This window comes from Nuphar pumila, chromosome 4 (genome assembly GCF_984573655.1).
Source record: "Nuphar pumila chromosome 4, dmNupPumi1.hap1.1, whole genome shotgun sequence".
Taxonomy (NCBI): domain Eukaryota; kingdom Viridiplantae; phylum Streptophyta; class Magnoliopsida; order Nymphaeales; family Nymphaeaceae; genus Nuphar; species Nuphar pumila.
Genome location: NC_143252.1, coordinates 3,343,276 through 3,487,454, shown reverse-complemented (window position 1 = coordinate 3,487,454; position 144,179 = coordinate 3,343,276). Strand labels below are relative to the sequence as shown.

The 144,179-nt window shown below is 38.6% G+C and overlaps 3 protein-coding genes and 1 pseudogene across 4 annotated transcripts; 2 read left to right on the top strand and 2 right to left on the bottom strand.

The window, feature by feature from the left end:
- Positions 1 to 5,185: 5,185 nt before the first annotated feature.
- LOC149839081 (uncharacterized) lies at positions 5,186 to 5,622 on the top strand. Its single transcript, XM_090003995.1, has 2 exons — positions 5,186 to 5,279; positions 5,374 to 5,622. The coding sequence occupies exons 1-2, from the start codon at positions 5,186 to 5,188 to the stop codon at positions 5,517 to 5,519; spliced, it is 240 nt and encodes a 79-aa protein (XP_089860121.1). The 3' UTR covers positions 5,520 to 5,622.
- A 1,796-nt stretch (positions 5,623 to 7,418) lies between these two features.
- On the bottom strand, positions 7,419 to 12,508 carry LOC149839080 (F-box/LRR-repeat protein 3-like). Its single transcript, XM_090003927.1, has 9 exons — positions 12,429 to 12,508; positions 11,221 to 11,533; positions 10,961 to 11,086; positions 10,661 to 10,765; positions 9,825 to 9,898; positions 9,372 to 9,722; positions 8,986 to 9,280; positions 8,620 to 8,784; positions 7,419 to 7,604 (listed from the first exon to the last, which is right to left on the bottom strand). Exons 1-9 carry the CDS (start codon positions 12,506 to 12,508, stop codon positions 7,419 to 7,421), a joined length of 1,695 nt encoding a protein of 564 aa, XP_089860053.1.
- A 22,050-nt stretch (positions 12,509 to 34,558) lies between these two features.
- On the bottom strand, positions 34,559 to 101,890 carry LOC149839079 (putative GTP diphosphokinase RSH1, chloroplastic). The gene is made up of 24 exons (XM_090002252.1): positions 101,681 to 101,890; positions 101,392 to 101,588; positions 81,440 to 81,628; positions 81,091 to 81,156; positions 80,826 to 80,918; positions 80,546 to 80,677; positions 80,365 to 80,466; positions 80,209 to 80,286; positions 80,066 to 80,137; positions 72,774 to 72,881; positions 72,485 to 72,582; positions 48,501 to 48,561; positions 48,312 to 48,374; positions 48,171 to 48,227; positions 47,985 to 48,086; positions 47,564 to 47,722; positions 47,342 to 47,473; positions 47,164 to 47,250; positions 47,017 to 47,088; positions 36,682 to 36,768; positions 36,146 to 36,599; positions 35,345 to 35,406; positions 35,191 to 35,259; positions 34,559 to 34,920 (listed from the first exon to the last, which is right to left on the bottom strand). The coding sequence occupies exons 1-24, from the start codon at positions 101,703 to 101,705 to the stop codon at positions 34,819 to 34,821; spliced, it is 2,667 nt and encodes an 888-aa protein (XP_089858378.1). The 5' UTR covers positions 101,706 to 101,890; the 3' UTR covers positions 34,559 to 34,818.
- Positions 101,891 to 116,678: 14,788 nt separating this feature from the next.
- LOC149839078 (nucleolar GTP-binding protein 1 pseudogene) lies at positions 116,679 to 121,738 on the top strand (annotated as a pseudogene). The gene is made up of 2 exons (XR_016431308.1): positions 116,679 to 119,077; positions 121,112 to 121,738. The product of XR_016431308.1 is annotated as a nucleolar GTP-binding protein 1 pseudogene (transcript).
- Positions 121,739 to 144,179: the final 22,441 nt, after the last annotated feature.

Here is a 144,179-nt window from a genome sequence, read left to right as displayed (position 1 = left end):
AATCAGAGCAGAGAAACCATGTTATGGTAACTCTACCTTGGCTTAGGTGCTTACACAATGCTTGAGCCAACATAGCCCTATTCCACTAGTTCTAGATCAACCTACTTAGCCTACTAGGTCTATTTTGTGGAACCCAAGTTTACAAAGGCCTAACCCTGCAGAAGCTATGTTAGATTCATCTTATGCTCGCCAAGTCGCCTAGGAGGGCTACCTAAGCATGTGGTGAATCATTTTTTCTCTCATTTTCTCATATATTTTATTTTATTTGGATTCATAGCATTAAATCAGTTTGGTTTAATTCTTTGCATTTTGCCTCGTTTTCATATTTTTTTCAAGCTTCAATGGTGCCTAGCACTATTGCGGTCTTGTTTTCTTATCTTAAGGAATCAGTTTAAAAGTGTGCACAACCTGGATATATAAAGATCTAATTCGAAGAGCTACGATCCCTGATGGAGTTGATCCATCATAGCTTGGAGAGGGAAAACAGCCAGTTTGCAGGCTAGGCACCCACACTTTCACAAAATCTTATTTAAAATTTTTTTTTATCATTTTTAAGCCTATTTTTTTGGTGGAAAATCAACACGTCCATAACTCTATAGATGAATTCAGAATGGTAGATTTAATAAGAATCGAACCTTTGATCATATTTTTTCAACAAAATATATTGTTTTTTAAATCATAAAATTTTGTATTTTGTCAACTGTTGATTTTTGAATAGACAAATTATCATGTACACAAGTGGGATTTCGACGATTTAAATGTTGATCTTCACTAAATGAATGATCCAGATCGCATATGTTGAGTCTGATTTGATCAAAACAACTTTCTTTTTAATTTATAACTCGAAGAAACCGCACCTGGTTACGCTGGCTCAGCCTGTCATACCTATGATTGTCGTGCCGGTTGCATAAAACTTCGAGGGTAGGATGCCTGCCCTGGGGCCTATGCTACGCATTGGCTTGCACAGAAAGGCAATGCCCATAAAAATCAAACCTTGACAGCTCGTCCGTCTAGCAGCCAAGGCCACACCCCACTACCCCAACCTCCCTTGGGGCTTGATCAAAACAACTTGCATCAATGAAATCTTAAGGAAGGGTACGAAAATAGGGATGACATAGGGGATGAGTGAAATTGATTTGGTCATATTTGGCTTCAATCAGACACTGAGACGAGATCAAATAGAAAGGTACCTGAGCACACAAAACACTACAAACAACCCCCTTCCCACCATGCCCCATGTTAGGGATTAGCAATGTTTTTTTTTTTTTTTGTAGCAAAAATCATTTTAATGTGTGCAATTTTTTTAAAAAAAAATACTAAATTGGTGTGTTTAGGCCCTGTTTGGTGGCTGTTTGGAAACTGGTAACTGGGATGAGAGTTAATGCATTTGGGATGGGAAATGACATTTTATTTACACTAAAGCATAAAATTGACAGCTACCACCTTGTAGCCAAATCCAAGATTTAGCAGCTGTCACTTTCTAAAATGCCACTTCCCAGCCTAGCTACTAGTTTCCAAACAAGGCCTCAAATCACTTTAAGAAAAGTGATTGTTGTAAAAGACATCATTAATGCAAAACACTCGGTGCAAGCCGGGAGGGAGATATATAGTTTTGGGTTGCTGATCACCCTCCATCTCGGGGACAGGGCCTCTCAGGCGTGGGACCCAAGACCTGATGGAGGGGGATCAGGTGCTTAATGCACAAATTTTTGTGGAATCATATTACACCCGATCCAGACTCGTAGGTTAAAAGGAGAGCAGATAAGTGATCTTTCAAATCGCTTTTAGAAAAGTACCATATCACCTCAATGTACCCAAAGACCATGGTTTCTTGGGGGATAAAACAAGATGTCAAACAGATCGCCTGATCTGCTCTCCGTTAAGAGGTACTCGGTCTCTGCCCACCGCTCATTGCGCGTGGGTTAAGGGGTATCAGCGGGTTGGATATTCTTCCGACTTGGCTGAGTCTGAACCCAAATCTGATTTTGCGGTACGAGTACTAGATTCAGACCCAAGTTCGGTCGGAACCGATATAAGAAAAACCATACTTACAAGAACTGGTCCATACCCCCACAACATTGATAATACCTTTTTTATCTTTCTTATACTGAAAACTCACGGACTTTAATCGGAACTTGAGTCGGACCCAGGTTTGAAGAAATTTTACAAACCATACCCGGCTACATATACTAACGAGACACCCTTTGGATTCAACCCGATTTTTAATCGAACCTCCTTATTTATCACCCTGACACTATAGAGTTTAGTACGGGTCGGGTCCGGGTCAAACCGAACCATTGGCGCCCTTGGGGTTGACTATACTGATTAATTAGTAACTTACTTTAAACCGTGATCTCTCTCTCTCTCTCTCTCTCTCTCTCTCTCTCTCCGAGGAGGCCCCTTCTCTCATGTAAGCCAAACCCTAACACCACTCTTTTTCTGGTTCTCTTATTCTTCTTTGCTTCTTTTTTCTTTCAATGAACAATGAAAACTCGGAACTCGAAAGGAACGATTGGATCGGAATCCATGCCTGTTTGGAGTCTGTAGCTGGGATGGGCGTTTATGAGTTTATGCATTTGAAGAAGTGGCGGCTGCCAAATCCATGATTTAGTGTAAATACAAAGGAGAAAGGACCTCACTTCCCATCCCAGCGCCGAGATTCCAAACAGGACCACCAAGGTAGTTTAACCAAGATTTTACCTGGGGACCATCAAATGCATAAACGCCCGTCCCAGCGCTGAGATTCCAAACAGGCTTTCCAAATCTTGCATTTTTTGGAATTCAATTTCCAAATCTTACAGATTTGCCACAAGTTATACAGGGATGGGACTTTTTTCAGGTCTTATATTGTGCAGCTCATTTGTTGCATTATGGTCTTAAGACCATCTCCCAGATCATGAAGATTTCACATGGATAGTTCTATTGTAATCACCCTTTGGAATATGAGGATACCACTTTCCAAGTAATGTTTTTTCTTGAGGAAACCCGTCACCTGTTCGGCTTGCACTGGCCTCTTATATGTTTCTTGCTTCCTTGGGTGAAGCATGGTGGAGTTTGTAACCCTGAGTAGCATTCTTAAGCATCTTTTGGTCTCTTGGGTTCGTTGTAAGTGAAGAAATGGAAAGGATGTGTCTGTGGTACATAAAGGCACACACACACTACACAACTTTTCATACTGCATCCAACACCAACACTCACGTTAATGTCCAGTTAATATAGGTAAAAACACAACAGCAAAACTAAAGACTATTTAACAAGAATAATCTACTCTTTTTTTATGACACAAAAGCAAGAGAATGTAATCTCCCGATTAGGTATTTTGCAACAAGGAATTGCTTTTGATATGGAATAAGCGTGCTAATATATACGCACCATGGTAAAGTTGTTGCACCATTATACTTCCTGTCACTCTGTGGTCTTCTTCATGGAGTTCTTCTCTGTCAACCAGTTATTCTAGTGGCAGTGATTGTATTATAACACGACAATAACAGATCTTGCTCTAAGACTGAAAGTTCTATGCTTCAATCCATGTTCCTACATATTCATTGTTCCTGTGAGTCAAGCCTTGATTGTCCATTTTTACCATTTGATTCTTCATTGTACAATTTGGAAAAGAAAAAGGGGGGCCTTGATGTTGCTGATCTCCTGTGATAAACACTTGAGATTCAGTTGAAAGTATGCACAGGCTTCTCTTTGAGTTACAGGAGTTTGGATATTTTTTGTGATAAGGTGCCATAAGAGCTGTAGCAATAGCATTGAACAAAGGGAAAAAAGGAGGAAGACTTGCAGGAGATGTAACAATGGGCCATATTTTTGAAGAATGCTAGATCCTGCAGAAGAGATACATTCCTTCTGGAGTGGCTTTTCACTTTTGCTGTATGATCTTGCTAGTCACCCGCCACAGTCTGAAGGCTTACTGCTTTCAAGGCTTGCTGGTTCGGTTTCTGCTGCAAACAAGACAGGAGAGTGCTGTTGCTGTTAAGAATAACTGCTCCATGATGGTGAACATTGTATGCAGTGTTTTGTGCTACTGATTGAGGTGCTACTAGGATAATTAGTATCAGCTGATTGGTTGCTATTTTGGTGAAAAGATGCTGCTCTAAATGGGGTCATCACAAACTGATATACATTCTGATATATGCTGGAAATTAGCGTTAGACACAGTTTTGAGTGTCCAGAAGTTTTTGTCCACCTTTGTTAAATATCTGTTGGTTCTGCCCAGTCATGGCAAGAGGAATGACAAAACAGTCATTGTTTAAGAAGAGCCATCACGCAAGGATGAGTAGAACGATGTTGCATGTTGGACAATAATGCTTGCTTCTGATAAATTCTGCTAGATTTCTGTGATCTACGTGTTGGTGCCTCTTTTCAAGAAGGGAGTTTGGGGCATGGCACCATGCATCTTCTGATGTTAAAACTTTTTGCGCTACGGACTTCTTGTCATAAGCCGTTCACAATGGAAAGTTTATGAGAGAGGATGTTACCTAGCCGGTTAATTTATCTTATGCCTTGTGAATTCTGAATTGGCAACTTCAGCTCATCATCAGGGGCTCCCAATCTAATGAACAACATGGACATTGACTGGCAACAGGGTTAATTAATTGAATCATTTTTTTGGTTTAGCTGATGGATGGATACACTGTTGTGGCAAGGAGGTAACGTACTCCATTGACTCCAGTCAGAAAGTGCTACAGAAGTTGTGGCTTTTGAGAGTGGGCTATTCGAGAAGGGATCTTACTATGCATGTGAGGAACCTTGCAGTGCTTCACTGATCCAAATATGAATGGTAATTGGTAAGGGTGTCTATAGGCTTAGGCGGCTTGCATCAAATGGTATACTGTGTGTAGAACTAGAAAGTATTCCTTAAGATGATGTCAAGCAGGCTATTTTTCTTTTTTCTTTTGCATGATAATGGTCCCACAGCACAGCACTGTTCATTACATATGGACGAAGAAATGTTTTAGAGTTGCAGCATCTAAAGTTCTTAACTAAGTGTCCTTTAGTTTCAAACTCGCACTTGCAAAAAAATATAGAAAATGATGGTGAAATTGGTTGGCTTTGGTGAAGATATAAGGTAGTGGAATTTGTTATTTCTGTTTGGTTCATATTTCTATTTTTCGTTTGTCTTTTGTAATATTCTTTATTTTGCTGAAGTTTTGGGTACACTGGTTGTTGCAGTTTAAAAATGTCAGCCAAGTATATCCTAGGAACTCTTGCGGTAACTGGTGTAGTAGCCTGTGCACTAGATGTTTTGGTTTCAGACAAGAAGATACTCGGAGGTCAGTTTTCCTTTCCCTTTTGGATTCCACTCTCTCTGTGGGTGGTGTGATTTTCTTGTGGATTAACATTCTGATGGTGTATATGTTCAACTAGGCACCACTCCGAAAACCGTAACAGGCAATGAATGGTGGGAGGAAACAGACAAGAAGTTTCAGGCATGGCCACGGACAGCTGGGACTCCGGTCGTCATGAACCCTATCAAGCGCCAGAATTTTATCCTCAAGGCAAAGGCCGATTGAGTGACGGTACAATGTTCATCTGCAGATTTAGGACATGGTGTTTCATTAATAAGCTTGGTCTTAACCTTGACTTTCCTAAGATCATTTAACTCCATTTGATGTTTTATTTGATTTGGTTTTCTGTTCATACTCTGCTCCAATTTACAAGTTGAATAATGACATCAACAGGCCAACTGGTATTTTTAGACTTCTGTTTGTAGATTTGGGAGTTGTTAATAAGCCGGCCATCATGAAGTAGACACAAAAAATTAGGGCTGGTAAACGAGCTGAATGGACTAAACACTGGTTGTTCAGGCTTGGCTCATTTACAGCCGGGCGTTGCTCAGGCTAGGCTCGTCTAGCTCATGGGAAACAAGCCAAAGTTGCCAAACACAAGTTGGCTCACCAAAAGAAAACCCCTTTTTCCACAAGCCCATAGTGAGAATCAAATTCATCAGATTGTGTCTACATGCATACATATCCAACTAGATGAACTGCCTTATATAGTTCATCCAAACGAGCCCAGCCGAACATCCATTTTTTGTCAGCTCACTTACGCTAAACAAGCTGTTTGTAGCTTTGGCTTGTTGAGCTCATTTGATGAGTCCAAATGAGCTTTAGGCAACCGGAACCTGCCAAGCTGCGAGCAGCTTGGTCCTTGTATAGTTCATCTAAACGAGCCAAGCGGAACATCCATTGTTCATCAGCTCACTTGCGCTACAAAAGCTGTTCATATATAGCTTGGCCTGTTGAGCTCATTTGATGAGTCCAAACGAGCTTTAGGCAAGCTACACCTACTGAGCTGCAAGCAGCTTGGTTCAGTTACCAAACCTGCCAAAAATGATAAAATGGAGGTTCTTAAATTTTGGGTTTATCTAGTGAACCCCATAGCATTCAACTTGATATGTTTGTGGGAAAAATTTAGTCAGCAGCTGTTAGGAAAAGGGCTGGTCTTCGTTGAACTTGATATGGCTGAAATTTGGTTGTTACCCAAGTCATTTGGTTGGGGCTGTACTAACTTCTGAAGTCTCAATCAAAATTGATCGAAGACCCTCCAAGGGCAACTTCTTACCCAGTTTTTTGCATAATTCTCCAGAAATAATTTTAAAATCCAAAGTTTCTAACGAAATCTGTGGGTGCTCTCGCCATAACAATCATTTATTGGGGTCCTCTTTTAACTATTTGCTTATACATTTCCTATGATCGATCGAATTCGCCTGTGACATACTAGTGTTTGAGCTTCCCCAATTTTTTTTTTATCCTTCTTTCGGTATTTTATGGATTTATGATTTATTTCGATTACAAAGTAGGAAATGAACCCTCCTAAAGTTGGGGTCCCTAAGAGAGACTTTATGATGATTTTCCTGCTCATCTAGCAATTTATTGTGTTGAGTTTGGATTATGGCTCTTCAAACATTGTGAGTTCCATGGCAAATTGGTTCTGTCCGAACCTGAACACTTTGCCATTGCTTCTCATTCTAACCAAGCGGTAAAACAAGAGCCTTCAAATCAACATGGTTTCAGCATGAAGTAATTAAGATTTGTGGGCTATGTGGCAGCTGCATAAGTCTCAGTATTTTTCTTTGATGTTGTCACGATTCAACAGGCAAAGTTGAAGGCAAATCAGGTAAAGCACCACCACGATTGTGGATGCCCAGATATGTTCCGTGTTTGATACGCGGGACACACCTGAGCGGGGAAAGATCGGTCCCTGCCTGGTCATTGTCCCGCATTTGATATGCACGGACAACACACATTGGATGGCTGCAGCATGGGACGTGCCAGTTGCAACCCTAGGGGTGCGACTGGTGAGTCCGGGACAAATGCCATGTGTCCTGTTCGCGCAACGTTTGTCTTGTGATGCAAACATATCCTAAACTATAAATCCTGGGAACTAACTCAGGCAGGAGTTCCTTGGCCTCAGAGAAGCACAATGTTGAAAAGAAAATGTTTCTGACCAGTGACTGCAGCACCGATTTCACCCACAGAGATTGAAGATATCTCAGGCAGGAGCCAGTCGGCCGATCGCAACGCACAAATGTTTAGAACAGAATGAACTTGAACAATTGGTAGGAAAATCACAACACAGACCTTCACAGGTATGGACTAAAGCATAACCCAGGCATAAGTGATTGACTTCACCACAATGTTCCAAGATCATCCTCATCATCGTCAAGCCTTATCCCAACCTCACCACATCGTTCCAACTTCATTTGGGTTTCAGAAAAGCAAGGAACTACACTAATAAGCATCAAAATCCCCAGTAAATGTAAATTCATATTCATAGGCCAAACACAGTCAACCCCACATAAGCATGAAGATAATTGTGATAATGATTCGTAGACAAACATGATTTCTTTTACATGGCCATTACCAAAAGATGGAAAAATATTGACTCTCGTGAGTTCCAAACCCACCAGTTGGAATTTATAGAGGAAGGTCATTTTGACTAAATCTGACATCATGGATGTGTTCCGCATGCCCAAAATAGTAGGAATCGACTTTTAGATTGTATTTTTTTTTACATATAAATATGATTTTTTGAAGGTTGAAAATTTGGTATATTTTAAGCTATTATTTTTTAAACTCTCAGAAAATCCTGTCAGAAAAACATGATCCAAGCACCGGTTTCTACATCCAAACATGTAGATTACATCTACACAAGTTTTTCATTAAGAGGCTTGGACCCCGTGAGGATTGCAAAACATTATCCCTCAGCAGACCACCTCTAAATCTTTTTGGTACATTACCTAACAAAGATGGATGCCACCCACAAACTTGTTATGCCCCTTACAGTTATCTTATCTATGGCTGTAGAAGTATAACCCAGAAATGATAAAATGCTCAGCCCCAAGCAGGAGTCGGTGGCCTTGGATACAATGCTCAATGTCAAGACACCGAAGTTATTTAAGATAAAACTTTCATCAACACATAGTAAACGTGTGTGTTCATACATCATTGCACAGTTGAACAAGCGTTTACATGATGAGAAGATGCAACAACAAATGAGAAGGGAAATATATTAAAACAATACAAGAGGCTTATTCAGCCAGCGAATTCTGCAACCCCGGGTCTGAAGCATGTGGATGAGATCAACAGATAGCAGGTACTTCAGACCTACCAATAGCTTCACCTTCTTTACGCTGTCTGATACTAGCAACGCAAGTTCAAATCCGTCAAGTGATACATGGGTCAGATGCACCATCTTCACATCTTGCAAGCATTTGAGGTTACTAAACAGTGCATACAGGCCGACATCAGATATTCGACAATAGGATATATTTATCTGCATGTATAGAGAAAAAATGATCAGAAACTTGGTTTCCATATACTGTTGGAAAAAGCATTATTATACAAAGCATTATTTCAGATATGGTGTAAACTAAAAGAACAATCTTTCTTTCGGAGCGCTATGTTCCAGTGTGCCCAAGTCATTTCGTGAACTTGATGCAGATTTAGCAAATTGGAAAACAGATATAAAACAGACCTGCCTCAGCTTTAAAGAGTATCGAGCTAAGGCCCAGATGCCCAAATCATTGATGGCATAGCATCGCTTGATATCCAACTGCACCAGACTGGTGCACCCACACGCCATCACAGCCATACCCAGGCATGTCACCTTTATCAGTCCCCTCATTTCAAGCTCCCGGAGTTTATCCAAATTGCTGATATATTTCAATCCTGTGTCTGTAATATCTGTACAATAGCAGATGTTGATTCTTTTGAGGTTCCTACACCCTACTGCCAATGCAGCTAAACCATCATCGCCAATTCCCACACATCTGAAAAGTGCAAAGACAACAACAGTGAAGTTTTTGATTTCCAACATGTCTAAGAAATGAGGCATCCTGTAATAGATACAGTCAAAATTACCTATAGAGATCAAGTTCACCCAACTCCTTGCAGTTTGAACCAATATAGGTGATCCCTTTATCAGAAATATTGAAGCAGAGCCCCAATTTCAGAATCCGTAATTCCATGCATTTAGAGATATGCCTGAGCGCCACATCATTTATGCTAGTGTCAGTGAGGTCAAGTTCATGAAGCGAGGAACACTCTGTTCCAATTCTCTCTAGACCCTTCTCTGTGAACAAACTGCAGGACTCCATCTTAAGGCACCTAAGGCTTTTACAGGAAGAGGTGATGGTGATGAGAGCAGCATCAGTGAGTTGGTGGCAGCAAGTGATGTCGAGCACTCTCAACTCATTACAGTCCCTGACGAGGCTGTGGATTCCATCATCTGTTACTCCCGAACATTTGTTCAACCCTATCTCATTCAGAAACCAACAGTTCCTGCTGATGGTTTAAAGGGCTGATGAGAACAACCCGCAGGCATCCAATCTGATTGTCTTCAGATTCTTGAGGTCAATCATCTTTGCCAACAATGGCATTGTGAACTCCTGCATCATGGACAGATGTCCAAACATTTCGTCATTTCCTTTACAAACCACGAACATGTATATATTGAGCATATCCATAACACTCCTGCAAGAGATCACTGCTGAGGCTAAATCATGATATTGGGATTAATATGGCAAATGGATTACTAGGACCTTCCAATCAGCAGAAGTCTCAACTACATGGCGGTACTTTGCAGTTCAATTTTGGCAGATACAAGTAAAACAAAGAAGCCCCAACAACTCATTAATACGAAACAAACAAAAGGAAATTGAGAACCAGTTTTAGTTATGCAGATTCCAGAATCAACATATTGTATTGGAATACAGCATCCACGTTCAATGAGGTAGGAGGAAAAGGTCATCCTTAAGTAATGCCTAGGGCCGCCCTTCTCTCACTTCTTCTCAGAATATGGGTGACATATTTCATGAGACTAACAGCACAGTATTATCACTATAGCATCCACATTCGATGAGGTAGGAGGTTAAAGGCCATTCCTAAATAAAATCCAAGGATGCCCTTCCCTGACTTCACGAATATGGATTCTATATTTCACAAAATTAACAGCACAGAATTGTCAAATCCATGAAATGGGGATTCTGGTTCCACAAATTAAACATTCTATACCCATAGAAATTGAAATGTGTTAGATCAGGAACAGAAAGCTCAATGAGAATTGTGAGATTAATCGAACAACTTTGTTATATAATGATTAAGGTAAGATGGCCATAGCAAAAAGGTTGAATCGTGTTCCAAGTCCTTACAGCAAGGCAGTAGGCAGCACCAACTTCCTGCAATTTCTCATTCCCTTTCAGCAAAGAAATCACGCCTGAAGAAGTGATGTTTATGCACCTTGATACATCAATTTTCTGAATTTAGGAAAGAAAAAAGAACAACAAATCAGGCATGTTCTCCACATTCCCTTCCACTTCAAAGAAAAGAAGCACAAGGAAACTCCAAAATCCAGGCTATCAAAAACCATAATGTGGCAAAGGAGAAAGTATTCATCCACCAAATCAGCATAAATATAGAAGCCTTTTTTTTAAATATTTTTGTTATTTTACCTGAAGAGAAGAGCTACGATTCTTGAGGCATCCTAGGCCATCATCATCCACCGTCATGCAACCTACCATGCTTAACACCTCCAATTTCTTCATACAAGCAATAGAACGAAGACCCTTATTCGTCACCTTCATAAGAATAACATATTAGCTTTGTGTCTCTGCATTTCTTGATCAAATTGATGAAGAACAGAGCCAGAAGGAAACCAAAATCCAAAATGTGTACCCCCTGAAAGGTAAGAAATGTCAAGAAATCTGAGAACTTTGCACTTGGTGGCGAGGAGTTCGATACCCAGATCAGTGATCTCCATACACCACTTGAGATTCAGCGAGCGCAATTTGCTGCAACCAACTGCGATTCTCACCAATCCTATATCGGTGAACTTCAGGCATTTCACCAGGATCACTCTCCTGAGATTCGGTGCGAGAGATAATGCAGCTGCCTCCAAATCTCCCAATCTGCAGCAGTAAGAGAGATCAATCCCTTCCAAATTCGGGCATCGCTTCACAAGAACTTCCAGCCCCCCGTGATCGACTCCGGTCGCCCTGCTCAGGTTGATAATCTTCAGGCGATTGCTGCAAACCCACAACACCCGTCCAAATGATGAGGGAACGTATAAGGGTTTCATTTGGTGGAGTCTGGTACTTCATTTCAAGTTGGTGAATGGATGTAGCATACAAAAATGACTCTTTTTTATAAAAATGGGTCATGATGTGGATCATTTTCACCCGTCCATCCCTTGGTTTACTTTTAACAAGATTGACCATGGTTTGACCATAGTAACTAAAGTTTAAAATCGCTGACCCCACACCTCTCTTTGGTTTCAAACTAAGGTTGTCCCATGTCGGTAACAAACCACGGTTAACCTCATGGGTAAATGACACCTTATATGTCTCATAGTTCTCAAGAGATGATCAAAATCTTTATTTTTTTTTCTTTCAAGTTTCTAGGAAAAATCTTGCCAAAAGAAGCAAATTTAGATTTTCAAAGAATTACATATTTAAATATAAATAAAGTTTTTTCCCCAAGATTTTGCCAAAAAAAAAAATTAATATATGATACTAAAAATTGGCAAACATTCAATTAAACAATAAAGAACAAGGTAATATTGTGATTTTTATGGGTGTGTTCAAATTTTATTAAAATATTGTGGATTTTCGATAGACTTTATAGATCTTTTTTTTTTTTCTTTATGACGTAGAACCTGCTTAGGATTGGGGGTCACTTAATGCCAAACCACCCCCTACTTACCAGGCGAGTCCCCTATTTTTTTTTTTTTGAAAGGCAAGCTGGGGTTAGACAGACCCCTACCAGTTGTACAACGATACCATTGGGATTTGAACTTGCAACGTCCCAACACAAGGTAACGTGCACTAGCTGCTCCTACCAGACAAGCAGTTATACAACGATACCATTGGGATTTGAACGCGCAATGTCCCAACACGAGTGACGTGGCCTAACTGCTACTACCGGGCGAGTGTCGTAGCCCTCAAACAACACCCGCGGAGAAAGCCACCAGTATGATCCCAGGGAGAATCAATCTTGAGCATGACCGGTTTCCGGCATCTTCACAAGAATCACCCTAACCATGCAGGCAACCCCGGACATGCAACTCTTGTGGCATTCATCACTATAGGTTCAGCAAGTTAAACGAACACTAACGCGCCAGATGCATCTACTATGTCTGAATATGATAGTGGACCGCGTTTGGATTTGATTCTGGATTTTGCGCAAAAAAAGGTTTGCCAAATTAGGTAGGATATTCACCAAGTCCAGTTGCATCTGGACCCCTGAGGCACTCAAAAGCATCAATCAATATGATCATTTTGGCATGATTTGCTCATGCTTGAATGAAATTAGATGAGGCATCCCGTTCATTTGGAGTGTCAAATCCTTATCCCTTGCCCACATAGTTAGCCTAATTGCCATCTTAATGTATGGTTTAATCAGAAATGAATGTGCCAAAAATGTCCTCACTTCATGCACATTATGCGTGGAGGAAGGGCATCCCCACTTCATGCACATTTGAATCTTACAACAAGATTTTAAAATAATATCTGAGTACAAATTCAGAGATGGGAACCAGAGTTGCATGATCAGACTTTTTTTGACGATCATGTAAACTTGGCCTGTGGTCAGCTCTACTACATCAGATCTAGGTTGAATCCAGATTCATATGCAGCTTGTTGCCCTATATTCAGTTCCGAGTTCAGATTAGGAACTCTTGCTTATTGTTTGAAATTTGGATTTGGATTCAAAACTCTGACATGTTTTCGGTGCCTAATTTCACTGTGATTTCTTTTTTTTTTTTTGTGAAGATTAATAGTTAGGGATGTCAATAGATCAGATTTTATCTGATATCCAATCGAATTTGACTTGGTTTAGTCAGATTTGGTAAGCCAAACCATATCTGATATAATTGGATGCAGATATGATTTTGATTTTTTGCTACTGAATTTGATATATATCCAGATTTGACAAATGGCAGAATCCAATTGCATTTAAAAAAAAACACAGATTTCATATAAGCTTTTCACCATCCAAGTCCAAATCCGAATTTGAATCCATTTAGCCAATACCCAATAGTCAGATCTAGTTTTGGCCACATCTGACCTGAATCTGAACTGTATTCATCCCTATTAATAATGGAGCCATTTGGCAAGCTTTACAGTAAAATAGTAAATCATTGATGGTAATTAATTAACTTTTGGTTTTCCAAGTCTCCAAATGCATATATTCCTGCACTGGCATGAAGACCTGGTCGTGCTGTTTCAGATTGTCATACCTACCATCATGCCGGCAGCATAAAACTCTGAGGATAGGACCCCTGCCCTCGAGGCCTACTGCCTGTCTAGCAGCCAAGGCCCCACTCCACTACGCCAACCCCCCTTGGGGCCATTCAAGCTATACGTATTGTCAGATATCCAACCTGAGCCTGACTGACCTTAATATTTTGTATACATTTTGGATGCTTTTGAAATACATGGGATGGGTTTGGATTTCGATTTTCTTTACCTGTCATACCCGAAACCTAAGGCCAAACATGGTTACCCTGATGGGTTAGGCCTTACTTATGAGTAGGCATCTACAGAGTTTGGGGGCAGCCAGCTGATCCATTCTCAAAAAGCAAAATTTGAAATTCTTAAAGGCTTGTGGTGTGCCCTAAATGTATGCCGAATATCTAGATTTCAGTTTAACAATAGTTGTTGTTTTTGTTATTTATAGACCACTGTTGTGACCCATTCTTAATCTTAATTTCTTTTTTACTCTTATCAGAAAAAACATTCAAGATCTTTTCCATTCGAATTTTGGGCTTTGGTGTTACTTTTTTGTTACGGAGTTTGATTTGGTCATGGTGAAACACTTTAATTTCAAGCCCGAAGATCTTATTAAAAAAAACTTATTCAAAAAAAAAAATGTAAGCCAAAAGATGAAAAGCATTCTACTATTATGATTTTATCATGCATTTAAAACAAGTTACTTTGTGGACTCCTTGGTTGTCTATTTTAGAGTTATGAAAATGCTTTAGTCCAAGATTCACAGACTTGAAAACTGAGGAGAGAGAGAGAGAGCATGGGAGATGTGAATAGAGAGAAGGAAAGAAATGGAAAGGCCATCAGATATTGCGAAAGAAATAACAATTGTGGACGAATCTATGGGTTTTTTCTGTTGGGTGGTGCTTTGGTCCTTGGGATTTTGGTCACTATCAAGAGTAGGAAAGACAAAACCGAGGATTTGGAAGGGATGAGGGAGAAAGAAGAAAATGAAGCTACCTGCACGGTGATCATGGACAGGCATGAGGATGAAGGCTTGCTTTCCATACTACCATTGGATGTGATAGCTTCTACCAGGCCAGAAAAACAAGAGTGGTGAGTTTCAATCTAACCATTAGAGCAAGAATGCCTCTAATTGGATGCTTGTGCCACAACAAGGAAAAACTCTGTTCCACCCTCTAGTCCACCATTTTTTTAATAGAGAATGAGAAGGATTTGACTAGTAGAGCATAAATGGTTCATATTGGATAATGATCCGATTGTAGTTGTAATAAAGGAGAAAAAAAAGGCTCCTTCATTGTATGTTTTTATGCAATGTTCAGTTCATCACTGTTTCTGAATTCTTCTCTTTGAACTTTGCAGCAGGCTAGATTCATCCACCAACAAAGATGAAAGGCACAGAATCTTGTTCCAGGCAATGATCATCTCATGAAATCAATGATGCTCATGGCTTCTTTATACAATAATAGCAATAAATCATTATTATTATTATTATTATTAATGTTATTGATGATGATGTTAGTTGTTAAAGAATAATAATTTATGGTGCAATTACGAGTAATTGTGATCCAGCTCTTGCATTAGGGGGGTTGGTTGTGCAGTATATATGCACCAATGAGGCCTGATGACTCTCATGGTATCTCACCCCCAAAGCGCAAACGTTGTGCTGGGGCCTAGGGGGCTAGAGCTCTCACTTTGCATTCATGGTTAAGGTCTCAATTCAAAGAGTTGGATCATTTCACCAGTGGAGAGTAATCAAGCAATTTCTTATTGATGTTGATGAGTGACCCGGTGTTCTATGTGTAGGAAAAAGAACTGATTCAAGAGTTCCTCCAGGGACAATTTTCCAATGAGAGGACTACCCCCAAGGATGAGAATGACAAAGAAGTAGAAAGGAATTGCTTGTTTCCCCATCTTGAAGCCCTTTCGCCTTGCATCACATCTTCATTGGATCCTGAAAGTTTCAAAGCACAAACAATAGAACACAATTCAGTATGTGCTCCGTTATCACAAGATGATGATGATGGTGATGGTGGTTGTGATGGTGATGGTGAGGGCGGTGGCGGCAGTGGCGCTGATGATTATGATGTTGACCACGAGAGCGAAAATGGTCAAGTCGTATTTGAACTAGAAAATTCAGTGCCAGAGGCAATGGATATTCCTAAAGCAGAAGAGATCATCTGTGGGAGTTATTCTGATGGAACAGGAGGTCCTTCAATTGAATCAAGCCCTGACATAACCTGGCCTGAAATTTCCTCGGACAAAAACTCGCAACAAGTTTCAGAAATGAAAAGAATGCCTTCAGATATTACTTGTGACGATGATGACAGAAGGAATATTGTTGTTGATTCCGAACGAGAGAGGAATGAAACTGATATCATAAAGACTTTTCAAGATGATGATCAGTGTGATACTCGGGAACTGTTTGAGGAAGAGAAGGAAAGCAGTTGCATGGATGCGGCACTGACCTACCTAAAGTACCTTGATCCGAACCTTTTGGTCCTAAGTGCAGGAGGGTTGTTGCTGCTTCTCATTGCTCAGTTTTTCATTCATGTAAACCTCTAAATGTCTCTAGATAGCTTCTGAGTTAAAACAGTGTGGAAGAGGTCACCTTGCATTGCAAACATGGAATAAGTCGGTCACCATGTTGCACATAACACATTCCAAGTATATATTTTTATCCAATGTATGTGTTAAATGCTGAAACAGTTTGGTCATGGAGACACCAGTCTACCGGCATTATAAAGAGCTGGTACTGTTGACATTTGTAAGTTTCAATGATAAACTTGCTCTCTAGCTAATTATGAGTTGCCCATCTCCAAATTGCTCTAGATGTTTTGTCTAATGCACAAATTTTCTGTTATATTTTCAGCTTAAAAAAACATGTAATTTCTTTTTTCACTGATGGTTTGACTAGCAGTTTTTCTTAATTCCATTAGCTTTTACATTAATCAATTTTGGCTCTACATTGGGATTAACAAATCGACCTTCAATTGCTAAGGATGAACCCCAATAGAAACAAATAATAAGTAAAACCATATAAAGTCGTAAGTATAACTATAAATTTATAAATATGAAAACCTAAATCATACAAATTCAAGTTTGGCATGAGGTATAAATCAAGCAAATTGCATTACATAGTTATCAAGTTCCTGAATTTCATTTTTTCTGCTAGAATTATGATGGTTTCCAATGTTTAAACTAATTCTACTAATAATAGAATTGAACTCTTTTCTCCCTCATCTGGAAGGCCAATTCGTAAATGTTACCAAGGTGTACTAATGTTCAAAACCCATGTGTCCCTTTCTCCAATTACCTAAAAAAAAAGGAATGAGTGAAATTAAGAACTAAGAAGCGGTTCAAAGCATGCTTAATCACTGATCATGACGAGATATCCTTGAGGATCTCAAGAGATGTATTAGAAAATGGACTTCCCCTTCTCAAGCCAAAGACCATTGGTTTTTGAATTAAAAGGGATCACAAATCCCTAGATTTTAGGTGATTCTATATCCTACCATTTTGTGTGATTCAAATGAATCCGCTAATGATCGAACTTTTTAGCAGATTGGTGCTCGATATAATGAGTTGCACATAACATGTGGTTGCATCAAAAATTTTATGCTTAAAATGTTTAAAAGACTTGGATGAACAAGAAAATGTTGGATATTTGCTCACCAATAGGTGTTCAGTATTTTTATGTTTTCCAATCAATAGGTGCCTCATCACTAAACCTTCTGCAGGTAGACATTGAGTTTATGATGGAAGTTTGCAAAGATTTTGAAGGATATGAGGTTTATCATTTTAGTGCCTAAAAAATATTTTTTGACATCATAATACATAAATATATTTATTATTAAAAATATTATTAAAATTACTAAAAATTATTGAAAATAATAAAATATTACATGTATATATATGTAAAGGGTATGTCACATGCCATGTTGTTGGTGTCTCCTTGTAGCATACATTATATGAGCTCGTGATGCATGTTTGCAATTTTTTGATAAAATAGGACATGAGGGCACATGTTTTTATTATTTTATTGATTAAAAATATTTTTGATGTCTTAATATGTAAAAATATATTTATTATTAAAATTATTACTCAAAATTATTAAAATTAATAATATTTGTATATATGTATGAACATGTTTCATGTCAGCTCATGTCCCTAGGCACAAAGCCAAAAATGGTGTCCCTATAACATAGGTTCATGCTTACATGGTCAATTTTTTTCAGATTTGGATCATGATTTGCTCTATTACCTTTTGTAAGATATAGATTAATATCTGCATTACATGAATTTATAATGTGAGTTTATAAAGTTTTTGCAAAATAAGATGAAAGGATACAATTTTTATTTCATATTAAAAGTATTTTTTGATATTTTAATATGTAAAAGTATGTTTATTATTAAAAAAATTTACTAAAACTATTAAAAGTTTTACAATATAATGAAATATCACTTATATGTGTTAGGTTGTGTGGCATGTTATGTCGCATCCTTTGACACAGAGTGAAAAAAAATATTGTCTTTATAACATAAATTCAAGCTTACATAGTTAGACTGTTTTGAAATTAGATCACGATTTGGTATTCTTGTTGGATATAAATTTAGATTTATATCAAAATATATTAATTTACACTTTTCCACTTCTAATTTCACCACAATATCCCCTAGTCATTAATACATCCATCCTAAGTGGCTGTTTTTTCTATTAAAATTCATAATCATGTCATAGTTTGTAGTAAAAATAGTAAATTATTGTATGTAAAATTTGGTTTTCCAAATATTGAAATGCAACATGATATAATCTCTCCTCAAAATTTGTTTGGCATAATCATTGCCTAAATCTTTCTTTCTCTCTAGTAAAGTCTAAAAAGGGTTGGATATGGGTAGGATTGACGTTTATCCACATTTTACATTTAAAAATAGAAATGGACATGCTCTCATGGTCAAACTAATCCATCTATATTCAACTCATTAGTTTGACTTCATTCGTTTATATACTTTTATTTTATGTAAGCATGTGAATAGAAAACATATTCGGCGAAGGCCTAATGATGCTCCAGTTAGAAGGTTGGAGAAATGGGAAAATATATTAGTTAAAAGAGGTCGGGGTAGGCCTAGGAAGACTTGGATGGAGATGATAGGAAAGGATATGAATGCTTTGAACCTCACCGAGGACATGGCGTTGGATAGAAATGATTGGAGGAAAAGGATTCATGTGGAAGACCCAAAATGAATTTCTTTTTTGGTTCATATCGCTGACCCCAATTGTTTTGGGATGAAGGCGTAGTTGTTGTTGTTGTTTGTTGTTGATGTGAATAGAAAACATAAACTTATAATAGATCCTTATGGAAGCCCATTTCACATTTAGTTATATTAATAGACCATTAACAACCCTACCCATGAGCAGGTATTACTTGGAGTCCGGGATATGACATATGAGACATTGTTTTTATAATTAAGGCAGTCACTTGATTCCTTCTAAAAGGAGCAAATTTTGAAATTATGATAGGCTTTTGTGCTCCTAAATATGTCTAATAAAAAGATTCGAGAGTCAACTAAACAAAAGTTAGTTGCAACTTTTTTATGATTATAGACAATTGGTGTGAACCATTAAATTAGTTGCAACCTTTCTATAATTACATATGATTGGTATGATCCATTCTTATTTCTTAATCTTAAGTTATTTTGACTCTTATCAAGAAGCCAATAAAAGTTTTTCATTAGGATATTGGAATTTGATGTACTTATGTTATTGAGTTTGATTTGGTGATGGTGAGCACTTCAATGACAAACCAAAACATGAAAAGTGTTCAACTCTTATGATTTTATAATGCATTTAAAAAACAAGTTATTTGGTTAACTCATTGATTTCCCAATTTAGAGATATGAAGATGCTTTAATCCTAGACTTAGATTAGTACAAATTTAAAGATATCTAAGGTTGAGAGAGAGACAAATAACAGTGGTAGAGGGATAAGTGGGATTTTCCAGTTTGGTGGTGCTTTGGTTCTTTGAGTATTAACGACTATTGTTGACTCTAAGAGTAGGAAAGAGAAAACCAAGAATTTAGAAGACACGTAATTTGAGAGAAACAAGAAACTAAAGTTGCTTGTAAAGCGATTAAGAGCAAGCTTGAAGATAAAGGCTTTCTTTCTACACTACCATTGGATGTGAAAGCTTCCACTAGTAAAAAGAAAACAAGAGTGGCAGGCTTTTCATGCTTGTGCCACCACAAGGAAAAACTATGTTTCACCCTCTAATTTATCATCTCAAAGAGATGGGTCGCATTTAACTATTAGAGCATGAACAATATGATTTCTTATTGGAGGAATGCAACAAAATGAAGGAAAAGTGGCCTCTTGAACGTAGTTTGTTATGCAATGTTCATCATTGTTACTGAATTTTCTCTTTAGACTTGCAGTCAGCTAAATTCATTCGCCAACAAATATGAAAGACTGACAATATTGTTCTAGACAATACTCATCTCATGAAATCAATGATGTTGAAAAGTTACTTTCTACAATAATATCAATATCTTATTATTATTATTATTATTATTATTATTATTATTGACGAAGAAACTCTCACTGAGAACCGGGTCATTAATGGGCCTGCCTCGCTGCGAGGTAAAACTCCGGCTTGAGGATACGACCACTGAGCCTTACGTGCCCCAACTGTGATAAAGCAACGGCAGCCCTAATGCGCCAGTGAGACCCCGCCGACCACATGGGTAACCACCCGGTGGTTCTTATTATTATTACTATTATTCTTATTGTTGTTGTTGCAAAGTTATAGAGAAATTACAAGTAATTGTGAGATGTAACGGTTGTTCATGTATTAGAAACTAGTGAGACCTGATGACTCATTGATATAGAGCCTTCATTTGCCCATCATAGTTAGGGTTTCAAATCAAAGAGTTGGATAACTATACGATTGGAGAGTAATCAAGAAATTTTTTTATTGATGACAATCTAGAAAACATGCATTTCACATGTAAAAAGTGTAAATGGATGTGATTTAATTGGTAAACTGACAGAAAATGTTGTCATAGTTCAAATCTAAAAACAATCTATCACACACATGTCAGAATCCAATCCAAGAATGCATTTGAATTATATTTTAGGATCCATATCCAAAAAGTGCAGTGGATACGGACCAAAGGCTCGACCAACTTTGATCCATTTGTCAACCAGCATGCTAGTTTCATAATGATTTTCGTACCCACTGCTACAACCCTCCATTAGTCACTCACCAAATGACCATTATCCCCAAATTCATGGAAGAGCTCATCAACGGATTGCCTTGGTGCTTTGCTGCTACCATTGTAGGCAAAGCATCACCTACAAAAACAGAAAGAAGAAAAAAAAAAACGGAAACTCCCATTTGATCCCATAGTGCTGTCTTGCTTAGAATAGTACTATAGTAAATTTTTAAATATTAACTAACGATGAGTTTCAAAAACAAGCATCGGCAACTCTGCAGTGCCACTTGTAAAGTCACGAAAGTTCTCCTTCAAAAACGGTACATTTTTTGCTAACTCAAGGTTTATTTGTTTCATGTAGTTTTCATAAAAGTTGTTAAACTGACGTCCTTTTATCTTCCTTTCCCACTATGGGTGAAACAAACATCCACCCATCATGGTGAGAAAAGTCATGCTCAAACAAGAGAGAGATCCAGTTTTTCCCACCACTTTCTTTTCATATGTAAGTCCTTTCACACCTCTCCCATATGAAAGAAACTTCAATGGGAAAGCTGATCTGACAAGAGTTTTTACAAATTTGTGCCCTTTCTCGTAAAAAATTCCTAAGTAAACCCTTGATTTTGTACAGTTGACAACATGGTGGGTAGAAAACATATGACCTTTTTGGATCTATTTAGACTAAGGGTATTCACTCCAGTACTTCTTGTTCTGTTTTGAATCTATTTTGTACATAATATAAATATATAAAAATGGCTTATTCATTGTTCTTCACATTATTAAGGTAAGATACATTAACTAGACTTTTAGAAAGCATGTTTAGGCACTAATTGTATAAGCATGGTGTCGTTGCACTGAATATTTAAATGAATTGCAAATATAAGTTATGCTCACACACTTCACTTAGCTATGGATATCTAGGACTCTTGTGATTGTAATTTGGAGATCATGATTGTCATGATTGTAGTTAGCGGAATATGAAGTGTGTTTGCCACAGGTACATCTATGTGTGGGTTTGAATGCCCGTGCACTTATGAATGTATAATATATACGCAATGTGTGTCATCATACTTTGATTTGTGCACACTATGTTGTTTTGTGTGTTTGTATGAATTTGATACATGATGTACATATAACTACTATGGTATGTATAAGTCATGTTCGATGCATAATGTGAATGTTATATATATTGTCTTGTCATATGATAGACTCATTTATTCTTGTATGTAAGAATGCATGTGAATGTTATAAATTATTTTGAACTTGTATGTCTTGTTTGTTTGAGAAATATATGTGTATGATGTACAGTAGGATGGTCAATGAGATTTTGACCAACCCTTACACAATTATATCTAAGGTGATATATCGATTCATGTGGTTAAAAATGCATGACTTTTATCGTGTGTGCAAATCTCGAACTACGTAGGAGTTATGTATGTCGAGGTTTAATTGCTTCGTATTATAAAATATGTGTGTTCACGTATGCATGTATAAAACTCATGTTTTGTTTACGCATGCTTCAAGGTTCAATTTATGAAGTACAATGTTATTTGTGGCGATGATATGATGCGTAGGATAATATGCTTATATATGATATGATTTAAATGCCACGTGAAATGAAATTATGAATGCATGCGATAAATGTTTTAGTTCAATAATGAACTTTGGTTCATGAAGCTTTAATGGTTAAATGTATGATTTTATAATTTTAATGCCATATGAAGTGATGTATGATGTGATGGTTTGATTGTATACATGCTTATGCCCGTGTTGATGACTATCGACCTTGAGAGTGGTCAATTGTATTGATGCATGTATCACAATAGTTTTTCTGGATATGGTACCCATTGAGGAACTTTTCTCAAAGGATTCTCTGTGAAAGTGTGCATAACCAGATCAGGTAATCCAGTTAGAGCGGTAAGTCTCTGTGAGGGAGTGCATTATCTAAAAGCGGATAGCCTGCAAAGATGGTATATTTCTGTGAGGAAGTGCATTGTCCAAGACCAAGCAGACCATCCATCTAGGGCGGTAACTCCTTGTGAGGTTGTACATTTCCCAGACCAAGTGATCCGACGTGAATTTTATAAATCTTTATTATGAATAAATAAAATATTATGATGAATTATGATGATCGTTTGAGTTGATTGAGATAACCAGTTATGAATTTATAGATTTGGCTTTTCTATTATAGCATGATTATATATTGAACTCAGATATGATAATCAGATCCTTATTGATTTTAGATCTTGATATGAGGTTATGATTGTGACGCTTATGTTAGCGTATAGGTGAATGACACATCACACCTACAAATGACTGGTTTTGACTTATTAGGTGAATGATACATCACGCCTACATAGTTTTATTGCAAATGATTGCATTATGATTGTTTGAGTAAATATATCACACATATGTATCATGATTGATGTGTATTATGAATGTCTAAATAAATTACTCATAAAGTATGTGTGTGTGTGTGTTTCATGTTGGAATGGTCAAATGTGATTTAACTTATTGTTTATAAGAATTATGAATGCATATAAAAATGATGCAATGATCTGAATGTCTTAGTGTGTGTGTGTGCGCGTATATATATATATATATATATATATATATATATATGTGTGTGTGTGTGTGTGTGTGTGTGTGTGTGATGACTTAAATGCATATAGATTATGCTTTATTACGTGAATTAAGGTTGAATAGAATATTAAGTGATGAAATGCTTTTAAATGTTTTATGTTCGAATGCTTGAAATGAATAACTCATAGGATGTTGTTCTCTTGTCTATCACTTGACGATGGATGAATAATATATCTTTACCTTTAAATGCTTGATATGTTTTTTTTAAGTTAGAGTTTGGGTTGCTTTATCAGACTTGACCCCGTTTTATAGGGGACAGGTAATGCAGGTAAAGTATGATAAGTAGTTGGAGCGAAAGATTGGTCGAGCTGCATCTTCGAGGGTCTACTCTTACCTTGCGATCTTGGTATTCATGATCTTTCCATTTTAAGTACTTGATCAAGTAAAGACTGAAGAATTGTTTTCATACTCTGACTTGAAATGAAATTAAAACTCTTCATATTTCAGTATATTGTACGTGGCTTGAAATATGTATATCCCGTACATTTTTATTTGATTGTTATCTTTAGTGTAACCACGCCCCAAAAAATTGTTTCTGTATTATAAGATCTAATTTACTTATACTTATAAAAAGAAATTGATCTCAAAATTTCAATATTTGAACTATAATTAAGGTTAACATTTTTTGGGGCATTACAGCTTTAGTGGTAGCCTTGAAAACAAAGCATTAATCATGAAATTCTGAATTTTCTTTGGAGTGTCAGAAATTGGCAAACTCGCTAACATTTTTACAAGCCAAACATCAAGTTTCTCAGCATGTCCATGCCATGCATTCACTTATACGTGGACAGTTCAAATAGCTAAACAGATTACAGCCAGGCAAGCTTGAACTCATTTTTTATGCTTAACAGTAATGAGAATATTAGACTAAAATAACCAACTGGGGCACGGCCTGTCTGGTAGGAGCAGCTAGTGCACGTCAGCTTGTGTTGGGACGTTGTAGGTTCAAAACCCAATGGTATAACTGGAACTGGTAGGGGTCTATCTAACCCCATCTTGCCTTTCAAAAAAAAAAGCAGACTCAAAAACTGCTCTTACTGCAAATATTGTATTTTCACCTGATAATTTTTTCGGTATTTTTGAATTTCATAGAAACTTAGCAGGGTGAGCTTATATTCATTCCATGCATACCCAACAAAAGGAAGCAAAATAATGCAAAATGAAGTTCTGTAACTGACTTTCAAATTACAGGACTTTTACCATGTTGCACATAACATATTCCAGGTATATATTTTTATCCAATTGTGTTAAATGCTGAAACAGTTTGGTCATGAAGACACCAGTCTACCGGCATTATAAAGAGCTAGTACTGTTGACATTTGTAAGTTTCAATGATAAACTTGCTCTCCTTCCAATATTAGCTAATTATGAGTTGCCCATCTCCAAATTGCTCTAGACGTTTTGTATAAGGCACAAATTTTCTGTTCTATTTTCAGTATAAAAAAACATGTATTTTCCTTTTTCATTGATCCTTTGACTAGCGGTTTTATTTAATTCCATTAGCTTTTACATTATCAATTTTGGATCTACATTGGGATTAACAAATCGATCTTCAATTGCTAAGGATGAACCCCAATAGAAACAAATAATAAGTAAAACCATACAAAGTCGTATGTATAACTATAAATTTATAAATATGAAAACTTAAATCATACAAAACCAAGTTTGGCATGAGGTATAGACCAAGCAAATTGCATTACATAGTTATCAAGTTCCTGAATTTCAATTTTTCTGCTAGAATCATGATGGTTTCCAATGCTTCAACTAATTCTACTAATAATAGAATTGAACTCTTTTCTCCCTCGTCTGGAAGGCCAACTCATGAATGTTACCAAGGTGTACGAATGTCATGAGTTCAAAACCAGTGTGTCCCTTTCTCCAATTACCCAAAAAAAAAAAAAAGAAATGAGTAAAATGGAGAACTAAGAAGAGGTTAAAAGCATGCTTAATCACCGATCTCATAATCCATGAACGACGAGATGTCCTTAAGGATATGTATTAGAAAATGGACTTCCCCCTCTCAAGCCAAAGACCATGGCTTTTTGAACTAAAAGGGATCACAAATCCCTAGATTTTATGTGATTCTATATCCTACCATTTTATGTGATTCAAATGAATCTTCTAATGGTTTGAATATTTGCTCACCAATAGGTGTTCAGTACATTTATGTTTCCCAATCAGTGGGTGCCTCATCATGAAACTTTCTAGAGGTGGACATTGAGTTCATGATGGAAGTTTGCAAAGATTTTGAAGGATATGAGATTTATCATTTTAGTGCTTCAAAAAATATTTTTGGTCATCATAATACATAAATATATTTATTATTAAAAATATTAAGAGTGTGTCACATGCCATGTTGTTGGTGTCTCCTTGTAGCATACATTATATGAGCTCGTGATGCATATTTGCAAATATTTTATAAAAATAGGACATGAGGGCACATGTTTTTATTATTTTATTGATTACAAATATTTTTTGATATCTTAATATATAATATATATATATATATATATATATATATATATATATTTATTATTAAAATTATTACTCAAAATTATTAAAATTAATAATATTTGTATATATGTATAAAGGATACATTTCATGTCAGCTCATGTCCCTAGGCATGAAGCCAAAAATGGTGTCCTTATGACATAGGTTCATGCTTACATGGTCAATTTTTTTTAGATTTGGATCATGATTTGCTCTAGTACCTTTTGTAAAATATAGATTCATATCTGCATTACATGAATTTATGACATGAGTTTATAAATTTTTAATAAAATAAGATGAAAGGATACAGTTTTTATTTTATATTAAAAGTATTTTTTGATATTTTAATATGTAAAAGTATGTTTATTATTAAAAAATTTACTAAAACTATTAAAAGTTTTACAATATAATAAAATATCAGTTATATGTGTTAGATTGTGTCAATTATATGTGTTAGGTTGTGTCGCATCCTTTGAGTGAAAAAAAATGTTGTCTTTATGACAGATTCAAACTTACATAGACTGTTTTGAAATTGGATCAAGATTTGGTACTCTTGATGAATATGAGAGAAATAGAGAGAGGAACAAAGATTTGCATATGGTTTTTATTGATTTGGAGAAGGCTTACGATAGAGTACCTAGGGACGTTCTCTGGTGGACAATGATGAAGAAAGGTGTTTCTCTCAAGTACATTAGTATAATTAAAGATATGTATGAAGGAGTAGTAACCAATGTCCGCACTTGTGGAGGGGTGACAACCAATTTTCCTATAACGGTTGGGTTACATCAAGGATCTGCTTTAAGCCCTTTCATATTTGCTATAGTGATGGATGAGCTTACGAGATCAATTCAAGAAAATGTGTCGTGGTGTATGTTGTTTGCTGATGATATTGTTTTGATTGATGAGTCTAGAGCTGGGGTTAATGCTAAGTTAGAATTATGGAGACAGACATTGGAAGCAAGAGGTTTTAAGTTGAGTAAGAGTAAGACAGAATACATGGAATGTCGGTTTAGTAAGCAACGAAGTAGTGATGGGAGTGTAGTGAAGCTTGGTGAGCAAGAAATATTGGTGGATGATTGTTTCAAATATTTGGGAACTATCATTCAAAAGTATGGAGAAATTGATGGAGATGTAAATCATAGGATAAAGGTTGGGTGGATGAAATGGAAGAGTGCAACTGGAGTGTAGTGCGATCGTAGAATGCCATTGCGGTTGAAGGGAAAGTTTTATAGGACGACTATTAGGCCCGCTTTACTATATGGTACGGAATGTTGGGCTGCCAAGAGACATCATATTCAAAAAATGAGTGTAGCTGAGATGCGTATGCTGAGATGGATGTGTGGAAATACAATAAAAGATAAGATTCGGAACGAGGAGATACGTAAGAAGGTAGGCGTTGCACCCATTGAAAATAAGATGAGAGAGAATCGTTTGCGGTGGTTTGGACATATTCGACGAAGGCCTAATGATGCTCCAGTTAGAAGGATGGAGAAATGGGAAAATATATTAGTTAAAAGAGGTCGGGGTAGGCCTAGGAAGACATGGATGGAGGTGATAGGAAAGGATATGAATGCTTTGAACCTCACCGAGGACATGGCATTGGATAGAAATGAATGGAGGAGAAGGATTCATGTGGAAGACCCAGAATGATTTTCTTTGTTGGTTCATATCGCCGACCCCAATTGTTTTGGGATGAAGGCGTAGTTGTTGTTGTTGTTGTTTGTTGTATACAAAATATATCCATTTGCACTTTTCTGTTAGAAAATGGTATTCCATCGTCAATCGCAAGAGAAAGAAGAGTAGAGAGGGAGAGAGGCGTCGGTAGCTGCAAAAAATCCAATTGGGTATTCGGTTACTTACTTTTCTCATTAAGTATACACAGGAACAATATTTAGGATATGAAAATACCCATTACATGATATGTTAAAATTACAACATGCCATTAATGAGCATGTGTTTAAATAAAACAAGAGTTAGATAAAATGAATTGGGTCTCGTCCTGAATGACAGCATATTTTCACCCTCCCTCAAGTTATACATGGTTTTGAACCATGAATAACTTGCCTTTTAACATCCAAAATTTGTCCTTGATAAGTCCTTTGGTAAACAAGTCAGCAACTTGATCAGCAGTCTGTACGTATTCTGGTTCAATTTCCTTTTATTAACCTTTTGTCTTACAAAATGTTGATCAATTTCAATATCTTTGGCACGACTGTGGTAGATAAGATTGAATGACATGTTGATAGCACTTTGATTGTCACACAAGAGAATGCTTTTAGAAATCAATTCTCTTACTTCTGTCAATAGGTGTTTGATCCATGTTACTTCGGCTGTAGCAGCTGCCATTGATCTATATTTAACTTTTGTACTCGACCTAGCTATGGCTTTTTGTTTTCTACTACTCCAGGAGACAAGATTTAGGCCAACAAAAATATAATATCCTGACACTGACCTACGTTCATCTGGGTCTAATATCCAATCTGCATCTGTGTAAGTAAGAAGTTTATGCATGTGATGACCATGCATACTCTTTCTATATAGAAGACCATCTCCAATAGTTCCCTTCAAATATCTAAGAATGCGTTTAACAACTTCCATATGCCCAATGTGCGGTTCATGCATGAACTGAGATACCTGATTGACAGAATAGACAATGTCAGGCCGAGTGAAGGTAAGATACTAAAGCATTCCTACTATCTTGTGATATCCTGTAGGATCCTCATATAAATCTCCATCTTGGAAACTGAGTTTCTGATGAAGTACACTGGGTGTGCTTAGAGGCTTGCAATCTCTCATACCTACCTTGCTAAGAACATCAACGGTATACTTATGTTGAGTAAGTGTCATGCCTTCAGGAGTCCTATCAACTTCTACTCCAAGAAAGTATCGCAGTTTACCAAGATCCTTCATCTTGAATCTATGGTTCAAAATTTTTTTAACTTGTTCAATATGTTCATTAGAGTTACCTGTAATGATGATGTCATCAACATATATCAACAACAGGGTAACTATATTTTTGTATTTGAATATAAAAAAAGAATGGTCAAGGAGAGATCGACTAAAGCCATATTTTTCTACTTCAAGAGAAAAACTGTCAAACCAAGATCGAGATGCGTGCTTCAGACCATATATAGCTCTTTTTAACCTGCACATGTATTCTTTAGAATTTCTTTCTGCATACCCAGTGTGTTGCTCCATGTATACTTCTTCTTTCAGAGATCCATGTAGAAACACATTTTTCACATCGAGTTGGCTGAGAGTCCACTGGTGCTCAACAACCAATGATAGTACGATACAGATAGTACCTATTTTCATGATTGGACTGAAAGTCTTATCATAGTCTTGTCTTTGCTCCTGCGTGAATCCTTTGGCAACCAGCCTAGCCTTGTATCACTCGATAATACCATTTGTCTTATACTTTATCTTATACATCCACTTTGACCCAACCATATTTCCACACTCGTGAAGAGCCTCCATTTCTTCGTTTATAGCTTCAATCCATCTCTTAGAATTTATTGCTTGATAAAATGTTGTGGGTTGATCTTTCTTGCCTAAAGAAGTTAAGAAGAGTTAAAAATCCATCGTGAAGTTCTCATAACTAACCCACCTATCGATAGGATGTCGAGGTCGGGTAGACCTTCTGTGAGCAGGTGATTGAATGGAAATAGAAAGAGAATTCTGCTCCTGATTAGAGCTAGAAGGTATCTCCTTCTCACGTCAAGAGTAAACAATGCCTTTATACCTTTCGGGGGCCAATAGTGGTCCTAAAATCACACTTTCCTGAGTCCTTTGTGCAACGATAGATATGTTTCCTTCATCTCTTTGATTACATTCAGAAGAACAAACACCATCATACTAGAAAGAGATCTGAGTTCAACCAAGGGTGATAAACTTTAATTTCAAGAAGAGTGTTAGCATTATGACCAAAATTTGATTCATCAAACACAACATTTCTGGATATTTTGATGTGCTTGCTCACAGGATCATAGCATATGTAGCCTTTGTAATCATCAGCATACCCTACAAATCTGCACTTTAAGGCCTTATCCTGAAACTTGTGTCGCATTAAACTATCAACATTAACATAACATACACACCCGAATACACGCAAATCATGATAATTTGGATGCACACCATGCAAAGAGAAATAGGGTGATTTGTTTTCCAAGATGTTCATGGGAAAGCGATTTATGACATAGATTGTTGTATGAAAAGCCTCTACCCAGAAGTTAATTTGAAGATTACTATCATGCATCATACTCACTGCACTTTCAACAATATGATAATGCTTCCGTTCAGCAATCACATTCTGTTGAGGGGTATGAGGGCAAGACACCTACCTACTGACTCCATTTGTCTGGAGGAAATTAATAAAGTCATTTGAAGAGAACTCACCCCCTCCATCACATTGGAAACAAGTAATATTCTCACAGAATTTATTTTGAACAAATAAATGAAAATTCTGAAACAATTTGAAGGTTTCAGATTTACTTTTCATAAAGAAGATCCATGTATATCGAGAATAGCTATCAATAAAAATAAGATAATATTTAGTGCCAGACATGGAAGGAACTGGATCCGGACCCCAAACATCAGAACATATAATTTCAAATAGTCTTGAAGCTCTTTTATTAATGGAATGAAATGGAAAAACATGACTCTTACACTGAAGACAACTAGAATATTTTTTATTATCGACACTTAAATTCAAACTTGACTTGAGAATAAGACTGCTAGAAACAAGCTTATCAATAAAACGACTACTACAATGACCCAGACGACCATGCCAAAGATGCGGCTCAATACATTCAGAAATATTAAGAACACTCTCAGGAGGAACTGAAGATGATGACGATGATTTGAGCTTCAAGATGGAATCAACGGATTGAACACAAGATGAAGGATTCTCTTGAAACACGTACATATTCTCTTGTCATTTTTCTTTAGCGAACATTTTTCTCGTGTGAAGGTCCTTAATATGAACATAAAAAAGAGTAAATTCAACCGAAGCATTAATGTCATCGACAAGCTTAGAGACTGAAACAATATTTTTCTTGATATTAGGAGCATGAATGACATTTGAAAGGGCAAGAGAAGAGTTGGACATAGGAATTACAGAATTTTCAATGTGCAAAATATGGTGATGAGACCCATCTTCAGTGACAATACTATTTCTACCAACATAAGAAACAAGATTTAGGAGCTTACCAGCATCACCAATGATATGAGTGTCTGCACCAGAATCAACATACCAAGTACCTTGATCATTTTGTTTGATATTCAATTCAGCCAAGGGAGATAATAACAACTCTTTGACTTCTCCAGTATTCTTCAATATATCTGTGCCTTTTCTTGTCTCCAATCGTTTTTCTCTATTTTGCGGGTTATACAAGCAATTTACCTTGATGTGCCCCTTTTTGTTGCAAAGAAAGCAGGTAGGTATTGTCCTTTGCCTTTGTAGATTAGGAGGCATACTGAGAGTAGGTAATATTCCACGGGCTCCTTGTCCATTCTTCTCTTGACCTCCCCTTTCCCGAGATTCATACCTGCCACATCCTCGACCATAGGTAACTCCTGTGGCAAGAACATTGTGTGCTCCAATGGGGTTGTGAATGCCTTCGGAGAATCCCCTCAAGGTCATCTCATATTGTAAGAGTTTAGCATGAAGGTCTTCAAATGTAGGTAATTCTGGCAAACATAGCAAAGAAGTAACCATCATGTGATAATCGGGTCTCAATCCGCTCAAAGTCTGTTACACCATATCTTTGTCACTGACCGCGCAACCCACGATGGCTAACTGATCAGTGATAGTCTTCATTTTGTTTAAGTACTCCATGGCAGTCATGGAGTCCTTCTTCAGCATTTGAAACTCTTTCTTTAAAAATAAAATTCTAGCCTGAAAAACTTGAGAATATGTTTGAACAAGACGATGCCACAACTGCATAGCTGAGCAGTCATCTGGGATTGCCACAAGTACCTTCTGTGACAAAGTGAAAGTGATGTACGCAACCAAAGCCTGATCTTGCTTCATCCAGGATACATACTCTAGATTTCTAACAAAGGTAATTAAAGTGTCACCCTCCCAATTCTTTTGTCTTCTTGTGATATGAACTCTGGAGGAACAGAAACAGAGTCATCCAGATGTCCAGAAAGATCCTGACTCCTTATGAATGTGATGATTTGTCTTTTCCAACTTGTAGAAGACTACCATGAACAATTGGCTTCGAGGATGGCGCCAACTTAGGCGGATGAGCGTGTTCTGGACCGCCATGATTTTCACCTTTTTGCTTTGATGTATATACCTCTTTAGCACTCTCGAGTGCCCCATAAGGCCTTACGACTTAAGCACTCTATGTATTCAGACCCTCTCTTCCCCTATTGATGTACTTTGCTTTCAAGTATATATAAAGAAACTTTTTGCATCCTTGCCTCTTTGCTCTCTTTGTGTTTGTGCATGGTACTCTTGCTTCTGCTCGTGTGTGTGTGTGTGTTGCCTGTGCGCTTAAAAGGCCTGCCTTTGGTGTTTGCGATTGCCTGAAGCTACGTCGCGGGGCCTTCGTTTCTAAGCCCGTGACAAGATGGATTTTGTAGGGGTGAAATCAAGATGCAGTAGGATAAAAGAGAAAAGAAAACAGTGAAAGAAGAAACAAATGGGAGAAGAAGAAATCGAATTAGATTGAATGCCTTATAAGAAGAAACAGTGAAAGAAGGGAAAAGAAGAAAGAAAAAATACCTTATAAGAGAACAAAGGGGTTGGACTGAATGTTCTAGGAGGTCATGATCTTCAATGAAGGATTTGATGCTCTGATACCATGTTAGAAAATGGTATTTCACCGTCAATCGCAAGAGAAAGAAGAGTAGAGAGGGCGAGAGGCGTCGGTGGCTGCAGAAAACCCAATTGGGTATTCGGTTGCTTGCTTTTCTCATTAAGTATACACAGGAACAACATTTAGGGTACGAAAATACCCATTACATGATATGTTAAAATTATAGCATGCCATTAATGAACATGCGTTTAAATAAAACAAGAGTTAGATAAAATGAATTGGGTCTGAGATCCAGACCCAGTCGTGAATGACAGCATCTTTTCATTTTCCACCCTTAATTTCACCACAATGTCCCCTAGTCATTAATACATCCATCCCAAGTGGCTATTTTTTCTGTTAAAATTCATAATCATGTCATAGTTTGTAGTAAAATAGTAAATTATTGTATGTAAATTTTGGTTTTCCAAATATTGAAATGCAACATGACAATCTCTCCTCAAAATTTTGCTTGGCATAATCTCTCTCTCGCTCAACATAACTAGATATGCTAGCAAATAAGGCTAAAAAGGGTTGAATATGGGTAGGATTGGAGTTTGTCCACATTTTACATTTAAAAATAGAAATAGACATGCTTTCATAGTCAACTAATCCTATATTCAACTTATTAGTTTGAATTCATTTGTTTATATACTTCTATTTTATGTAAGCGTGTGAATAGAAAACATAAACTTATAATAAATCCTTTTGGAAGCCCATTTTAGATTTAGTTATATTAATAGGCCATTGACAATCTACCCATGAGCAGGTATTACTTGGAGTCCGGGATATGACATATGAGGCATTGTTTTTATAATTAGGGCAGTCACTTGATCCCTTCTAAAAAGAGCAAATTTTGAAATTATAATAGGCTTTTGTGCTCCTAAATGTGTCTAATATCAGGATTCTAAAGTCAACTAAACAAAAGTTAGTTGCAACTCTTTTATGATTATAGACAATTGGTGTGAACCACTCTTAAGTTAGTTGCAACCTTCTATAATTACATATGATTGGTGTGATCCATTCTTATTTCTTAATCTTAAGTTATTTTGACTCTTATCAAGAACCCAATGAAAGTTTTCCATTTGGATATTGAAATTTGATGTACTTATCTTACTGAGTTTGATTTGGTGATGGTGAGCACTTCAATAACAAACCAAAACATGAAAAGTGTTCAACTCTTATGATTTTATCATGCATTTAAAAACAAATTATTTGGTTAACTCTTGATTTTCCATTTTTAGAGATATAAAGATGCTTTAATCCTAGACTTAGATTAATACAAATTTAAAGATATATAAAGTTGAGAGAGGGACAAATAACACTGGTAGAGGAATAAGTGAGATTTTCCTGTTGGGTGGTGCTTTGATTCTTGGAGTATTGACCACTATTGTTGAGTAGGAAAGAGAAAACCAAGAATTTAGAAGAAGAGTGATTTGAGAAAAAAATCTCAAAAACTGCTCTTACTGCAAATATTGTATTTTCACCTGATAATTTTTTAGGTATTTTTTAACTTTTTAGAAACTTAGCAGGGCGAGCTTCTATTCATTCCATGCATACCCAACAAAAGGAGGCAAAATAATGCAAAATGAAGACCTGAAACCGACTTTCAAATTAAGAGACATGGATCATCAAGAATCAACAATAATTACCTTCAATTACACTTTTGTCACTTTAAAAGGATACCGAAGATGATCTTTATATCAATAAAAACAATTATGAATGGACATTTACACAAAAATACCCAATGTCTCTCTTTATATACAGCTACCTCGGATGCTCTATGAACTTGACATTTGAAGATTGAATTTGACAAATGCATGCCGTACTTGACATGCTTACCTTCCTGGAAGGTGACTACGTTTGTAAATTATATTGGACTTAGCTTTGTATATCCACATTGAACTCCGATCAGGATGACTTGTATTGCACAATTTAACATTAAAGAAATCCATAATCCAAATGTTCGGTTTTTTGCCAGCTACATCCAGTGCACCAGCCAAGAACACCCTGGATCAAATCAATGCTCGAGCAGACCTTTGCCTGAAGAGATGAACAATTAGTTTGCATCAGACAAAAGCAGCATGTTGATTCTTTAATCAGCTCAGCCAACTCAGATAACTTGTAGCTAGTAACATGAGCTGAAAAGGACTTGTCTAAGTCGAACCACAATGTTCAATTTGGGACACCTAACTGAGTAGGTCCCAGTCGCAAAGTCCAAACTAATTCAAACTTGCAAAGCAAGCAAATCCTAGAACTTTTTAAGAATGTCAGTTGACAAGAAATGAGATAAAATGTGAAATAATTGAATACCAGATTGTCAAAGTCTCCTTCAATGTGAAATAGCATGACACCGATGCCCCTTCTCCTGTCAATCTCTGCCTGATCATTGGAGGCAGCAAGTATGCCGACATCATTGATAGGTTTAACTAAAAAAAAATAATCAATTAAAAAGAAAATCACTTACCACACAAGAACAAATCATTATACCAGCAGTTGTCAAAGCAGAAGTTACTTCTGCCATCATCCCTGCTCTCACAACAACAATCAAATGCAGGAAGCAATCAGCAACAGAATAGATCAAACCAATTACAGATTTGATTTAGAATGATTTTGGGCAAGATAAGATATTGAACTATTGCAGCTCTTAAACTAGTTCGGCGAACTCTATATTTATATGCCAAGAGAGTTTTCAAACAAATACAGAAGAAACAAAATCTGAAAGGCAAGCACATGGTTGGAGCCATGCAATCTTAAGAACAAAAGCATATACTGAATCTGCACAATGACACGATTTGGAATCTCAGTGAACCAGACAGCAGGGAGATGACTCAGGTCAACATTTAGTTGCATGGTAAAAATTGCAGAACCAAAAACATGAATGTTTAAATGGACAGGCTATGTAACACAGACTCTTCTAACAGGGCAAGTGCAGGTGCAACACTTGGACACAGCTTCCTTTGTGTCAGGTGAAATCAGCCACACCAAGGTTCATTTCTGTCCAAAAGTAGATCCGGTTGACCCCTAACCAAGTCCAGCTTTATCTATATTATATATATAATTAAATACATACATCTCTCTCTCTCTCTCTCTCTCTCTCTCTCTCTCTCTCTCTCTCTCTCTCTATATATATATATATATATATATATATATATATATATATATATATATATATATATCCGCACCCAAGTTTTTTAAAATTGCCGTGTCGCACCCTCTGCACCGCACCCACACCTGCACCTATGTAACATAGTGGACAGGGCATCACCTCCTTGATTGATAGAAACAACACAAAACCATTGAATGGACTGTCCTTCAAGATTGTGCCAGAACGCTACTTTGCCAGCCTTCCAGGTTTCTAGACCAGGCAACACTTCCTTGTACACAGGAATCTTTTTCCGTAACACTGCAGAAAGACCATTTTCTTGAGACAAAAACTCCCCATTGACCTTCAAGCTCATCTTCTGCATGCTCTTGTTATGTTTCCCATTCACTTTTGGGGTGCCCGCCCTTCCTCGAACATGCAGAACATCATCATGGCTTTTTCTTGCTGATAATCCTGAAACATTCACAAGTATTTTCCTCCACATTGATTTGTCCTCTCTGGAAGAATCTGGAATAACAGTCATTGATTCAACCCCACACTTGATATCAGCAACAAAGTTGTTGACTGCATCGGCTGTTATTTCGGCAGCTGAGAGTGCAGCCTGCTCTCTCAAGAACTGAACATGGTAGAACTCTTTCAGTTGATAAGATCATGTAAAATGAAAATAATCAGTATTAGATAATTCAGAAAGTACTTACCTTCATTATCTTATGTCTTGCACTGCGGGTCCTTGCATGTTGCAACCATTGCTGATGCTGCTGGAATGCATTTTTGCTACACAATGCCTAACCATATATCACCACACAGATACACCAACATGAGCTTTTTTGAAACATGAGAATTCAGCATGATAACTTCACAATAAAACAGATCCAGCAGCATCAATACAAAATAGAGGAGGATGTATGCATGCATTATGCATCTGTGTCCGTGTGTGTGGGTGTTGAAACAGGGCAAAGAAGCAGTATTTTATGAGCCGAAAAAAGTATGCCAGTGTTTCCTTAATAAGAAATCAATCCCATCTTGCCTAAAAGTTCAGAATTTTGTCGGCACAGTGTTCATTGGCATTACAAACCTAATGTGAATGTGTCAAAATTCAGAAGGCACTGTTCTCAGGATCAATGGACAATAACAGTCAAATAGCTTCAATTGTGTGCTATCTTTGAGTTTTTGACATCTTTCCCATAATTAACGAGCCCACTAAAATAAATAATAACTAAGATACATCTCCGAAATCATAACACCCTTTCTGCAACCCTTTCAGCCCCTTCAAGATATGACTAGCATGTAAACATTATTCTTGGAAACTGTTGAGAGTAGGTGGTTTAAAGTTAAATCTTCTTAGTTTTGGAGGTTATTTGAAAAGTTATTAAATATTGGACTTGGATGTAATTTATTAATTTGGACTCTCTCTATTTAACATAGAGAGAGCCCTAATGTCGATTAAGTGAATTAGAATTTTCACTGTATGTGCTGCCGTCTCTCTCTCTCTCTCTCTCTCTCTCTCTCTTCCTCCTCTCTCTCTCTCTAACCAGGGTTCGGTACAATTAAATCTTCTTAGTTTTGGAGGTTATTTGAAAAGTTATTAAATATTGGACTTGGATGTAATTTATTAATTTGGACTCTCTCTATTTAACATAGAGAGAGCCCTAATGTCGATTAAGTGAATTAGAATTTTCTCTGTATGTGCTGCCGTCTCTCTCTCTCTCTCTCTCTCTCTCTCTCTCTCTCTCTCTCTCTCTCTCTCTAACCAGGGTTCGGTACAACATCCTATATCATTCTACATGGTATCAGAGCATCGATCGTGGGATCTTACTCGATCGTGATCAAACTGTTGCCGAGTTTCTCCCTGCACCAACGAAGATTTTTTTTTTCCAGGTTAGCTGCTTGTGATTTCTGTGTAAGATCTGATAACAGATCTGGGATTTGACCAAGGTCATGGCCCAGATCTGTCATCAGATCTAAGGAACAGGATGTGTGCCTCTAGTTTCCTGTTTTTTTTTCGTTCGTGATTCTTTGTTGCCGTGATCTCCCTGTTGCCGTGATTCCCTGGTACCGTGAATCCCTGTCGTGATTCCTTGCCGTGATCCCCTATTGCTGTGATTCTTGTTGCTGTGATTTCCTGCAATCTTCTGGTCGATATTTGTTTATTTCTTGTCGTGACTTCCTGCTATTTGGGAGAAACAACAATTGCACTTATTGTGCTGTGCTGGTGATTAAGATATGACTGTCGAGCCCTATATGTCTGGGAACAGCCTCTGGTATGATTCAATTTATGCATATACAGAGTTGTGTTGGTCGTGACTTCATGATGTGCTGAAGAAAAATTATATTTTGGAACTATTACTCATGTGTATGGGCTGCTGTTCACTAATGTCGTGGAAACTGTGTTGAGAAAGTAACTTTGTTGTGGGCTGTGGATTCTTATTGTCGTGGTTTTGTGTGTGTGAACAGCTGCTGGTTGTCTAACACACGCTATCCCCTGTAGTGGTTGAAGTCTCTCCAGTTTTTGTTTGCTGAAATAGAAGTATATCTTCAGTATGGCTGAAAGTTCGAAATGTGATTCCAAATTGGAACATGTTGGAGAGTATAAGGCATTTTCCAATCCCTTTTCGTATGGATCCTCTGTAAGGTTGAATGAAACTAACTATGCCAGGTGGTCCAGAACGTTCATGATGTCAGTATCTGGACATCGTAGAAAGCATATCTTGCTGGAAGAAGAACCCACTGAAAAATTGGGAAAATATGCTACCTGGGATGAAGATAATGACATAGTTATGTCATGGATCATGAATAGTGTTGAAACCCACATTGCAGATGGTTTAATTTATTATAATACAGCCAAGCAGATGTGGGACAATCTTAGAGATACGTATTCACAAGAGACCAATGTGAGTCGTATCCTGCAAGTCGAACAAGAGATATATAATTTACAGCAGGGAGATCAGACCTTGGCCCAGTATTATGCATCAGTAAAAGCTGCATTTGAAAGACTCAATGCTCACATGCCTCTTTGTTGCTCGAAGCAGAAAGATCATCAAGAACAGACTATGGTTGCTCGGTTTCTTACAGGTTTATCTTCAGAATTTTCTGTTGCAAAAGTCCAAATGTTGACTGGATCAGATGTACCTACTCTTGCTGATGCATATAATCGCCTTAGTAGACTTGCGATATCTCTTCCACAATCACAGCCTGTGACCCAGTCATCTGCTCTAGTTGCTTCCTCTGGTTATGGACGTGGAAATATTCAGAATATCAGAGGACGAGGTCGTGGACGAGGTATAGGAGGCAGAGAAAAGCTTCAATGCACATTCTGTGGAAAATCTGGACATTTAGAAGATCGGTGCTGGGATAAACATGGCAGGCCAACCTCTTCATCATCAAATTCTTATGCTCCTAAAGCAAATGTTACTACTCTGGAGGCAACAAAGGTACAGGAAAATATCTCTGCTGGTGACAGTAGTATCACCCTCAGTCGTGCTGAATATGATGAGCTGATAGCCCTTCGTTCTGTGAGTTCCATCCCTCCTGTAGCTGGTGTTGCCTATTCAACAGGAAATCACCTACATCCAACAAACAGTAAGTGGATTATTGACTCCGGTGCATCCAGACATTTGTGTGGAAATTCTCTTGTTTTTTCAGATCTAAAGGATATTAATGCTCATCGAGGAGTCTCATTAGCCGATGGGAGTTCCTCCCCTGTTGTTGGTCAGGGCAATATTTCTATATCCTCCTCATTACAGTTGCAAAATGTTCTTCATGCTCCAAACTTTCCTCTAAGTTTACTCTCTGTTAGTTGCCTTATAAAAGAACAAAACTGTAGAGTAATATTTGATCCGATGGGGTGTCATTTTCATGATTTGCTGACGGGGAAGAAGATTGGTGGAGGCTATGAAACAAATGGAGTTTACTACCTACATCATCCAATGGGTAATGTTCATGCTGCTGTGGAACATTCATCCAGTCCTGTTCATCGTCGTCTGGGCCATCCTTCATTGTCAAAGCTTCGTTCAGTCTTTCCTCAAATTCCTTCCACCACATCATTTCAGTGTGAAGCTTGTCAACTGGGCAAGCATCATCGAAGCTCGTTCTCTTCAAGTCAGAGTCAGTCTAGTAATAAAGTTTTTGAACTTCTTCATGCAGATGTATGAGGTCCTAGTAAGATTCCTACTAGGACTCAGTGTCGTTACTATTTGGTTATTGTTGATGATTTTTTTCTAAGTTGTCATGGGTGTTTTTAATAAATGAACGATCTGAAGTTCCACGTATTATTCAATCCTTAATTCTTGAAATAAAAACTCAGTTTGAATCTTTTGTCAAGATTGTTCGCACTGATAATGCTCTCGAGTTTAAATCAAAAGGTCTGTTACAATTTTACCAAGATAATGGCATCCAACCCCAAACTTCCTGTGCCTATTCTTCTCAACAAAATGGTGTGGCTGAGCGAAAACATCGGCACTTGCTTGATGTTGCCAGGACTATTATGATTCAATCCAATGTTCCTGCGTTATACTGGGGTGATGCGATTACCACTGCTTGCTATCTGATCAACCGCATGCCTTCATCTTCTGTGGGCGATCAAATTCCATTTCATATCCTAAAACCTAATGCCCCACTTTTTTCTTTTTCACCCAAAATATTTGGATGTGTTTGTTTTGTACACAAACTTGGCCCTGACCGTGATAAATTAGCTGCTCAAGCTACAAAATGCATATTCATAGGTTATCCCAAAAATCAAAAGGGATATCGATGTTATGATCCTATTTCTCGCCGAGAGTATGTCAGTGCGGATGTATCTTTCCTGGAATCCACTCCATATTACTCCAGTACCGGTTCTCCACTGTAGGTTGATCCAGCTGAGTCTTTTCCTTTACCTATACCTCCTTTTCCGTTGGAGTCTGTGCCCTCACTACCGAACCAAACTTCATCCGCTTCCAGATTTCATAATCCTCCATTGGTATATGTGCGTAGAGCTCCATCTCCGCAAGAGCCTTCATCTTCTTCTTCCCCTGAGGTAAGTTCTACTGACAATAGTGATCTTCATGATGATGATAACAGGCCTATTGCTCTACGAAAGGGGACACGACAATGTACCTTATATCCCATATCTCATTTTGTCTCTGATGTCAGAATTGGAAATCAGATGAAGTCTTTTATTTCAGCCTTATCTGCTGAAACTATTCCACTGAACTATCAGCAGGCAGAACTTGATAAGCGATGGAAACTGGCTATGCAAGAAGAAATGGATGCTTTAGTATCTCAGCATACATGGGATCTAGTTGATTCCCCAACAGATGCTGACATTGTTGGATGTAAATGGGTATATACAATAAAGTACAAATCTGATGGTTCTATTGAAAGGTACAAGGCCAGATTAGTAGCAAAAGGGTATACTCAGACATATGGAATTGATTTCTTTGAAACTTTTTCCCCTGTTGCACGGATGGGTACGATTCGTCTTGTTCTCTCAGTAGCTGTTCAGCATGGTTGGAGTTTGTACCAATTAGATGTGAAGAATGTGTTTCTATATGGGGATCTATCTGAGACTGTTTACATGCAACAACCTCCAGGATTCGAGGTTGAGGGGGAGTGTCAGAAAGTGTGTAGATTGAGAAAGGCGATTTATGGTTTGAAACAGAGTCCTCGCGCATGGTTTCAAAAGTTGTTTGAAGTGATGTCACGCTTTGGCTTTAATAGGTCAGCAGCCTATCATACGCTATTTATCAAGAAAACTAGCTCTGGCATAGTTGTTATGGTGGTATATGTGGATGACATTATTCTTACAGGAGATGATGTGAAAGCCATTGAAGCCACAAAGGCTCATCTTCAAAAACATTTTGTTACAAAAGACCTTGGTTCACTGAGGTATTTTCTGGGTATAGAAGTTGCCAGGAGCCGTGAAGGGATGGTTCTGTCTCAACGGAAATATGTTCTTGACTTATTAAAGGAAACAGGAATGTTGGGAGCCAAACCAGCAAATATTCCCATGGACCATAAAGTTCAGTTGTTTGAAGAAGCGTCAAAAACGGTTGATAGCAAAAGCTATCGCTCCCTAGTAGGGAAGCTATTGTATGTGACTGTGACCAGACCGGATATTGCTTTAGCAGTAAGCAAGGTTAGCCAGTTTATGGACAAACCAACTGAGGTACACTGGAATGCAACTATTATGATTCTCAGATATCTAAAATCTTCTCCTGGAAAGGGGTTATTGTTCAGGAAAGGTGGAACTCTGGAGATAGTGGCCTATTCTGATGCTGACTATGCAGGATCTGTAGTGGATAGAAAATCTACCACAGGATTCTGTGTGTTTTTGGGAGACAACTTGATCTCATGGAGAAGTAAGAAACAAAATGTGGTTTCTAGGTCAAGTGCAGAATCAGAATATCGTGCTATGGCCCAAACAGCTGCTGAAATGATGTGGGTTCGTACTGTTCTTCATGATCTTCAGGTGAAAGGTTTCATCTCCTATGACCATGATGTGTGATAACAAGGTTGCAACATATATAGCAAACAATCCTGTCTTTCATGAGAGAACAAAGCATATTGAGGTTGATTGTCACTATGTAAGGAGAATGGTCCAAGCTGGATATATCAATACCAAATATCTTAAGTCAGAAGATCAAGTTGCAGATATGTTTACAAAACCCCTTGCTAGACCAAATTTCTCAAAATGTTGTGACAAGCTGAACATGATTGATATCTATGCTCCAGCTTGAGGGGGAGTGTTGAGAGTAGGTGGTTTAAAGTTAAATCTTCTTAGTTTTGGAGGTTATTTGAAAAGTTATTAAATATTGGACTTGGATGTAATTTATTAATTTGGACTCTCTCTATTTAACATAGAGAGAGCCCTAATGTCGATTAAGTGAATTAGAATTTTCTCTGTATGTGCTGCCGTCTCTCTCTCTCTCTCTCTCTCTCTCTCTCTCTCTCTCTCTCTCTCTCTCTCTCTCTCTCTCTCTCTCTCTCTTCCTCCTCTCTCTCTCTCTCTAACCAGGGTTCGGTACAACATCCTATATCATTCTATAGAAACTGTGGGAATTGAAGCATTACATGCCAATAGCTACATTACCATTACAAAAACTGAGTGATCAAATTCCAGCACCATATAAGATACAGAAGAAATCATATTGTTTTACTCAAAAAACCATGGAAAGCATGCACTTGACAAGTTAGCACCATAGGCCCTATACAAACTAGCAAGCAGAAACTGCAAGCTATTCATTTCCTCTATCAGAAAGCAGTAGCAATTACTGAACCTAGTAGCTCTCTGATAGATCAATCTCAACATTCATGCCCTCATCTTCCTGAGCCGCATGGGACAAGTTATGTCAGCGATAGGTAGGACTCCTAATAATGATTGTCATCAAGTAGGCATGCTATCAATGATGCCATTTTCAGTCTTAATGAGACTAGTTGAAGATTCAAAAGAAGGGAATATTACAACTTCAAAAGATTAACTTTGGACGACCACCAAAAAACAAAAAATGAAAGGCTAACTTGGACATTACTATATGGTCTAATCATTCTAATATGCAAATATTATTTGTTACCTTCTTGTGTTGAGCAAACCACTCAACATGATGCATAACCCAAAATTGCAAGTTAAACCAAGTCAAATCTCTTGTGTCTGTCATAAATCTATGTCACATCACATGGTTGCAAGTGTGGTGGGTACGACACTGTAATTTAAGAAAACATGGATATATATATAATGCATTTACAATTACACGAATTGGCAAAAAACAAGTTTAACGTTATATAATTACTAATATATAACTATATCTTTTAATTTTTTTATGTTTTTATGACCTTTTTAAACTTGGACAATTTTGGACTTAGACAAAGTTGACTGAGCCCAAAATTGGACCACAATGGTCAGGTGCGAGTAGACCGCACCTAACACCTATTGAGCAGAGTTACCGGAAGCGCCCCTGCTATAGGGGAAGCGCGCTTCCCCAATACGCGCTTCGGAAGCGCGAAACGCGGTGCTTTTGAAACACGAGGGGAAGCGCACGCTTATGACAGGAAGCGTGTCCCCCTTTAATGGGGTACGCATTATTTATTTTACCATTTCACCCTTTTTTTAAATAAAGATTTTTTTCATTAAGGGTAAAATGGGAAATTTTAAAAAGTTGTGAAATAAAAACTCGAAAGAGAGGCTTAGAGTTTTTTTTCACGCCTCTTTCGAGCCTCTCCTCCTCCCTCTCTCGCTCAGCCGATTTAGCAACCTTCTCCGGCGACCTCCGACGTCCGGCGACCTCTGCCGACCGAAGATGACTACTATATTCAAGAAAATTTTTATTTTTCTTTTGTTTTAATCGAAGGAAACCAATTTTTTTGGTCACCTACCAATCACCCGAGTGTCTGCCACTGATTAAGGCAACCATCTATAGAAAATCAATTGAGACCTTTTCTTGAAAACAAGGTGCTACATAAAACATGGCAATATCAAGATGGATAAAATCTGGAAAAAAAAATGAAGCTCAACAATGAAGGATTTTGTTCTGCTGAAGAGATCTTCATTAACAACCCTCTCATTTCACCACTCAGGCTTCACTGAGTACACTCTACATGACCGTGTTACCAATAAAAAATGACACCAAAATGAACTTGATGGCGTTAATAGGTTGAATTAGAAACCAAATCCACAAAAGATCTCCTAATCTTTTGCATTAATGGCAATGTCAAAATGCTTGTTATTAGTTGCTTATAAACTTCCAAAAGGAAGAGATCTCCTAATCTTAACTCAGTATTCGTTTGGAACTTTGGGGCCTCGAGAAAGAAGAGGAAGTGCTGCATAATGAATTCAGTACCTTCCTCTGGAGAGCCAACAGAAAGTCACACCTTGTTGGTTGGAGAGAAGTAGAATGTGGATATAACAAAGTTAGGAAATGTGACTAAGTTGTGGTGTTCTCTATGGATGTATAGTGCTGCTAAAAACGAAGTGTAGAAGGTGATTTAATGTCGCATGGAACTCTAATTTTGCATTGCCAACCATACACTCACTGTGGTAGAATCCGATGCAGTGTGTAATAAACCTTTCCAAACTGATATACTCCTCATAATTCTTGTACAGACCATGAATGTGCTCCTCCAAGCCAAGCCACATAGCCTCACTGCCATATTTCTTATGGCAGCTAGACCTTAAGTAACTGGTAGAGGAACCTTTGACAACTCTACCATAGTAGGAATTCTTCAGTACAAGACAAAGCATGACAAATCTAACAGCACCTCTTCTACCAAACTCATAATGCCTACTCTTCTTACTCTCAATGAAACCAATTTTGTTGTAAACTTTAGAATAAAGTTTTGAAGCTTGGCGAACTCACAGTTTCCCGTGAACGTTCCCTGGACCGTTGACATGCGCTTCTTGTTCACTGTGGGACTTGGTAGCTCTCCTTGTCCCAAGAACCAAACGTGTCTACATTCTTTTTTATTTGCCTGTTTAACAATTTTTCATAAATGCAAACTTATGAAAGAACTTTCTTTCTTTTTCTCTTTTTCTCTTTTTCTTTTTTTAATTTTTTCTGCTTCATCATAGTATATTATAGATAGATCTTTCACCTCTATGAATGATGCTTATTTAGAACTTTATAACTTATAATTTACAGTTTAGAACTTTATAGCTTAAAAATTTAACCATATCTCTATGTAATCTTTGAGTTTATTGATTTCTCATTTTCTATGTTGCAGAGATCACAAGATTTACAACAATCAAGTCATTTGATTCTTTCATTGAAAAAAATACATTTTTTAATCAAATTTATTAGTTTTTTTAATGCATTATTTAGTGCTTACATGCATTTGTTAAATGGTTGCAACAGGAATGTGAATTATGATCTTCTCTTGATGTATTATTTTTTAAATGCTTGAAAGTTGCAAATGATGCATTTGTTAGATAATTGCAACTTATATTATTTATTGTCTTAGATACATGTTTTATTTTGTCAATGATGACAAAAATCTTATTTTTTGATAAAATAAAAATATATAATTACATTTTCGCTTTTCATTCGAATCCTATGTCGCTTCCTTCTTCGCTTCTTAGGTCGCTTTCGAGACGCTTCCCAGTTTGCTCCTAAGCCGTCCCGCGCTTCCCGCTTCCTAAAATTTTAGAAGTGCCTCGCTTCCCGCTTCCTCGACTGGCAACTCTGCTATTGACCCACACCACACCCATCTTTGTCAGATGCGGCACCTGTGTCGCACCATGTCAACACAGGCATTTCAACCTTTTTAAAGAGTCCATGTGACATGTCATAAGTCATGATCCATTAACAACGGGTGGTTTGTCAATTTTGCATCCCATGCAACTGAGTATGCTTGCTGATTCATGCACATTTTCAAGGGGAACTAAGTAGAATATGGCAAAATACTGCTTAACTTGGAAATAAGGATACACATCATTCAAATGAGACGCATAGCTGCATTTTTCAAAGTATCGAGCAGAATGCCTGTGTTATTCTCGTCCAAAAGCCACCAAGCTACATCACACATACTCCATTTTCATTGCCCTTCCGTTTCCCCTTATATACTAGTCATTTTGGAAGCTTCAGAAAAAATACAATCCCCATATCCACAGCCGTATCCATGTTCCATAGCCACCAAGAATTGCTGAAATTGGATAGTAAACATAGTTCCTTTTGAACCCAAGATAATTTCTAATAATTCCAATCTTTTTCCTTCTTTTCCCTTTTCTGCTAATGTTGAATGATGTTTGAAAATGTGGGGGGCCCAGTAGCTGACATTCTAGCGGAGATGTTTCATAGGATGCACTAGTTAGTCCAGGATATAATAGTTGAAAGTTGAAATGAATTTCAAAATCAGCTAAAAGAATAATTTCTGTTATCAAGTGGACCAACCATGCTACCACACAGAATTTCTTAACTAAACTATTCTTTTCCCACATCAAAGAAACCACCAGAAAAAATAAATAAGTTTTCCTAACAGGTCAAATCAATTCCCTCCATGTTTTCTAGAATCCACTAACCATAAGTGAAAATACAATTTAATTGAAAAATAAAATGCATACTGACATTGTATGTGATAATCTCAACAACTTCAGCATTTGCAAGCACATGTGTAGGAGATACGAGATTCCCATTGACCTGCAAACCAGCAAACAGATTAGATTATCTACAGATTCAGGAACTTATTGCTACCATTGAAAACTATAATCTAACCTTAGCAGCCACCATTTTGTTGCCAATTTCTGTATGTATTTGATAAGCATAATCAACAACTGTAGCCCCCTTAGGCAAGTTTTTGATCTGCACAATCAGATGCCCAAAAGTTGTACTGATCATTGTGACAAACATAACACAAATGCATAGAATAAGGTGACAAATGAAACTCCTTTACCTCACCCTTTGGTGTGAAAACAAACACCCGGCTCCCCAAAAGGTCTCGAGTTATGGTATCCACAAACTCCCTGGAACTCATATTCCCAACAAATTCTTCTTGCCATTCCCGAATTGCATTAATCCAGCCAATCTACAAATTATAAGACATTTTCATGTAAACAATCAATCTCTCCATTTATATTTACTAGCAAAACAGATCATCCAACTGATCCGAATTTACCCTAAGAGCAATGTCTGCATTGTTCAGAGAGACAGCTTTCCCCCTTATGTTTCTCCCGGCAGAGTTACAGTGTCTGGTTATGTTAGTTCCTAATTCCTTCCCACTGTAATGAGCAGCAATACCTCTTTCAGCTATCATATCTATTTCCCCAGTCCTTATCTGCCAACAATGAAAGTCAAATAACAAGCTCAAATGAAGAAATGAGTAGACAACTGTCAGTTTGACAGTAGGTACAAAGGTACCAACTGCTACAGGTTCATTAAATCCATGAGCAAAATCATGAAAATAATGAGGGTTAAGAAAGGAGAAACTGAAACCAAGGAAAAAATATATCATATTCTAATATGACCAGAAACCGCCATTATAAATTTTGGAAGAAAAATACTATCTATAACAGAAAGAAATGAGCTCAATGGATCACCTGAACTTCTAATCTGAACATGCTCTCATAAAGAAATGGTATCACTGTGGTATGTAGACTTTGGTAGCCATTAGGCTTGGGTGTGGCAATATAGTCCTTCATCTGTTGCAATTTGAAACAAGTATTAATTTTGCCTGTGAAAAAAATGATAACTAAAAAACAAGAAGAGAAAAGACAGATCATCACAGCCCGAGGAATAGGGGTCCAGATTCCATGAACAAGACCAAGAACATGATAGCAAATCTGAAACAAATAGTAAAACAACAAGCAAGTTAACAATAATGAAGGAATGCATTAATATGATAACTGAACCTTAAAAATTGTTACCTGCTGAGCAGAACATACAGGTCCAACTCCAATGCAGGGCTTTGGTTTGATGACAATACGAAGCTGGTGACCATATGCATAATGTTAGTTAACTTTAGCTGCAAACTAACCCAAACCAGTGATTGCAGAGGCATAATTCCATGGTTATCTACAAAGATCAGCTCTATTTCTGAAATTTGATAAACAAACCTGTGCAATTTGATTGACCTCACTTATTGATCCCTTTGATTTAAGAACAGCCTTATATATGCTGCAGTAAAAACAATACCATCATTCACCATAAAGATGCCACTCGTGAACTACTCAAAAACAAAAGTTTCAAGAACACACACAAGCACACGCACACGCACACACAAGCACAATGTCGGACTCGGCCCTATATGACATGATCGATCGATAGCAATACTCCAGCATTCCATCTTCACACACATATAGACCAAGTTAGCAGCTGTCACACAGCATGTGGACCCGGGCAGGGTCGGGTCCGGACCCGACCCGAGCCCATCGCCGTTAGGGTTTTAAAACCCGACAGAGGAGGTCTTCTCCTGTGCGCCGCGCCCCCTCCGTGCATTCGACCCGATAAGGGAAACCCATCGGGGTTTCCCCTTTTGTCGCCCCTCCCCGAGCTCTTTAAGAGCGTTACGGGAGGGGAGGATCGATGCCCTGCCCCACTTCTCGTTCCCTGCAGGCGACAACCTCGCCGGCAACCCCGACCGACGCCTCCTCCTTCCCTGCGCACGCCGCCGACCGCCAGCCACCTCGCCTCCTCTCCTTCCAGGTATGCAGCCTCCACCTTCTCCTCCTCCCCCTCCCATCTCTCTCTGTCACCTCGCCAGGACGCCGGCAGGCGGCGCACGGCCTCTGCCGCGCCCTCCCACCTCCCTCTTTGCCCATTGGAAACCCGACAGGGGGCCTACAGGGCCCCTGTCGTCCCCTTCTCTCTTGTGGGGGTTCGCCGGAGTGCCGGCAGGGGGGCCAATGGCCCCTGCGGCACCTCCTCACCCCTGTGGGTGATAGGGAAACCGACGGGAGGTCGGTTGCCCCCTGTCACCCCCGTCCCGAGCTCTCTCTCTGGCAGGGGTTAGCCCCCTGCCGCCTCTCAATCTCCGGTGGGCAGGGGCAATGCCCCTGCCATTTCCTGTTTTTCCGGCCGGCAGGGGCAATGCCCCTGTCGCCCTTTTGTTTTGCTGGGCTGGCAGGGGCTCACCCCCTGCCGCCTCTTGGCTTCTGGGAGGGCAGGGGATTTCCCCCCCTGCTGCCTCTTGTTTCTCGGCACGCAGGGGGCTTGTCACCCCTGCGGCTCCGTGGTTTTGTCAGGCAGGGGTCGAGGCCCCTGCCATTTGTTGGTTCTGCAGGCAGGGGCCGAGGCCCTTGCTGTCCCTTGATTCGTCAGGCAGGGGCTGGGGCCTCTGCCATTCCCTATTTTTGTCAGGCAGGGGCCAAGGCCCCTGCCATATCATGTTCTTCAGGCAAGGGGGCCGAGGCCCCTGCCATTCTCTGTTCTGCGGGGTAGGGGTCGATACCCCTGCCCTTCATTATTCTGTCTGGCAGGGGCCGAAACCCCTGCCATTCTGAGCTGGCACGCAGGGACCAGTGTCCCTGCCACTTGTTACCTTCGTGAGGCAGGGGCCGAGGCCCCTGTCAGCTGTTTTGTCAGGTAGGGGCCGATGCCCCTGTCATGCGTGACCTTGTTTGGCAGGGGCAGAGGCCCCTGCCCTTCGCTTCCTCGTCAGGCAGGGGCCGAAGCCCCTGCTATTTTATTGTTCTGTCGGAAGGAGCCGAGGGCCCCTGCCGCCTTGCTGTTTTCGGCAGTGGCTCGTCCTTGTCGCCTAAACCTACCCATGTCCTCATCGCACCATTAATTAGATTAGCTTAATTAAATGTTTCGCACTCTTGCAGATTTACGCAACAGGTCTCGATCGTGCTCTGCGGCTCAACCCTCATATTATCCTCACGCGTAGGCGTACGCAGTTGCACGACATCCCAAGGTAGGGTAAAGTCGCACAAGGGGCAATGAGATCTGATTAAGTTGAAATAATTAAAATGTCTATGCTAGTTGTACTTAGATTTATATTGCTTTTGTGTGGCTTATTATTCTTGTCTGCATGTTTACGAGTCGAGGTACGATTTTACTCTTCGAGTATTAAATTGCGTATTTGCTTATGTGTTGAAGGTGGTTTCGCACTTTTTGCAATACTTATGCCCTTAATTGCTTGCATATATACTTGCCTGTACGTTCCTACGGTTTGATGTACAATTTCATTCTTCGATTATTATTCTGCGTAGTTGTTTATGGATTTGAGGTGTGGTTTCGTACTTTTTGAAATACATAGGCACTTGTTTGCTTGTATACATTTCTGCCTGCATATTTTCTCTGAGTGAGGTACGAATTCGTGTCTCATGTATTACTTATGACCTTATGTGTTTGCCTATCTAAGTGATCAAGGTATGGTTTGGCACCTCGTGTGCTACTTATACATTTTTTCCCTCGATGTGCGGCATCGCAAGTCGAGAGTTGTTTGTTGACATGTTATAACTTACATATGCTCACACTCATGGTAAGTATGTACTTACATAAATGTAGTCTTGTGCCTATCCTGTTATCACTTGTTTTCAAAACACTAGAAGTTGCACTTGTGCGCTATAGTTCTTTTAAAGAGGATTTATTTCTGCAAACCCAGGGCTCTTCAAAGTGCACAACTTTTACAAAGTTAAGTTTTAAGTCCTGTCGGATTTCGAAGTCACATATAGGCCCTCCCAGGTCCACACACTTGGGAGAAATATTTTATAACCCCGATTCGAGTTGCGACCCAATTCGAATAACCCCCATCAGGGGCATGAGCATATGAATGAGTGGGGTTCTGTTGAAGGACCCATTCTTTATGTATCAATCTAGTGTCACATGTCGATACTAAGATAAATTTTGGATGTAAGATTGATAGTGTTGTGTCTTGTGTGAATGACTTAATGTGGCATTATGGCTTTTAAGGATGAATCGTGTCAAATGAGCACTCCTATATTCTTTGAATTGTTATGAAGTTGCGTGTTGGGTATTCTTTTTGAGAAGCCCACAGACCTCCCTGGTTCAGTATAGCCTACTTTTAGACATGCACAACATGTTAAGTACTTTGTTGATCGGACGAGAGATCCGAGATGACCTTGCATCACGAAATATGAAAAATGTTGAATTGAATTCAAGACTTATCTTGCCAGGATGTGTTGTATTAATCCTTTGGCAGATAATATCTGTTGGGGTTTCTTTTGTGGAACCATATCCCTTTCATCGTAGTCGTACTTATGACATGTACGACCGTACTTTTTAACAAGTACGTCTTCTTACGTTGCGATGATTGGATGAGTAGGTTGTGGCAACCTCGATGAGTGCAAATAACAAAATGTTGTGATCACCTAAATAAGTGATGTTTTCGCCTTCACCGGCAAGATACTCGAGTGGGTCGAAAGACCAGAGTATGTAGAATGAGTCTTCAGTTAACTACCCCTGATGTACTCATTCGAATCGCTGACTCCTGTCAGGAGAGAGGACAGGAAGGTACAAAACTTCGATGGACAAGCCATTAATGGCAGTTACGAGCAAAAGACTCGGCTTCCCCAGTCATCGGAGTTAGGAGAATGGGACTACCATAATTATCCTAGGTGGTAGCTCTCCATGTTTGGGATGCATCCATTGTTTATGCTGCTTTGGGGATTTCTCTCTTGGTCACCGACTGTCCCCTTAGGTGCGGACTCAGTCAGCTATCCGGGTTATCATAAAATACATAAGCATAATAAACCCCCGGATCAGTCTAGGCTGTTTCTAGAGTCGTGCCTTGTGCGTACCCGCTTGGCCAGTTAATATCGAAACATAATTTAAATCCGATCACACAATGTGTTCAGTTATGCACGTATGAAAGTTATAGGGTACAACAGGTTCAATACTTATGGAATTGTGTGTGTGGTTGATGAAGCATTGTATTTTGCTAGTTAACTTTCTTGTGCAGTGCTTTGCTTGTAATAGTTAGCCTACTTGTGCCAGTAAAATGCTTGTAATAATTTTAACATTGTGTTCATGATAGTTGCTCTGTGAATTTGTTGAAATTAAATTGTTATATAATTGTTTGTCTACTTGACATATTAAATTATTCTGCTTAATTATGTTCTATATTGTCCTGTCTGTGCACCTACCAGTTTTTAGTGAAACTGACCCATTTTATGGGCAGGTTTTGGATAGGTGATACAGTCTGCGATGGCACGATGGCGTGATGAGGTCAAGATAGAGCTCTTTCCCTGACGTTTCGCTCTTGAGGACATGTTGGTAAATTTGGTATAAAGTGTGTTTCAAAATTTCTCTTTTATTAAACCGTGAGTTAATAAAACTGTTTTAGTAAGCTTCTTCTTGGTTTCAACAAACAAATTCTCAATTATTGAAACTCCGTTTCTAAACCATTTGATTTCAATGGTTGTGCGGGATTTGACAAAAAGAAAAGTTTACGCTGTAATGTGCTCAAGATCCATTGACTTGTGGTTTTAAAAATATCATTTTCCGCTGAAGTATTATTTAAACTCTGATTATTGTATGATTTCAAAGTTTTCTAAACTTTTCTAAAAAGTTACAAGTCCTGGATTTTTTGGGCGTTACAATGTGTATCCCATGTTGACACATGAGACTCGGACACTTCATGGGCGTGACATGACAGTTTATGGACACAATCAAACTAGTTTCATACACAGTCTGCATTGTCATTAACTGTCTATTTTCTTTTATGATCTTATTTACTTAATTTGTATTCACCTGAGTTCTTTTTCTTTTAAAATTTGTCATCATTCCAGTTTCAACCTGGTTTCATTGTTTGATGTTCTCAGCTATAGTGGTTTAAGATGGGTTTTTTATACACATACATCTATGTATCCTAATTTTTGGAAATTAACGTATTGTATGCAGTGCATCTGCATCATGTCTCATTCCCGCATCCGAATCCATGGGCCACAGGTTATCAGGTGGAAGTTGATCAACTCAGTTGAGAAAAGTGTCTTAAAGTTTAAGCTTTTCTAATATGCACCAGTTGCTTTTATCAAGAATGCCCTTTGGTTTCTATATTTTCTTCCCAGGAAATGGCTTTAATTAATGCAAGTTTTAACAATAATAGTATGCATTGTTCGTGCATATGAATTCTTGTCACACAAGTGCATTCACAACACACTTGTCCATAGGTATACAGCCACATACATGAACTGCAATTTAAATACTTCTCGTGTGTCCAAGCATAAGAAAGCTAGCAGCCTAGCATGAGTAGTTCTAATGTGATGTTCCTCCAAAGCTGCTTCATAAAGTGTAACAAAACTCTATTCCTTTGCATCCATGGAGTTATTTGGAACTTCAGAGAACTCAAAAGACATTACAATCATTTGTATGCTCATACACAGTGAGTTATATATTGACCTTCATTCATGAAGTTATTTGGAGTTTTGGAGAGCTTCAAACGCATTACCATTGTGGAAAAGCTACAGTAATGCTAATGCTGCAATGCCGCTAATAGTAACAGCAATGACATCAAGTGCTAGCGGTTTGCATTTCAACCATGAGACCATGAGATAATTGAAAGCTTAAATAAGAAACTGGAAGATCACTTGAACTTCAACCATCAATCATGACACGCGGTTTTGCTTACTTACCTAAAAGAATTCACCTGATTTCACTAGCAAACTGCAAGGCAGTTGATGAATTGAAATGAAGGTCCCTTTTACCTTTAGTATGTGGCTGAGGGATTTACCCATTAACATAAAAATGCCTAGCAACTATCCTCTAAAATAGTTCTTTGAAATTGTTTGCAATATAACCTTCAACTCCTTTTGTGAAGGGTATTTCTTTTTTGTTTAATGATAAACTTCGTGTATTTGATACCATTCTGGACAAGATAAGCTATGTCACAGGGATTCGGCTAGCAGGGTGCCGCACCCGCGTCGACGCGACTCGACGCGGGTGCGTGTGCGGGTGCGGCACCGGGTGCGGTCAACCCTATCCTGGGTGCATTGACCGCACCCAGGATCATTTAAGTCCATTCTTGTTTTGGATTTTTTTTTTTTAAAAAAAATTGCCCAAATGGGCTGCGAATTTTTTTTAAAAAAAAGTAATGCTGACAGCTGACAGCAGCTGTCTGTCAGCTGCTGACAGCGGCTGTCTGTCAGCTTGTCTGTCAGCTGCAGCAGCTGACAGACAGCTGCTGCCCCTGCCGCACCCCCGCACCCAGGTTTTTTGGAAGTGCCGAATCCCCGCACCCGCACCCGCACCCGCGCCCGCACCCGCACCCATGTGACATAGAAGATAAGACTCCAAAACTTGTCGAAGAAATAGACTAGGCAGGCAAGAGAATAAATTTCAACTACCCGCAAACTGTCCAGACTTGCCATACATTACCATGCTTGAGAGAGCACCAATGCTGAGAACTCGCTCTTCTAAGAAGTGATCCACACTAGAAACCATCACATCTAGATGACATACTGAGTTTCTAGACAACTTTGAGTATTGGACAATGTAACAGTGTTTCGACTTGGTAGCACTTACAGTACTCAAACCAAATTGAACATGATCATGATGTCTGAAAGTCGGTTTTGAAACATCTTAGATAAGGATCTTTGGACTTAAATTCAATATTTCTAGCAAACAAAATAAAAAGAAGGGATATGAAACCCATAATCAGACAAAGTTGCTAAAGAAAATGCATGCACAACAATTTTTACAAAAGTGGAAAATATGCAAACCCATTCCAGCAGCAACAGGTCAGAAATTTATGTACAGTACAAAGGTAAACAACCAGCAATCCACTACATTGTGTACCATTTCTTCCCTTTTTCAGAATGTGTGATGCCCTTGTTCATGCAATTGATATAATCACATGATTTGTCTTTTGGGTCTCTATGAAAGGTCACAAGATTTGTAATGTCGCGTATTTTCACACTTAGTTAAATTTGAGATTTTCGAAAATTTGGCTAAGTTTGGGAGAAAAATCGTTTGAAACTCGATTTTTGACCGATGTTTTTGAGTTTGGGCTTGGCCCAGGTCTCATCGATTAGGTTGAAGCGAGCCAATCGAAGCGTAAGAAAGAGTTTTATTTTTTACCTTTAAATTCGAGCGAAAATCAGGTTATTTTCAGGCAAAATTCAAAATCTGATATTCGTGTAATATGTCGTTGGATGCATCTCAAAATTTTGAGCACAACGATATTTTATTTTCCTTGATTCGGGCTACGATTGGCTTGAAAAACGCATTTTTTCAAAAATTGAGCAGTTTGTCCGTTCGGATCTGGACTTGGATCAGACCGAATCTGATGGATTTGATCCAAATTAATATGGATTTGGACTCTATCCAAGACCCATATTAATCTGATATTAATCCAGCCCGACTCATTTGGATTTTTGAGATGGATTTGGATCTTAGAGCTAGATCCAAATCCATGCCCAATGATTTTTTCAACTTTAAATTCATTAGAAACTTTTAAATTGAAGTTAATTAATGTTAAGAAGCCTCCCAAGTTAATTTGATAATTTTTTGAAGCTTCTGAAAATTTATTTATTATTTAATATTAAATAAATAATTAATTAATGTAATTCTGAAATTTTAATTTGACAATTGTTTAGGACTCCAAGTAGAGCCCTTAAACTCATATAAAATCACTTTAGAAGTGTTCTAGTTCAATAATATGATTTTTGAAAGCTTCTAGGTATTTATTTATTAATAATTAATTAATTAATTTTGAGATTTATTTTTAGAGAGTTTAGGACTCTTTATAGAGCCTTTGTTCATGCCTTAGAAGCTTCAAGAAAGATTTTTTTTAAAAAAATACTCAAATTTGAAAAGTCAACACTTTGAGAGTTTCAAAATTTTTGGAACTTTAAGAGAGAAGAGAGTTTCAGCTGGGGCTGCACTCTCTTCTTGAGCCCATCTAGAGCTTTATAAATAGATAAAAAAAAACAAAAGGAGAAGGAAGAGAAAGAGAAGGAAAAAAAGAGAAGAGAGAGAGAAAGAGGGAAAATGAGAGGAAAAGGAAGAAGAAAAAGGTCACCTTCTTCGATCATCCATCGTTTTCCACCATTAATCTTGTTCTTTTTCAATCTTTGCAAAGGTACGGGTCTCCTCTCTTGAATCGAGTGAGGTACTGATTATAGATTGGATTTCCATGCAATATTTTGATGAAAATCCATGAAAAAAGTATTTATATGGATGTTTTCTCAAAAACACATGGAGGATGATTCATGGATCTTCCTCCATGGTTGTATCGTTGATTATTTTCATCTTTTCGAAAATAAATTTTTGTACATGATTGTTATTTGTTAAAACAGAAATTTATTTCATGATAACTATAACTAGTTACATGCTTGTTTTATGATAGTTTTGATGTTTCATGAATATCTTATTGAAGAAGCATTTGGATGGTGGTTTATTGCTAGATTTAAATTCTGCATATGCATGCATATCACTTGAGAAATCTGAATATGCACATGATCTTAATTTGTGAATAAGTACATGCATGTAGGCTTGGAGTGTATGTTGGTATGTGCATGGCAAAAGCTAAGTTGCATAGTATGTTTTTATGCATAGGAAAGTATATAATTTATGTAAACCTGTACATGCACGTATGAACTCCGCCTGTGTATAACTGTTTAGTTATACACTGCCGGTCCCAAGCCCGGATAAAGGAGGAGGGTTGCGATAGGCCTGTGAATATGAACCAATATGAGAATTTCGTTGGGGGCGTTCCCTACTGAGCGACGCGCTGTACTCTATAGGCCCGGAGGCAGTGATAAATGGGCAAGGGTTGCTAGGTCGTCGCCCGGAAGCAACGCATCACACCGGCGCCCGGGTGTGGTGTCAAATAGGCAAGGGTTCCCTCACTTTGTTGGACGGGTGGGGGTAAAGAAGTTAGTCCAAGACCATAAAATTAGGTTAGCCACTTGAAACATAGGGTCTTTAACTGGTAAGTTGGTAGAGTTAGTAGATGTGATGTGTAGGAGAAAGATTGATATTTTATGTCTACAAGAGACCAAATGGGTAGGTGAAAAAACAAAAGTGATAGAACCTTGGGGATATAAGATTTGGTATACAGGAATAAATAGGAATAAGAATGAAGCAGGGTTTGTTATAAGTCGTGAGTTTATAGATAATGTAGTTGAGGTCCGTAGGAAGGGTGATAGGATTTTACTTATTAAATTAGTATTAGGTACGGATATTATTAATATTATTAGTGTTTATACACCTCAAGTAGGTTTAGATGATTCCATTAAGCGTCAATTTTGGGAAGATTTAGATGGAGTAGTACAAGGGATATCTTATGGAGAAAGGTTTTTCATCGATGGTGACCTTAATGGGCATGTAGGCATTAATAGGGATGGATTTGAGAGTATCCATGGAGGCTATGGTATAGGAGAAAGAAACGAAAGTGGAGAAAGGATTTTAGATTTTGGTTTGTCCTATGATATGATCTTAGCAAACACTTGGTTTAGGAAGAGGGAGTCTCACCTAGTAACACTTAAAAGTGGGGTTAATACGAGTCAGATAGATTTTTTCTTACTTAGAAAGAGAGATAGAGAGAAAGTGTAGCTACACAACATAGAGTCTTAATTTTAGATCTTAGAATTAGACAATGCCGCAAAAGGGATAGACATAGGATAGATCCTAGAATTAAGTGGTGGGCACTGAAAGGAGTTAAACAAGGAATGTTTGTAGAGCAGGTAGTTAAGGAAGTTGATTGGTGTCTCGAGGAGGATTCAGAATCAATGTGGAATAAGATAGCGGGTGGCATGAGAAAGGTGGCTAAGGAGGTATTGGGTGAGTCTAAAGGCGGTGCATCGTTAGGTAAGGATACATCGTGGTGGAACGAGGATGTCAAATTAGCTATTACGGTTAAAAGAGAGTGTTATAGAAATCTAAGTAAGAGTCGTGATAATGAGAATTTGGAGAAGTATATGATAGCAAAGAATGAAGCTAAAAAAGTAGTTTGGAACGCGAGGGATAAGGTATATAAGGAGGTTTATGACAAGTTGGATACCAAAGAGGGCGAGAAGGATATTTATAGGCTTGCAAAGATGAGAGATAGGAAATCGAGGGATCTGGGTATGGTTAGATGTATCAAAGATGAAACGCAAAGGGTTTTAGTCAAAGATGAGGAGATTAAGGAGAGATGGAAAGATTATTTTGATAAGCTATTTAATGAAAGTCATGCTCAAGATCTTGGAGACTTCTCCATTCCTTTTCATGAGATGAATCGTGACTTCATGCGCAAGATTCAAAAGAAAGAAATTGCAGAGGCTTTGAAGAAAATGAAATCAAGAAGGGCAGTTGGCCCAGATGGTATACCTATTGAGGCTTGGAAGTGCTTGAGAGAGAAAGGTTTAAAATGGTTGACAAATCTTTTTAACAAGATTTGGCGGACAAATAAGATGCCTAATGAGTGGAGGAAGAGTACTTTGGTGCCTCTATATAAGAATAAGGGTGATATACAAGATTGCACAAACTATCGTGGTATAAAACTCATGAGTCATACTATGAAACTTTGGGAGAGGGTGATTGAGTCTAGGTTGAGGAAGGTTATCATGATATCGGAGAATCAATTTGGTTTTATGCCTGGAAGATCAACTATGGAAGCTATACATCTTCTTAGACAACTTATTGAGAGAAATAGAGAGAGGAACAAAGATTTGCATATGGTTTTTAGAAGGCATACAATAGAGTACCTAGGGACGTTCTCTGGTGGACAATGATGAAGAAAGGTGTTTCTCTCAAGTACATTAGTATAATTAAAGATATGTATGAAGGAGTAGTAACCAATGTCCGCACTTGTGGAGGGGTGACAACCAATTTTCCTATAACGGTTGGGTTACATCTGTCAGAAATATCAGAAATATCAGCCTGCAGGTGTTAGAGATAAGGTAAAGAAAGAGAAGAGAGAGAAGAGTAGTCGGCGGCAATAGGGTTTTCCCTTTTACTTAATATTTAAAGTGGTACAATACAGGGCATAACTTTACACAGGTAATAAGAACTAATTACAAACATGCCACCACTGTATCTTGAGGTGGATCGGGTCGGATCCATGATCCAAACTAACAGCCTCCCTCAAGTTGAGTATGGTCTTTGATCATGCTCAACTTGTCTTTGAGTGCCCAAAACTGATGAGTGGATAATCCCTTGGTAAAAATGTCAGCAACTTGCATATCTGACCTAACATATGCAGGTTCAATTTCTTTTTCTTCCACCTTTTGTCTAACAAAGTGTTGATCGATTTCGATATGCTTCGTGCGACAATGAAGAATGGGATTGAAGGCAATATTAATAGCACTCTGATTATCACAAAAAAGCATAGAGGACGAGATTGGTTCTTGTAATTCTTGCAGTAGATGTCTCACCCACGTAACATCGGTTGTTCCTGCTGCCATTGCACGATACTCGGCTTCAGTACTAGATCGCGCCACTGCCTTTTGCTTCTTGGTACTCCATGTTACAACATTATTGCCGATAAGGATGCAATATCCTGAAACTGATCTGCGCTCATCAGGATCACCAGCCCAGTCCGCATCTGTGTAAGTGAATAGTCGATGTCCTGACGTATAAGTTGTGTCTTTGTTATACATCAAACCATCTCCAATCGTACCCTTTAAATACCGAAGGATTCTTTTTACCGCTTCCATATGTGCATCTGTAGGAGCATGCATAAACTGAGAGGCCTGATTGACAGAGTATGCTATGTCAGGCCTAGTGAATGTTAAGTATTGTAACATCCCTACAACTCGACGATACAAAGTTGGATCATGATAAGTAGTGCCTTCTTTTGCACTTAACTTATGATTTAGAAGACAAGGTGTGCTAATTGGTTTACAATTCTCCATCCCTGTAGCGAGTAGAATATCAATAGTGTACTTATGTTGGCTCAATGTAATAGTCTCATGTCGACTATCAACTTCCACACCACTTTTGAAGATGAACAATGAATGGTCTAGAACACTTTTATTGAACCCATGACGCTGGATCTCTGTGGAAAAACTTTCAAACCAAGATCGAGAAGCTTGTTTTAATCCATAAAGAGAGCGTCGAAGTTTACATACCCAATTTGATGAATCATGCATGCTATATCCAGGTGGCTGCTCCATGTAAACTTCTTCATTTAGTTCACCATGCAGAAAAGCATTTTTAACATCAAGTTGACTGAGTGACCATCCATGTTGTAATGACAACGCAATGACAATCCTGACTGTGCCCAGTTTTACTACTGAGTTGAACGTTTCATCGTAGTCCTGCCCATATTGTTGTGTGAAGCCTCGTGCAACCAGACGAGCCTTATAGCGCTCAACACTGCCATCTGGTTTGTGCTTGATCTTGTACACCCATTTGGATCCTACAACATTCTTGTTATCTGGCCTTGGCACAATTTCCCATGTGTTGCATTCATGCAATGCTTCCATTTCCTCATTCATCGCCTCTACCCAGGCACAAGAATTTACAGCATCATGAATTGTTATAACTTACCCAGCGATCTATAGGATGTCTAACCCGAGTGGAATGTCGTAGAGGAGTCTCAGTATTGACTGGGTGAGTTCTACGAGAATAAACAAGACCAGAAAAATGTGAGGATGTTGTTGTAGGAGGAATGTCTTTCATATGTGGTTTCACATCAAAAGTATAGGGTTCATTGTCTGTCAATAAAGATGAATCCTCATGAGGCAACGAGTCATATAAAAGTGAGTCACTGAGCCAAGGATCATAACTGTCCTGTGTATCTGTGGAAGATGAACCCAGAGTGTCAAAATTTTCATCATCAAAAACAACATTTCTGGATACCCGAATTTTGCCTGTATGAGGATCATAACACCTGTATCCCTTATAGTCATCTGCATACCCAAGAAACTTGCACTGTACAGCTCTGTCTTGAAACTTATTCCTCAATGAATGATCAATATGAACATAACATACACAACCAAAAGGATGTAGTTCTTCATATGATGGATGACAATTATAAAGAACAAAATACGGAGAATCATCTTCAAGGATGGTCATGGGCAACCTGTTGATAACGTAAACAGCTGTGTGGAAAGCCACGGTCCAAAGGGAAAAAGAAATGCCCACAGTATGCATCATGCTCAAGGCTGTTTCAACAATATGTCTGTGCTTTCTCTCAGCAACTCCATTTTGTTGAGGGGTATGAGGGCAAGAAATGTTACGTGTAATGCCATGCTCCTTCAAATATTCACTAAAATCATGGGATATGTATTCTCCCCCCCAACACAGTGGAAATTTACAACATTGGTATTGAATTGGTTTTGGACTAGTGCATGAAACTGTTTGAACTTGAAAAATTCATGTTTGTTTTCATGAAGTAAATCCAACTAAAACGAGTGTAAGAATCAAGAAAGAGTACATAGTATCGAGATCCAGAAAGAGAGGCAGTGGGCGCAGGACCCCAAACATCTGAGCATATAATCTCAAAAGGCTTTGTTGCTCTTTTATTGATACTATGAAAAGGAAGTACATGACTTTTGCATAAATGACAACTTGGACATTTTGACTCTAAACTGACTGCGGGTATTAGACCTTTAGCAGACAATTTGTCAAGAAAAACTTGACTACAATGACCCAAACGAAGATGCCATAAGTTTGACTTATTAAGTTTCAAGACTCTAGATGAAGAACTATGATCTGTGGATCGACTCAAAAATGTTGGAAAGGAAGGAGCTGAAGAAGCCACGGCTACGGAAGACGACGTCTTCAAAGGCACATGAGATTCTTCAAAGACGTACATGTTCCCGCGCCGTTCACCTTTAGCGAGCGTCTTCTTGGTGTGAAGATCCTTAAGATAAACAGAAGGAGTAAATTCAACGGAAGAATTTGTTTCGTCAACTAATTTAGACACAGATAGAATATTCTTTTGAATAGCAGGTGTGAGTAAGACATTTGACAAGGGTAATTGAGATTCAGGCAAAGAAAGGGAGACATTTCCAGTGTGAGAGATGGGGTGGTGAGATCCATCTCCTATGACTATAGTGCCATTTCCAGTGTAAGGAGTCAAGTGAGAAAATTTACCTGCATCAGAAGTAACGTGTGTTGCTGCCCCTGAATCAATATACCATATACCTTCCTCATTTTGGCGCAAATTCATCTGATTGAAAGTAGTCATAAGGATATTTTGTACGTCCTGTGGAAGAACCTGTCCCTGAGGAGTACGGGCAAACTGATGAGTTGCCTTCTGCCCTGGCCTACTATCTGGCCTCCCTGATTTGTTCCGGTTCTGAGGATTGTACCAGCAGTTTGCTTTAACATGTCCCCGTTTGTTGCATAGAAAACAAGTAGGAACACGTCCTCCTCGTGGTACACTGCTTGAACCAATACCTCATCCACCTGGTGTAGGCAGTAATCCTCCTTTGTTCATAGGTGTTCCATTGGGGCGAGGGGGAGTAAATGAAACTCCTGTTTGAATAGGCGTATGTGTCATCATCACAGGATGAGCATCCTCTGACGCGTGTTCCTGATTTAAACTGACCTCATATTGCAAAAGCTTAGATTGAAGATCATCAAAACATGGAAGGACTGAGACAACCTGAAGTGCCGTGCAAAACATGCGATATTCTGGTCCAAGACTACCTAATACCTGTTGTACCATATCCTTATCTGATACAGGACTTCCAATGGCAGCTAACTGATCTGTAATCACTCTGACATCCCCCATGAACTCTGTAATGGATTTGTTTTCTTTTCGCATGGATTGAAATTTCCACTTGAGTTGCAAAGCCCGAGATTCGGAAACCTGAGAAAAAGAATGAGCTAGTCCATTCCATAACTCGGCAGCGGATTGGTCATCAGAGATAATTTGTAAAACACGATCAGAAAGTGTGGAGGTTATGTAAGCAACTAATGTCAGATCCCGTTGTACCCATATGTCATAAGCTGGATTGGTGCTTCGAAGTTGACTCACCTTCTCATCTTCACCTGTTATTTCCTGCATGATATGTGTAGGTGGGGCGGGTGATCGCCCATCTAGATGCCCATAAAGACCATGACTGCGAATAAAAGGCACAATTTGGGGTTTCCAAAGCAAATAGTTATCATGTGATAACTTGTGGGTCATGAGGTGAGTAAGAAAACTAGGGTTCAATTTGGAATCCATAGATTTTATGAAGAATAAGAGAACAAACTGTATTTAACAGTGTATTAAAAGAAGAAGAAGAACAATACTGTGTGCTGAAAATGATATCAGCAACACATTGCATAGAAATATAGTGACGTGTAACCCAGAAAATAATCTTCACACACACAAGTTATTCAAAAAAAAAAAATTTGCAATGTTGTGTAACGTGTGAACCAGGAATAGCAATGTTGTGTAACGTGTGAACCAGGAATAGCAATGTTGTGTAACGTGTGAGCCAGAAAAAGAATCGAAATAGAAATAAGGATGCACAAAACTGGGATGCGTGAAATGAGATTAGGAAAAGGAGAAACTGGAGAAATCTGATTAAGGAAAAGAAACAGAGAAATAGGGATACGTGAAACTGGGATGATGCGTGAAATCAGATTAAAAAGAAAACTGGAGAAATCTGATTTGAGAAAAAAAAACAGAGAAAAGATCAGAAGATCAGAAATAGATTTAAGGAAAAGGGATAGAGAAAGCCTACGTCCTTTCACGCACTGGTCCTTATAGGCCTTCCAGATGATCGATTTCCGCGCCTGTGCTCTGATACCATGTCAGAAATATCAGAAATATCAGCCTGCAGGTGTTAGAGATGAGGTAAAGAAAGAGAAGAGAGAAGAGTAGTCGGCGGCAATAGGGTTTTCCCTTTTACTTAATATTTAAAGTGGTATAATACAGGGCATAACTTTACACAGGTAATAAGAACTAATTACAAACATGCCACCGTTGTATCTTGAGGTGGATCGGGTCGGATCCATGATCCAAACTAACAACATCAAGGATCTGCTTTAAGCCCTTTCCTATTTGTTATAGTGATGGATGAGCTTACGAGATCAATTCAAGAAAATGTGCCATGGTGTATGTTGTTTGCAGATATTGTTTTGATTGATGAGTCTAGAGTTGGGGTTAATGCTAAGTTAGAATTATGGAGACAGACATTGGAAGCAAGAGGTTTTAAGTTGAGTAAGAGTAAGACAGAATACATGGAATGTCGGTTTAGTAAGCAACGAAGTAGTGATGGGAGTGTAGTGAAGCTTGGTGAGCAAGAAATATTGGTGGATGATTGTTTCAAATATTTGGGAACTATCATTCAAAAGTATGGAGAAATTGATGGAGATGTAAATCATAGGATAAAGGTTGGGTGGATGAAATGGAAAAGTGCAACTGGAGTGTAGTGCGATCGTAGAATGCCATTGCGGTTGAAGGAAAAGTTTTATAGGACGACTATTAGGCCTGCTTTACTATATGGTACGGAATGTTGGGCTGCCAAGAGACATCATATTCAAAAAATGAGTGTAGCTGAGATGCGTATGCTGAGATGGATGTGTGGAAATACAATAAAAGATAAGATTCGGAACGAGGAGATACGTAAGAAGGTAGGCGTTGCACCCATTGAAAATAAGATGAGAGAGAATCATTTACGGTGGTTTGGACATATTCGGCGAAGGCCTAATGATGCTCCAGTTAGAAGGATGGAGAAATGAGAAAATATATTAGTTAAAAGAGGTCGGGGTAGGCCTAAGAAGACATGGATGGAGGTGATAGGAAAGGATATGAATGCTTTGAACCTCACCGAGGACATGGCATTGGATAGAAATGATTGGAGGAGAAGGATTCATGTGGAAGACCCAGAATGATTTTCTTTTTTGGTTCATATCACCGACCCCAATTGTTTTGGGATGAAGGCGTAGTTGTTGTTGTTGTTGTTGTTTGTACATGCACGTATGAACTGAATTTTTGCATGCTTAAAGTGTTGTCGCATGCATTTAACATTAGGGTTCTTGGTCCGGCAACCAGACCAGTCGAGCTCGGCTCGTCTGGCCTGGTTTGGCCAGACCCGGCAGAGCCATGACAGGCCTGTCAGGTTCAGCTGGGTTGTGTCCTTTTTGGCAACACAGGGATTTGATCCACACTGGCTGCAGCACACTGTGCGGAACCTCCTGTGTCCCTTCTTGCTGAGTTCAACTCTGCTCAGCTTGCAGTAGCCCGAGCCCTAGATAAGCTACTGGTTGATGAACACTTCGCAGAACTTGTTGCTGCCCATGGGGCTGTGATTCCTCTTGTTGGTCTTCTCTTTGATAATAATTGTATGCTTCAAGAGGATGTGGTCAAGGCACTCCTGAAGTTAGGAAAAAGGCAAACCTGCTTGTAAAATGGACATGGTAAAAGCTGGAATTATTGAGAACGTATTTGATATCCTTCCAGAGGCACCTGATTTTCCTATGTGCTCTGTTTGCAGAACTTTTTCGTATATTAGCAAACCATGCAAGCATTGCAAAAGGCTCTTATGCAGCAAAAGTAGTGGAGCCTCTCTTTTTTTTGTAACGACCCAAATCCAGACCCTTTTAAAAATGCGGAATATTTTTTTTTCTAAGAGTTGCGGAAAACTTCCCAGAAACCTGGGGTCCCTACAGTTCCAATTCCAGTTGGATAACCACACACCACAAACGAAGTTGCAATTATCATCCATATCAACCAACTAAAACTCTTTTATTAATGAGTAATAAAATTTCAAAGACAAGGTTTTCTTCAACTGAAAGTAAAGTAACAATTTCAGAAATTAAAAGAACTAAAAGACAAAAGATAGAGCCACTAAGTCCTCTACTGAAGCCGACAAGCCCAAATATAACTCATCCATCCCCAGATGCATGTCCAACTTCACTGTCCACCAATTCCTGTGAAAAACCAACAAAGTAGGGTGTCAGAACCGAAATTCTGAGCACAGCTACTTCTAAAGAAACCAGGTGAGAGAAAGAACATGGATAAGATTTCATGCAGTGATTTGAGTGAGTGCAGATATAAAATTTGCAACATTTAAATATCCATGACTACCAATAATTGCATTTACTCACCGGTCAAGAACAGTAAACAGTGTTATATATCAATAACTAAATGATCAAACCTTTCAGCATGATTTCACAAAGTAAGTCATATGCTACCAACAAATGATGTCATGATATCAAGAATGAGTCAAACATGCATGATCTAATGCATAACAGAAAAATGCATGATTATGTGCAATGCATGATTTCTTCTGTTATCTTTCATTTAAGTTTCATCTTTCCATATGCATGCCCTATTAAATGCACACAACTTTAAGTTCCTCTTTTTAATTACCGTGGCCCGCGGATACACCAAACGGGTACAAACCCCGAGGTCAAGTAGGTTCCCAGGGTAGCTTAACACACAATTTGTATTTTATTACTAGGTTCCAACTTAGCCCTCGACCGATATCAGGAAACAGCACCATCCATCAGAACATTAGACCTCCACATCTAATGTCGGGGACACAAGGGACACCCCACGCCCACAAGTGCCACTTCCTTGGTACCATAAACTCACAGCTGTAACTAACACACCACTCCCGGGTAAAGTGGCGGATTCTCCCTAAAACTGTGGCCAGGAGAAGAACCTCAATATCGGGTTCAGGGGCAACAACGCACACGGAGTTTTTGTATCCTCACAGTCTCCTCAAGACCGGATATCCAAGATTCTCATACTCCAGATGAGATATCCCAGAATGTATATTACACTGTTCTTATTCTTTATTTATATTTAAAGTTCATTCTTTAAGTTTGCAACACTATATGCAAAAGTAAAGTGAAAACCCTGCATCCTCCCTTGCAGGGACCCATTCGGGACTCCAGCCCGTGTAAACACATAGAACAGTGTAGTAAAGTGTCAAACCATCTTATGTGGTTTAAGTGATGCTGTTAAAAACATAAATAAAAGAAAACCAACCCACGGCACTCCAGGCCGATGATGGTCCAATTTGGCCATCGGTGCATCACATAACAAAACCATAACAGTGTTTCCTTTATAACACTAAGCCAAAATGCCAAACAACATACATATTCATGCAAATATAAACCCAAACATATGCATGTCATAATTCATTCATATGCATTTTCAATATGTGTGTGTTACCTACATCACATATTTAACCAAATTCATGGTTTCTTTTAAGTGTGTGAGTGTACATGTACCAATTCACACAATAATCAAGCGTACAGGTTCAAGAAGAATTAATAATAACTGAATCATGCTCACACCCATGAGTACCATAATCATAACGGTCAAATGAAAGCATAAACCTCCACGGCAAGTGTTTCTATACCATCCAATACACAAGCTTTTAAATAACACATGGATTCTAGCCAAAAATATAATGTTCAGCTAGGGACAACAAGGCAAGATACATTACATATAACATTTCAGTTTTATGTGTCCTTCCTCCCTAAACAGTGTAACATGAGCAATATTATACACAACTGAAAATTTTCAGGTTATGTTGCAATGATCCTACGCTGCATCTTACAAGCTTTGAGCTTAACCACACTCAAGAACCAGCTTGAGCTACCTTAGAATAGTTCAATTTACTTCAATTCAGCAAATTACACATCCTCAGACCAATACTCAATTCAACATGAACTTTCAGATCACAGACTGATGAAACTCAATTATGTTTATAGAACACAGCATGCCTAAACCAAAAATTTAACATAAACCAACCCCTATTAATACAAGTATCATATAACTTAAGAATTTGTTCTAGCCAATTTATTTCCAACCAAATGTCTTTTCAAAAATAGCAATTAAACTATCCTGAAATTGTGGTAAACTAACTTTCTTTGCTGACAACTGTCCAATATAGAATGGAGCTAAACATAGAATCCATTCTAAAACACACTTCGGTGGAATTTTAAGAGTAATATGATATTTCCTACACAAGATTTCAGTATAAAGAAAACAGATAGTATGTTGGCAATAGTTACTTCTTCAGCCAGATTCAATTATCAGTCACCACCAAAATAAGATGAGATCTGATAACAACTCTAAATGTGACATGATTCAGGTCAACCATGAACTGAAATAATCTCTTACCTACAGCTAATGGCCACTATTAAAATTAACTGCTAATAAAGTATGTAAGAGGAATAACACGGCTCTTCAGGATACATTTTTGTATCAACATGAAGTCGCCATCTCTAGCTAATGTGCAACTTAATCCAGCATTTGAACATTCCATCAGGTACGCTCTTTGAATATACGAAACAATGGAAATAAACCCATTTTCTTTATGAGCAAATCAACTAACTTAAGGTTCAAGCATAAGGTTGAAGATCGGTAAAGGTTACCACAATTTAGACAGAGCCCTATTTTCATCACCGTATTGATATATGTAGAAAAAAAAACATGAGTAATATGTATGAACACGAGTTTGCAATTAGAACTCCAAGACCTCCTGCACAGATTAGATATAAATAAACAACTAATCGAATTATGGCTGTGATTTCTTTTCCTTTTTTTTTTTCTTTTTTTTTTCATACGAGTCACAGGCCAGCACCCAGCCGACTGGGTCGGCTGGGCCTGCTATGGCCCGGTCCAAAATAAGTAGAGCACCCAGCCGACTGGGTCGGCTGGGCTTGTCGCCTCCAACCCATGCACTAGTGGCCTGCAACATGAAACAACATTTTTTTTCAAGCATATACGATTACTGTTTTCATAAACATATACGATTTCTGTTTTCCGATTTCAATATTTAGGGCATATTAAGAAAACCCCCAAATCAATTTGATTTGGGTATTTAGGGTTTATCAAGAAAACCCCCAAATCAACGTATGGAATCGAACCCCTGTTCGATTCCTCACCCAGGTTCGAAGAAGAACCGTACCTTTTCGCTGGTTTTCCGGCGATCTTTCCGGTGATCGGAGGCTGGAATCGTGGCTGGCGCACCTCACTGCTGTTGTGGCCTTCGGTGGTGGCTGGTGGCCAAAGCTCCACTCACGGCTGCTATCGTGAAGAGGAGTGCTTGCTGGAGGTTGGCGTTGGAGGATGTGGGCTGCCACAGCTCGCCGGAGACCTCCCCTCCCCAACTCGACAGAGAGAGATACAGAGATCGAGGGAGAGAGAGTGAAAAAGAGACGGGGAAAGAGAGAGACGAGGGAAGAGGGTGAGACCCCCTCTTCCGCCTCCCTTTTATCGCCGAAACCCCCCCCTTCTTGCCGAGATGGGTGGGGTTTCGGTTACGCCTGCGTAACCCCCCCCCCCCCCTTCTTGCCCCTTTCTGTTTCTATTTAAAATATATCGGGCAACCCTTATCGGGTTGCCCTTTTTGTTTTAAAGGGCCGTTATATGGGGTGGGGCTCGGGTCCGAACCTGGGACCTGCAACCCGGCCCCAAAACAATATGGATCCACAAGTGGATCCAAATGGATCCACAGTGGATCCTCGGATAAATATAAAAAAAACTTAAAATTTAATTTATTTGTTTATTAAATCGAGGTTTAATTCGATTAATCCTAATTACCCCTTTTATGGGCCCTAGATCCGAAATATGGATCTAGGCCCAACTTGAAAAATTTGAAATATTTTCTAATAAAAATCTCGGGTTTTACATTTTTCATTATTATCACGTGTCGATTTTAGCCCGAAGGGACTGCATAGTGCCTTGCAGGTTCACTAACCAACGGGCTTTATGTTCTGGGCAGCAATCAGTAACAAAAAAAGAAACTGTAGTATTTCCTGTGCACTGTGGTCTGGCCAGGCCTGGGCAGACCTGCCTAGTGCAGCCAGGCCTCGTCAAGCCTGTTTTTGATAGGCCTGACTTGTGCTTGCAGGGCCCAGCCGAGTGGGCTCGACTGGGGCTGCGTGCTCTTTACAAAAAAAAATGTAATATAATAAATTTTAATACGATGGTGGTTGTTTAAATCTGGAGTGTTAATTTGAACAGGTATGTAGATTTCCAGATTCCATTATGTGCTTGAATATTGACTTTAATGGGGGGTAAGAGTGGAGTTTTTCACGTGCCCTGACTTGCTACGACATGCTTGAGCAATATATGATTTCAACGCTGTTTCAAGTGCATGTGCATACATAAAATGAGTCTGCTCAGTTATGAAGTTTAATGTCTGGATTTGTTACTTATATTGGACTTGTTTATGATAATAACATTGGCCCTATGTGTGCTAAGCACGAAGTTCTACTCGTTAGACTTAGTATGCTATGCTTAATTCAAGGTGTAATTATAAAGTTTGTTTCAACTGTGTGTGTATATATGTGATAAATATGTTTTGCATGTACATAACTGCATGCATGTTCACAGGTTTAATGAGAATGATTCATGAATAAAAGAATACATGTGATATGAATATGTGTATTGAATGGAAGCATACACTTACCATGAATATGTAAAATCATACACATGCATATAAATATAAATATTGTTCGCTCATACACGGTTAAATTGATATATATGGATGCGCATCAAAATGCATATGACTATTATTGTTGCATGCACATGGTTAAGTTGGCATACATGAATGTGCATTGAAAGCATTATATTATTGCATATATGGCATGTTATGATTTTTGCATATGGTGCATTGGTGATCAAAATGAATCATCGTAAGTCTGGTGAGCCTTGAGCTTTAGTTTTGCTCCTCTTTTACTTATTTTAAATGCATCGCAAAAATCACATTAATATTGTTGCATTGTTCTATGTTTTTCTGGTGACGGTGGTCTTATGATGGTTCTCGCAGAGAAATATGTGAGCTTGTGTCTTTATTTGCATGCTGAATTGCAAATTAAAGAATTGATTATTAATAATAAATAAAAATAAAAGAACAGTGTAATATACGTTTTGAGATCTTCCATCGTTAGAATGAGAATCTTAGAGTTTCGGTTTTAGGGGATGACGATGATACAAAAACTCTGTGTGCATTATTGATTACCCTTGAACCCGATGTTGAGGTTCTTTCTCCTGGCCACGGTTTTAGGGAGAGTCTGTCACTTTACATGTGAGTGGTGTGTAGATACAGTTGTTGTTTTAGTATACCAAGAAAGTGACACTATTAGATGTGCAGGTCTTTAGTGTCCCGACATTAGATGTGGAGGTCTAATGTTCCGAAGATGATTCAGTCGAGGACTAAGTTTGGAACCCAGTAATAAAATACAACTTGTGTGCTAAGTTACCCTAAGAATCTTACTTGACCTCAAGAAATTTTACCTATTTAGTATATCCGTAGGCAACGGTAATAAAAAGATAAACTTAAATTGTGTGCATTTTAATAGGGGCATGCATATATTAAGAGAACATGATCAAAGATAATAAAGTATTCATGCATATGCATTGGGTTCATGCATTTTCCTGTTATGCATTAGATCATACATATTTACTTACTCCCTTGTGATATATGGATGAATGCATGATATGTGCCTTCTATTGCGTAATAACATATCTTTAATGTATAAGTAATGTTCCCTGTTAATAATAATTGTTCTCTCTTGTTTAGTATTTGTTCTCTGCTACTTAATGATTGCTTAAATTATGAATTTATCATAATTGCATCCCTCTAAATTATTGCATAAATTTTATATGTATTCTTTATGCTCATTTATTTCACTAAAGAGATTCGGGCATAGAATTCTTTGGATTTCTGATACCCCTATTTTTTTTGTTTTCGCTGTCTCAAGGGATCAGTGAAGTAACTCACTTCTGGGAGAGCTACGAGTGCTACATGTTTGCTAGACAACTTCATAGATAGACAACGTAGCTCTGTTTTTTATTCTTTTTCTTTACATTTAATTGTTCATACACTCTGATTTTTCTTATGCAATTGTCTTGAGACTATTTCTTACTTAATTAATAAAATTTGGCTTGTTACGATGTGAATGATAAATGTAAGATCCCTGGTGGTTTGTATGGTTATTTAATTATGAGTGGAACCGTAAAGGCTCGGGTCTCTGAAAATATTTTCGTAATTGTTTTAACAAAAAAAAATTGCATTTTTAAGAGGTAAGAGTTGGGGTCATTACAAGCTTCTCGCAATAAAATTGGATACAGATTCATTTAGCAGAACAAGTAATAGCTTATACCATTTGCATTATCAGTTGCATTAAAATAGATAACTACCACATCCCGTTGTCATATCCAATAGGTCCCAAGAGAGCTTAAGGGCAATAATTGCAGAATAAGAAGTCAAGAAAAGCCAAAGCTTTGGATGCCCACCTGTAAGGATCCTTACAAACTGAATAAACTTCTATGTTAAGAGTCATAAGGTCCAGGAACTGGTCCTTCTCAATATTTTGAAATAGGATTCTCTTTGCCTGAAATCAGATAAAGCACATGTAAAGAACTTCAAATGAGATGAAAACAATATTCTATATAACTATTGAGATGACCCTGATAATCCTCTTTATTGAGGTTCCCTTACATACATGAATGTAAAATATAAAATAAGAAAAAAAAAGGATCATTTCAACTCTTATCCAACAAATATATTGATAGATATGGATACCTCATCAAGTTCCTTTTCATGCACTTTACAAAGTTCACTGATTCTTCTCTGTATCTCAGCATAGTCACGAGAATTTGTGTACATAAATGATATGTTTTCTAGCTCTGACTGCCATAGAAAATTATTTTATCACATTAGCTTAGGAAAAGAAGAAGCACAGAAGCAGAAGACGAGACAAGATACAATACTAGTAACCAGAATGTGAAGTGACACAGTGAATTGCAAATATAGCACAAAAGTTATTCACGGTATTATCATGCTGACATCTGTACAAAAGCAGGCTTTCTCTTTAACTTAACAGGAAAGATGATGGAGATCTGAAGGCAAATCCTGTCATTGATTTTCACATGGCGAAAGAAATCTTAAAGACTTACTTTTACAGCTTGCCCAAGAGATAATTTTCCTAGCCAAAGTAGACGACCATAGAAACACCTTAGATCAGTTAAGATGAATGTAATATTCTACTTGTTTTATATACCTAAGTATACTTAGGCTATGCCACAGGGACTCTTCAACTAGGTGCCGCACCCACACCCGATGCGGTGAACCTGACTCTGGGTGCAGTCAACGCACCCAGGGTCATTTATGTCCAACTTTTGGACTTTATATATATATATATATATATATATATATATATATATATATATATATATTTTTTATATTTTTACCGCACCCCCGCACCCAAGTTTTTTGAAAGTGCTGCATCCTCGCACCTGCACCCATGTGACATAGTACTTAGGTATATTTTTGGGGATTTCTTTTTTGTATTCCTATTCTTTTGTATTCTTTCTTTTATACTTGAGGTATACTTTTGGTATACCTATTGTTTTTTGCCCTTCATAGTATAGGTAAACTTAATAGGGGTAGAATAGGAATTTCTCATTTGTTATTTGTATTTTTCAGTCATTATTTAAATGACTGATTTTTGTATTTTATTTTTATTTTGTTTTATTTTTTTGGTCAACCTAGGATGACCAAAACTAGCCATTAGGACTGTACCTAACGGCTAGTTGAAGGAGGTCCAACTAGCCGTTAGGCTAGTCCCTCCCCCTTCTTGTATATATAGATGTGTGTGTAAGTGAAATGTGAGAGAGTGATGCATAGTTTAGGTGTGTGTATGAGTGTGTTTGTAGTGAGTATTAAATGTATTTTGTATACTTTTTATTAATAAAATTATTTATTTTTCTCTTGATTCCTACTTTTATCTGTGTGATGTTTATATCCAAATGCATTGTGCTATGGCATTTGGATTTCATTTGCCTAATAGGATTTAGTATAATTTTTTACTTTTGTGTATCTTGGGTTCCATGCCACTTAGTGACATGGTATCAAAGCCAAGAAATTTTCTCTTGGTATCTTGTTTGAGTTCGTGCTTCGTGAGGAAGACTTGATTGATATATTGCTTGGACTCAAGGTTCTCATGTTTTGGTACGTATCCTATTTTTGATCTTTCCTTCAAAACGTATTTATGATATTTTTCAAATCCTTTTGTAGTATTGTGGTTATTTCTTGTATCATGCATTGGGCATGAAAAAATTTATGAATCTTTGAAAAATGTGTTAAAATTGATTGTGTTTTCAAACTCTTTTTAAAAAATTTCTTTAAATCATGTTCTTTGAAGTCATTGGAGTATTCCTCTATTGGAATAATATTTTATGGATGTTCTTATTCAGTTATTGGTATTGATATAGTATTTTATCAATTATTTTGTATATATTATGCAAAATCTTTTTAATGGTGTATTATAGTGTCATGTGTTGTTTATATGTGTACCCTTATGAGTATCATAATTGAACTCTCTTTTAATGGCTCTTGTATGGACTTGTCCCTTTGAAATGTATATTTATTATTGCTTTGGGTATTTTAGTACCATATTTGAAGCTTTTTATGAACCCTTGTGATTGTTAGTAACTTTGTGAAAGTATGTGTCAAAGCATGACCTTTGAGTGTATTGTCTTAAAAAATTTGTGAATCTTACTTAAAACATGTTGACTCCTTGTGATTTCTTACAAATTGCTATACATAAATGGATATGTTACTCCATAGGATGTGGCCTTTTGTGAATTTCAAAATATTATACTTGTATGATTTTCATGCTTCGTGTCATTATGACTTTAAGTTAGATACATAGTAATACCATGAATGTTCATCAAAGTAAAGTTCTTTCATGCATTATGAATTATGTGTTCTTCATTATCAAACTTGCTCTTATGCATGCCTTTATTGTGTTAGAACTCTTAGAAGTTCTTAGAAATTCGTCTTTTTCTTATGTACATGGGTACATTCTCTTGGTGAATCCTACATGTGATTGTTCTATAGGCATATCACTTACATATTTATGTCTTGTACACATGCACATGTCTGTGTATGTTTTTTTTATGATGATCGAGTATTAATGCAAGTCTCTATGCATATTTTATGTGCCATTAATGACTTTTTATAGCTTTTGTGTGGCATGTGTTTTTGCCTTAGTGGCCTTAAGTTATTGCTCTCTTAAAGATTATTTCATTGCGTATGCAAAATTATCTTGTTGATCTTTCTTTTGTGAGCATCCTTGATTAATAAAACAATTACTTTCTACTTGGATGGTTGTACTTGTGTATGCTCTTGAATTATTATATTTTCCTCTAGTGGCTTGCTTGAATTGCTCGTGCACATTCTTCCTTGTCATTGGTGTGTTTTTGGCCTAGTGAGACTTCTCTTGTCCATATCCATCTTGCATTGTCTTTGCTTGCATAAGGCTGTGTATGTCTTGTTTATGGTGTCTCGTGAGGATTTAAGTGATTTGCTTGTATCTTGTCATCTTGTTTTGCATATGATTGCACCATATTCATTCAAGGTTTTCCACTCCCTTTATTGGATTTGATTTGAAATTTTGTTTTCAAATCGACTCTATAACCTCTTTTTGGAAATTGATTTTTGTGGTTTTTCTTGCCTTCTTTTGGCTTTGGTTTAGTCCATCACAGTATTTTCTCTGATGCATCATTTCTTGTGGCCTTTTGAGGTGAGTCGTGTGCACCTCGGTGTTGTGGAGCCAGAGATATTTGTTGGAGTGAGTTGTGTGCACCTCGGTATTTTGTCAGTTTAGATTATTGGTTTATGAGTACAGTATTGGCGCTTGTTTTGACTCTAACTGACAGTTGTTTGACCTCCGATTTTGTGAGTGAGTTGTAATCACTCATTTGCTTATTTGACCCTTGTGGTTTATTGGATGCTCCTATTGTTCTTTGTTTATGATGGCTAAACTATTATTTGCTTATGGCCATTGTGGTTTCTATGTATTAATATTGCAAAATTTATTGTTTGTGCCTTGATTTGAATATTATTTTCAAATCATCTTTCTTATCTCCTCATTGACATTAGTTTGTTTTCATTACAAGCTCTTTTGTACTTCTCTTGTTTTCCACTTTTATCTCTTATTTGAGTGGTTTTTCTTTGGGCAAGGGATCTTTTTTTATCAATCTACAACCATGTGTGTGGTGAGTTATGTTCACCCATTGTAACTGATGGAATTGTTTACAATTTTACAACCATTAGTGAGGTGAGATGTGTGTATCTCTTATGGTTGTAGCTAGTGTTTACTGTCAATTTAGATAGCCGGTATTGTTGGTGCATGGTCACTGGTATGGTTGTTGCTAGCATTTGTTTTTTAACTCTGTACACTCGGATTTTGAGGTTGTTAAGTTGGAAGCCAATGAGGTGATTGCTTGTGGTGACCAAACTATTGTTGGGATTTATAAATATCATGTCTCCTCTTATGATGCTAAAATTTTGTTGTATGTGGGATTTTTAAAAACTATTCATGGCTTTTCTATTCTTTTTCGCTGCCCATTGTCCTTTTATAGGAAATGATTGTTTTTTTGAATACTCCGTTAGCATGATAAAATGCCTTGGTTACATAGGTTGAGATATATTGAATGCATTTACTGATATTGTTATTTATATTGTTGTAACCTTTTTGAGCCCTTGCATTTCTTTGGGACATTGAAATATTGTTCTTGTACATATGTTGTTTGCTTATTAACAATTTGATATAGTTGTTGATCATTTATATATATCTAAGTCATAGACATATTGTAGGAGCATGTTTTCTCCTTGATAATGTATATTAATAGGTGATTATATCTTTAGTCTCTAGTAACTTAGTATTCCATTTCTACCTTTGGAGATATGTTGATTTTGAATATGGATATTTGACTTATGAAGTTTTTGAGAAATGGTTTCAAGTTATCTTAATATTTTGAGGTTCTTGTTTTCCATATCTCTTAATTATTTTTGAAATCTTTCTTTTTGAATTAAGTCTTCTAGTGCCTTTTTCTTTAATATTCATGATTTAAAGCTTTGCTATCAAATTGGAAATGTTTTTGAAATATTTCTAAATAATTTTTCTCATAATTTATTGTGATATTAAATAATTATTTTATTTTCTATATATCGTATTTTCTTGTGTCTTTGGTGTGCTTGACCATCCTCTCTTCATATGTATATATCTAGTATTATAATTATTTATTTTATCTCTATATATATATGCATTGTCTTATAATCTCTTTGTTGTAGTTGTTGCTATGTGATGCTTCCTCATTGCAAGAACTAAGGGAAGTCGTGGATTGGGCCAAAACTCCATGGAGATTTGAAGATTAGAGTGCTTAGAATTCTAATGATGATTGAAGATCTCATTTGAAGATTATTTATGGATGCATTTGAAGACCTAACCTTGTCTTGTTTTTTGCAAACTTTCGGTGATCCACTGTAAATTTGAGGGGGGTATTAACTATTAAGATGAATGTAATATTATACTTGTTGTATATACCTAAGTATACTTAGGTATACTTTTTGGGTATTTCTTTTTTGTATTCCTATACTTTTGTATTCCTTCTTTTGTACTTAAGGTATACTTTTGATATACCTATTGTTTATAGTATAGGTAAACTTAATAAGGGTAGAATTGGAATTTATTATTTATTATTTGTATTTTTCAGTCATTATTTAAATGACTGATTTTTGTATTTTTTTATTTGTCTTTGGTCAAGCTAGGTTGACCAAAACAAGTCGTTAGGACTGTGCTTAATGGCTAGCTGAAGGAGGTCCAACTAGCAGTTGGACCTCCCTCCAACAAGCCGTTAGGCTAGTCCCTTCCCTTCTTGTATATATATATATATATATATATATATCTGTGTGTGTGTAAGTGAAATGTGAGAGTGATGGATAATTTAGGTGTGTATGAGTGTGTTTATAGTGAGGATTAAATGTATTTTGTATATTTTTTTATTAATAAATTTATTTGTTTTTTACTCTTGAGTCTTGATTCCTGCTTTTGTCTATGTGATGTTTATATCCAAATGCATTGTGCTATGGCATTTGGATTTCATTTGCCTAATAGGATTTAGTATAATTTTTTTACTTTTTTCATATGTTGGGTTTCGTGCCACTTTGTGACAAGATCTCCTTCATCTTTCCTGTTAAGTTAAAGAGAAACACAGAGGGAGGAAACTGGCTATCTCTGAGCTTGCAGCTTCTTTTGATGACAATTTTAATGAGCAAAGGGAGAGGAAGACCACATCATAGTTACCCAAAGAAGAGACAAAAGTTCCTCTCAATCTCCAAACAGAAAAGGGGGCTGATGAGGCACATCATGCTGGAAACCAAAAGCAGTGTGTATTCTAGAATTCACAACATGACTGCCCTTATGGTCTCAAATTGTTGAGATGAAGATCTGCTAAAGGGGAATAAATTACCAGTAAACCTCTCTTTGAAAGTTCTTCCCGTCATAAATTTGAAATACTGCAATAAACTCAACGGCTTAAAGAAATCTCATTTTGCAACAAAATTTTAAGAAATTCAAAATCCCACTAATAATTTAATGTTTATAAAAATAGAAGTGACCAAAATTCATTAAGCAAACAGGGATGCAACAATACTAACCATTCTAACCCTAAATGAAACTAAGCAGTAGGCAACCAATTTTTCTTTTTTTTCTCTCAAATTTAGCTATTAAATGCTAGAATGATTGAGCACATTGAATGCTATTATGAAATAGTGGTGATCAATGTTGTTAAAAACTCACTTTGAGGTGCAAAAAGCGCACTTCAATGCGAGGCACAGGCACTTTTGCCTTGGAGCGCACCTAAGAAGCGCAACAGCATATGAAGTGTGCGCCTCATGCGCTCTGAGGCACGCATCAAACATGAGGTGCACGCCTCATATCCATCCAGTCAAATGAGTCAAAGTCCCCATCTGACCATTTTCAAGTTGTAAAAATTATACAAAAAGTAAAAAAGGCAGAAAGGGGGTCCCTATCATTTAGGGTTCCGACCCTTTTTCTCCTTGCTCCTCCTCCACCTCCCTTCCACCAGCGGGGATCTTTCTGGTGACCAGCGGCAATTTTTCCGACACTTCAGAAACAGTACTCTCTCTCTCTTTGCCTTCTTCTTCTTCTTCTTCTTCTTCTTTTCTGTTCTTCTTTCTTTTTTCTCTTCTTCTCTTTCTTTTTTTCTGTTCTTCTTATTCTTGTTCTTCTTCTTCTTGTTCTTCCCTTTCTTCTTCTTCTTTTCTCTTCTTCTCCTTCACCCCTCTTCTCTCTTCATTTCCGCACCCTCTTCTTCTTTTCTTTATTTCTTTTTTTTTTCTTCTTTTTGGTTTTCATCTTTTCTTTTCTTTTCTTTTCTTTTCTTATTTGTTTCATTCTTCTTTTCCCTTTCTTTTCTTCTTCGCTTTTTTGTTTTCTTTTCTTCCTTCATTCCTTTCTTTCTTTCTTCTTCTCCATAATATTTTTTGTCTTTCTTCTTCCTCTTTTTTCTTTTCTGCAGCTGTGTGTTATGAATTATATTAGTGTGTGTTTCTCTCTAAAAACAAATCATATTTGTGTGTATATTTGTGTTAGATGTGTGCATCTTTATTTGTATTTTTTATTTGGTCAATTTTTTAATATTTTTTGTGAAGCTTACGCTTTACGCCTCGCTACGCCTCAACACTATTCACAACATTGGTGGTGATCAAGTGGCTGCATGCGCAACTTGACCAAGTTGCGTATTTCAACCACATTTTTGAAACTTTCATTTGGATTCCATCCACTAAACCAAATGAAGATAATTTCAAAGTTCATACGCCTCAACACTACTCACAACATCGGTGGTGATCAAGTGGCTGCATGTGCAACTTGACCAAGTTGTGCACTTCAACCACATTTTTGAAACTTTCATTTGGATTCCATCCACTAAAACAAATGAAGATAATTTCAAAGTTCATATTATTAGCAACAGAGATTTCAAGTACAAGGATAGCTCTAGGCATACCTTAATTTGATACATTCCAAGCAGCTTTGCTAGGGGAGCGAAGACTTGCAATGTCTCCAATGCAATACTAGACTGTATATGGAATGTGAGAAGTGAGGAGAATAACAAAAACAGTTGATCAAAAATAGAAAGACAATCATTACCTGCTTATGATGAGGCATGTGAGAAAGGGTACGCATGTTATGCAACCTATCGGCCAACTTGACAATAATGACACGAACCTACACAAATAGCATCCCAAATAGTCAGCATACATCCCATGTAGATTAAAAGGCAGGAATGCAGTAGTAGGAAAATACCTCTTCTGTCATTGCTAGAAACATCTGCCGCAGATCATCAGCTTTTAAGTCTTGTGCTGATGTTTTTGCATCAGCATATTGCAGCTTACCCAGCTTAGACACCTGATATAACAAGGATTTTACAGATAAAATAAATCTTTAGGATGAACTCAATAATTACAAAATTACAAATATCCCACACCTTTGTCTCTCCCTCAACAATGAGGCGGACAGTAGAACCAAATTCCTTTTCAATTCTTTCAAATGTAACAACATTTGTGTCCTCAACAGTATCATGGAGTAATCCAGCAGCAACTGATTCCCAGTCCAACTCCTGGTTATGAAGTGCAGTTAACTAAATATAAGCCACTGCCCGCATTATAAAAGCAGCAGTCAAACGGTCATCAATCAGAAGAAATAGTCTCTCTGAAAATAACCATTCTATAAAGATATATGAACTTTCATAACATTTCAACACTAACAAGTTCTCCAAGAATCCTAGCCACTTCAACTGGATGAATGATGAAGGGTTCACCACTTCTCCTCTTCTGCCCATCATGAGCTTCAAACGCCAGCTGCACTGACCAGCAAAAGCAAAATGAAATGACAAATACTAAACGCATAATCCCACTGAATGTAAATGAAGATTAAACATAACCAAAAGAATTGCATGCCAAATCAGAATAAGATCATATCACATTTTCCAATTCAAAGATTCCATTCAACATATCATCTAGAAAGACATACCTTCAAGGCATTGTTGACTAACTGCAACTCATTTGGTGGAAGATATGAAATGGATGCCCTCAAATCCTGTCATTAACAGTGATGAGTTAAGTATCATAAACATGCACTTTCCATAAAAAATAATAGGAGAGTTTGTTTCATTTTGGATGACCAAGGGAAAACTAGGTTTTCATCGGCCTTGACCAGGACGGTGTGAACCTACCTGGCCCTAATGCAGGCCTCCACTTATAACACCCCTGAGGTCCACCAAGCAGGGAGTACCTCTGGGACTCGGTGAAACGTGCATTTGGTGAAGAGAAAGTGAACATCTTCAAGCAAACTGATCAGCACAAATTTTGGAACATTATACCTCCCATAGAGTCTCTGGAGATATTACATCAGAAGCCTCTGAAGAAAAAGATGATGCTGAGTTAAGCCTCCATCCATTACAAGAACCGGAAAGTCCAGATAATTTATGAAATCCTCCCACATAAGAAGAATCAACAGGTTCCAGGGAGCCCATGCCTTGGATGTAAGAGACTTCACAACTCCGCAGAGTCTACAGTAACATGTTTTCAACCAATAAAACAAATGAAGACTAAAGAAACCTTGAAGACGACTACAATTGGCCCATTTACAGTTGCCAAATGACCAATTCAATTAACTATAAAAGAAGTTAAACAGTACATGTCCAATTTTCAAATAATGAATTTTAAACTCGAAACAAGATTGTAAATATATCAAACCAAAAACAGATTTTAAGGGTTTGAGATTGAAACATAAGCATCAAAATTGTAGACATCATCAAGCATCTGACTAGTATGATTCATTAATTAGAAAGAAATACCGACGATGACTGATAAACAAGAAATTAGAGAATGTGTGTGCATGCACTTGCATTCATGTGTGTGCATACCTGATGCAGGGCAGGACCCGATTGGGCCCAGCGTGCCACTCGATCCACCACACAGGGCAGATGCAAGACCCCGTGGAGATAACTCACCTGCAGGGACGGAGCCACGATGCAGAGAGGTACCCCTGCGCACCTACGTCAGGCGTGGTGGAGCTCGCACGCCCCAGAACCAGCTGCAAAGGGAGACTGAACCGGATCGTGGGTCGGATCCAAACCTAGATCCACGACCCGGTCCAGTAAACAGTCTTTAAAAGGCTGTCTAGGGTTGCGTGAAGAGCATTGAAGATTAAAAGAAGCCCAGCCGACTTTTCTTTTGCTGCAGTTTTCCCTTCTTTACTTATTTCCTGTTTTCCATTGCATTCTTCCCTGTTTATTGCATTTCTTTTATTGTTTATTGAAACATTTCTGAGTTAATAAAGAAGTCAGTCCCACCGATTCACGGTGGGCCATTATTTTCTCTCCTCCTTCAACGTGAGTTGCATCAAAGTGGTATCAAAGCAGCGGGCGTTCCGACTTCATCAGCGGTATGGCTCTTGAGGAGGGAACCGATCCGGTACAAGGCGAAGCGCGTGAGGAGGCGAGCAGCGAAGACCCAATGCTGCGTGTCATGGAGGTGTTGACAAAAATACAAGAAAATGTGGTGCGTATCAGTCGGGACGTGGCAACCATATCCCGGCGACTGGATGGGGTCGAAGGCCGAGTCGCTGCCCTTGAGTCGCCGGTGGATTCCACTGCGACCTCAAGGCAAAGACTGGAGGGTGCACTGAAGGTCGTAGCAGACGCGGCAGCAGTCCAGCCGACATCCTGTCAACCAGACTGTGTTGCTGCTCCACGACCAGCAGATCCTCCTCCACTCCCAGGTACGACAGCCACGGCGTCACACGCAACAGGTACCCCCCATCCGAACCAAGAAGGTAGGGCAGGGCAACCCCATGTCGTTGGTACAGTATCGCCCTGGCCTCGAGTCATGGGGGCTATACCACCGGCTGGGCTGGGCCTGCAGGAACCCAGCGACACACCGGGTCCTGCCACAAATTTTGGTCCGAGTGCACCCCAGACCAGGGCTCGGTTTCCTGTGGGTCTGCCGCAGGTAGGGTTGGGTCCGCAAGGACCCAGCAGTACGCAGGACCCCGCTGCGGGCCCCAGCGCAGCAACCCGACCCCGGAAAGAGCTGTTCCTCCCTCCTGGTCCCGCGCGCAGAAGCATTGCGATAACCAGCCACCGGGTGGAACCTGGCGAACCCGTGTGGATGGGTCCGAACCGGAAAGGGTCCGGGCCGGAACAGTTTTCAGCAGGACCCAGGCCTGGATTTCGGGGACCATCCGTTGGGTCCCTGGGAGCAGGTCTGGGATCCGAACCCCCTAACCCATCCATATACCAACCAAGGCCCATACCCATACCCAAACCCAAGCCAACCCGTTTATCCAAACCAAGGCCCATACCCATACCCAAACCCAAACCAACCCGTTTACCCAGACTTGACCCAAAACCCAACTCAATATCCGGCCCAACCCCATATTCCTAACCCACAACCATATTATACCAATTCTACCCGTCCGGAACCAGAACCTCAACCGAACCTTCCCCCGAACCTTGGACTTCCCGTCATTCCAGTACCCTCATACCGGCCACAGATGGTGCCCGCCCACGGGCAAACCCGACCAAGGCAATGTCAGCCGAAACCGGCGCGCCCCGACCGCCGACCCCCCATCAGGAGAGATCGACAGCACCAGCATCCTGGCGAACAATACCATCATATGGGCAATGAAGCAGATTGGGACGACGACATTTTCTGGAACGAGCATCCTGCAGGGATAGTGGAGCCGCGACAACAGAGACCACCAGACCATTCTTCCACCTATGGCGTGAAATTGGATCTTCCGGAGTTTGCGGGGCGATTCGACGCAGAACAGTTTTTCGACTGGTCTTATACAGTGCAGTTTTTCTTCAATTATCACACAGTTGCTGAACATCGTCGTGTTTCGTTAGCTTCTACACGATTGAGAGGCCTAGCACAGACATGGTGGGTGGAGTTACAACGATCAAGGGAGCGGCAGGGATTAGAACGCGTACAGTCGTGGGAGGAAATGCAAAGACTGATGCAGTCAAAGTTCGTGCCTTCGGATCACGCCGAGCGAGCCTACAAGGAATACCTGACCCTGCGCCAAGGTTCCCGAACTGTAGCAGAGTACACCGCGGAGTTCCATCGTCTTTCCCTGCGTGTGCAGATCGAGGAAACAGCTCGCCAGCAGGTCACGAGGTACATTTCGGGTTTCCGCCCTGCTATCTCTGGTGATTTTAATTGTGTCACAGTCGAAACATTAGATCAAGCCAGCAGTTATGCCATGAACATCGAGGATAAGCTGAAGCGGAGGCAGGAATATCGGACGACCCGTAGTGAGCCCTCCAACCGACCCAAGCCGAGTTTCCCAACCAGGGGAGCAAGCTCCCCTAGTGACTCAAAACCTAGGACCGACCTTAGCAAATCTGACCAGTCAGGTCCAGCTTTCCACACCCGGTCCAAAACCAAACCTACTGAGTCAACCCTTCGTTGCTTTAGGTGTCAAGAGTTAGGACATGTCGCGTCCAAGTGTCCGACCGTGAGCAAGAACACTCATCTAGTTGAAGGGATTGTCGAGTCCGCAAGTGAGAGTGATAGTGAGGACAATTCATTAGTTGAGGTTGAGGATGAGCGGGGAGTTATAGAGTTCGACGGCAACGTCGAAAGTTTGTTGTCCATCCGTCATGTGTTGACCACACCCCGAGAATTGACCCCATCGAAATGGCTAAGGAACAACATTTTTCGGACTCGATGCAACTGTGAAGGTCACGCGTGTGATGTCATCATTGACACCGGAGCATGTGAGAACATGGTATCTGAGAGTGTGGTGTCTACTTTGAAACTCAACAGCGAAACGTTATCCCAACCCTATAAGATGGCCTGGTTCAAGAAAGGAAATGAGGTTCCCATCACTCAGCGTTGCCTAGTCCGGTTTTCCATGGGGGAACACTACCACGATGAGGTGTGGTGTGATGTGGCCCCTATGCATGCGTGTCACATTCTTTTGGGACGTCCCTGGCAGTTTGATCGCCAGACCACTCACGATGGCCGCAAGAACACTTACTCTTTTATCTTTAATGGCCATAAGATCATCCTTCTACCAATCCGGGAGACGGGTTTCCCCACAGTTGACAAACCCGAGCGAGTCCCCCGACTCGCAGGCCTCTCGTACCGGCTTTTCCTGGACCACTGCCAGGAAGATGGCTATTGTTATGCCCTGGTGGCTAAGCCAGTAACGAATTCACCTGTGTCCATTCCCGCGGATGTTGCCCCTCTTCTCGAGGAATTCCGCGACGTTATGCCGGATGACCTTCCTGATGGATTACCTTCGACAAGGGTGGTTCAGCATGCCATTGATTTTGTACCCGGGTCGAGTCTACCCAACCTTCCAGCTTATCGCATGAACCCCTCCGAACACGCGGAGTTGTTAAGACAGGTTCAGGAATTACTGAAAAAGGGTTTTATTCGTGAGAGTGTTAGTCCTTGTGCCGTGCCTGCCTTACTCACTCCCAAGAAAGATGGGTCCATGCGCATGTGTGTTGATAGTCGTGCGATCAATCGCATTACCGTCAAGTACCGTTTTCCCATTCCTCGTCTAGATGATATGTTTGATATGTTATCCGGTGCCTCAATTTTCTCTAAAATTGATTTAAAAAGCGGATATCATCAGATTCGGATACGCGAGGGAGACGAGTGGAAAACAGCATTTAAGACACGTGATGGATTGTACGAGTGGTTAGTTATGCCGTTTGGGTTGTCTAATGCCCCCAGTACCTTCATGAACATGATGACCCAAGTTTTGCGTCCGTGTCTTGGGAAGTTTGTTGTTGTCTACTTTGACGACATCTTGGTCTATAGTTCTTCATTGTCTGATCATTTGAGTCACCTGCGTCAAGTCTTATATATTTTGAGAAAGGAAAAATTGTATGTCAATGCCAAGTGTGAGTTTATGACATCCAGTGTCGTGTTCTTAGGGTTTATTGTGTCTTCTGATGGCGTCAAGGCCGACCCCGCTAAAGTCCGAGCGATTGTCGATTGGCCTACCCCAAAGACTATAGGAGAGATCCGTAGTTTCCACGGGTTAGCCACCTTTTACCGACGTTTCGTGAGAAATTTTAGTACCCTTATGGCCCCCATCACAGAGTGCCTAAAAGGTACTAGCTTTCATTGGACGCCAGCGGCGAGCAAAGCCTTTACGATCATCAAGGACAAAATGACCAGTGCCCCTGTCTTAGCCCTCCCCGATTTTAGTGCAGTCTTTGAGGTTGAATGTGATGCCTCTAAAGTGGGGATTGGCGCCGTCTTGAGTCAGAATCGTAGGCCTGTCGCCTTCTTTAGCGAGAAGCTGACTCAGGCCAGGTGCCAATACTCCACTTACGATGTTGAGTTTTATGCCGTTGTACAAGCCCTTCATTATTGGAGGCATTATCTCATTTACAAGGAATTTGTCTTGTACACGGATCATGAGGCATTGAAGTACCTGAATAGTCAGAAAAAGTTGAGTGTCCGTCATGCCAAGTGGGTCAGCTTCTTGCAAGAGTACACCTTTTCGCTTCGGCATCAATCGGGTACCCTGAACAAGGTGGCTGACGCTCTTAGTAGGAAGAACAGCCTGTTGATGACTATGTCGGTGCAGGTCATAGGTTTTGAACAATGCAAAGAGTTATACTCTACGGACCCTGATTTTCACAAAGTCTGGGAAGGATGCACCTCTTCCGCTCGTAACCTTTGTTAAAATGTAAAACTGTACATATATGTATATATAATAATATTATATTATTATATATATATAAATACATTTTTAATTTCTTTCTTTTCTGTATTTTTTTTCCTTTATTTTTATTTTTTGTCTTTATGTCATCTAGTTCAGTTTGAACTAGAATGACTGTTGCTAGTCAAGTCCTGTCCAGACTTGACTAGCAATAGAGCTGTTGGACTGACACAGTCCAGCAGCTCTTAATAGAGCTGTTGGACTGACACATTCCAACAGCTCTAAATAGAGTTGTTGGACTGTGCCCAACAGCTCTATTGAGTCCTCTTTCAGCTGTGTATATAAAGGGGTGCAGCCCCTCTTGTATTTCACTTCAATGCTTCTTAAGCAATTGGTTTTTCATATCAATAAAGAATACATTTTTATTTTTATTTTGTTTCCAGTTATACCCTTTTTAAAGGTTATGCTTTAGTGTCATTCTTGACACTTGCTCTTGTTAATCAAAGCTCGTGTTTCGAAGATCCCCATTTCATTTCATGGTATCAGAGCCGCGGAAGTACTAAATCTTGAGGAAAAGCTGCCTCGGTTTCCGTGCCCGTTTGCAAAAGTGTTCGCCACTTGAAGAGAAGTGTTTTATCACTTCATTGGAGAAGATTTCACATCTTGTTGTATTGTTTTTTTTTCTTTCTTTCTCATTTCCCTTCTTGTTTCTCTTCTATCCCTATTCTTTCTCTCCTTGTAATCGATGGATGACAATGATAAAGTCACCATCATGCCTATGAAACTAAGCGATACGAACTATGTAACATGGGCTGCAATCATGAAGCACCATATATGGGGAAAAGGCTTATGGGGGATTGTGGATGGTTCCGATTCGGAACCTAAGCTATCTCTTACTAAAAAGGAGGGAGATAAAGACGTCCCTCTATCGAAAGAAGAGAAAATCAAGGCTATTGCCTCATACGAGAAGAAATGGAAAGAATGGAGAATATCTCATGCGAAGATAATGTCATGGCTTATCAATAGCGTTGACATTAAAAAATGCTCAAGTCTTGCCAAATTTGATCATGCCGATAAGGCATGGGAATACCTTAAGAATATGTATTCCCTTAAAGATATTGCACACGTGTGCAACCTCCAAGAAAAAGTTCGAATGATGACACAAGGAGACAAAACTATTCGTGAATATTACAATGGGTTGTCCGAACTTTGGGAAGAACTTTCTCTTTTAGAACCAAAGTGGCATTGTGCCGAAGACATCGAGCTTCGTCAGAAACAACTCGATGTTGAACATTTTTACCAGTTTATCACTGGATTAAGGCCGGAATTTGAAACCACTAAATCGGCCCTACTTCACCGGGGAAAAATTCCTTCTATTGTTGAAACTATTGAAGAGTTAACAATAGAAGAAAATCGTCTCCGGAAAGGTTCTTTAAAAATTGAAGATGATTCCGTTTTAGCCGTGTCTAGACCAGGGAATCATGTTCGATCATATAGGCCTCCTCACTTTAACCGACAAAATGGTGACTATGATAAGAAGAAAGTTATTTGTCATCACTGTCATGAACCGGGACACTACAGGCCACAATGTCCCAAACTTAAGGAGCTGAGAGAAAAAAGAGCTGCAATTGCTGGATCGGAGCCTAAAGATCAGGATGCACCAGTTTCCCTGGCCCAACTAATGGAGATCCTTCAGCCTCTCATCAAAGGTGCCTCTTCCTCATCTGAAGCTTCAACCGGCGCAGCAGCCTCATCTTTTTCTAATTTAGGTAAAATTTCTTGGCTTCTTGACTCTGGTGCATCTTTTCATATGACCCCAAATAATCAAAGTCTATCCAAATGTGTTAAAAATAAAACAAGTGTGTCAAAGGTCTTTACTGCTGATGGGACTTCTCTTGAAATAGAAGGAATAGGAGATTTTGAAAAAATTTATAAAACAAAAAATTTTTTTATTCCAGAAATTAGACATGTTCCCAAATTAAATTTAAATCTTTTATCTGTATCTCAAATTTCTGATTATGGGTGTAATATTTCTTTTTCTTCTCATGGTTGTTGGGTACAGGATCGCCAGTCAGGCAAGCTGATTGGGGAAGGCCATAGAGAAGGAGGACTCTATTACATGGATTTTTTGGAAATGCCGAAGAAAGCTTTTTGTTATAATATTCAAAAAATAGAGTTGGAACTGTGGCATAAGAGACTTGGTCACCCACATATAGCCAAAATCCAACATTTTCCAAATCTAGGGAAATTTTGTAACTCTGAATCATTTGATTGTAAAGATTGTATTCTCGGCAAAATGAAAAGATTACCATTTCAGAACAGAACCTTTTTCTCTTCAAGACCACTTGAATTAATACACTCGGATGTTTGGGGTCCTGCACCAATAATTTTTAAAGGAGGATTTGTTTACTATGTTATTTTTGTCGATGATTTCTCCCGACATACGTGGATGTACTTTCTCAAACATAAGTCTGAAGTATTTTCATACTTTCAAACTTTTCATAATATGGTTAAAAACAAATTTCAAAATGATATTACTATTTTTCGCACAGATTCAGGGGGAGAGTTTTTATCCACAGATTTTCAAAATTATCTTAAATTGCATGGCATCACACATCAAAGATCTTGTCCTTATACACCTCAACAAAATGGACTGGCAGAACGAAAACATCGTCATATTATAGAAACCACTAGAACTTTATTAATAGCAAATCAAGTCCCTAAAGACTTTTGGGCAGAAGCTGCCTTAACTGCCACCTATCTCATTAATAGGATGCCATCTTCTTCGTTACAAAATATCACTCCCATTGAAAAACTTATGAACATTTCTCCAGACTACTCTAGATTAAGAATATTTGGGTGCAAATGTTTCATATTTACTGACAAAAATGATAAACTTTCCCCTCGTGCGATTCCCTGTGCCTTTTTAGGATATGCTGAAAACCAGAAAGGTTATAGATGTTTTGACTTCAAAAATAATAAACTATATGTGTCTAGAAATGTTTCCTTTCTTGAAAAGGAGAGCTTCTTTGATTTTAGAAAATTAAAAGACGTCACTGAGTACTCCTTTTTGCTAGATCTAACATCAACATCTGATGAATATGACCTTGATTGTAACTTTGATGATGATCCAAGAATTATTGATCTTAATGTTGAAAATGAAGAAGTTCATAGAGATACTAGTATTCAATATTCCAGGCGACAAGAGTCTAATACTCCATGTGCACTTGAGAAATATTCTAACATTCCAACTAGACAATCATCCCGGATCTCGAGGCCTCCAGAAAAGTTTGTATCATACGAGTCTTTCTCACCCACATATAGGGCAGTTATTGCATTAATTCACTCATATGAAGAACCATCCACATATTTTCAAGCAAAAAATGATATCAAATGGATAGAAGCCATGAAAGTTGAATTAGATGCACTTGAAAAGGCTTCTACATGGAATATTCAAGATCTTCCTCCAGGGAAGAAAACTATAGGATGTCGATGGGTTTATAAAATTAAAACCAAGAGTGATGGTACTCTTGAAAGATATAAAGCCCGTTTAGTAGCCAAAGGTTATGCCCAAGAATATGGGATTGATTATGAAGAAACCTTTGCTCCGGTGGCTCGTATGACTACTGTCCGAACCTTAATTGCCTTAGCTTCTATCAAAAAATGGTCTATTTTTCAAATGGATGTCAAAAATGCTTTTTTAAATGGAAAGCTAGTTGAAGAAGTATATATGGAACCCCCTCCTGGTCTAAGTATTCCTAAGGGTAAAGTCCTTCGCTTAGAAAAAGCTCTTTATGGACTTAAACAAGCACCAAAAGCTTGGTATGATAGGTTTAGTCGTGTTATGATTGATATTGGTTTTCAATCCTGTTTAACTGACACTGCTTTGTTTATTAAGAATTCTGATGCAGGGATCATTGTGCTTCTTCTCTATGTGGATGATATGATCATCACCGGAAGCGATAAACAGGGAGTTGAAACAATCAAAACACTTCTTAAATCTCATTTTGAAATGACTGATTTGGGCTTGTTGAGATATTTTTTAGGCATTGAAGTTGCTTATTCTCCTAGAGGATATTTATTATCTCAGACTAAATTTGCTTTTGATATTGTTTTCAGGTCTGGTATTACTGATGATAAGAAAGTTGACACTCCAGAAGTTGTTAATGTTAAAATGAAGAATGATGATGGAGAACTTCTTGCAGACCCTACTCCTTACAGACAGCTTGTCGGGGCACTTTCCTATCTATCCATTACCAGACCAGATATAGCACCTGTTGTTCATACAGCAAGTCAATTTCAACATGCTTCTACTTCTGTTCATATGGGAGCAGTCATGCGTATTATCAGATACATCAAGTCCTCTCTTTCACGAGGACTTTTCTTATCTTCCTCCTCTTCTCTTGATTTAATTGCATATACTGATGCTGATTGGGGAGGTGATCCCAATAACAGACACTCAACCACTGGCTTTTGTGTCTTTTTAGGGGAATCATTAATCTCGTGGAGGTGTAAAAAGCAGCAGAAGGTATCTCTCTCATCCACCGAAGCTGAATACAGAGCCATGGCAACCACGACCATGGAAGTAGTTTGGCTCCGACGACTGCTTGCTGACATGGGAGTTGAAGCAACAAAGGCTTCACAAATGTGTTGTGACAACAAAAGTGCGATCTACATTGCCACTAACAGAACATTCCACGAACGCACCAAACACATCGAAATGGATTGTCACTACGTCAGAGAGGAATATCTACACGGGATAATTGATCTGCCATATGTCACTTCAGAATATCAGTTAGCAGACCTCTTTACAAAGCCTCTCGCTGCTCCCCGATTTCACTTTCTCTTAGACAAACTTTCGCTCATTGTACCGTAAGTTTGAGGGGGAGTGTTAAAATGTAAAACTGTACATATATGTATATATAATAATATTATATTATTATATATATATATAAATACATTTTTAATTTCTTTCTTTTCTGTATTTTTTTTCCTTTATTTTTATTTTTTGTCTTTATGTCATCTAGTTCAGTTTGAACTAGAATGACTGTTGCTAGTCAAGTCCTGTCCAGACTTGACTAGCAATAGAGCTGTTGGACTGACACAGTCCAGCAGCTCTTAATAGAGCTGTTGGACTGACACATTCCAACAGCTCTAAATAGAGCTGTTGGACTGACACATTCCAACAGCTCTAAATAGAGCTGTTGGACTGTGCCCAACAGCTCTATTGAGTCATCTTTCAGCTGTGTATATAAAGGGGTGCAGCCCCTCTTGTATTTCACTTCAATGCTTCTTAAGCAATTGGTTTTTCATATCAATAAAGAATACATTTTTATTTTTATTTTGTTTCCAGTTATACCCTTTTTAAGGGTTATGCTTTAGTGTCATTCTTGACACTTGCTCTTGTTAATCAAAGCTCGTGTTTCGAAGATCCCCATTTCATTTCAACCTTGACCCCCGTTTTTGTATTCATAATGGTTATCTCTTCCGTGGCAACCAATTATGTGTACCCAATTTCTCTCTCAGGCTTCAGTTGATTTCTGAATTACATGAAGGTGGGTTAGCAGGGCATTTCGGGCATGATAAGACGTTCGCTCTCTTAGATGAACGATACTTTTGGCCCAAAATGCGCAAAGATGTTGCCAAGTTTATCCAAGGCTGTCATGTGTGTCAAGTGTCCAAGGGTCATCGTCAGAATAGTGGTCTGTACACCCCGTTACCCATTCCTGAGCGACCGTGGGAGCATGTGTCCATGGATTTTATTGTGGGCCTTCCCCGTACACCACGTCGTTTTGATTCAATTTTAGTCGTTGTTGACCGGTTCTCCAAAATGGCTATCTTTATCCCGTGCAAGCGCACCACCGATGCCTCTTTAGTCGCTTCATATTATTTCAAAGATGTTGCCCGTTTCCACGGTCTACCTCACACAATCACTTCCGATCGCGATACGCGTTTTATGAGCCATTTTTGGAAGTCGCTATGGGCCCTGTTGAAAACTAAGCTCCAGTTCAGTAGCGCGTATCACCCCCAGACTGATGGTCAAACCGAAGTCGTGAACCGCACCTTAGGAAATTTATTACGGAGCTTAGTGGGCGAAAATGTCAAAACTTGGGATCTCGTTCTGCCTCAAGCCGAGTTCGCCTATAACAACTCCATTAACCGGTCCACTGGTAAATCCTCGTTCCAAGTAGTGTATGGCCGTTCTCCCACCCATGTCGTTGACCTCGCCCCTGTGTCAGATCTCTCAGCTCCAGCTCTGGATGCCTTTGATGCCGTTGAATATATGCGTGACATTCACAGACAAGTCCGGGCCAAACTTGTTGAAAGCTACGAGACCTACAAAGCTTTCATAGATCAGGGTCGTCGTGATGTCCATTTCGAGGTTGATCAACTTGTCTGGGTGTACCTGCGTCCAGAGCGTTTTCCTGTCAGTACCTATAGCAAATTAAGTCCTAAGAAGTATGGCCCCTTTAGGATCCTCCAGCGGTTAGGTTCAAATGCTTACCTCCTTGAGCTGCCCGATGATTGGCATATTTCCCCTATTTTTAACGTGGCTGATCTATATGCTTATTGTGGCGACAACAAGTTGACAGAGCCGACTTCTTCCCAACCAGGGGAGAATGATGCAGGGCAGGACCCGATTGGGCCCAGCGTGCCACTCGATCCACCACACAGAGCAGATGCAAGACCCCGTGGAGATAACTCACCTGCAGGGACGGAGCCACGACGCAGGGAGGTACCCCTGCGCACCTACGTCAGGCGTGGTGGAGCTCGCACGCCCCAGAACCAGCTGCAAAGGGAGACTGAACCGGATCGTGGGCCGGATCCAAACCTGGATCCACGACCCGGTCCAGTAAACAGTCTTTAAAAGGCTGTCTAGGGTTGCGTGAAGAGCATTGAAGATTAAAAGAAGCCCAGCCGACTTTTCTTTTGCTGCAGTTTTCCCTTCTTTACTTATTTCCTGTTTTCCATTGCATTCTTCCCTGTTTATTGCATTTCTTTTATTGTTTATTGAAACATTTCTGAGTTAATAAAGAAGTCAGTCCCACCGATTCACGGTGGGCCATTATTTTCTCTCCTCCTTCAACGTGAGTTGCATCAATACCTGTGCATGTGTCCATGAGAGAGAGAGAGAGACCCTCTCTAGTAAAATAACAATCAGTTGTGTGTCCATCTTCGATGATCTGATACAATGAAAATAGAAAAAGTACTCTTTAAGTATCACACTATCATACCTGGGCAGTATTTTTGCCCTAGTATACTAACAACAATTTTTATGTAATCAACTTAGCTCCGTAGACATGGTCATATTGGTTGACACCAATGCCCTATAGAAACATCGCAGGTGATAGCTAGTCGAATATGCCCTACTGCTTGATCTCCAGCTAGATCCACATATGAGTAAGCCTGTACTGAGAAGGATATTCATATGTTCTGGGTCATTCTTCTAATACATGACTCCACCACAATGGTGCTCTTGATGCATCTCAATTTCCTTTTTATTGCTTCAACATGCTCTATAGCTCAATCCTTGCATTATGCATGAACTAACCTGGTTAATGCTGATTATCAAAGAGAAGCAAGATATGAAACTACAGAAATTGCTAGTGTTTTTAGTGTGTTAAAATGTAAAATATATATATATATAATAATATTTATATTATTATTATTATATATATATATATTTGTCTATTTTTTTCTTATTTTTCTGTATTTTTCTTTATTTTATTTTAGCACTTTTTAGTGTCTAGTTCTAATAGAACTAGACATACCTTATCTAGTTAAGTTCCACTTGGAACTTAACTAGAAAGGTAGCTGTTGAAATAGTCCAACGGTTACATTTCTAACCATTGGACTATTCCAACGGCTACAAGGAGAGCTCCTTAAGAGCTCTCCTCGTCTCCCCTCTTCCCACTTGTATATATAGGGGTGCAGCCCCTCTTGTAAAGATAAGAAAATGCTTCTTAAGCATTGTGAGTTCCCACTTCAATAAAGAATATATTTTATTCGCTTTTTTGTGTTTTCCATTATACCCTTTTTAAGGGTTATGCTTTAATGTCTTTTTAGACACTCTCTCTTGCGGATCTTAGTTCGTTTTTGGAAGATCCTCATTTTGTTTCATGGTATCAAAGCAAGGTTCATTCTACATCGTGAAGATTTCTTGCCTCGTTTTCCATGCCAAGCTTGCAAAGGTGTTTTATCACCTTGGTTGTGGTTTTTAAAGCCTCGTTTGAAGGAAGGAGAGAAAAGAAAGGCTCGTTGCATCAAAATATCGTGTTTGCTCTCTTTTACCCTCTCTTTCTCTTTCTTTATTTCTTTTTTCTCCTTATTTTATCACCTTTGTAAAAGATGGATGATCAAGATATAATCACCATCATACCTATGAAGCTAAAGTTAAACGACACAAATTATCTAATGTGGGCTTAAATAATAAAGCACCACACATGGGGAAAAGGGTTGTGGGGCATAGTAGATGGTTTCGATTCAGAACCTAAACTTGTTCTCACCAAAATGGAAGGTGATAAAGAAGTTCTTTTAACCGAAGGAGAGAAAAGTAAAGCCTTATCCAACTTTGAAAAAAGTTGGAAAGAACGGAGAATAGCGCATGCTAAAATTATGTCATAGCTAATCAATAGCGTTGACATAAATAAATGCTCTAGTCTCACCAAGTTTGAGCATGCCGATAAGGCATGGAAATATCTCAAAAATATGTATTCCCTAAAAGTTGCACATATGTGCAATCTTCAAGAAAGGGTTAGATCAATGACCCAAGGTGATAAAACTATACGAGAATACTATAATGAATTATCCGAACTTTGGGGTGAATTGGCTATTTTAGAGCCAAAATGACGTTGTCCCGAGGATATTGAGCTTCGGCAAAAGCAACTTGACATGGAGCATTTATAACAATTTGTAAACGGTCTATGACCGGAATTCGAGTCGACTAAATCGACTCTTCTTCATTGAGAAAAAGTTTCCTCTATTGTTGATACTATAGAAGAACTAACTATAGAGGAAAACAGAATCAAGAATACTCCAAAGACTGAAGATGATTCCGTTATAGCTGTATCTAGACCGGGAAATCATGTACGATCTTATAGACCACCTCATTTTAACTGACAAAGTGGTGACTATGACAAGAAAAAAGTTATTTGCCATCATTGTCATGAACCTAGACACTACAGGCCACAGTGTCCCAAGCTCAAGGAGCTCAAAGAGAAGAGAGTTGCGATTGCTGGATCGGAGCCCAAAGATCAGGATGCATCAGTTTCCATGGCCCAACTAATGGAGATTCTCCAACCTCTCATCAAAGGAGCTTCCTCTTCATCTGAAGCTTCAACTAGGGCAGCTACTTCATCTTTTTCCGATCCAAGTAACTTCCCTTGGCTTCTTGACTCTGATGCTTCTTTCCATATAACTCCAAATGATAAAAATCTATCCGAATGTGTTAAAAATAAAACAAGTGTGTCAAAAGTTTTTACAGTTGATCGAACTTCTCTTGAAATAGAAGGAATAAAAAATTTTGAAAAAATCCATAAAACCGAGAAATTTTTTATCCCAGAAGTTATATATATTCCCAAATTAAATTTAAATCTTTTATTTATTTCTCAAATATCTGATCATAAGTGTAATATTTCTTTTTCTTCTCATGGTTGCTGGGTACAGGATCGTCAGTCAGGAAAGCTGATTGAGGAAGGCCATAGAGAGAGAGGACTCTATTACATGAATTTTTTAGAAATGCTAAAGAATGTATTTTGTTATAACATTCAGAAAAATGTGTTGGAGTTGTGGCACAAAAGACTTCGTCATCCACATATAGCCAAAATCCAACATTTTCAAAATCTAAGAAAATTTTGTAACTCTGAAACATTTACTTGTAAAGATTGTATTCTTGGCAAAATGAAAATATTACCATTTCATAACAGAACTTTTATCTCTTCAAGACCACTTGAATTAGTACACTCGGATGTTTGGGGTCCTGCATCAGTAATTTCTAGAGGATTTGCCTATTACGTTATTTTTGTCGATAATTTTTTCCGGCATACATGGATTTACTTTCTTAAACATAAGTCCGAAGTATTTTCATATTTTCAGACATTTCATAATATGGTTAAAAACAAATTTCAAAATGATATTACTATGTTTTGCACAGATTCAGGGGAAAAATTTTTATCCACAGATTTTAAAAATTACCTTAACTTACATGGCATCACACATCAAAGGTCTTGTCCATACACACCTCAACAAAATGGGCTGGCAGAACGTAAACGTCGCCATATTATGGAAACCAGTAGGACTTTATTAATAGCAAATCAAGTCCCGAAAGATTTTTGGGCAGAAGTTGCCTTAACTGCCACCTATCTTATTAACAGGATGTCATCCTCTTCTTTGCAAAATATAACTCCAATTGAAAAACTTATAAACGTTTCTCCAGATTGCTCTAAACTGAGAATATTTGGATGCAAGTGTTTTATATTTACAGACAAAAATGATAAACTTTCTCCTTGTGCGATTCCTTGTGCCTTTTTAGGATATGCTGAAAATCAAAAAGGTTATACGTGTGTTGACTTCAAAAATGATAGATTATATGTATGAAGAAATGTTTCCTTTCTAGAAAAAGATAACTTCTTTGATTTTGAAAAACCAAAGGAAGTCACTGAGTACTCCTTTTTGTTAGATCTGACATCAAAATCTGATGAATATGATCTTGACTATAACTTTGATAATGATCAAGGAATTATTGATCTTGATCATAATGTTGACGATGAAGAAGTTCATAGAGACACTAGTATACAATATTCGAGATGACGAGAGCCTAATCTTCCATGTGCACTTGAAAGATATTCTGACATTGCAACCAGACGGTCATCCTGAGTCTCGAGGCCTCCAGGAAAATTTGTGTCATACGAATCCTTCTCACCTAAATATAGGACAGTTATTGCATTAATTCACTCATATGAGGAACCATCTACATACTTTCAAGCAAAAAATGATGTCAAATGGATAGAAGTCATGAAAGCTGAGTTAGATGCACTCGAAAAGGCTTCTACATGGATTATTCAAGACCTTCATCCATGAAAGAAATCAATAGGATGTCGATGGGTTTATAACTTTGAAACCATGATGTTTCGAAGAATTGTTAAAATTGATATTTTTTTTCATGACATTAGTGTGTTTCCATTACAAGCTTTCTTACCTCGAGTGTCTTCTTTTAGTTATGGCTCTTATCTAAGTGTCATTATATGTAGACAAAAGATGTTTGTTCATACCTTTGTGTGTGTGTTTTTAGCTCATTGTTGGCATTATGATTATACTCTTGAACGGGGCCTAGATACAGCCAATACGCTTTCCTTTGGGTTCTTTTGGCTCCATAGAAGATTTGAGCATTGTTTCCTCTATGCATACTTCTGCCAAAATCTCATGTAATGAGAGGGTCTCACGTCTATGTATAATAGTAATGAGCACTTGCTCATATTCGGGTCTCAACCCTTTCATAAATTAGAAGAATTGGTGTTCTTGAACACGCTTCCTCCATTGCTTGACATCATTGTCCCATATAGGGTCATTGCTTAGCCATCTCATCCCATAATCTTTTTAATTTACTATAGTATTCTCTCACGGATTGGTCACCTTGCTTGCCTGAGTGGATCTTATCTCTAAGTTACGACAAGTAGGCAGCATCCATTTGAGTACATTTCTTTTAGAAATGTTCAGGCTTCATTGGTCCTTTCATAGCTCAAGATGTTCACATGGATCTTGGTCCATGTTATTCATGAACCACGAAAGGACCTTGGCATGACCCACTTCCAAATCTTTTAAGGCTTTCTAATAATTGGGCATAGCCTTCTCTCTTTCACTATCTTTTAAAGCTTCCTCCACTCCATTTACATTTTTGATGAATACAAGTTGGAGTTATGAAGTAGAATCATCCACTAAGTGGCATAGTTCATTTCCAACAAGGAACCTCTTCATTATCATGGCCTATCTATTGTAGTTCTCATCGAACTTGATGAGGACAATGGTAACAACCTCATTGTCCGTCATAGAGCTGAGAGAGAGAGTGATGAAGGATGCATGAGCAAGAGTGGCACCACGAACTCACGATCACCACAAACACTTGAGCACGAGCACCACGTACACTTTGAAAATAGTATAAGCTTTCAATTCTTGAGTCATAATCCCAAGAGCCCATAGCTTTGATACCATGTATTGAATCCTCAAGGACTCAAAAAAAAAACAATGCCTACTAAGGGCAAGAGCACAAATACAATCCACAAAGGGGCACTCACAAGGGCAACAAGAGCACATACACATAACAAATATATGTTTATTGATTAAATATGCATAACATCATGCATAGTGAAAGGGGGTCTCAAAGACTTCTATATATACAAAGTGAAGAGGCTAGAAGGGATCCAACTAGCCTCTGGGGAGCTCCCAACAGCTAGTTTGGTCAAAAGACCAAAAATCCCATTAGAAAAAAGAAAAAGAAAAATATTACAAATAAAACCTAAATGCATTCTACTAACATATATATATATACAAATATAAAATACATATATATGTATATATACATATATATATATATATGCACACATGTACATATGGCTCTTAACATACACATCGTAAGGGAGTGCAAAGTACAAGTCCATTTGACAAGTTTAGTGACGGACAATGCAAATGCATGGAGAAGGGAGGGAAGAAACAGGTAAATTTGTTCGAAATGATGGTAACCATTCAATGATGTATGTGATCAGATACTTCATACAATATGCTATCAACAGTAAACATTGCTCCCCTTGTTTGACATAGAAAAAGGTCCTTCTCCAGCTTCACTCCATTATTCCACCCACATCCCCTCCACTGAATGGTAAATTTCCATGACCAGTGAAATTTGTCTCCTTCACATAGTCTCCTCTTCCACATCCCTGACCTTTAGTGTTTAGTCCACTTAAATCATCATCATCATCTATGGACTTCCAATGCTGGCACTTCAAATTGCAATAACATCTAGGGCACATCATATAGGTTAGGGACTTAGAGGCAGGTTCCTCATCATCATGGAGCTAGAAAGATTCCATATTCTACCCTAATCCTCCAAGAAACTGAAGCACCTTTCCCTCTTTTGTTACCCTAGTGAGTACTTACTCACAAACATCAATCTTACTCTGCATGTTTCTGTACATTTTGCACATGAATGTGATAGAACAAGTAGATTCAACCAACAGACTCCAAATTAATGGCAGACAATAGAAATGTTTGAGTTCAACACTCTCTTTGTCTATTGAAGCTGTCATTTTCTTCTTCAGAAAACAAATTTAAGAGACAAAGAATCCATCATGTGAAAGTGCCCAATAATTTTGAAACCATTGATAAAATGAAAAAATCTCTCCTATCCAAGAAAGGATGCTGGATCAAGTTCAATGCTTACCAGTTACCACCTGTGTAAGCATGATGGAGGGAAAACAGATTAGAAAGGGTATTAAGGGCCATGATAATGAATTAGATGAAAATAAGGAGTGAAATACCTTCTATAACTAATTCAAGATGAATGAAGAACTTAGCAGTAACTTAGATATGCATGAAAATTTCTGGACAAATTGAAAACCTATCAGCAACCAAGATTTGTAAATTTGGTTGCATATTTTTCAAGCGTGGAAGAACAACCCAATAGTGGCCCATATGAGTTCCTTGAAACCATGTTTGCATGTATACGAGAAATTATTATTCTAAAATCCGAATAGCATCTCACTTGGTAGAGTTTCATGTTGGTTGAGCTTGAGACCTTGCTGTCTAGATTTGGAGAGTTTACGTCAAATAGAACTTATATTGCTGATGTTAATATCTAACAACGTCATTTGAATTCAGTCATCCAAAAATACTAGAAGACGAAATACTGCTGCTGCCTAATCCATCATCTCTGCCCGTGACGACCAACAATTACAAGGGGTCCGACTTCATCCTAGCTCTATGACTACTATAATCAGATTGTGTATCGGCCATGCAACTTTTGTTCTTCCTTGATCCATGTCTAGATACGTTTTTCTGAATTGGCTTTCTGGAAAGTAAAAATAAGAGAAGCCCAGCATTGAGAGTATGTCATTCAACGTATTGTCGCAGTGCATCAACGAAGTTGCTATTTCCCCTTCCTAGATCATTCTCTCAACTTTAGCTGCAGCAACATCATTAATTCATCTATCAAGCTTGTACTCCGAGAAGTTTATAAACAGCCAGTTTCTTAATCGCTGCTTCAGCATGTAAGCATCATTTGGCTTCGATTCTAGCACAAAGCTTACAGATCTTGTGTTTCTAACATATTCTTTAGTACCATGTTGATCAAGAGTCTAAGGTTCAAGTTATGAATAAAGAAAATAAAATGAACAAACTATTCTACATTTCTATGCCCAACAAAATGGCACCATCCTCCCATGAAAGACTTCCCAAATCAAGAGAAACTTCAAATAACAAGAATGCACAAAAGGGTGTCTAGAGTTACATCAATACTTGAAGTAGAGATGATTGTCATCTACACAAAAACAAGCACCATGCAATCCATGCATCGCCGATATACGGGCAAACACTGTGAACATCACAATTTGCAGAGAACAAATTGGGTATACAGAAAATCGAGCTTACATAACTCCCGTGGCGCTTTGGATTCCTCCTCTCCTCCCTGCAACTGTGAAACGGCGAAGAATGAGGCTGAGTGGTGCTCGCAAGGAATCCGCTCAAAACGCGCGGTGCCTTCCACGCACACGACAGAGCGCTGCACTCCAATCTGCCACTCCCATCCGGATTTACAAGCTTGCAAAGGCTCATACACTCCATGAATACTGCATTACAATCCCCCAAAAGAAATCAGAAATAAAAAATGAAATTGATAACAGCAAAAGATAAACAGAAGAACGAATTCTGACAAGAATACCGGAAATAGACGTTGCAGAAACCATTCCTAAGCGGAGAAATCGAAGACCATCGACGAGAAACCCACGACTAAATAAGAAGAAACGCAAACAGATAAGTTGGTCTCTGTTCGCCGGTTTCTTCCTGATGGATTTTTGAAGGATCGAGAAGGAGTGGGAGTTCTTTTCTCTCGATGAGAAGGGCAGAGGAGGCACGAGAGAGAGAGGGGGTTTAGCCGAGGCCACACACCACACACGCACAGCTTTGAGATATTTATGTTGCTAAGGGAAAAAAAACTTTTTTGGTGGACTTTTTTAATTTGATTATCTACTTTTAACGTTATCAAAAAAGATTTATGTGAAGCATACTCATCAACGGCTTCAACTTACGCTGTGAGTCATGACATTTATCTCCCGTATCATTTTTCATATTTAGTAAAACATTCATTTAGGAGCAAATCTTTTCCGCCTAACTTTAAATATGGGTCTTACATTTCTGAAATTTTAAATATCTTCTGTTATTTTGGAAACTACCAAAGAAGGGCCTACATTTATTATTGTTCTTTTAACTTGAGTAAAATCACAAGTCAAATTACAATAGTAACCTCCATCATTAACAGTTCAAAAATGCTTACTTTTTCTTTTTTCAGAGAATGAATGACTATTTTCAACTTTAAGGGATAATACAGGAAACAAAAAAGGAATACCTTTTTCAACATGGATGTTGACATGAGGTTCCTACATGGCAATTATTTTTTATATTTACCCGAAGAAATCCGCCTTTAAGATTAGCCAAGCCGCAGTTGGCTTTGCCTGATGTACTTACAATCACTGTATTGACAGTGCAAAACTCTGAGGGCTATATTTAGCAGTTTTAAAGAAAAGTTTGGCCGGTATCTGGCATTTCGAAAACATAAGGCTTATATTTGAAATTAAAAATAAAAGGTTGAGAGCTATATGGAATTTTTCTTTTTTTAATAAATCGACAAACAACTTTTGGTGTAAAGACTTGGCATGCATAAAAAATGCACTCAACTTAAACCTTGCGGCAAAGGACACGTACCGTGAATTCAAATGGTCATGTAAGTGTTTTGAGTTCAAAAAACTTTTCTTGCATATTACTTGCTCCATCGTAACCTTATTCATACAATTTTGCCTATATTTAAATAATACATCCTCAACTGTTGCTTTAAGAGACATAGCACTTGTATTACAAACACGTATAAGCGCTAAAAATCGCTCAACTACTTAACCTTAGTGATTAACAAATCACAAAACAATAATCATTTGTTCATTATCCGATATATCTCGACATTCATCGATTAAAATAGAAAATAATGCATCTCCAAGTTTCTTTATAATAACAATTATTGTTTCTACAGCAGCTCTCACATCCTTTTGTATGTTAGGTGATACCAACTTGAGATTTTTTTTTTTAGCATTATGCAATCAAACACTTTTTATATCATCATTAATACGTGCAAAAACCTTCAATAGCAGAAGAAAGTTTCCTTTATTAACAAATTCTTCAGCCTATAAAATGGTAATCTCTACCTCAATAAATATATAATCGTGATAACTATTGCATTAAGGCAAGCTCGGTATTCATTCCTTTGATGATCAAATTGCTTGTGAAACATTGTTTGAATATATTGTGCTTGTTTCATTAGGTCCTTACACTTAGTTCGTGCACCATTATAATAACTATGGAAACCTCCGACATGTAAATCAAGCTTCTCCTTTTTTTTTCAATTATCAAACCCTTGAGAAATAAATGTTTCTCTATTTTCATGATCTGCCTGATTTGACTTGAAAATATAGCAATACATGCAAAATACTGCATCTTTAGATTTGCTATACTCTAACTAACCTTTATATGTGCATAACTTATCCCTCATCTTCTTTTGTGGAAAGTTGTATTTATGAAGTTGACATATACCCCTATGAATATACTCTCTACAATCACTATATTGATCATCAGGATAATAACTAGAAATAGGAATATGAAGCCCTGAATCTAAAGGTAATTTTGCTAGATTAATTTTTGTTGGGATTCATTTCTCACATGATTTCCCTTGGTCACATCTTATGTCTTCTTCAATTAAAGAAGATTGATAAGAAATAGGCTTTCTTATAAAGAATTTATAAATCTTTGTACCTTAACAAACCAAATAAGAATAAAAGCAATAATCATTTAACATTAATTGCACACTCACTTTTTAATAAAAAACATTAATGAAAAAAAGAGCATTCATCCACAACTTGGGAAAAAAAAATTTAAAAAAAGGCCGTTACATCTTAAGCAGGCTGACTGTTTAGAGACCATCCAATAATTTATTGGCTAGCTCAATAAGTTTGAGGCAATAAGATTGACTTAAATTGGGGTTTTGGGCTTCTCATGGTTGGGACTCCAATGTGGGTCAAATTTTGAGGGTAACAATCCAGTAATCGGATGACAATCTCTAATAGACACGGCTAACATATGGTGTGAAAATGGAAAGTTGTATTCATGTATAAGCGATGTAACCAAAGGTCCAAAAGTAGTAAGTGATGCCCACTTGCCCAATGTTTCTCATAATGGAAGCTGTTGTTTTTTCTTGATTTTAAACTTCTCCATTATGTTTTCTTTTGTTTGTTGACTTCCTTTCTCACTTGATATTTGATCCACACATTCCTTTAATATCATAGGAGAGTATGTGAAGATAGATGAAAGAGAACAGGAAGTGTTACCCATCCTATGCCTCGGTTTACAGGAAAACAGAGAGAGGGCAGGAGGGTCAGTGCCCTCCTATTGGCTTTAATCAGAGAGGAGGGGTCGGGGAAACCACTGTGGGTGGTTTCCAACTTTCCAGTGACCACCACAAAGAGAGAGAGAGAGATGAAGTTGTGTACCTGAGGGAGGCGACACCTCCAATGAAGCTCCGGCGTGAGGAGGGGCCCTGGCAAAGGGGAACCCGACGAGAGGGGGAAGAAGACGAAGGGGCTCAGGTCGGGGGTTGCGTAGGCATGAGGAGGGGGTTCAACGAGTGCAAGAAAGAAAAAGCGGGAGAAGCTCTGGGGGAAGACCAGGAGAAGAGGGGGGTGATCGAGGAGAGAGAGAGAGCGGGGGGGGGGGGTTCCCTTTTGCTTAAAAGGGGAACCCCCCTACATGTTTAAATAGAAGCACGGGGGGGGCAGGTTCGGATCTGAATCTAGGTTGGATCCGATTGGATTCAAAACCTTTTTTTTGTAAACATGAGTGTTACAATCATGGTAGTAGAGCTTCTCTTTCACTTGTCATTTATTATGCGCAATTGGGCAAAACTATAGGAGAGAAGATCGGATTGTTTGACTTTACCATCTTCTTCTTTTTAATCATGCTCTCTCTAAGAATGTTGTCACTTGCTAAAAAGACTTGGTCACCCAAATACTTCTAAGTTATGTTTCTTTCCATTGTTGAAAAGTTTTTGTCTTACGACTACTTGGATCATTGATAAGCATGACTGCTGGCATATGACGTTGTGTTGCCATCTCATTGATCATTATGTCAACCTACAAAAGCCACCAACCATTACCATGCATTAATGTTCGTAGTCGTATACGAAGCCAAGGTGATCTCTGCTTGCCAACTCTAGGATATACAACAACTAGCGAGCTAGGGGATGCAAGACTTGTATTGGAAAATAGAGATCTTCCTTTAATAGATTCCTCAAGTCAGACACCTCGCGCCCCATTCTTTTTTGCTCAGCAAAAAGCCATTGCCAACCATGGAGCCGTCGATGGACCTCCATTGTACCTGCATATCTACCATCCGCTGGTAGCCCATTCACCTCACAAGCTATCGTTTGTTTCATGCAATTTACACATGAAAAATGGGGGTTTACGTATGAAACCCTCCACTTTCGTATGCAGGTCATACAAACATGCCAACTACATTTTTCAGTGAGGCCCACAATGTTGATGAGTTTTTTTTACAAAAAATAACTTTATTTTATGATAAAATGATGTGTTTCCCTAAAAAACCCATAATTTGCTAAATCTGTATGATGACCAAAACCTCAAATAGCCAACTTCATCATTTGATGCCACTTCTTTGATTGAGTATATGATGAATACTGAATCTGACAGGATTGTTTTCTCAAATCGTTATAATGATTTATCCCTTTTTCCTAATATGATATTTTCTCAAACTTCACAATAAAGCGATGATTGAGAGGAGCAATCAGAGCTCTAATACCAAATTGATGCAGTGATCAAGATGATCGCTCCTGAACCCCGCAAAAATTGAAACCCTAGCACAACTAAAAAACTATGAAAAACATGAAATTAATAGAAAAATAAAAGAAAATCACTAAAAATATCTCATAATTCATTCATCTCTCTCCCATGGACTCTCTACCGTGAATATTTATAGAAAAAAATAAAAAACATTAATCTTACTACAGCTGAGATAGATCCAAAACCCAATTAAGATCCAAAATAATACCCTAAACTAATATCCAAACTAAGTAATTGCAAATAACCAAATATTGAAAATAGATCAGAATGGTTCCTGTCACTACAAGAAAAATGTTAATTAGCGACGGAAATTTGCGACGGATTTTTTCCGTCGCAAATTAGCGACAGATTAGCTAGAGAAAACTTTCTTAATGAATCCGTCGCTAAGTAGCGACGGATTAACGATGAAAGTTGTTTCATCGCTAATCCGTCGCTAATTAGCGACGAATTAACGACAACAAGTATTTCGTCGCTAATTCTCAATACAAGAAAAACATTTTAGCGAGGGATTTAGCGAGGGAAATTTTCCGTCGCTAATCCGTCGCTAATTAGCGACGGATTAGCGAGGGAAAATTTCCGTCGCTAATTTTCGATTTAAACCAAGCGCGAAATTTTCCCTCTCTCCCTGTTTGAAATTTAAATCGACCGCGCTCGATTTAAATCGACCGCGCTCGATTTAAACCGAGCGACGTCGGAGAGCTTATTGGAGAGCATGTACATGAGAGTGGAGGACGGTGACGCCGGAGGACAGTCGGCGATCGCTAGAGGACGTCGGCGCCGGTTGACGGAGGACGACAATGCCGATTCACGGAGGACGGCGACGCCGGAGGACGGTCGGCAATCGCTGGATGATGTCGGCGCCGGTTCACGGAGGACAACAACGTCGATTCACGGAGGACGGTCGGCGATCGCTGGAGGACGTTGGCGCCGGTTCATGGAGGACGATGACGCCGGTCCACAGAGGATGACGGCGACGCCGGTTCACGGAAGATGACGGTGCCAGTTCATGGAGGACGGCGACGCCGGAGAGCACCGGTTCATGGAGGACGGCGACGCCGGTTCGCGATGAGGCAGAGCGATCGTTATGTGCATGCAATGCCTGTCGGGTGCGGTATAAGTCCGGCTTAGTGCTGCCGGAATACCGCCCGACAAAGATCAATTTTTTTTTATTTTTTTTTTAAAATTTAGCGACAGATTAGCGACGGATAATGTCCGTCGTTAATCTGTCGCAAATTAGCGACGGAATTAACGACAGATAATTTTTTTCGCTAATTAGCGAGCAAAAAATCGCGATGGCCTCTATCCATCGCTAATCCGTCGCTAAGCCGTCGCTAAACAGTTTAGCGACGGCTTAGTGACGGATTAGCGATGGATAGAGGCCGTCGCTAATCCACGGTTTTCTTGTAGTGTGTAGACCCGATAGTGACTCGCTCTTGCTTCTATATCACCTTGCAAATCTCATGATTAATCAATAACAAAAAATAGATCACTCAGTCCACTTTGAAAGTGACAAGTAAGCCAATTGCCATTTATGTTGATTGGTCTCGCTGACCTGCACACTAAAAGAAAGCAGCCTATGTCTAATTGATAGACAAATGCTTGTTATTTTAGTCATATAGATTTAATTGTTCACCCCTCTATGTTAGAATGCAATGAAGTGGTGTAATTCTGATAGCACACGTTGGAACAACAAGCCATTAGTCTTTATTGGTAAGAAATGCCAAAAGAATGGAGAAAGATAATGAACTTGCTAGCTCACGAAATTTTAGGGTGTAGAACATCTCAAGATCTCTCGTATTTCACGTCTTTCGAGCTTTTTATTCATGTTTCCAAAATTGATAAACTTCAGCCAAGGTCATCAATCTCTCGGAGTAAATCTTCCATGCATGCCTATAATTTTTTACATAATTTAATGTTATAGAAGTACTGAAGGGATAACGAGGGATGTAAACGGTTCATGTGCAACCCGATACCTGTCCCAAATTTGAGTTTAGTAAGCGAGTTTGACAGTTAAATCTGGATTCGGGGTTGATATTAAGTTTTGTATTGAAACTCGAACCCGAATTCGGCTAAAAACCTGACCCAATTAAGTGTAAATAATGGGTTATAAGTTAATCAAATTCAAGTTTGGTTTTGATACATTCTGGGCCCATGGGGTTCAGACTAGATCTAAAAGCAATTTCGGATAGATCCAAACAGGGTAAACAAAAAACATGTTTAGTTGAGTTTTGATAGGTTTTACTAAAAGATTTGCATTTCCTAAATGGCTGGGTAGAAAATTCCTAAAATTTCAGAGATTGATCTGGACATGTATGGGAAGGTTTGGTTAAAAATTTGAGGTCTAACTTCACAAGGTTTGGGTTTTATGGGGTCAGGAATAGTTTCAGGTTTGGTAGAGATCGAAAAATAGGTTGGTTCTCTTAACTTGGTTAGAGTTTGGGGATGATTTTTGACAGAGAGGCTAATGACACATAGATGAAATTTTTGTTCAAGTTTGAGAACCAAACTCGTTCTGGTTAGAGAATTGTAACTGTTCAAAGTCGGTTCAGATTCTGCATTGATCAACAGTCTGAAACAGAGCTTGAACTAGGTTCACACGGTTTGTGAGAGTTCTTGGATGGCCTGAGGCTTAGGACAAAGGCTGATACTACTTAGTGAACTTAGGTAAGCTTGTTGGGGATAGTCTACGCAGGTTGACACGGCTGAGCTAGGTTTGTAATGCATGACTACACCTAGTAAGCTTTGAGTCCACCAAACATGCTTGGCACACCTTGGAGATAGAGGTCCTTGGTTGCAGCCTTGATCCTCTTGTGATGAACAAATTCATTAGGGATCAACTACTACACTTGAGTAAGGGACCTTACTGAAAAGAAAGATGAGTCAAGAGGAGAGACTAATAACAAGGTCAAAGAAGAGACTCGATCATACGGAGGCCAAGGGAAGAGAAGGAAAGAAAGAGCCACACCCGAGAGGAGAGACAAAAATTTTAGAGAGAAAGCTTCAACTCTATTTATAGGCTCAAGGGCGTGGATAAAACGAGAGGGTTGTGTATGTTCGCCCCCGATGATTCACTGAATCCCATGTCTGTGTTCGGGGCTTTGAATGAGCACCACGTATACAAGCACATGGGGCTCGTATTCCCGTGTATGTTGACATAACTTTGCATCGGACTCTGGTGTTGTTGCAAAGACTTAAGTACCCTTTCTTGCTATTCTTCTCATAAAGTGATGGTTTGAGAAAATGATAAAAATGCCCTTCATTCAAAAAAGAAAAAACAAACAGTTCAAAAAAAGGACAAACATGTCCTCCATCCAGAAAGTCGAGAATGATGTTGACTCTTCAAAGTCTTCTACTTTTTCTGTTCAAAAAAAAGACAAACATGTCTTCTTCTTCTTTCTCCGTAAAACACTGTAAAACCCTCTCTCTCTCTAGAGAAAAAATCAAGGAAAACAAAGAGTTCTTCCTGGAGAAGGCCATGAACAACAACCCTCTCACTCTCTCTCTCTTCTCTCTCTACTTCTGTGCACATCCAACAGACGATCCTACATTGCTCCATCGTCATCTTCTTCTTCTTCCTTCTTCGTAAAACACTGTAAAACCCTCTCTCTCTTTAGAGAAGAAATCAAGGGAGGTAAAGGGTTCCTTCTGGAGAAGGCCATGAACACCAACCCTCTCACACTCTCTCCCTTCTCTCTCTACTTATGTGCCTGATTTAGAGTTTTTACCCTTACAGGAGAGGGGTCTTGGGGCTCCTCCCAACGTGGGTAGCATCATTCAACTTGAAGAGTTGTGGAGTCTGATTCAAAGTTTTTACCCATTCATATTTTAAGGCATTAGATCTCATGTTTGAACATCCACGCATGTGCAGTTTGCTTTCATCATATTCAGTTGCTTTCTAGATTATACTTTGAATTCTTGTGCATTTTAGATCTATCGATTTGTATGTAACCAGAGCTCATTTTAATTTTAAATTTTTACAGCAACTTCATGCATATGTCTTCATGCTCTCCACCAAAAATCAGATCATTTTGAGTTTGTTTGACCTACTTTAAAAATCGAGATTCAAAACCTATTATTTTGCACCGTCAGGATTTTAGCAGAATCAGGACCAACTTGCGGAAGTGATTTCTCCCTAACCAGAGATGATCTTTCCGATCCGTAAAAAAGGTTGTTTTCTAAATTGAATCTAGTTTGCTCATACCAAATATTAGCGATTTCTATGGTGTTTTCATACCAGTTTCAGGTCAAAAACCATAACCCTGTCACCCTGTGTCATTTTAATGGCTCAGATTTTGAACCATTTTGTTTGAATTTTATTTTCCTAATGGAAGATCATTTTTCAATTCTGTAAAATGGGTTCTCTTCGTTTATGTGTCTAGTTCATCCCTATAAATTTTTAGAATTTTTCATGGTCAATTACTATTTTATTTTGATTAAATACCAGAACCTTGTATCCAGATTTTATAAATGTTCTGATTTTGGCCCCCATATCATGACTGTTGTAGCACTTTTTTAACAAATCGTTATTTGATTGACAATATTCTTCAGCAAATTATTGTTATGATTTTTTTGAGTCTCTAATGAGTCTCTACTATGATTTGTAGTATTTTTGGGTCTCCAACGAGCCTCACAATGACTTATAGTTTTGTTCGATCTTTTATCTATGATTTATAGTGTTTTGGGGTCTCCAACGAGCCCCACAACGATTTGTAGTATTTTTTGGTCTTTTAACTATTATTTATAGTGTTTTCGGGTCTCTAACGAGACCCACAGCGATTTATAGTGTTGTTGGACCTCGCTATAGCGATTTGTAGTGTTTCTCGCTAAACACTACAGCGATTTGTGATACAAATCCCTATCCGAATCATCACCAACTTGTCAGGGTCATATCTCCCTAACCAGAGATTGAATTTCAAATCCGTAAAAAGTGGTGTCTTCGTTATGAAGTCTAGTTTATTCCTGTAAATTTTCAGCGATTTCTTTGGTCATTTAATACCCCATTTGGCTCTAAAACCAGACCACTATCAGTCTGCCTTATTTGAGTGACATAGGTTTTTATTTCATTTTGTAAGAGTCATATCTCCCCAACGGAAGATCATTTTTCAAATCCGTAAAAAGGGTTTTCTTTCTTTATGTGTCTAGTTTATATCTGGAAAGTTTTATAACTTTTTATGCTCATTTGATATTTCTAACCTGTTAAAAACCGAGACATGTTATAAAATGTTATAAAATGTTATAAAACTTAAAAAGTTTGAAACTTCCTTTATGTGTCTCGATTTTTAACAGGTTTGAAATATCAAATGAGGATAAAAAGTTAAAAAACTTTCCAGATATAAACTAAACACATAGAGGAAGAAAACCCTTTTTACGGATTTGGAAAATGATCTTTCGTTGAGGAGATATGACTCTTACAAAATGAAATAAAAACCTATGTCACTCAAATAAGACAGACTGATAGGGGTCTGGTTTTAGATCCAAATGGGGTATCAAATGACTATAGAAATTGCTGAAAATTTAGAGGAATAAACTAGACTTCATAACGAAGAGACCACTTTTTACGGATTTGAAATCCGATCTCTAGTTAGGGAGATATGACCCTGACAAGTTGGTCCTGATTCGGATAGCGATTTGTATCACAAATCGCTGTAGTGTTTAGCGATTTGTAGTGTTTCTCGCTAAATACTACAGCGATTTGTGATACAAATCGCTATCCGAATCATGACCAACTTGTCAGGGTCATATCTCCCTAACCAGAGATCGGATTTCAAATCTGTAAAAAGTGGTGTCTTCGTTATGAAGTCTAGTTTATTCCTGTAAATTTTCAGCGATTTCTATGGTAATTTGATACCCCATTTGGATCTAAAACCAGACCCCTATCAGTCTGCCTTATTTGAGTGACATAGGTTTTTATTTCATTTTGTAAGAGTCATGTCTCCCCAACGGAAGATCATTTTTCAAATCCGTAAAAAGGATTTCTTCCTCTATGTGTCTAGTTTATATCTGGAAACTTTTATAACTTTTTATGCTCATTTGATATTTCGAACCTATTAAAAACCAAGACATGTTATAAAATGTTATAAAACTTAAAAAGTTTGAAACTTCCTCTATGTGTCTCGATTTTTAACAAGTTTGAAATATCAAATGAGCATAAAAAGTTATAAAACTTTTCAAATATAAACTAGACACAAAGAGGAATAAAACCCTTTTTACGAATTTGGAAAATAATCTTTCGTTGGGGAGATATAACTCTTACAAAATGAAATAAAAACCTATGTCACTCAAATAAGACAGAATGATAGGGGTCTGGTTTTAGATCCAAATGGGGTATCAAATGACCATAGAAATCACTGAAAATTTACAGGAATAAACTAGACTTCATAACGAAGACACTACTTTTTACGGATTTGAAATCCGATCTCTGGTTAGGGAGATATGGCCCTAACAAGTTGGTCTTGATTCGGATAGCTGTAGTGTTTAGCGATTTGTAGTGTTTCTCGCTAAACACTACAGCGATTTGTGATACAAATCGCTATCCGAATCAGGACAAACTTGTCAGGGTCATATCTCCTTAACTAGAGATTGGATTTCAAATCCGTAAAAAGTAGTGTTTTCGTTATGAAGTCTAGTTTATTCCTGTAAATTTTCAGCAATTTCTATGGTCATTTGATACCCCATTTGGATCTAAAACCAGACCCCTATCAGTTTGTCTTATTTGAGTGACATAGGTTTTTATTTCATTTTGTAAGAGTCATATCTCCCCAACGGAAGATCATTTTCCAAATCCGTAAAAAGAGTTTTCTTCCTCTATGTGTCTAGTTTATATCTGAAAAGTTTTATAACTTTTTATGCTCATTTGATATTTCGAACCTGTTAAAAACCGAGACATGTTATAAAATGTTATAAAACTTAAAAAGTTTGAAACTTCCTCTATGTGTCTCGGTTTTTAATAGGTTTGAAATATCAAATGAGCATAAAAAGTTATAAAACTTTCCAGATATAAACTAGACACATAGAGGAAGAAAACCCTTTTTACGGATTTGGAAAATGATCTTCCGTTGGGGAGATATGACTCTTACAAAATGAAATAAAAACCTATGTCACTCAAATAAGACAGACTGATAGGGGTCTGGTTTTAGATCCAAATGGGGTATCAAATGACCATAGAAATTATTGAAAATTTACAGGAATAAACTAGACTTCATAACGAAGACACTACTTTTTACGGATTTGAAATTCGATCTTTAGTTAGGGAGATATGACCCTGACAAGTTGGTCCTGATTCGGATAGCGATTTGTATCACAAATCGCTGTAGTGTTTAGCGAGAAACACTACAAATCGCTAAACACTACAGCGATTTGTGATACAAATCGCTATCCGAATCAGGACCAACTTGTCAGGGCCATATCTACCTAACCAGAGATCGGATTTCAAATCCGTAAAAAGTAGTGTCTTCGTTATGAAGTCTAGTTTATTCTTGTAAATTTTCAGCGATTTCTATGGTCATTTGATACCCATTTGGATATAAAAATAGACCCCTATCAGTCTGTCTTATTTGAGTGACATAGGTTTTTATTTTATTTTGTAAGAGTCATATCTCCCCAACGAAAGATCATTTTCCAAATCCGTAAAAAGGGTTTTCTTCCTCTATGTGTCTAGTTTATATCTGGAAAGTTTTATAACTTTTTATGCTCATTTGATATTTCAAACCTGTTAAAAATCGAGACACATAGAGGAAGTTTCAAACTTTTTAAGTTTTATAACATTTTATAACATGTCTCGGTTTTTAACAGGTTCGAAATATCAAATGAGCATAAAAAGTTATAAAACTTTCCAGATATAAACTAGACACATAGAGGAAGAAAACCTTTTTTACGAATTTGAAAAATGATCTTCCGTTAGGGAGTTATGACTCTTACAAAATGAAATAAAAACCTATGTCACTCAAATAAGGCAGACTGATAGGGGTCTGGTTTTAGATCCAAATGAGGTATCAAATGACAATAGAAATCGCTGAAAATTTACAGGAATAAACTAGACTTCATAACAAAAACACCACTTTTTACGGATTTGAAATCCGATCTCTGGTTAGGGAGATATGACCCTGACAAGTTGATCTTGATTCAGATAGCGATTAGTATCACAAATCGTTGTAGTGTTTAGCGAAAAACACTACAAATCGCTATAGCGAGGTCCAACAACACTATAAATCGCTGTGGGTCTCGTTAGAGACCCGAAAACACTATAAATCATAGTTAAAAGACCGAAAAACACTACAAATCGTTGTGGGGCTCGTTGGAGACCCCAAAGCACTATAAATCATAGTTAAAAGATCGAACAACACTATAAATCATTGTGAGGCTCGTTGGAGACCCAAAAATACTACAAATCATAGTAGAGACTCATTAGAGACTCAAAAAAATCATAACAATAATTTGCTGAAGAATATTGTCAATCAAATAACGATTTGTTAAATAAGTGCTACAACAGTCATGATATGGGGGCCAAAATCAAAATATTTATAAAATCTGGATACAAGGTTCTAGTATTTAATTAAAATAAAATAATAATTGACCATAAAAAATTCTAAAAATTTACAGGGATGAACTAGACACATAAACGAAGAGAACCCATTTTACAGAATTGAAAAATGATCTTCCATTAGGAAAATAAAATTCAAACAAAATAGTTCAAAATCTGTGCCGTTAAAATGACACAGGGTGACAGGGTTATAGTTTTTGACCCAAAACTGGTACGAAAACACCATAGAAATCGCTAATATTTGGTATGAGCAAACTAGATTTAATTTAAAAAACAACCCTTTTTACGGATCGGAAAGATCATCTCTGGTTAGGGAGAAATCACTTCCGCAAGTTGGTCCTGATTCTGCTAAAATCCTGACGGTGCAAAATAATAGGTTTTGAATCTCAATTTTTAAAGTAGGTCAAACAAACTCAGAATGATCTGATTTTTGGTGGAGAGCATGAAGACATATGCATGAAGTTGCAGTAAAAAATTCAAGTTAAAATGAGCTCTGGTTACATACAAATTGATAGATCTAAAATGCATAAGAATTCAAAGTATAATCTAGAAAGCAACTGAATATGATGAAAGCAAACTGCACATGCGTGGATGTTCAAAAATGAGATCTAATGCCTTAAAATATGAATGGATAAAAACTTTGAATCAGACTCCACAACTCTTTAAGTTGAATGATGCTACCCACGCTGGGAGGAGCCCCAAACCCCCCTCCTGTAAGGGCAAAAACTCTAAATCAGGGTCTACAACTCATCAAGTTGAACGATGCTACAGTTAGTGTGCAGGTCAGTCGGTGTTTGATGGAGAAATGTTGGATCGTTTGTTGGATGTGCACAGAAGTAGAGAGAGAAGGGAGAGAGAGTGAGATGAGGTTTTACCCCTCTCTTGTAAGGGTAAAAACTCTGAATCAGGATCTACAACTCATTTAGTTGAATGATGATACCCACGCTGGGAGGAGCCCCCAAACCCTCCTCCTGTAAGTGTAAAAACTCTGAATCAGGCTTCACAAGAGTCAATGTATAGGTCAGTCGGTGCTTGATGGAGCAATGTATGATCTTCTAATGGATGTGCACAGAAGCAGAAATAGAAGGGAGAGAGAGAGTGAGAGGGTTGATGTTCATGGCCTCCTCCAGGGGAGATTTCTTTCTCGGATAATCCTGCAGTGCAGAGACTGGGTCTTAAATAATCATCTTCGGGGCACTTAAGTCTTTACAACCACTCTTTTTCAAGAACCGTCATTTTTTTTTGCACCAATGGAGGAGAGGGTACTTAAGTCTTTGCAATCTTATCAAACTCCAACGCTAATTAATGGTGACAAACATGGGGATACGAGACGCACATGCTTACATACGTGGTGCTCTTTGGGACCCCCGATCATGAGATGTAGCTAACTGCCCTGTTCGGGGGGGGGGGGGACATATAACCTGCTTCGGGATAAAACCATCACCCTTTACAAGATTTCTTAAAAGCAAATAAAAAATTGAGTCTTTTTCATAAATAGGTAAAAGCTCTCTTGGACTTAGAGGTAGCACCTAAAAGGCCTCGTAACCACCTTGCATGGCCATCTAGGCATCTCCCAAGGAAAACTCGACATGTAGGTGGGCCCCACTAGGGCCATCAGACCCCTCTTGAATCCAGGTCCACTTGTGCTGATCCGCTCCACTCTATGTCCTATCCATCCAAGGCCATTAGGTTGGATCTCTTCTTTCTCTGCTCCATCCAATGTCATAGCACATCCAATTTCAATTGGATCATTATCATGTTTTATCTTTTTCTCATTCTAATTAGGCCAAAACTCAATTAAGTTGAACTTAGTAATGCTTAGATTCTACCTGAATCTGAACTGTTTACATCCCTAGAGATAAACTAAAGTGGGATGACAGCAATGTAGGTAAATCTGCAAAACAACGATTATACTAAGATAAAAACCGGAAGGAATTCAAATCCAAGTGAAACCAGACCCAACCTCATTTGAGATGATGGTACCGAGTCTGGATTCGGGTCTAATCTGATCCCCAGTAAGAGAAACTATACCCGAATCCTATAATGATTACATGAACCAGACCCATAACATATGAACTTTTTTTTTTATATTTACATTAAAAATTTGAGAATTTTAATCGAAATCGGGTCGATCCCGGGTATGAAATTCCACAAACCATGGTACGGGTCCAGTCCGGGTCAAAACCCACTGACACCACATTTATAGGAACTAGGGTTCGAGGAACAAGAGGGCAGGCCAAAGCAGCAGCGGCCGTCTCTCTCTCTCTCTCAAATCCCCAAGGAGGGGTCTGCCATTGGCGATCGCCGTTCAGCAATCAGCGGAGGGCGTTGGTCTCTCTCTCTCTCTCTCTCTCTCACACACACACACACACACACACAAATCCCCCCAAGAGGGATCGGCCATTGTCGATCGCCCATCAGCAATCAGCGGAGGGCGTAGGGTTCTCTCTCTCTCTGTGCAAAACCCACCGAAAGATTGAGTCATCAATCGGGGTAGGCTACCGAGGAAAGACATAGACAGGAGAAGAGGAGGAAAATGGTGCAATACAATTTCAAGAAGATAACGGTGGTGCCGTCGGGGAAGGACTTCGTGGACATAGTGCTGTCGCGGACGCAGCGGAAGACGCCGACGGTGGTGCACAAGGGTTACGCCATCTCCCGCCTCCGCCAGTTCTACATGCGCAAGGTCAAGTTCACGCAGCAGAACTTCCAGGACAAGCTCTCCACCATCCTCGACGACTTCCCCCGCCTCGACGACATCCACCCCTTCTACTCCGACCTCCTCCACGTCCTCTACAACAAGGACCACTACAAGCTCGCCCTCGGTCAGGTGAACACCGCCCGCTCCCTCATCGCCCGCCTCGCCAAGGACTACGTCCGCCTCCTCAAGTTCGCCGACTCCCTCTACCGCTGCAAGTCCCTGAAGGTCGCCGCCCTCGGCCGGATGTGCACCATCGTCAAGCGCATCTCCCCGAGCCTCGCCTACCTCGAGCAGGTCCGCCAGCACATGGCCCGCCTCCCCTCCATCGACCCCAACACCCGAACCATCCTCATCTGCGGCTACCCGAACGTCGGCAAGAGCTCCTTCGTCAACAAGATCACCCGCGCCGACGTCGACGTCCAGCCCTACGCCTTCACCACCAAGTCCCTCTTCGTCGGGCACACTGACTACAAGTACCTCCGCTACCAGGTCATCGACACCCCCGGCATCCTCGACCGCCCCTTCGAGGACCGCAACATCATCGAGATGTGCAGCATCACCGCCCTCGCCCACCTCCGCTCTGCCGTCCTCTTCTTCCTCGACGTCTCCGGCTCCTGCGGATACACCGTCAGGCAGCAGGCCGCCCTCTTCCACAGCATCAAGTCCCTCTTCGCCAACAAGCCCCTCATCATCGTCTGCAACAAGATCGACCTCCATCCCCTGGACGCCCTCCCGGAGGAGGACCTCCGCCTGGTGATGGAGATGAAGGAGGAGGCCGCGAAGACCGCCGCTGCTGCCAGAGGCGGTGGCATGGACGAGGGGGAGGAGGAGAAGGTGCTTCTGACTATGAGCACACTCACGGACATAGGGATCGTGGAGGTGAAGAACGTCGCCTGCGAACGGCTGCTGAACCAGAGGGTGGAGGTGAAGATGAAATCGAAAAAGATGAGCGAATGCCTGAACCGGTTCCATGTCGCGATGCCAAAGCCCAGGGACACCAAGGAACGGCCTCCGTGCATTCCTCAGGTCGTGCTCGAGGCGAGGGCAAGGGAAGCTGCTGCTGCTGCCGGGGAGGAGGAGGTCATGAGGATGAAGGAGCTAAGGAAGCTCGAGAAGGATCTTGAGGACGAGAACGGTGGAGCGGGAGTTTATTCAGCTAACCTGAGGAAGAATTACATTCTCTCAAACGATGAATGGAAGGAGGATATAATGCCTGAGATTCTGGATGGACACAATGTTTATGATTTCGTGGATTCGGATATCCTGGAAAGACTTGAAGATTTGGAGAGGGAAGAGGGCATTCGGCTTCAGGCAGAGGCAGAGGAGGGTGACGAGGATGATGAGATGGAGGGGGCAGAATTGACAGAAGAAGAGAAGAAAGTCTTGGCAGAGATCAGAAAGAAGAAGAACTTGCTCATTAGGGAGCACCGGATGAAGAAGAGCACGGCTGAGAGCAAGCCAATTGTGCCAAGGAAGTTAGATAAAGATAGGAAGTTCACGACAGAGAGAATGGGGAGGGAGCTCTCTGCATTGGGGATGGACCCATCTGCTGCTGTCAATCGTGCGCGGAGCAGGTCAGTGTCTCGAATGGGAAGGAAGAGGGAGAGGTCGGTCAGTGTGGGTGCCGATGCTATGGATGTGGATGTCGACCAACCTAACAAGAAGTTGAGGTTGCGGGATAGATCAAGATCGAGGTCAAGGTCGAGACCTTCTGGCGAAATTGTGCCTGGGGAGGGTTTCAAAGATTCTGCCCAGAAACAGAAGGCCCTGAAGATCGCGAAGAAGGCTGTCAAGAAGAGGAATAAGGCTGCCCGTCGTGGAGAGGCCGACAGGGTTATTCCTAGCTTGAAGCCTAAGCATTTGTTTTCTGGAAAGCGTTCGATTGGGAAAACAGATAGAAGATAATACACTACTTGTGATCAGGTAAACAACTCTTCTGCTACTTGAATTGGTAAGATAGTGTAGTCCAAAATAATTATTTAGTTCCATTTGGAAATCCTTTTTTCCTCTTCTTGCACTCTGAAGGTTTGTGTGGTAAAGGTAAAAAACGTGAAGTAACAAAGTTGATATGTACTTGGCTAGCGTTCCTTTGAAATAATTATCCTTTGGATTCTCATGAGTTTTTAGTAAATATTAGTTGGTTTAGTTTCAGTTTGTTAAACTTATAAAAATGATTGATATTACTTTGATGTTGCTATGCAATGAAAGGAAAGAACCATCATTGTTCTGTATCATGATTTTTCTTAGCAATTCATAAAACTGTGGTCTTTGAGTTATTTTCAAGACAATGGGATGTGGCTTTGAAGGATACGTTCTACATAAGCCATGGTATTGCTCATTCAGCAAGGATAAATGAGACACAAGTTTGCTTCCTTGTTGATCTATTTTAACTGTCACTTTGGGTTTCCAAGGTCATGTTGTTCAGTGGAAAATGCTCTTGTAGTTATGTATTGTTGAACCAATCTGTACTCCCCTGACTCTGCTTCAAGGAACAGAGAGTGCATTTTGATCTCTCTTTAGTGTCCAGAGATACACAGAGATCCTTTTAACAAGTAAATCGTGGAGAATGAACTGAAGCCATGAAGTCGTGAGAAATTTTTTGACTAAAATGATTCCATGAACATAGTGGAAATGTGATTCATGGCCCTGGGTTTTAGTGCTTTGCAATAGGCCACCTTCTGTTGCTATACTGACTATAAGTTTATGATTCAGCTTCACTGACTCAGCCAAGTCAACCCATGACTTGCCCGAATTTTGTGTATTGGATCCTTCATTGGGTTGACCCAGTAAATGACCGATCTGGCTTGACTCAGCTAAGTGACCAGGAACATACATCGCTTTACTAAAAGATGGAAAAGCTTGGTCTTACTAATGTTTATGGTATCAAGAAAACCATGATTGGTTGAAGTAATTCAGTAAGTCAAGAATGCATTGGTTCCTTAGGACAAAATGATAACTCTAATTCTTGGTTTAAATGAGACTCAGGAACAAGTTTTCAATTTGGTAGTCAGTAGGTCAGAGTACTGTTTAATATTAATGAGCAAAATTAATCAGTTATGCAGATGACAAAAAGCTTCATTCAGGCAGACAAGAACAGGTTGGGTGTTGAAGCCATTGCTCGTCTTCATCATATTTCTCAGTTTCAGATACAAAATTTTCAAGTATGCAACAAAAGTTCTTGCTTGAAAGGACTGAAGCTGTTCTTGATACATTTGTGTCCATGCTATAATTTAAAGTGGACCTTTACCCTAAAATAACAAAGGTTGGGAAACTGACAATTTAGGTGTTTCTCTCCCACTTCACATCATCTACCTTTTGATCTAATTGGTGTATTGGTCCTATTCAAAGTAACATATATTCATTGACTGAGCTGATCATCTTGTTCTTCTCTTTCTGCAATGGTGGAAGTCCTAATGCGACAAAGAACTCACAACTAGAAGTGCAGTTCTCATTGTATATGGAAAAGACAACCTACCAAATGGTTGCTGTGGCATTGTGAATTGTGATTATGCTAATGGGATTTAGGAACTCATCTGATGTAGTTCAATTTTAATGCTGATTCGAGTTAATATTCCCCAAAAGTAGATGCTAACACTTAAAAGGTATTGTATGATACTATTTTCTCTATTTTCTTCTACCAGGCTTTTTAGAATTTGTAATGCTGTTTGTCACTGGTCATCATGTTTGGGAACACCATTTCTCGATAAAGTGGACCTCTCAGTAGTTTGCCTTAAGATCCTTGTGTTATCATGAACTTGCCCATGCTTTTGAACTCGAGTAGCTTAACTTGTTCCCTTTCATCTGAAGGATTGCCTCTATGTCCATATGCTGCGAGCTTGTAGTGTTGAAGATCAAAGATCCTTCCAACATTTCATGCACGCTATACTTTCAAGTTTCAACAGACTTATGTATATGCCTTTTGCTTTTTGTTGTTACTTATACATCCATATTTTACAGGTTTTGGATGATATCAAATGCATAAGTGCCCCACTTATGGCGAATACTTCACTCAAGCGCAACGAGATCATGGATATGCATCAGCTTGTATGGTCGATGGCTGCACTGGACACTGTTAATCTCCTCAGATCTACCAGTTATTTCCTGCTTTCTTTCTATATTGTCTGTCTCTCTTTTCTTCAGTTTCTCCTCAGATCTACCAGTTTTGTAAGTTGGTATGATGCCATGCCATGCGGCAATGGTGCCTGATTTATGCCTATGTTTCAAAACAAAGATTTTTTGGTATTTTTGACTTTAATACATTCGACGGCCTTCTTTGCATCCAAAGAGCGCCGAAGCTATGTTTTGTAGTTTGATGTGGCAGCAGGAGCTGCCAAGGCAGGTGATCCTCGGAAGCTCTCTGAAACTTGGTCGAACCTTTTGTTTGGCTGGTTGCCATAGTTGAAGTACCATTGTTTCGAAGGCCCTTTGGAAAAACTTTCATTTCCCTGGATAAAGTGAAATGTGACTTTTATTTGTTTTTAGATGTTAAAGCTGGTCGGGGTTGACTTTCTTGTTTATGTAACTCTGGTTGCTTATGAACATATATTTCTAATTTATTTATCATTTCTCTCTGTTTTTTATTTCCTAATTCATGCAAATGAATGTCTGCGCTCATGGTTCATCTTACACTGCTTCTCTAATGCCTTCTAATGATTTAAATGATCACTTTTTGCTAAGTAAGTTTGGAGTTCGAGCTTTGCTCCGTAGTTTCCCTACTAAAAATCTGATCTAAATCATATCTGACGCCCACATGGAGGACTCTGGGAAGGGATGTGAACATATTGGAGTAACTTTGCCTGGAAGGGGGGCACCTGGGGAGAGGGATGTGGATCCTTCTTTTTCGAAAAAAAAAAAAGCATTTCTCTTGGAAAAAAATCTTCATGAAGAAAAATCCTTCTCACTAGGGGGATGTTGCAAACATACCAAATGTTTTTTCACATCGGAAAATAAGGCAAAAAACTTGTTTCACAGGGTTTGTAGACGTATGCCTTTTGTTTTACTTGGGTAAATGTCATTTTTCACAGGGTTTGTAGATGTGCATATCTGCGGACTACTCATGACTCAACGGCTTACTAAGGCTAACATGGCTTATGGCATGGGACAGATATCGGCTTGAAAAAAACGTGATATTACAAAGCCGCTGTTTTTTGGAGTAACTTTGCCTGGAAGGGGGGCACCTGGGGAGAGGGATGTGGATCCTTCTTTTTCGAAAAAAAAAAAAGCATTTCTCTTGGAAAAAAATCTTCATGAAGAAAAATCCTTCTCACTAGGGGGATGTTGCAAACATACCAAATGTTTTTTCACATCGGAAAATAAGGCAAAAAACTTGTTTCACAGGGTTTGTAGACGTATGCCTTTTGTTTTACTTGGGTAAATGTCATTTTTCACAGGGTTTGTAGATGTGCATATCTGCGGACTACTCATGACTCAACGGCTTACTAAGGCTAACATGGCTTATGGCATGGGACAGATATCGGCTTGAAAAAAACGTGATATTACAAAGCCGCTGTTTAAAATGTTTAAAGATGGCCCAAAATTAAAATTTGTTTTTTAATTATTTCTTTGTAATTATTGGATTTTCTATTTTTTAATTAACTTGTCCTCGATATTTTGCTGATAACAATATGAGAAAAATCAAGATTTTCAATATCTCAGGAGGGTACCAGAAAAAAAATTGGCGCTACTTTCCTAAACGTTTGTCACTACTCACTAGGGTTTATGTGTCATGAAAGGCTAGTCCATTGCTTGTATCATATTGCTGGGTGATCATATGTATGTGCTACCATTCTGCTGTTGAACAAAGTTTTTGGATTGGGAGGTTTTGGGTTAGACCCACTGCCGCTTGGCTATCCATGTATTGGCAAGACTCAAGAGGGCTGTGATGCTTGCCGTGTAACTGGACGGGGGTGCAAACAGGGCAAGCCGGTGGGTGGGACTAGCAGTTCATGCTTGTTCTAGGTTTGATATTTGGGTTACACAGGCGAGGCTTGTTTTAGGATGGATTTTGGGTTTGGCCTAACTCTAGTAAATGGGTCGGCTGAAGTCTGAACATAGGCATCAGCTGAGATGAAGCTGCCAGATCTAACACTGTTGACACATGGGTGTGTCCCATCTAGGGTTTTCCTTTCTTTTGCGTGGGTTCCTCATAGTGGGATTGAAATATGGAGGGAAAAAACTGTTGGCGTTCTTTAAAACAGAACTGGAATGTGAAAGCAATAATACATACTGGTAGATGTCATGGATGAAGTAATGTGCGGGTGCTCGGTGTTCTCCTCAGCCTATCAACGGTCACGATGAGCCCAGGTTGTCAACACAATGGTGAGCAGGACCCTAAACCCAAATAAAAAATGAGGACACTTTTGTTGCACTCGTCAAGCAGTCATGCTTCAATTTATAGGGGGAGGAAAGTGAGAGATTGCATACATAGCATTCATGTATGTGAACCCTTCACATGCCATATTGAATGTGAACCCTTTCACATTCACGTAACCTCCTTTCCCACTAATTCTCACGAATGCATTCATTAGTGTTAAACCGCGTCACACATAGGGTTCTCAATCCGAAATATCCAACATTTTTTCAATTGACCTATTGACACGGAAAAACACAAAATCGAGGTTCATACCGTCATCTCGACTTAGTTTTTTTTATGTAAGGTCATATGCTATACAGTATTACAAGAATGAATCATATGAGTCATGAAGTTAAACACCTCTTTATGAAATATCATATTTTCATGTACTACAATATAAAGTATTTTTAGTGCTTTAGCATGTTAAGATTACTTTTCTTAATAGGTTGGTCTCTAACCCATTCTATTGGTTCTTTAATATTGTTATTTTGTTATTCTCTCTAACCAAATGAGAGATCCTTTATTTAAAATCAATAATATACAAAGCGATAGAGAATTAATTTAGTTTCACAAATGTGATCACATAAAACCATAATATATTGTCATACATCGGAAGGAATCAAACAGACCCATTCCTTTTACATATTGGAAATATAATCCCGGTGCAAGCCGTTTAATAAGGAGATCCGCAGTCATTTACTTCATACTGATTGTATCAATACATACCAAATGATTCTTAGTCATTTCTTTAACAACAAAGTACTTTAACTCCATGTATCAACACGAGGTTGAGCGCTTGTTGTTATTCGAGAAGGACACAACTGCTTCATTATCATAAAAGATCTTTAATGGTCTCTTAATAAAGTCTACTGTCCCAAGACCCATAATGAAGTTTTTTATCCAAATGGCCTGAGATGAAGTCTCGTATAGAGCAATGAATTTCACTTTCATGGTATAAGTAGCAGTTGTAGACTGTTTTCTGCTTCTCTATGAGACGACACCACCCGCTAATAGGAAGATATATCTAGTAATGGATTGTGTACTGTCGAGACATCCCTTAAAGTTTGCATCAGAGTATCCAATGACCTCTAAGTGGTCAACTTTTCTGTAAGTCAACGTATAGTCCTTCGTTCCTTGCAAATAGCGCATGACCTTATTCGTTGCCTTTTATTATGCAATGCCTGAATTTAACTGATATCTACTAAGCATTTTTACAACAAATGTGATATCAGGTCGTGTGCAGGTCTGCACGTACTGTAAACTCCCAACTGTTGAAGCATATGGGATAGTTGCCATCTGAACCTTTTCATTATTATTCTGAGGACAATTCTTTAGGCTCAATCTATCCACTTTCACTATGGGTGTTGAACCAGAAGAACAATTCTCCATCCCATATCTTTTAAGAACCTTAAGGATATAGGATTTTTGAGAGAGGTCAAAGACACCCTTAGTTCTATCATGATAGATCTCAATTCTAATGATATATACGGCTTCACCCATGTCCTTTATATCAAAATAAGAGAAAATAAAATCTCTCAAATCATTAGTTGCAAGAAGAATATTATCGACATATAAAAAAAGTTATGAACTTACTCCCACTAGTCTAAAGGTATATCATTGATCAATAATGTTTTCAATGAATCCAAGGTTCATAATTATCCGATTGAACTTTTATACCACTGGCGAGAGGCTTGTTTAAATCCATAATTTGACTTCTTCAATTTGTATATTAAATGATTTGAGCCATCTATACTGAAACCAGAAGGTTGTTGCATGTATACCTCCTCTTTCAGATCCTCATTCATAAAAGCAGTTTTCACATCTATTTGATATAGCTCTAAATCAAAATAAGTTACGAGGGCCATAATTATTCTCAACGATTCCATAGTTGAGACAAAAGAAAAAGTCTCATTATAATCAATGCTCTATTTTTGTGAAACCTTTTACAACAAGCCTAGCCTTGTATCTCTCCACTTGACCTTTAGAGTCTCTCTTGGTCTTAAAGACCCACTTACAACCAACAGGTCTTACTCCATCAGGTCGAGGTACAAGATCCCACACAGTTTGTTACTATAGAGTCTAACTCTTGTTTCATGACATTTATCCAATGTATTGATCTTTCACTTTCAATGGCTTCTGCAAAGGTGAAGGGATCATCATCAATGTCTATTAAATTATTGAGCTCTTGCAAATACACCACATAGTCTAGATAGATAGCAGATTTTTTAGTCCTCGCAGACCTCTATACAAGTGCTACAGGTGGTTCAAAATGAACTTATGTATCCTATTGTTATTGTATATCCTCAACAATAACTTGTTTTATTTGAGATTGATGTTCATTGACTGAATTTTTCTTGACATTATCTAAAGGGACAATGATATAAAAAAATGGGTCTTTATTCTTTGCAGGTTTGGAACCTGAATCCTGCATTTTCTCGAATTTAATAATTTAAGATGCATCTAACCCAATAGAATCATTTTCAAGAAATCTTGTTTTATCTGTTTTCACTATCTGTGGTGTATGAGATGGACAATAAAACGTAAAACCCTTTGATCTTTCTGGATAACCAATGAAAAATTCACTAGTCATCCTAGAATTAAAGGCTTTTATATGTGTGTTATACAATTTAGCTTCAGGTGGACATTCCTATATGCACATATATGACAAAGAAGGTTTTCTAGCAGTCCATAACTCGTAAGGAGTTTTTTGGATAGCCTTTGTAGGAATCTTATTCAAAATATGCACTGCTGTCCTAAGAGTTTTACCCTACAAGGTCAAGAGAATGTTTAAGTGATTCAACATTGCTCGAACCATTTTTTTAAGCATACAGTTTCTTTTTTCAGCTACACTATTCTCGTAAGCACTACTAGGTATGGTATATTGAGGTACAATACTCTCATCTTTTAGAAATCACACTAATGGCCATTTTTTCTGTCCCATCTCAATGAAACGACCATAATATTCACCACCTCTATCAGACCTAACTATTTTAACAATTTCACTGGTTTGTTTCTCTACTTCTTTTTTGAAGTCCTTAAAAACTTGAAAGAATTTTTCAAATAATAAGTAGAGATACATATACCGTGAGTCATCTATAAAAGTGATAAAATACTTTTCACTCGTATAACATGGTGAAAAAGGCCCACAAACATCCGTATGCACTATCTCCAACTTTTTATTGCTGCGTTTGTCATCTTTCTTATATGTGTTAGACTGCTTAGCCTTTATGGAGTCAATACATGGTTATGTATCTATGAAATCAAGGGATCCAATAATTTATTCTTTCATAAGTCTTTGGACTCTCTCTTTTGAGTTGTGTCATAACCTTCAATGACAAAGCAAATAGAATTGATCCTCCTTTAGGCCACATTTATTACCAATCATTATGTTCTCAAGAGAGTGAGATTCTTGAATTTGGAATTTGGTTTTCAAATGATACAAACCATCACACACATATGCATAACCTACATTAATAGAATTTTTTATAATAATAAACTTGGAGTTTTCAAATTTAAAAACAAAACCAAACTTATTAAGTTTTGAGATTGAAATTAGGTTTTGACTATAGGATGAAATATAAAATGTATCAACCAAATCCAAAATGAATCCAGATTCCAACATAACTTTGCAGGTCCCAATGTTCTTGGCATGCGAACACATCTTATTTTGTAAGAAGATGTTGCTTTCATGCTTTGTTGGTTCCATTTGTTTAGAAATGCTTGCAAAAAATTGACAATGTACACCGTGGCACCAAAATCAATCTACCAATTATGCAATGGTACATGGATCAAATTGCACTCATGAGAAATGTATGACTTATTACTTTCGTTCTTGAGTCATTTCTTATGTTTCAGGCCATCCACCTTCTTATGTTCATTCTTCTTACAGAAGAAACACTTTATAGAAGAACCTCCTACCTAGGATTTGACTTTCGCTTGAGAGTTTGAACTCTCCCTAGAGGTTTTTTTCTTGTTCTTCTTCCTATAGAAACTTTTTTTTGACCCCGGCCTATGTTTTTTCTTATGAGAGGTCATGTATGCACTCGATACCCTCCCACCCTTTAGTATTTCTTTCTCTTCAATACACTTAGTGAAGAGGTCATCAAAAAATCACTCATCGTTATGTGTGTTGTAGGAGATTTTGAAGGGTCCATATTCAATAAACAATGAGGTCAAAATCAGATGAACCAAGAAAGAGTCAGAAATGGCAAACTTCATGTCATTCAGCTCAGATGCAATGTTTCTCATCTCCAAGATATGTTGTCGGATGTGACTTATCAAAATATTTTATAGCCACCAATTTGGACATCAGTGTACTGACCCTAGCCTTATTAGAACTGATGAATTGAGCCTCATTGGCTCTTAGGAATTCCTTCATTGTCTTGCAGTGAGGGATGCCACCTTGAATGTTCTTAGCCACTCGAGATTGTAAAAGCAATAGGCTAAGTCTATTCGGGCGCTTCCATTTCTTAGAGGTAGCATTCTGTTCGGTTATACTTTACTCTGTAAGAGTGGGAGGTTCGTCAATCCTAAGGGCCAAATCCAAGTCCATGTAACCGAGAGTAAATAACACCATTTCTTTCCAATCCAAGAAATTTGATCCGTCTAACACATATAAAAAAGATGACAATGATGAAAAAACCTGATACAATAATGAAAAAAAAAACATTGTTGCTCAAATGAGACTCATGTTGAAAAGGTAAAAACTGAGACAATTTATTATTTACCTTTTCTAAGACAAACATAAATAGGCCATTATCATTCCACTTTAGTAGAAATGATAATACTCATAGTTACTTCGTCTCTTCAATTCATAAGAAATTGAATGCAATTGGTAAAACTAGTAGATCATGTAACTAGAGGCAATTCAATACTGTACCTTTGGATACGAATATGCTTCATGGACTGATATACACATCTACTATTACACTCTGTGTGAATTTGAAATGCAATGACCAACCTTTGGGTAGAATCGTTGTTTCATAAAGTCACACATAATTATAATATCAAATCTTAATACGGTCCAAAAAATCTTTAATCAACACAATTTAGATCACTTTGGTGGTTTCATGAGTTAGTCAATCAAGATCTTTTACCAAAAATATATTCGTATTATGGAGCATGCTCATACACATGATAATACATATATATTCACGACGAAATTTTATTATATCATCAAAAAATACAAGTTCATGCTTCAACTTATATGCATAAATAAATTTTGATAAAAACACATCACAAATGTCATGAATTTAGTCATAATTCATGCTTAAAATATTATGCATAACTTAAATAATGTAAAACACATGTATACGGCATAAAAAATGATAAAAACATATTCTTTTGGGTAAAACCTAGGGTCCACATGATGAAACCAGTCTAAAAATGCTTCAAACCGGTCTAAAATAACCCTGAACCAGTCATCTAAGAGTCTGAACCGGTCTTGAAACTTATGAATTAATCTAAAATACAAACAAAAGCTCATAAAACCCTATAACCGAATGAGAAAATCCCTCTTCATTCACTGATTCATGAAAACAGGGTCTTTACATTATGGAATCAGTGAAAAATGGATAGGAACCGATAAAAAATAGCTCTGAATCGATCCCAAAATGCATCGTATTGGTCACAGAACCAGTTCAGGTGTAAATAGTGAATGAACCCCTTTTTCGGATCTGATCTGATCTAATCCGAATCCAGATCTAGTTCCAATGGATCCTGGGTTGGATCCCCGAGTATGAATCCAGACCCATGTATGATTGAGTCCTGAGTTGAATCCAACGATCTAGATCCATGATCTGATCCAAATAGGATCCGATTAGATCCAAATCTCAATCTGGTCTGTTCAGATCAGACCCAGACTTGAAAACCAAATGGGTCTAGGTCCAATCCAAGGGTTCGGGTCTAACCCAGTCCCGATCCATCAAGGATTCGAGACGGATCCGGTCATCGACCCGATCTTTTCGGATCAAACCCAGACCTGGAAGCCAAATGTGTTCGGGTCCGATCCAGGGTCGAATCTGACCCAAACTCGAAATCCTAAATGAACCCAAGACTCGTCTGAACCCTATGTTCGGGTCCGGTCCAATAGGTTGACTCCTGGCCCAATCTAGACGGTTCCTCAATGGTTCTGATACATGGATCGAGCCTGACCCATAATGTGACACAGACCCGATCCACCCAAAATGGGTTTGGATCGGGCCTACCACCGAATCGGTATACCTGATCTGACTTGGGTCACAACTCAGAAAAAAGGGGCCTAATGGCCTTTCGATTTCTGAGAAAATTGTCAGTTTTCTCATAAATTGAAAGCCACCGAGTTAAGTGAAGTATTTCCTGCGTCAAAGAGAGAAAGTGCTGTCAAAATTTCCAAAAAGATGCTCATCGAGCTTAAAAGAACGCAAAAATTTCTCCATCAAAGAGAGAAAGTACTGCCAAAAATTTTGAAAGAAACTCAACAAACTTAGAAAAAGCGTAGCACATACTATGTCACACAAAGAAGGTACTGCCAAAATTCTAACAAGTACTTTCTATAAGTAGAAAGGGTCATCATGCTTCCTCCGTCAAGCAAATGAAGTGCTGTCAAAATATTTGGCAAAAGACTTGCCTGAACTATTTTGAATGGCACGATGATGCCCCTGTTGTCAGAATGCTGCCGGAATGGCTCATTCTACCTTCGTCTTTAATGGCACCCTACTCGTAAGGGCCGGTGTACCAGAGTAGTTGTTGCGCCTTGACTAGGCCAAGTGCTCGTTGTAGCTACATATGCCGAGAAGTCGATCCTGTGTGATTATGGTATATACATGCTTATGTGAAATACTGTTATACAACTAAACTCATAAAAGTTGGAGTGCTGGAGTTTGTTGTTCACCCGAAAGAGGTAAAACGCTCGTGAAGGCCATAGATGCCGAGAGTAGAGTCATGCATGCATATGAATAAAACTTAATGCTAGTCTTTTGACCACACGATTGGACCGTTCTTTGAAATACCGAATGGGGTTGGGGTACATATTTCCTTAGTGCAGAATCCATTTGTTACATGAGTAGCATTTGAATGTCCTATAAGGAACGGTTATGCCGCCGAACCCCTTTAGGACTATTACTCATCGTGGAAGACGATGATGATACAACTCATGAGTGACAAATATTTATCATGAACCAAAGAGTTCAAGGGACCTCCCATCACTCAGAAGGTTTGGAGGTCAGGTTATCCTTAAGATTTAAGGATTGAACCCTACTATTGCAGTAGAGGATATGTCTGAAATGACTTGGTGGGGTTATTCCGGTATGAGTTTTACCGCCTTTTATGAAATAGGTCACTCAGGCATCAGAGGTTTCTAAAATATATGAAATAATAAACTCTCAGATGGCTTCGCTTGACGCCAAAGATAAGTTCTCCTGCATACCAGGGGATGAATGAGTTAATATCAAAATAATACATTAGTTCTAGGTTCAGCGATGTATGAATGAATGGATGTTGTTTTGATGATTCGTGCATAACCTTATGAAAGGTGTTGATATCGATATACTACTCGACCGATAGAGCAAAGACCAGTGTTATATCCGCATGATTAAGTTATGCTAAGCTCAAGGAGCTCTTACTTGGATTCGTGGGATACAGATGTGCCAAGTCTTGGAGACTTGAACTTGATGTTCTAGATGTGGCCTTGAAGTGGCTTACGTGATATATGCCAAGTTTTGGAGACTTGAGCTTGATGTTCTAGATGTGGCCTTGAAGCGGCTTACGTGATATATGCCAAGTTTTGGAGACTTGAGCTTAATGTTTTAATCATGGTTCTGAGAAGGCTTTCGCGATATACGTTAAGTCGTTAAAACTTGAGCATCGTTGTTGCGAACTGTGGCCCTAAGTGGTTTTGTATATTTTCACGAGTTTATACTTGATTTGATTTAAATGCTTTTTTACTAGACCAACGATGGTTCTGATCCCGCTTAATGGGGAATACAGGTACTGAACCTGCGATGCGATATGCGGAGCAAGACGGCATCGAGTTCCAGGGTTTCTCTAAACAGTATTGCCACACTTACTTTATAAAATCAGTTTAATAGAATACTGCTTTTCCAAGCAGTGATGTTTGTAGTAAACAATTTGTTTTAATAAATGGAACACTTTGGTGGTCAATCAGTGCTTGGCCACATACCTGTGACTTGCCCAATGTTTTTTAAAACCGATGACTCATTATCATCCATTTTCACTGCTAAAAACCTTTTCTAAGTTCCACTGCAAAGAAAAGAAAAAAAAATACATAAATTTTTTACCAAATAATGCTTTGAAAAACTAGTGTATTACACTAACATTGGTAGAAACAATCTTATAAGGTAATGGATGGATTAAGAGTGGGTGCAATGGGGAATGCATACCATGCTCACATAGTCACATGTTCCTTAGATGATGAAATCATTCCTTAGATATTTATCATAATAATGCATGCCATGGCCCTTGGTTTTTCTTATACTGCTTCTCAACATCTTATATAACTGATGGTTTTTAGGGATCACCTTTTGGTGAAGAAAGATTTAGAGTTTCAGCCCTTGCTCCTTAATGTCCCCTCTAGAAATCTAATCTAAATCATATCTACAACCGGGATCTTGTTCCATATTTTTCTACCTTCCTCTGGAATGCAACCTCTCTACAGATTCATCCACCTTTGCCATACTCTAACAAAGGCCAATGACTCTAAGTCTAGCCATTAAGTTCATCTTAACTCAATTACAATAGATGTTTTTTGTGGAATGAGTCTAAGTCTAGCCATTGAGTTCATCTTCTCAGTTGAGATACTGTGTGTATATGCCTAAGAAGGGAGGATTAAGTATTGGGAGTCTAGCACATGCTCATATTGCATTATTTTTATCCAAATTAGTTCCAGTGCGTCTAGTTGTTGGGTGAAACTTATTGAAACCCAAATATCTTAGAAAGTAGTATTTGGGTTGGGTGGAAAAAGAAAAAAAGAAACTTAAATTATAGGGTTGGAAAGATCTAAAATGGTTAGTGTTGCTTGTTATATAGTGAGCGCAATGAATAATGGATATTGGTAAATTGATACTATTTTGGTTTGGCTCTTGGGTAGCTCATTATTCCCTTGTGGATCTTCTTTAAAAAACCAGTTTCGAAAACCTTACACAGGAGTCCTAAACACACCTTTGTGGGCCAATATGCTAGATATGGTCTAGAGTCTATCTCTCAGCGACTTAAGTTAGATTTACCATGTTTAGGCCCCGTTTGGATGACACCCAAGACCTGCTTTTAGGTGAAAACCCAGTTTAGAAACTAAAACCAAAACCAAATTTACGCATCCCATTAAACGCCAAAAACTAGGTTTTGTTAAACCAAGTTAAAAAAAGGTAGATTTTCACTAAGCAAAACCTAATTTATGGTGGGGTAGGCAGTGCTGCCCTCTCCCCACCCCTCTACCATCTTTTTTTCTTATACCTATTTAAACGATTCACGTGATAGCCATTTTGGCAAATAATTGGCTATACTACCAAGTTCCAGAAACTTGCTTGGTAATGCTCCAGGTTATTCGATACTGACCAAGAGAGGGCCGATAAATACATAAATGGATTGCAGAAAGGGTTACAGTCTCACATAATAACCAGTATGCTCCAGACATTCCAAGCTGCCATGGCGGCAACTTTAAAAATTAACACAGACTGTGAGTGATTTAAATGGATCGTAGGAAAGAGACCAGTAGCAAGTAATGGGAACAACAAGAGGATGTTCCCAGGTGGGCAGAAATTATGACCACCTTTCCATAAGAGAGATTTTCAAGTAAAGAACTTCGCTCCACCGGCCGAGCGACCATTGCAGATGGAAGAAGCCATTCAGCCCTACCAACAGTCCAATCTTCATTGTCTGAGGTATATCGCACATCACCCCGGAGAGGCTTGTCTCTGTGATACAGAAGGTTCCTATATTGCAGACAATAAGGCCATCATATAAGAGAATGTCACAAGAATGCCTCAAACCATAAACGAAGGAATATAAAATTTGGAGGACCCTCCCAATAAACCTAACAACGTTCTCCATTTCAACGACCACCACTACCTATGACAGAGCAGAAACTCGTGACGGGTCATGTTTATGCTGTGTCAACCAAACAACTTACGGATAATGACCTTATCAAGGAACTCGAATAACCATGATAAGTAGGAGTTGTGTTGAGTAAAAAACAATCAAAAAATAAAATCAAATGAATGCTCGAGCCTATATAAGTGGCTCATGACCTTGTGTATGGTCATCTGAATCGATATGTATTTGCTCTTCAAAGTAATGATAAAAAATCTTGGATTTGTCAAATCAAATTTATACGTGCTTGTACCCAAATTGGTGGCTATCGACCTTATGAGTGGGTAATTGAGTTTGCGCAATTAAGACACTAAAAGTCAATAAAATTTGTAAATCATTGAGAAACTATTCTCAAGAAGAGAACCCTATGAGGTTTTACATTCCAAGATCAAATAGTCTAGCCAGGGTGAGCTTGTGGGGATGTACAACTCCACAACCAGGTAGTTCTAAGAAACCCTGTATGAGTGTACTTGTCCAAAACTAGTAACTTGGCTGATATGATTTTATGAGGGTATACTGTCCCAATATTAGGTGAGTCTACTAAGGATGAGCCTGTGAGGAGGTATGTTTCTAAGACCAGGTAATCTGATAGGAAACTTATTCCAATATGGTAAATCCTTGTGAGAATAATCAGAGTGTATGAAATAGTTACACAGAATGGCTATGATTAATAATCAATTAGAAGATTATAGATTGAATTAAAGTGCTATAGTGGTAGTGTGAATTGATACTAAACTTAGATATAAAAAGCATACCCTCGTCGATCATAGATCATGATATGAGGTTATGATTGGAATGAATGTGATGACAAACTAGGTGAATGACATATCACACCTATTTAGAAACCTTGCAAATGATTGCAAAATTGTTATCCGATATTTGACTGGGATGGATACGTTGACATACTAGTGAAAGCAACATCATGCCTACTTAGTCTTTTTGCTAATAGCATTATCAATCCAATATGAGGGAGAAATATCCTGAGCTATTCACGTAGTACTCTTAACAGAATTTTGAGGATAAAATTCTTTTAAAGGGGTAATGATATAAGACCCATAATTTTTAAGTAAAAATTCTGAATAAATCTAAGAGGTATTTTATGTAAAAATTCTATATGAACTCGAAATGCAAAACAAATATATTCCAATGAACCAATTATACTTATGACGTATGTATCTTCGCAAATATATGCTCAAACAGTCAGAGAGCCATAACTTTCTCCTTGAGTAAAATTAGGAGACTTCAACGAACCAACTAGCTTAGTTTCGTCGATAGAAAGAAAATGGTGTACTCACAATTTTTCGCAAAAAATATCGACGAGACCCCAAAAATATGCGAAACCCACAAAAATATCTGGTGGGTCTGACAAAAATACCTCACCAAAAATATCATGTGGACCCCACAAAAATATCCTATAAAATCATGAGATGGGCCCCATAGGGATATAAAAGTCATTCTATTACTTTATCACCAAGTTTGAATCTTGGATAAGTGGGCCGTTTAGATCAGATCCAGACCCTATGTGGATCTAGGATCTACATTTTTTCCGATAAATAAGAGAAGACCTCCTCCTTTTAGAAAAATTTTTAGCCCTCTCTCTCTCCTCTTTCTCTCTTCTCTCTCTTGGTTATAGCCTAGACCAAGCCCACTTACAGTGAGCTCGAACCTGCTTAGCCCAGTTGGTCAAGACTCACTTGACCTACAAGGTTAGTTTTTCTCTCTCCTCTTTTGTTTTGGTCTTAGCGTAGGTCAAACCTACTTGACCTAGACTTAGCCTAGGTCAAACCTACTTGACCTAGACTTAGCCTAGTTGACGTGGGCTTGGACCCACTTGACCTGGTTCGAACCCAGTTGGGACAAGACCCATTGGTCCTGATGGCTTGGCATCAAAGTCCTAGTTCAACTGAAACTCTTGAAATAGAGTCTTAAGTTGACTAAAACTCTACAAAATTGATTTTTTTCTGAAAAACAAGCGAAAATATTTTAAAAACAGGTAAACATGGGAGTTAAAACAGAAATAAGAACAAAGTCTTGATTCAATCAAGACTCTGAGACAGAGTCCTAATTCAACTGAAACTCTTAAAATTTTGATTTTTCTGAAAATAGATAAAAAGATTTTTAGAGCTTTTCGCGAAAACAGATGAAAACAAGATGAAAACTGAAATCAGAATTTGAGTCCTGATCCAACTGGGACTCTGAGACAAATTTCTAATTTGACTAAAACTCTTAGATTTTTGAATAAATAAGGAGGTTTTAGAAGCTTTTTTGCAAAAATAGATGAAAACAAGGTAAAAACTGAAATCTATCCAACTAGGACTCTGGGACAGAGTCCTAATTCGACTAAAACTCTTAAAATTTAGGGTTTTCTAGAAAACAAATTAGAGGGTTTTAGAAAATAGGTAAAAATAAGATAGAAATTGAAGTCAGGTTCAGAATCCTGATCCGACTAGGACTCTGAGGAAGAGTCCTAATTCGACTAGAACTCTGAGAATTTTTGGGTTTTTGGGAAGCAAATGACAAGATTTTAAAAAAGACTTTTGAAAATAAGTGAAAATGAAATAAAAAATAAAATCAGGTTAGAGTCCTGATTCGATTAGGACTTTGGGGCAGACTCCTAATTTGACCGGAACTCTGAGAAAAAGACCAAATAAGGAGAGTGATGATGCATTAATTACTCATAAATATAATATATTTTTATTGCATAAATGCATCATTTATAGGTTTAGAACCCTCACTTAGATACATTTAGATGTCATTGAGCTATGGATCAAATTTTGTTCGAATCAGACTTAAAACGAGAGAGATATCACATTTACAGTGTAGCGGGTCAGACCTCAGGGCGAAACAGGTCAAAATTGGATCCAAATGGCCATTTTGGGCCTTAGATCAATGCAAAAAACATAGGATCCAACCCACATCAGACCCAAACCCGTTTTTAAAATGATTTGCTAAAAACCCCTAAAAAAAACTGGGCGCCTAGCAAATAAAAATATTTTAATCCTCTTTTTCGAAATACCAAAAAGAGGACTCTTGGCTTTAAAATCGAATAAACAAACCCTAATTCATAGTTTTGCCTAGAGTTTTGCACCCAAATTTCTGAGTCTGGATCTTCCACCGCCTCTCCTCAGCCACCACGCATTACACTTTCCTTCCTTTGGCTTTGTGGGATTTTTGCTTTGCATCAACCCTTAGCCACCATTCCTTCTACCCCATTTTTTCTTCTCCTTCTTCCATATCTCCCCCTTCTCATCCGTGTGGCTGGGTAATGCTTCATTGCTGTTCTTTGCAGGAAGAGGAGATGAACGTGGATTGCACCATTCCATCTTGGAGTGCCGTCTTCCCCAAGAAGGATCGACCGATTCTACCACACGGTCCTCTTCTCCACCCGATGCAACCGGTTCACACCTCATTTTCGGTGCATCTCCATCTTCTCACCCCAGTGAAGTGCAGCAGTAGGAGCATCACGACAACACCATCGAAGAGATCTGAATGCATCTCCCATGGCTTAATCCGCTCACCTTTACCTCTTCATTCGTCGAACATCCCCACACATGGTATGTCTTCCTTTCCCATTGCTTTTAGATAAAACCCAATATGCATGTGCTTTTCTGTTTTCTTTGTGTATGCGTTTTTAATTGTGTTACAACCATAGTATAGATATGTTGATGTTTAAACCAGTATCTAGATTGAGTCTATATCTCAATTTTTGTTTCCGTTTTTATGTTTTTGATGTTTTGGAATGTAGTTGAATCAGTTTCCCCTCTAGCGCCCAATCCGGCTAGATCGATTCTAGCCGGCTGAAGCATTCCACTTTAGGCCCTTAATTTAGCTAATTAATAGTGGCTAAACTCTGTTTCTGTAGCGTAGGAAGTGTGGTTGATGTGTTAGAAATGCTGTTTAGATTTTAATTGTGTTTCATTTAGATTTGTGCAAAATGGCAAAAATCGGGTAGAAGGGACTCTACTCGATTTTCATATTTAGCTTATTGAAGTAATTAGAATAAGTTAGTTAGTTTCCCGTGTATCTGCAATTCTGTAGTATTTTTCTTGTTAATTCGTGAGTTAATTAGGTTGTAATGGTAGAGTTTTGATTGTACATTAGTTAGGTCTTGTTTCCGCATTGCTCATATGTACTTCCTCAATAAGCGATTTTAGCATTTGCGTCATAGAGTGGTTCTGTTTAATGATTATAAGTTGTTATTATTAGCATACTTAGTATATTCAGTCAGTTACATTTTGCTAAGTAAATTAGGTAACTTAGAGTAGTGTTATGCTATATTTTTATGCTTGTAGTGTTTGAATTACCCTAATGCTACAAATCGGTTAGAATTCTTTCTAATCGATTTGGGCGAATTCCATGAGGGTATAGCCCATTGATTTCTGCGTTAAATTTTGTTTACAAGCAGTCTAGTATTAATGTGCATGCTAATTTGTGAATGGATTCAGGGTTAGAGTAGATCTAATTGCTGAATTGAGTTTAAGAATTCGTTTAGTAGTATTTTCATGTTAGGTGATAGTAGTTTGGCTTAATAGATAGGATTTGTATATTTTATGTTAAATCATGATTATAGCAGGCATGTAGGTTTTAAGTAGTTAATATATATATTAGATTGATTGGTTAAATAAGTCAGATTAGGTTAGGTTAGTGCTGGGTAGCTACATTTTGCTCACAAGTTGGTTAGTGCGAATCTTACCCTAGTTTAAAGGTAGCTCCATGCTAGGCGGCTTTAGGGTCTGCTCATGAGATTAGGTCTGTGCAATTTCTGCTCTTCAACATATTGTGCATGCTGGTTAGTTAGTATTTAGTATAATATATAGTCTAGTTTAGCTATATTAGGATTTGCTTAGTTTTTATAACTTCGCTGCAACCAATTTTGTGCTCAATTGCCTAAAACCGGCTAGGATCTCACTTCTAGCCGAAGTTGTAGGGTTGTTAAAAGAACCTTTATACTTAGAACTGCGATTTTCTGTAATCCTCCTGTGTGCTTAGGGTAGTAAACAATAGTTTCAAGTGTTAGTAGTACAATTAGTATTTTAGGTTTAATTTTCTTCGCAGTTTTGTCCTTTGCGATTTTTATTTTTCTAGATAGGACCATTTCATAATTTTGACTGAATTTGTGACGCTTATATCCAAAGCTCCTGGAGTGACATTTGGGATCCGTAAGCTTCGTTGAATTTCTGGCTCTGTCAGGAATACAATAGAACAAAAATCACTCCAATCGAACTTCATTTGAGCCGTCTACAATTCATGTTCTGACTGCATATCAGAAATTAGGGTTTCACGTAGCGCGAGGGCAAAATAGTCATTTGTGATTTTGCGTAGTTTTTCTAATTCTGGTTTTTAGTGTTTTATTAGGTTTTTAACATTAGTCCTGAGTTAATTGTAGCATTAGGATAATTAGTTTCGAAAATTAACTCTGGTAATTTCTCATTTTACGTAGAATTAGGTTAGCGATTAATTTTAGAATTCATTTAGAAATAGCCATTTTGATTTGTTTAAATAGTTTCACTTACTTTGCTTCTGTGTTGTGCAGGTGATATCAAGTTGCGGATTAAGAGCAATTCATCCAAGCAATATCGTGCTTCAGTAGTATAATGACAAAAATGCCCTTGTGTTCACAGGCTTAAGTCACTGCGCATTTCTTTTCAGTTCTTGTTCAATTTTGTTTACATTGTACTATTCTCTGTAATTGAACAAGTTCAATATCAATAAAATACAAATTTTAGTTTTAATTTGAGTATATCATGCTCCCTGTGGATCGATCTGACTCACCACTTACGTGGGAAATCAGTATTATTACTTGGTTGTCGATTTTTCAAAACAATTTCAATGACAAAATAATGTTTTAAAAATACTCTTTATAAAAAGGACACCAGGGAGTAAACAAGGTATGAACCCACTTCTAACTCAGAATCAATAAATGGAAGATTGAAAGGGCTTAAAAATGTAAAATGACAGAGTCCTAATTCAACTAGAATTCTATAATAATTAGAATTGTGTAAATTTTGAAAGAAATCATTGATTTAAAAGTGACACCACTTGAATGAGTCTCATCTGAGGTTTAAAATAGATTGAAAATTGGTTTGAAATGAATCCATATTGTTTTTCTGAATAAATGCTTTTGAAATGAAGCTCTGAGGGTTAGCCAAATGGCAAATGTCAATTTAAAAACCCAGATTTTTAAAATTGCTTTCGAAAGAAAGGTTTTAAAATTGAATCTGGATTAGATGTTTTAGAAAAACCAGAGTGTTGGATCTCAAAAATGAGATGAAATACAATGAAATGATACAAAATGATAAGAATGTCATGTGAAATGCAAACCCTGGATAAAAGATTTCAGGTATTGGACCCCGATCGACAGTTGTACTAATTTAAAAAATGATAAAATTGATAAAAATGAATAAAATGATTCAAGAAATGGTTTTTGTCCCTGCAGGGCCAAGAGTGACACTGTAAACTGAGGTTTTAACTGGTTTGAACTGACTTCTAGGATTTCAGAACTCAAATGAACTGACAAGACACTGGCTCAACTAAACTCTTAGACTGAACGATCGAGAAATGATATCATTTTTTAGAGAAATTGTGAGAAATGATCAATGGAGTGAAGTGAGTTACGAACAAGAATTGAGTTTTGAGTTGTAACAAAGACTAGTAATACTGAGATGAACTAAAACTGAAGCTTAAATACTAGCTCAATTGACTGGACTTAGCTCTATTTCAACTGAAATGAGCTGAAATGGACCCCTAGACTGTGGGAAATTGATTTAAACTGAAACTGCACTAGTTGAACTCCTGGTGAGCTCAGGTTAGACTCAAGAGAATAGGGTCGACTGGATTTGACTGACCCGAGAACAATTGACTAGGATTCAGGTTAGAAATGAGCTCATTTATCAGGAAATGAACCCATTTTGGCAGGAATGGTCAGAAATGAATATGATCTGATCATTGTGAGCTCAAGTGAGATAGAAATGACTGACATTCTAACTGTTCTGAGCTTAAAAATGAGCTTGGTCGACTCTGACTGACAAGGATCTAAGGTGACCTAGGGGTAAAATAGGAATCTTACTGACAAAATGAGAGTGAAATGACACATAAAAGGGGACAGACCTAGGGCTAGACTCCTACACGGACCTGCAAGTTTGGCATCTATGGCAGGGGGTATCTAAAAGTGAACGAGAAAAATTTGGGGTGTTTACAGATCCCCCTGTCCGAATTCAATCTGGATCCAGACCCATGTATGACAGGGTCCCGGGTTGGATCTAGGGATCCACACCTGATCTATATCCATGATCTGGTCTAAATAGGATTCAATAGGATCTAAATCTCAACCCGATCTATCCGGATCAGACCCAGACCCAAACCCAGAAACCAAATGGGTGCAAGTTCGATCCAAGGGTTCAGGTCTAACCTAGTCCTGATCCATCATGGATCCGGGATGGATCCAGTCTCCCTGGATCAGACCCAAACTCAGAACCCAAATGGGTCTAGGTCCGATCGAGGGTCGAGTCTGACCCAAACCTGAAATTTTAAATGGACCCAGGTCTGGTCTAAACCCTATGTTCAGGTCCAGTCCAATAGGCTGAGTCCTGACCCGATTCAGCCGGTTCCTCAATGGTTCTGATACATGGATTGGGCCCAACCCATAATATAATGGAGACCCAATCCATCTAAAACGGATTTGGATCGGGCGTACCACTGGGTCGGTATACCCGATCCGACCTGGGTCACAACTCAGAAAAAGGGGGCCTAATGGCCTTTCGGTTTCTGAGAAAATCGAAGGCTTTCAGTTTTCTTAGAAATCGAAGGCCACGATCGGCTAGGGTAAAAAAAAACCTCTGCCCTCGTACTGTGGATGACATTGGTGAGGCCATCGATGACGATGACCAACTCACCAGCACCTCCTTGACGACAGCAGCCGGATAGCCAGCAGAACCGACACAGGTAAGGTTTACATTTTTTTTATATATATCTGCCGCCGGGGCTGCTGTCTTCACCGGCGGTGTGCCTGCCGACCCCTGGGTTGCTGTCACCACCGACGGCTATTGGACGATGGCGCCAGTGATCTCCGTCATCCGCCACCGTCCAACGGTAGAGGTGGGGAAACTCGAAACCGAAAATGAAGGGGTTTACTACATGTCGCCCCCCCATTTCGATTACATGCCATCACTGGCACTGGCGGCCAGGCCGAAATGCCACCGGCGATGGTGACAACCTCTGTCACGGGTCTCCCTCTGGCGGCCAGCCGTCGGCGAAGGCTGGTTATAGAAGGGGGGTCAAAAATCCTCAAACTGAAGCCATTCGGTTTCTCAAGGTACCGCCCCCTCCACTACTACCTCAGGCGGTCGCCGTTCGCGGCCGGCCTCCACCACTGACGGTGAAGATCGGGCTCCGGTAGCATCCACCGTCGTTCATGGTCATCCGTTATTGATGGCAGCTGACCACGTTGTTGGCTGTGATTGACTGTGGCTTCATCAACAGCCTCCGACGACCACCAACCGTCGTTTGGCCTTGGGAGCCATCGACGACGACAGACCATAAGAAGCCAAGCACCGCCTGGCAAGGCTTGGTCCGGCCTACCAGTGGCAGCAGGTGCCAGTTTATGGTGATTGGAGGGAACCTTGCGGGGGCTATGAAAACCTTGGCTGAAAACCGAAATCCGGCATCCCTGCTCGACGACGGCAACCACCACCGACCTCCGCGAGGAATAGCATATGCTGACTACTTGAAGGTAGTGGGTCGCTGGCCAGTGCATTCTCATCGCTGTCTGACTTCCCCAAGTGAAATGAAGTCCAGTGAGGGAGAACAACACCAACAAAAATTTTGACGAGCGTCTATGGATGCTGACACACCACAAGTGCAACAGATGCGGCCGTGTGGCCCGTAACCTAATGTTGGCGTTCTTTAAAACAAAACAGAAATGTGAAAGCAACAATAAATACTGGTAGACCCATGAATAAAGCAACTTGTGGGTGCTGGATGCCCATGATGAGCTCAGGCCATCAAGTCAATGGCCAGCAGAACCCTATACCCAAATGAGAAATGAGGACACCTTGGTTGCACTCATCAAGCAACCATGCGGAAGAGAAAAGTGAGGGTTTACATACATGGCATTCATGTATTGAGTACACGTGAACCATTCATGTAACCCCCCTTCCTCAATAATTCTCACTAATACCTTCATTAGTGTCAAACCGGGTCACACGTAGGGTTGGAACAAAAGCTCCTAACCAATCACTATTCTATTATATATTTAGACTAATCTGAATATGCCTTTTATTCTATTATGATTTGGGTGTAAAACTCAACCAACTCCAAAATCTGTTTATTAATCAGATCTCTCTTACTACCAGTTCTATGCGTAAGTCCAACCCGAACCTAGTTGGACCTAAGCTAGGTCTAAACCAGTTCTTAGTCTAAACTTTGTCAGATCACTGTTTCGTCGAAAGCGTCAAGTAACATTTTTGGTTGTGATCATACCGAATGTAAAGGATATGCCGACCATGACCTAGGAGTGCCTTAACCACCTCGTTGGAGCACCATCGCATAAACTAGTATGTTTGCTTACCAAATAGTACCAAAGTTCTACTGTTCTCGTTATATATGTATTAGCTTATGATTTTAAAATTGTTGTCACGTCGAACGATGCAAAGACTCCTATTTTCTGCAACATATATGTATTTGCTTATGCTTTTGAGATTGCAGTAACGTTGAACGATGCCAAGGTTCCTGCTTTTCGCATATACGTATATATGTATTTGCTTATGCATTTAAGATTGTTGTCGCATCGAACGATACCAAGGCTCTTGCTTTCTATACGTATATACATATATATGTATTTACTTATCATTTAAGATTGTTGTCGCATCGAACGATGCCAAGACTTCTGCTTTATGCAAATATATATGTATTTGCTTTCTGCAAGTTATTTAGTTTGATTTTCTTCACCGAACATTAAATATGCTTTCATTTACGCCACAGCGATATATTGCACATGCTCTTGCTTATACTGCATATAGCTGCCACTAAAAGATTCAGATTAGGTCTGATATCCAACCCAAACCTGAACCAATGACACCCATACTAATTAGGCTCAAGACGCCTCATGTAACTTATTACTGTTTGTTTTGCTCAAGGCCAAGGCCAACGAGGTGCTCATGGCATGGCTTGTATTGAGGTTATAAATTTCTTGTTCGAACTTGTAAAGTAAGGTTGGCAAACCGAACATGAACAATAGATGCTTACCTCCGCTCGGCTCTTATAAGCTCATTAACTAACAAAGTATATATTTTAATTAGATTATATTTTACATCATATAATAGAGTGTAAATAAATGATTGAAGCATTTAGTTTTCAAGAAATAAATTTAGAGATAAAATATCGTTGCTTTCTTTTATGAAAAAATATTAACATTTGTAACCAGAATACTTCCAGCTCCCAAACGATGCATTTTTTTCTGTAAAAAGCCAGCTCGAGCTCGCATCGTTCAGCTCAGACTTGTTACATGCTTGAACTTAACTCCACTCACAACAAGAATGAGCTAAGCTTGAACAGTTCAAGTTCAGCTTATTTGCTTCGTTTACCAGCCCAAAG

Bases quoted from the DNA above. Each gene is read 5' to 3' on its own strand.
- LOC149839080 (XM_090003927.1), bottom strand. From the start codon at position 12,508: ATGCTCAAGATTGATTCTCCCTGGGATCATACTGGTGGCTTTCTCCGC. The intron at 10,766-10,960 runs GTAAAATAACAA...TCCTAAATTCAG, and splicing joins ATCGTAGCTCTTCTCTTCAG to AAAATTGATGTATCAAGGTG. The intron at 9,281-9,371 runs GTAATTTTGACT...TGCACTTTTCAG, and splicing joins GGTGAACTTGATCTCTATAG to ATGTGTGGGAATTGGCGATG.
- LOC149839079 (XM_090002252.1), bottom strand. From the start codon at position 101,705: ATGGTTTCTGCAACGTCTATTTCCG. The intron at 36,769-47,016 runs GTCAGTATGCAT...ATATATGGTTAG, and splicing joins TTGAGATTATCACATACAAT to GCATTGTGTAGCAAAAATGC. The intron at 36,600-36,681 runs GTAAGTACTTTC...TACCATGTTCAG, and splicing joins CAAGACATAAGATAATGAAG to TTCTTGAGAGAGCAGGCTGC.
- LOC149839081 (XM_090003995.1), top strand. From the start codon at position 5,186: ATGTCAGCCAAGTATATCCTAGGAACTCTTGCGGTAACTGGTGTAGTA. The intron at 5,280-5,373 runs GTCAGTTTTCCT...ATGTTCAACTAG, and splicing joins AGACAAGAAGATACTCGGAG to GCACCACTCCGAAAACCGTA.